This window comes from Nuphar pumila, chromosome 13 (genome assembly GCF_984573655.1).
Source record: "Nuphar pumila chromosome 13, dmNupPumi1.hap1.1, whole genome shotgun sequence".
In the NCBI taxonomy this organism is placed as follows: domain Eukaryota; kingdom Viridiplantae; phylum Streptophyta; class Magnoliopsida; order Nymphaeales; family Nymphaeaceae; genus Nuphar; species Nuphar pumila.
Window position 1 is genome coordinate 48,863,664 of NC_143261.1, and position 144,179 is coordinate 49,007,842.

At 35.8% G+C, this 144,179-nt stretch overlaps 2 protein-coding genes across 3 annotated transcripts; both read right to left on the minus strand.

Moving 5' to 3' along the window:
• Positions 1-4,733: 4,733 nt before the first annotated feature.
• Positions 4,734-54,441, minus strand: LOC149818304 (translation elongation factor Ts (EF-Ts)). The gene is made up of 9 exons (XM_089984397.1): positions 54,325-54,441; positions 53,483-53,820; positions 52,900-53,072; positions 50,972-51,058; positions 11,580-11,754; positions 8,276-8,460; positions 7,080-7,205; positions 6,367-6,455; positions 4,734-5,205 (listed from the first exon to the last, which is right to left on the minus strand). The coding sequence occupies exons 2-9, from the start codon at positions 53,799-53,801 to the stop codon at positions 5,169-5,171; spliced, it is 1,191 nt and encodes a 396-aa protein (XP_089840523.1). The 5' UTR covers positions 53,802-53,820; positions 54,325-54,441; the 3' UTR covers positions 4,734-5,168.
• Positions 54,442-122,838: 68,397 nt separating this feature from the next.
• LOC149818305 (homeobox prospero protein) lies at positions 122,839-128,298 on the minus strand. 2 transcript variants are annotated; one of them, XM_089984584.1, is made up of 4 exons: positions 128,161-128,298; positions 125,047-125,120; positions 124,121-124,265; positions 122,839-123,413 (listed from the first exon to the last, which is right to left on the minus strand). In XM_089984584.1, exons 2-4 carry the CDS (start codon positions 125,079-125,081, stop codon positions 123,147-123,149), a joined length of 447 nt encoding a protein of 148 aa, XP_089840710.1. In that variant the 5' UTR covers positions 125,082-125,120; positions 128,161-128,298; the 3' UTR covers positions 122,839-123,146. The 2 variants fall into 2 exon arrangements, with proteins under 2 accessions (XP_089840710.1, XP_089840711.1); XM_089984585.1 differs by lacking the exon at positions 128,161-128,298 and adding an exon at positions 127,952-128,116.
• Positions 128,299-144,179: the final 15,881 nt, after the last annotated feature.

Consider the following 144,179-nt stretch of genomic DNA (forward strand, 5'->3'; position numbering starts at 1 on the left):
CCTGTTTTGTTTTCCCCTCTTTTTTTATTAATATTCTCAGCGATGACTCGTTTGAGTGGATGTCACCTGCACGGCTTCAACACTTAACCCAAGGGGTTTGGCGTAAGGGAATGGGGCCTAGATTGTCTAACGAGCGGTCTAGGTCCAAAACCCAGGGTTTCACCCCTGCATAAGTCGAAGCTAACGACTCCCTGTGGTCGAGTGAAGCCCTCGGAGTTCTACGTTGAAATGAACAGAAATCGTCTCTGAGCCTGAAGCGGTTTCTCAGGGTAATTTTTTTCAGACGATGCACGAGATACTCACTGGGGCACACGTTCACAAATAGGGATTTGTCGAACCTACACAACATGTGCTTTGATACTAATGATGGGAAGCGACCTTGCACGGGGCCGAATTCGTAGCGGGATGAAGGCTTCGCAATTACGCTCGAAATGGTCAGGGAGTCCGAACTCTCAACCATTCTTCTTTTCAATGCTTTAGTAAACACTTACTTTTTGTGTATGTATGTTCTTATGTTTTCATACTGCATTTATAGACTTGAAAATGATTCAAGTTTTGGGACACAACCCTGAGAGAAATTCCTTCATCATCCAAGAGACTCACTTATGGCCATAAGACCTTACATATGAAATATGAAGCAAGTGAACACATATGCAAGAGACCTGAAATGTCTATGACACGTTTTTTTTAAGTAAAATATTTTTCTTTGCAGCAACACTTGACAGAAAAAAGTGCTTTATAGTTTATATATAAGATTGGCAAATTCCTGAAGAAAGGAAAAGATGGTTGTGAAAACTGAGGGGGAACAGATGCTTGTGGCATGCACATGAGACCTGAAATTGCTATGATCCAACAACAGGTTTACCTATAATCTTCTTCTTTGCAGAAACAACAACCAGAAAGAATGCCTTCCACAACTCATTAAATATCTATCCACCTAACACTATTCTAGAGTATCCCAGACCAAGCTCTATCAAGTAGCAAATGTATAGTCATGTTGGTTGGTTATTGTCTGAACGGTTGGAGCAAAGGAAACACCAGACTTCCCACCTCTAGCACACATCCCAAAATGGGCAGCCAAGATTAAAGTAAACCTTCTCCATCGTCCATTTGTCAAGCAGACAAGGAGAGATGTGTCAACCAGCTGGGTTGTCTCAGCACAGGACAAGAGGAACCCTTTAACTATAGGACAAAAGTTGAAATAAGCCATCAGCACATGCGAGGCACTATTGAAACAATGACCAGTCTCTTAAGACTTTTTGCAATGGAAAAGTTTAACTGACCCTTCCTCTAACTATAGCTAGGTCTAAAGGTCATCTCAAAAAAGACAGAAACTACCATTTTGATTTTTTCACAGTAAACCTAATGGTCTTTACCATTTGGTCTTTTACTGACCTGACCAAAGCTGGTACTTTGCTTTCTGCTCATACAAAAGCCGAGCATGTTCTTCCCATCTTGGGAACATGTCTCTCGAAAATGTCTCCTGCTCAATTATAATTCTGTGGTTTTTTATTGCAGGTCGGCTATTTGTTGGGCAATTATTATCATGTGATGCTATAATGTGGGCTTGCGATGCATAAGCGTTTGTCCTCGTTCCAAGTCAGACCGAATGGTGCTGACATTGTCCTTGCACCCTAGATTTGGCTGTCAAACAATCCAAAGTGAAGGACGAAATTAGTGAGCCCACCATCAAAGGTACCACGTGATATGATGATACTAGGCACCCTTTGAGCTTAGCAATCAACACCTACCTGCTTTTGGGCACTGAAAGGAGTTGGATGAAATACAATGTTTTTCTCTCCAACCCATCCTAGTGTTTCTATTTTCTCTTGGCAGGTTGAGTACAGCCTATGGTATCATGACCGTACAATTTGACCAAAGGCCTAATTATGATTGATTCCTATGGCTACTACCATTTTTAGTGTTGACCTCAGAGCAATTCACTAGCTAAAAGTCATGGCATGCTATCACCAATCTCGTTCTATGATAAAAGAGGACTGGTTAAAATGGAGGAAGCTTATATATATATATATATATATATATATATATATATATATATATATATATATATATATATATATTTCAAACTATGGGAGGATCTGCAACTGCCTCCTATCCTACTAGATTGTCCATCACTCACGACAAGTCTAAGTCACTGGAATTAATCTCCAACTTACCCTCGTGTCGTGTCCTCTTTTTATCCTTGAGGACAAATAAAGTCTACGATCCTTCTTGCCCCAAAGTTGCCCGTTTCTTCTTCCATCACACATATCCTTCCCACCAAATTGACTACACAAGATATGCATACACGCCTACAGAATCTGATGTTGTGACCAACGGGGGCTCCGGTTGTCTGGTAGGAGCAGCTAGTGTACGTCACCTTGCGTTGGGATGTTGCAGGTTCGAAACCCAATGGTATAGTTGTATAACTGGTAGGGGTCTGCCTAACCCCAACTTGCGTTAAAAAAAAAAATCTAATGTTGGCCGATTCAGAATCGATAGGAATCTGACCATTTTTAACCATCAAATGGCACGTGTTATTAAAAAATAAAAAAAAATATTTAAATTTTATTTAAACTTCCTTTAAAATATTTAAAATGTTAGAAAACATTAGACCGAATCAGCCCTTTCAAAAAACAATTTTGAGCTGATTCGGTAAGAATCGGCGATTCAAACCATTCTTACAACAATGAGTACAGATACAAACACATGAATTTTAGGTATTGCATTTGACTAAGGGCATACAGGGAAATAAATGGGTCGGATCTAGCCATTACCAAGTCCAACTTAATGGGGTTTGGCCTAATCATCGGATTTGGATTCAGATGAAAAAAATAAAACCAAACCTGAATCTAACTAGCTTAAAACCCGGTATTTACACTTGATTGGGTCAGGTTTTTAGTCAGATTCAGGTCCATATTTGAATGCAAAACTTAATACCAAACCCGGATCCGATTATTAATTAGATCCAAATTTGGCTACCAAACCCACTTAACAGACTCAGATTCGGGTCGGGTGTCGGGTTGCACCCAACCTATTGACATCCCTAAGGGCATAGGATCTATCGGTACAAATGCATGACCCTCACTCCTCCCATAAACATGCTTAAACTGCAAGTTTGGCTTGAGTAATGGACCCCTAGAGCAATTTGGCAGGAGTTGAGTAGAAGAATTCACACATTTAGTTCAACTCTTGGTGACTTGACAGAATTTCGTGAACTACTATAGGAACATATGAAACATGTCATAACAACGCAAGTCATCCCAATAGAATTAGCTACATGTTTGCTTAGTTGAAACAGGCGACCCGGCTAGAATCAGGGAACCGGTTCATGAGAACTCCAGATGACTTTATCAGTAAGGGTTGGATGTAGAACATACTTTGCGGGGGTGACACATAAGAGATGTTGGAAACACAAAATATCACAAGCCAGTCAATTTACACCAGAAAAATCAGATCAGTTTGTGCCGGAGACTAAACAGCCCCTTTGCCGCATCGCACTCGCATTGTCAAGTTCAAAGTCGCTCATAAAAGAGGGCTCTTTCCACCTTCCCCTATGCTTTGCTATCAGACTTGGGCAGCGTTTGTTGCATGCCATTAATTCTTTGATTAGGGCTTTAATTTAAGACTTTGATTTTTCTTTGATCTTCTTAAGGTTTTTTATAAATAATTAAGGTTTTTTATTTTCATTTATTAGGGTTTTTTTTATAAATAATTAAGGTTCTTTATTTTCATTTATTGGGGTTTTTTTTCTTTGATTTTTATTGATTAGGGTTTTTTCCTTTGTTTTTTATTGTTTAGGATTTTTCTTTGATTGTCATTGATTAAGATTTTTTTCTTTGTTTTATTTATGATTTATTTTCTTGCATTTTAAGATTTGATGGTTTATTTATGATTTTTGTATTTGTATATAAAAATTATAAATTCTTATTTTTTTCTTAAATTACCCAATATTTAAACCTTTTTTCGTACTTTGATTCAGTTTGAGATCCATATTTGGGACTAAAATCCATAACTTTTGATAAACTTTCATAATTAGATCTAATATGACACTGATTAAAGTATTTATATATTGAAAAAATATTAATTCTTATTTTTCTCAAATTACCCAAATTTTAAATATCTTTTAGTTTTTAGATCCAATCCAAGATCCATATCCAAAGTTAAAATCCATAATAAAACACTCTGTATGGTTGGACGGAGACCTTCTTGTCGAGCTGAAACTAATGTTGGACGTAGAACAGTTGTTACAAAACAGACAGAACATAAGTTGTCTGTTATGTTTGGCTGTTCTGTCCAATCTTGGACGAGCCACCAAACATACCCTTAGTTACAGTTTTTCAATAATTCTCCATTGAAATAAGAAAAATGTGTTTGTACCAAAGCTCTAAGCACAGACAAGGGACACGTGGAGCTTATTGAAAGGACAGATTTAATACCATTTCGAATTTGGCCACCAGCCAAGAAGACAAACCCTGCTAGTTCCATCTAATGATGTTGGTTGCAGCCACCAGAAAGAAGGATATAAATAAATAGAGTCGTGCAACTCAAGTGCAAGAATATATGCACATGCATGCATGTTTTCCAGTTCTTTGAACGTACATAACGATGTCCTCCCATGCGATCAAATGTGTGAGGCATCTAGGAGTCCAATATATGAAAGAATACAAATGCACCCATGCAAATGCTTTATCATAAAGTTAAGAACTTAAGAAAGTGCCTCAGGAAATATAACTCCAGCATATACACCATTATTTCTCTATTGCAGTACAATCCTCGTTCTACAAAATGTTTGAAAAGGAAACCAGTACTTGTCCTCTTTGTTGAGACTTCATATGGCTTATATCAGACAAAATTTTCATTTACTCAGAATCATGGCATGCCCAGAGCATGAGTGCAGGATGGGGTTCCCAGGAAATACCGATCATGGAATTTCTGTTATACTTTAAGTTCCACGAAAATTGTGGACTAGCATAAGCCAGATCTACTTCTCAACCAGCAATCAAAATTGTTTTCTTGAGACCTATGTCGCATGGACATGGAAGAAAGACAAAAAGACAAGCCATTTTTGTTTGATTCATTAAGAATAGGGGCACTACACAGGGTTAAGAGTATTCCTGGGAAATAGCTCGAGCCAAGGAAGGGATATCTCGTTACATTTAAGCTGCTTAAGCATTAACTTCAGCTGCAGCAGATGCTTCGGTCCTGTAAAAGTCAGTGCTAGCTCCTTCAGTTTTACATAACATGCATAGAAGTAACAACGAAAATGTTCAATTAACATTTAAACATGCTATTTTATGCCAATTGAATGAGAAGAAACATCTCATGGAAGTATAACACAGAAGATGCATCTTGATAGTGTTGAAATTAATCAACCTGTTTAATGGCTTAAATGTATAATTCAAGACCACTTATCTTTTCAATCTATCCTCCAAGAAATAAAAAAAGAGCAATTATCTCAAAGACATTTTACCAGTGCCCTAAAACAATTTATGCCTGTGAAAATACAACAATAAGTTGAAGACGCAAATGCTTACCCAGGATAAAACCTAAAACAATGGGCAAAGATAACATTCATATGGAAAAATGCTACCACTTCACAAAGGATCAAGAGCTCTAAGTTATGGGCACTTTGATAACAACCATACCTTGCCCTAGCCAAACAATCCATTTAGTCATAGGCATATGAGAGTTTTATTGATTTCCAGGGGAGTATAAAGAAAAAGAAGGAATAAGAAAGAATTTAATATTTAGCTGTACTGTTTTATGCAGCAATTTGGAAGACGCCTGGAGCATTATGACATGCGTCTATGGATGCAGTATTGAACATATGCAGAAAGTATTGCAGTTCCTAAGATGAATCTCACTAGACTAAAAATCCGACCAGTGTTAAAACAGCGACATCTTAATATCTTAAGCAAGAACAAGTTGAAGAACTGAAGAACCAAACACGTGCAAGTTGATTGAATAAAAAGCCTTAAAGGCACAAAGTAGTTACAAAACTGCAGTAAAGATGATGTTTGAATGAGCATAATTGTTACAGGAAAATCCTTCATATTCTCAAGTGGACCATAGTGAACTAGAAATAACATCATGTTCAACATCTAAAGGATGTTTAAGTTGCTAACATATTCAACATGTAAAAGACGATTAATTCGTGCACAAAATAATGACCAAAACATTTTATGACAATTTCATGATTTAATATATATCTTTCAATGGGAAAATGAAAGTTCACATGGTCATGAATCTATCATGGCGAACACTCAAGTAAAACCCCACAAACAGCTTATGGCAAAGTTATTAACAACAAATATGCTTATTTCTCACAAAGATTAACAGGAGACACAGTGTCAAAGGAATTACCTCTCAATTCCATCTCCAACTTCCATTCTAAAAAATTTACCAATAGTCACACATGTACCCACTTCCTTCGATAGATCATCAAGTAAGGACTGCAGGAATCAAACAGAAAAATTAGAACAAAAGGTGACTTTACTTTTGCACAAGTTGCTATTTTCTTACCTCTTACAATGCAATTTAAGTGGAGATATAGTGAACACATCATCTCAGAGAAATATTAGAAAACAGTATTTTTGGTTGCTCTATCATTACATGAACATAAGCAGTTTTAGAACTTCACTTTATGGAGCTTCAGTCTTTCATTACAATGAGCTATGTCACTATTCACATTAACTGGATTTTACATTTTACAAGGCACTAACACATAAACCAGCCACAAAAGAAACAATATATGCGCACAAGAAGACAAAGTGGAAATGAAGATCAATCCAGAGATTCAGGTTACAGGCATTTCAGGAATGAAGAAAAAAAGTACTTTCATAAATAATAGTAGTTACATGTTGAAAGGAAGGACAAACTGACATCAATTGATCAGCCAAATGAAAAGAAATAATGCACTAGACTTGCAACGCATGTCTAAATAAAAAATTATAATAAGTTCTCCATACCAAAAAGGAAGCACATAATCATACAAAGAATATGATGGAATATTGGAATCATCATCATATGGGAATTCAAAAGAAGTGCTAGGATTCAATAAAAGGAATTATGCATACCTTAACATTGTGATTGTCATCCATTACAAACTTTTGCTCCAATAACACAACTTCCTCCAAGTATTTCTTCAAACGACCTTCCACCATTTTCTCTATGGCAAATTCAGATTTACCAGTACTTTTTGCCTGATAGAAAGAAAAGATTATTTATTGAAAAGCCCCTCTACGGATTTTTTTATATGAAGAATGAACGACATCATTGTATTAGCTGAAAATTTGCACAGAAGTAATTTATGCACACATATTTTATGACAAAATTCATTTGTTAATTTCTACTCATTGGTCATCATAATGACGGTCAACAAGAAAGTTTCATACACCTGTTAAAGGATACAACACCATACTCTTGCTAATAAAATAGCATTGAACCAGCATTTAACCCATAGTCACCTGTATCGTTAAAGGTAATTTCTTGGAGAGATTTTCAAAAGTTGATAAATCTCGGGAATATCTCGGCAATATATAAAAAATTAAATAAAAATTCTAAACAAATAAGTAAAAATACAGAAAATAGAAAAATGAAAGAAACAGTTCCTTTCCTTTCCCTTCCTTTTTTCCTTTCCTTTCTTCTTTTCCTTTCTTTCCTTCCTTTCCTTCTTCTCTTCCTTCTTTTCCTTTAATTCCTTCTTTCCTTTTTCCCTTTTTGTAGCGATATTTATCACGATATTATCGCAAGAAATATAATTTGCCGATATATTGAAAATATCGTGATATATTTCCGATATTATCAGCTATCTTGAAATAACTGCTAATATCGCGATATTTTCAATATATCGGTGACACTGATTTAACCTCTTAAAATATCATATTCTATCAATATAAATACATGAAATATGTGCCATCATCTTGCCAACAAGGACTCCACTCATCTGGTAGGGGCAAGTTGACAGGATGTCACAAGTTTGCTGCAAGGTTGAAACTGGATGTACTGTGCATTGGGCAGGGGGGACCTCAAGGGTTTTATAAACTGGGGCCTGCCAATGTGTGGTCGATGATTAGGGGAAAGAAAGAAGTGCCATCATTTCCAAATATTTTTCAAAAAATAGTAGCATGCAAATACACACAAGGTCATTACATCAAAATCTACTAACCATCATAGCAAGAATAATGGAAGAATCAAATGATTGATATTTAACAGGAATATGCTGACAGAAAACAAATAAATAAATAAAAAGAAAAAAAATGAGAAAACAAACCTGTGACTTGAGGATGTCCTTTTCACTCTCTAGTGCTTCTGAAGACACCAGGTCCTTTGATAAAAACAATGGCTTTGCTGCTACAATGTGCATTGCCAATGTAGAACCAACTCTATCAAGAGCATCCAACTGAACTGCAGCATTTTCTACTTCTAGGGTCAAAATGCCTGCGATACGACCCAAACCTGAACAAGATTGAGCCAGGAAAATGGTGATCATGACATTTGCTTGAGTTTGTAAAAAAAGGCTGCATATAAGTAATATTTTTTGAAGGGAAGAAATATCATTAATGGCTTTGTGAGTGCACAAGAGGAATTTACAATTGTCAGTGAAAAAGGGCATAGTCTTGCCTCTCTTCCTCCAAACACATTTACAAAATAGGAACATCCAGCCTTTTTCAATATCTAACTATGGCCTTTAACAAGGCAAACCATTTTCTTCATTGTAGTTCAATGTTTTACTGAATTCCCTACCTATAATCTTCAACAACGTTGCTGCATGGCAATACATTTCCAAAAAAAATCCACATCATGAATACACAATTCTTTGATATGCAATGCTTTTATCCAATCACACATTAAAAATGCAAAGTATGAAAGCCTTCTCAAGCTGTTCTTCATATTTTTGAAAAAAGGCTTTGAGCCATGCCTTGGTCTCAGCACTGGTATTCCTTGTGTCTCCGCGGCTTGCCTGCCACTTGATAACATCGAATATAGTTGAAAATCTTAGAACCATGATTAGGGCTGGTAAGCGAGCCAAGCTTGGGCTGTTCGAACTCAGCTCGTTAAGGATGCACCCCTGCTCGGGCTTGGCTCATGAGCTCATCATGAGCCAAGCCGAGCTTTGAGAGCCAATCACAAGCTGGCTCGTTTAAAAAAACAAATTGTTTTTTAAGTTTTTTTAAGCTTAATAATGTATAAAATATATATAATATATGTATAAAATATGTAAGATATAAATATATAATAGGCAAAACAAGCCTATATCAGCCGATCTTGTCATGTCCGTGATTGGCTCATTAACCTAAACGAGCTGGCTCGTAGCTCGGCTCTCGGAGCTCAGTTTTTGGAGCCGAGCCAAACAGCAACGAGCTGCTTGTCTCATTTCCCAGACATAACTATGATGCAAGTTTGAAAACTGTGAATTAAATTTTAGGGAAATTTCCAATTAGAGGTCAACCCTTTACCCCTAATTCCAAATATGGGCTGCACTTTTCTGATTTTCCAAATATGGGTCAAAGTTTTCCTGACAATTGTCAAATAAGGGCCTACTTCAACCTACTGTTAACCTCATTTGATTAACCTGCGTAAAATGTTTTAAAATGCCAAAAATACATTGGTACTCCTTTCTTTCCCCAAACTATCCACCTTTATTTTTCCCATGCAGCCCCCTTCCTTCAACCTCCTCTTTCTCATTCTCGATGGTCTCTTTAGTTTGTACTGTCTCCACCATCCCTTTTCTTCTCCCAAGATCCCCATCGTTCCCCCTTTTTCCTACGGTATCCATTATCGCTAAGGTGAAAACCCTTGGGATTTGGGCCCTAGTCCACTCAAAGTACCTGTCAATTGCTTAACATCACCCTGTTCAATGCACTGAAAAGAAATTCCTTCGTTTTGACTGGTTTTAGAATGGAGGAAATAGAGGTTTGTTTCTATAGCATCCTCCATTAAATGCATTGATTATCAACAACCATGGTTAGCATACTATTACACAAAAAAGTACAGAATGATACAAACAACAAAAGACATTCAGACTGTTCATTTCTGTACAAACAACACAAGCCAATGAGAAAGATATCACTGATTTTCATTTTCCCTCAAGAAGGTTTTGAACAGAGTTACCGGAAGCGCCAAAAAAATTGGGAAGCGCACTTCCCCTCCCATTTAGGGGAAGTGTGCTTCCCAATTTAGGGGATTTCGCTTCCCCCCTCACTTTCCAGTTCACTTCCTAGGTTGCTTCCGAGACGATTCTTTGTTCGCTACTAAGTCGTGCCGCACTTCTCGCTTCCTAAAATTTTAAAAGTGCCTCGCTTTTCACTTCCGCTTCCCGAATCGCTTCTCGCTCCCGCTTCCCCGAGTGACAACTCTAGTTTTGAACATAGTCACCTATATCGTTCAAGGTATTATCTCGGCAAGAGTATTTCTCAGGGAGATTTTCAAAAGTTAAAAAAATTTGAGAACACCTTGGGAGTTTAAAAAAATGAAAAAATATAAAATAATAACAAAAGGATATAAGAAAATAATAGGTTTTTCATTATTTTTCTTCCAAAAATATAAAGAAAAAAGTTTTAAAGATTTTAAAAATATAAAGAAACAAAAAAATATAAAAAATAATTTTTTCCCAAAAAATATCATGATAATATCACAATATTTTGTCTTCTGACGATAAGGATCTGATGAACCAGGTTTTATGATACCCCAAAACAGGGAGATCTGAATTGACTTTGTTGCCACCATGTGATACAAGATCATAATCATGAAGTGGAAGACAAAATAAAAAAGAAAGGAGCTAAATAGGCAAATGAGTATTTTCAACTAGAACAGATTAATCAAAATCGGGCAAAAATTTCATCTGCCATTTCAAAATAAGTCTGATTAGACGCTGCAGGATGGAGCGATCTTTCTAGTTTCCCATGAGTTCAATGGTGAGACATCATTGAGGTCTGTCCAAGAGAAATTTGTCCAATCGCATCTCACCAGATTCTGGCATCGCACCGGATGCATTTGTCCAAGGCATTTCACCCAGAAGCTAGTGAGATGAGACTAACTCCGAGGCTGGTGAGGTACTGGAGCTTCCTGATTAGCCTCCTAATCAGCAGGTTTCCGTCTCAGGCAGTTTTGAATCCAGCATGGCATCATCTCATTTTTATGAGGGTAAATATGTACTTTCAAATCCAAAGGGACAAAATGGGAAAGTCAAAAATAAAAATCACTTTTCCATCGGTTTAGAGGACGGATGTTAACTTGAGGTCATGATTGGGGAGTTGTCAGGAAAAGTTTGGCCCATATTTGGAAAATAAAAAAAGTGAGGCCCATATTTGGAATTAGAGGTAAAAGGTTGGCCCTTAAATGGATTTTTTCCTAAAATTTATTATTGCCCAATAACCGTGGCAATCAAGGTTACATCACAACAGACGCTTCAAAGTGTTAAACACTAAAATGGAGAATGTTTCAACCAAATATAAGGAAAACTGTCAAGGAAGCTAGACTAGTGATATCGTGTCAAACATTTCATTACCGTATCAAATCAAACAGGCCAGTTCAGTTTTCATGGTACAGCAGAAGGCAAGACTGATGAATGGTACCTGGTTTAGGACTTGTATGCAGGTATGATGAAACCACACCGTGTGATGACACTGACAAGGAAAACCCTCTTCCAAACTTCACATTTTCACCTACCATAGCAGCCACTTCAGTTATTGCATTTTGTACTGTTGTTTCCCCATTTAGCTTAGGATGATCTAGAATAATATTCATATCCTGCAATCCAAAGTGACAAACATTCAAGAGCACCACAAATCATATAAATCACTATGACGAGGAGAAAATCCCTTATCTTAATAGAGCAACACAGAATGACAACATGACAAATAAGATCCTGTATATAATGTTAAGACGTGATTTGGTTTGGATCCACAATCTGGATCCAGAACTGGGATGTGTTACACTTGGTTCCACCTTCCATGTCGCTGTATTTTATGTTTCTATGTTTACCCTTATCATGTATAGAATGCATTTAAAGTATCGGGTATTATTGTAAATGGTCATGTATTTGGTAATGGTAAGTTGTCAATATAATAGAAAGGAACCCATACGTCTGTACTGTTGACGTTTTTGGGGTTTGGAAGCATCCTCTTCTTCCTCTCATCTTCTTTCTCTCCTCAAGGCGAACCTGGCTTACATGGTATCAGAGCATGTCTTATTTCAAAGTTGATCATCAAGGTAAGATCGAAAACTTACAACAACAACAACTACGCCTTCATCCCAAAACAATTGGGGTCAGCGATATGAACCAAAAAAGAAATTCATTTTGGGTCTTCCACATGAATCATTTTCCTCCAATCATTTCTATCCAACGCCATGTCCTCGGTGAGGTTCAAAGCATTCATATCCTTTCCTATCATCTCCATCCAAGTCTTCCTAGGCCTACCCCGACCTCTTTTAACTAATATATTTTCCCATTTCTCCAACCTTCTAACTGGAGCATCATTAGGCCTTCGCCGAATATGTCCAAACCACCGTAAACGATTCTCTCGCATCTTATTTTCAATGGGTGCAACACCTACCTTCTTACGTATCTCTTCGTTCCGAATCTTATCTTTTATTGTATTTCCACACATCCATCTAAGCATCCGCATCTCAGCTACACTCATTTTTTGAATATGATGTCTCTTGGCAGCCCAACATTCCGTACCATATAGTAAAGCGGGTCTAATAGTCGTCCTATAAAACTTTCCCTTCAACCGCAATGGCATTCTACGATCGCACAGCACTCCAGTAGCACTTTTCCATTTCATCCACCCAACCTTTATCCTATGATTTACATCTCCATCAATTTCTCCATACTTTTGAATGATGGATCCCAAATATTTGAAATAATCATTCACCGGTATATCTTGCTCACCAAGCTTCACTACACTCCCATCCCTACTTCGTTGCTTACTAAACCGACATTCCATATATTCAGTCTTACTCTTACTCAACTTAAAACCTCTAGCTTCCAATGTCTGTCTCCATAATTCTAACTTAGCATTAACCCCAGCTCTAGACTCATCAATCAAAACAATATCATCAGCAAACAACATACACCACGGTACATTTTCTTGAATTGATCTCGTAAGCTCATCCATCACTATCGCAAATAGGAAAGGGCTTAAAGCAGATCCTTGATGTAACCCAACCGTTATCGGAAAATTGGTTGTCACCCCTCCACAAGTGCGGACATTGGTTACTACTCCTTCATACATATCTTTAATTATACTAATGTACTTGAGAGAAACACCTTTCTTCATCATTGTCCACCAGAGAACGTCCCTAGGTACTCTATCGTATGCCTTCTCTAAATCAATAAAAACCATATGCAAATCTTTGTTCCTCTCTCTATATCTTTCAATAAGTTGTCTAAGAAGATATATAGCTTCCATAGTTGATCTTCCAGGCATAAAACCAAATTGATTCTCCGATATCATGACAACCTTCCTCAACCTAGACTCAATCACCCTCTCCCAAAGTTTCATAGTATGACTCATGAGTTTTATACCACGATAGTTTGTGCAATCTTGTATATCACCCTTATTCTTATATAAAGGCACCAAAGTACTCTTCCTCCACTCATTAGGCATCTTATTTGTTCGCCAAATCAAGTTAAAAAGATTTGTCAACCATTCTAAACCTTTCTCTCCCAAGCATTTCCAAGCCTCGATAGGTATACCATCTGGGCCAACTGCCCTTCTTGATTTCATTTTCTTCAAAGCCTCTGCAATTTCTTTCTTTTGAATCTTGCGCATGAAGTCACGATTTATCTCATGAAAAGGAATGGAGAAGTCTCCAAGATCTTGAGCATGACTATCATTAAATAGCTTATCAAAATAATCTTTCCATCTCTCCTTAATCTCCTCATCTTTGACTAAAACCCTTTGCGTTTCATCTTTGATACATCTAACCATACCCAAATCCTTCGATTTCCTATCTCTCATCTTTGCAAGCCTATAAATATCCTTCTCGCCTTCTTTGGTATCCAACTTGTCATAAACCTCCTTATATACCTTAGCCCTCGCGTTTCGAACAACTTTTTTAGCTTCCTTCTTTGCTATCATATACTTCTCCAAATTCTCATTATCACGACTCTTACTTAGATTTCTATAACACTCTCTTTTAACCTTAATAGCTAATTTGACATCCTCGTTCCACCATGATGTATCCTTACCTAGTGGTGCACCGCCTTTAGACTCACCCAATACCTCCTTAGCTACTTTTCTCATACCACCCGCTATCTTATTCCACATTGATTCTGAATCCTCCTCGAGACACCAATCAACTTCCTTAACTACCTGCTCTACAAACATTCCTTGTTTAGCTCCTTTCAGTGCCCACCACTTAATTCTAGGATCTATCCTATGTCTATCCCTTTTGCGGCATTGTCTAATTCTAAGATCTAAAATTAAGACTCTATGTTGTGTAGCTACACTTTCTCCTGGTATAACCTTACAATCGATGCAACAACCCCTATCTCTCTTTCTAAGTAGGAAAAAATCTATCTGACTCGTATTAACCCCACTTTTAAATGTTACTAGGTGAGACTCCCTCTTCCTAAACCAAGTGTTTGCTAAGATCATATCATAGGACAAACAAAAATCTAAAATCCTTTCTCCACTTTCATTTCTTTCTCCTATACCATATCCTCCATGGATATTCTCAAATCCCTCCCTACTAATGCCTACATGTCCATTAAGGTCACCGCCGATGAAAAGCTTTTCTCCATAAGATGTCTCTTGTACTACTCCATCTAAATCTTCCCAAAATTGATGCTTAATGGAATCATCTAAACCTACTTGAGGTGCATAAACACTAATAATATTAATAATATCCGTACCTAATACTAATTTAATAAGTAAAATTCTATCACCCTTCCTACGGACCTCAACTACATTATCTATAAACTGACGACTCATAACAATCCCTACTCCATTCCTATTCCTATTTATTCCTGTATACCAAATCTTATATCCCCAAGGTTCTATCACTTTAGCTTTCTCACCTACCCATTTGGTCTCTTGAAGACATAAAATATCAATCTTTCTCCTACACATAACATCTACTAACTCTACCAACTTACCAGTTAAAGACCCTATGTTCCAAGTGGCTAACCTAATTTTATGGTCTTGGACTAACTTCTTTACCCCCACCCGTCCAACAAAGTGAGGGAACCCTTGCCTATTTGACACCACACCCGGGCGCCGGTGTGACGCGTCGCTTCTGGGCGACGACCTAGCAACCCTTGCACATTTATCACTGCCTCCGGGCCTAGAGAGTACAGCGCGTCGCTCAGTAGGGAACGCCCCAACGAAATTCTCATATTGGTTCATTTTCATAGGATATGACAAAGTTTTTATGCTGGCTGTCACAGGCCTACCGCAACCCTCCTCCTTTATCCGGGCTTGGGACCGGCAGTGTCCCTTTCTTCTTCATTCTTCCCTTGGATTCTGCAATCATTCTCCCTTTCTTCTTCTCTATATCTTTGGCATAGTCGTCTTGTGCATTGCTATGAAGATTTCATGAGAAAGCTCATTTCCAATAAGCTAATTTTTGTTTCTAGAAAGAGTCAAGAATTTGAGTCATATTTGTCATAGTTGTCGAGTGTCCAAGAGTCACATACTTCTGTTTATTTCCAATAAAAGAGCTTCTAAACCATTTGAAATTATTCATTCTGATGTATGGTGGCCGGACCCTAATTCTTCTCGTTTTGAAAGTTGATTCTATGTGATTTTTGTTGACAAATTTTTCCGGTACACTTAGACATACTTTATGAAACATAAGCATGAAGTTTTTAACATATTCAAGAACCTTCATGCTATGATTCAAAATTAATTCTCTATGTCAATAATGAATTTCCAGTGTGACGGTGGGGGAGAATACTCTTCGAATGACTTTAATGAATTTCTTAAAATGAACAGGGTTAATCAAAGAGTGTCATGCACTCGAACACCTCAGCAAAATGGCCTTGCTGAGAGAAAACACATGTACATTGTTGAGAGTGCTTTGGCTATGATGGATGAAGGATGCCTTCCTATTCACTTATGGACAGAGACTTTTCACACTGTTGTCAATGTCATTAATATGTGGTCAATGAAAATAATTCAGGATAAATCTCTTTTCTATGAACTATTTGGTAAACAGCCTGATTATGGACTGTTGAGGGCTTATGGGTGCATTTGCTTTGTGCATATTGATATATCCTTGATAAACAAGTTTGATAAAAAGGCATATATCTGCAAATTTGTTGGTTATGTTGACAAATATAAGAGATATCGATGTTATGACCTTGAAAATAGATGCATCTGCATATCAAGAAATGTGATCTTTGATGAAAAGAGGTTTGATCACAAAAATAGTGCATATGAAAGAGTTCAAACCGCTGATATTTATCAGCCTTGGCTGAATTAAGATCTTTTCCCAGCCGAGAATGATAAATCAGTCCAAGGAGATGATAACAATTCATGTGAAGATGAAATACATGAACAATAGTTTGGGAATGCAGTGTAACGATCAAAATAATCAGCAGTATGATCTTCCACATGAAGATCGTGAGTTACACAATGGCAAATTCAAAGGTAAAATATACTCAGACAAAGATAACTTGGAATTGTTGCAAACAGCGGCTGAAACAAAGACAGATCAGGTACAACATAGTACAGCCAGCATTGAAGATGATCATGTGCAGCCAGATGTGAGAAGATCGACTCGAATTAGACATCCAATGGAGAGATGGGTCAGTTATGAGAAATTTAGTACAGATCATCAATTATTCTTGGTTGTCTCAAAAAATGAAGAGCCCTGGACATATCACCTTGCATCAAAATCAAATAGATGGATTGAAATAAAAGCATTATATGAATGTCAAACATGGGATATTGTCCCAAGACCTGTTGATAAAAATGTTGTTGGATCAAAGTAAGGTGTATAACATTAAATATAAACCCGATGGAAGTACAGAAAGACACAAGGCCAGATTGGTGGCAAAGGGATTTACACAGAAACATGAACTAGACTATGATGAGACTTTTAGCCCAGTGGTAAAATTGGGAACCGTATGTATTATCTTATCTCTTGCAATTGACTATGGTTGGACATTAAACCAACTGGATGTCAAAAAATGCATTTTTGCATGGGGATTTAAGGAGAAAGTTTTTATGGAGCAGCCTCAGGGATATAATGAGAAGGATCCTAATTGGTATGTATACAAATTGAATAGATCTATATATGGACTTAAGCAAGCATTCAGGTCGTGGTTTGAGAGCTTTTCTCTTGAGATTAAAAATATGGATTCATCAGGTCTAAGCTTGATCCTTCTCTCTTCATATATAAAGGTAAAGAATGGCTAACTATTTTGCTCATTTATGTGGATGATATAATAGTTGCAGGAAATTCTGAGAAGCATATTATAAAAATAAAAGAAGTTTTAAGTCGAAGGTTTAAAATGAAAGAACTGGAAAAGCTGAAATATTTCTTGAGAGTCAAAGTTGATAGAGGAAAGGATACATTGATGCTGACACAACACAAGTACACCATTGACCTGTTAAATAAGGCTGGTATGAAAGACTATAGCCTCTTCTAACTCAAGTCCATTGAATCAAAAGCTCAGTTGTGATGAGGGGGATGTGTATGATGATCCAACCAAGTACAGGAGTATTGTAGGTATGCTTCAATATCTTACATTCACTCGGCCTGATGTTGTTTATGTTGTGAATCAAGTCTCACAATACATGCATTCCTCAAGAACTAGTTATGTGGAGGTTGTTAAGAGAATATTTCAATATATTAAAGGTACTCTTGGTGATGGTTTATGCTACAGGAAAAGTGATGAAACAAATAGTGCTATAACAATAATGGCTTATTAAAATGCAGATTGGGCAGGTGATCCAGATGAATGAAGGTCGGTCTCAGGATATAGTATATTTCCTAAAACAAATCTTGTATCATGGAGTAGTAAGAAGCAGAAGGCAGTTTCACGTTCTAGTACAGAGGCCGAGTATAGGGCCTAGTTGCAGCATCGTCAAAAATAACATGGGTTAGATATTTGCTTAGTGAATTAAATCAGAAGATGTTAAGTTTTGTGGTACTTTGTGATAATCAGGGTGCTATTAATGTAACACTTGTGATTTTTTCTTAATATTAAATAAATAAAGAGGCATTTTCATGTTAAATATATGTGTGCACATTTTTAATTAAATTGTATTCAAATCTAGTTTTAGTTTATGGATTTTGAATATGTGTGAACACCCCAATTTTTTCAAAGTTTCCCTTTTTGCCCCTAGGACCCACCTTTTGAGTCAGTCAGAAGAGCGATTGGGTCAATTTCTAATTATTTATCAGATTCACTTTCTGGTTGAAGGTCCGAAGCCCAATCTCATTTTCTATATTTGACCTAATCTCAGAACAAGATCAGATATCCAAATCCAATTCTAAGCCCGATTCTCCTATTTTCAATTCAAAATCTAAAATCCAAAATCAATTCTCTGTATGGCTCAGATATTTCGTCCAGATCCAATCTCCATTTGGATCCACTCTTTTCATTTTTCTTCAGTTCAAGATCCAAACTCGATATTTACTCAAAAATCTTGGATCCAGATCTATTTTGAAAATCCAATTTTTAAAATTAACTCTGTTATTTTAAAAACTCTCCTTTTGTAAGATCCTCAAAATTTTGAATTCAATATTTCCTTAAATTTTGCAAAAAAAAAAACTCATCTGGATCCCATCTCTTAAGTCCCTCGTATTTTCTTTGTATTTTAGGTTTTTCCTTCAAGGATATCATAAAGGGGGCGAAATTTCAAAATAAGTAAAATTTAGGGTTTTTGAGAATCTTTGTAAGTAAAACCCTCTCTTTGAAATTTTTCAAAACCTCGAGGGATTGTTTTTGAAAAATTTGTAACGGCCTCCTCCGTTATAAACCAGCGCAGGGGAAGGCATGGAGGATCGATCGAGCTCTTGAGAGGACCATCTGGAAGGAGGAGGAGAGAACGAGTTTCTCTATCTCCCCTCTTCTGATTCCCCCTTGTCTTCCTCTTTTCCCTCTTTCTTCTTCCCCTTCTTTTTTTTTTCATCCCATCTCTTTCTTTCTTCTTGATCGAAGGCGTCGGATTTGCTCATTAACGGAAGACATTAGGAAACCAGTCTGCGCTCTTCCAATTCATCCCTGCTGATCAGGTAAGATGACGTCCCTCTATCTGATTTGTTCTTTACATTAGAATAGTCGATCTGAATCATCTATTTTCTCTTCTTTCCGATTTAATCATTTGTTAAGATTATGTAGATTTGCTTATTTCATCAATCAATTTCTTCATCGCATTTTCTTGTTCAATTTATGCATCTGTATATTTTGCTTTCGAGTTGATTTTGTCTCCTTTTCATTTGTTTCATCTACACACGCTTGCATCTGTCTCTTTATATTTCCAACGGTATCAATCAATTCTATTTCATCGCTCTATCTGCATTTTGATCATCCGTAGCATCGCTTTACATCACCTTCTCAAATCGTTCGTGTTGTATAATGCATTGGCTGTGATCAGAAATTCCGGCCAGATCAATCGGAATCTTGTATGATCTGCGAACGTTTCATGATCTTAACCGTGAAGTCCTTTGTAGATTGGATTTCACGATAAGATTTGTGAATCGATTCTGGAAGGACGATCTAATTGACCTGTCTGTCGAGACTCATTTGTTTTTTTTATCATTCCAATCGCCGTTTGTTGGCCTCCTGCTTTGTCGGAATCATCCAGCAGTAGAAGCGAATTCACCAACGTTTTCTCATTTGCACAATAAATCAACGCTTGTTCGCTTTTCTCCTACGAGTTGAGTTTACTGCAGGAGTAGATCGATCACTAGACCTCTGTAAGATGAGCGCATTATCAGATTCATTCAATTGAATTCATTGCAAGCCGATTTCATCAATCTGTCACTGTGTATTTCATTGAAATGTTGTTGTGTATTTCATTAATATGTTGTTGCGTATTTCATCAATCTGTCGTTGTGTATTTCATTGATATGTTGTTGTGTATTTCATTAATATGTTGTGTATTTCATCAATCTGTCGTTGTGTATTTCATTGATATGCTGTTGTGTATTTCATTAATATGTTGCTGCGTATTTCAAGATCAGCAAGAAGAAAGTCCAGCACGACAGCGCTTCTGAAGATACAGAATCAGCAGGAGAGGATTCAAAAGAAGAACAGCATGTGTTCATCAAAAACCCTCTGCGACAGTCTAAGAATATGGCAGAAGATCCTGAATCAGTGAACAAACCCAGATACAGGATCCCAGTAGAAGATCCAATCCAAACACAATTGAAGGAAATGACCAGAATGGTCAAAGATTTGCAAGCCCGAGATAAAGGTAAAAAAGTATATACGAGTGAGGACTTCTACATTGGATTTGATGGGGACGACAGCTTGGAGAACCTTCCCAGGAAATTCATTAAATTCGATGGATCTGGCGATCCCAAGGCCCATCTCGCAATGTTTTTCGCAGAGTGTGCCACATTGGATTTGATGGAGACGACAGCTTAGAGAACCTTCCCAGGAAATTCATTAAATTTGATGGATCCGGCGATCCCAAGGCCCATCTCGCAATGTTTTTCGCAGAGTGTGTCAGATTCAAGGACAACGTGCTCTTTTCTTATGCTTTCCTCGCAGTTTGGAGGGCGCAACCGCCAAATGGTATGCAAAGCACATTAATCCAATTGAGTTGCGAGACTTTGATAAAGTTGTTAATTTGTTCATCAAGCGATTCCAATTCAACATGGAAGCCCTACCAACGCTCAATCATTTGTGCAACCTCAAGCAGGAAAACAATGAGAAGGCCAGAGATTTTATTCGCAAATGGAGAAGTACTTGCAACAAAATGAGGACTCCCATTTCTGAGGAGCACGCGCTCCAGATCATCCTCAACAATTTCTCTCAACCATTAAGAAGTCTCATCTCCACCTCTCCATCAAAATCATTCGTTGGGTTGACAGAGCGAACCGAATGGCTCAAATGGGAATAGAAAATGGGGTATGTGAAGGTATTACTCTTATCAAGAATACCCAAGATCAAAAGAAAAAGGCACATTTTACCTACTCAGATGACACTTCAGGAAACAATCATGGTAATAAGAGCAATAAGAATGGTAACAGTAGCAGTGCAAAGTCTGATCAAAACAGAAGCCAGAAAGGAAAGTTCTTCAAAAACAATGATAAACTTCTTCCATCTGGCCCCCAGCAGAAAGGAGATCTTTAGAAAAAACCCAAATACATCAAATGGAATAAGGATCGCGTGTTTACTCCTTTGGATCAACCCTTAGAGAAAGTCCTAGAATATACGTTAGCCCAAGCGATGGTCAAACTCCCTAAAATAGCAGATCCGCCGGTGACCATGGAAAAATTCAAAGAACAATTCTGCAAGTTCCATAGAGCAATAGGGCATGATACATAATATTGCTTTGTACTCAAACATTTGATACAGGACTGCATCGACAAAAATCTCCTTGTGGAGGATGAAGAAGAAAATAAGTTGGAAATATTGTCGACACCATTCCCCGATCACTTAGCAGCAGCCATTACAGAATATCCCTTTTTACCACAAAATCATATATGTCTATGCTCCAATGAGGATATAAGTCTCCAGCATCAGGTTATGATTCTTCACCAAACCCAGCTTGCCTCCAAGAAGATGGATATCATCTTGATCCTGAACAGAATGAATTCATCAGCTAAGACCAAAAAGGTCCCTGCCTTCCCCAAGAAATTTATCAAAAAGCAAATCCCTGCAGAGAAAGCAAAAACTTCTAAGGCAGCGGAAGAACGAGCTAACCTACTCCAGAAGCCAGGTACAGCAATTTCCAATGTTTCGATCTTCGAGTTGACTCATGATTCCCCGAAGCATTAGGAGATGCTAAATGATTTGCTAAAGAAAATTAAAGTAAAGTCAGGCACCACTCCAAAAGATATGGCATAAATTGTGAATCAGACGATGATGACCAATGCGCCTATCATTTTTTCTGACGAAGATTTGCCAAAACCTCATGCTTTTCACAATAATACATTATATATTGTGGTAAGGACCAGGGGCATGACTGTCCCACATGTGCTCGTGGATGAAGGCAACAACCTCAATATTTGCCCAGAGATAACTGCGAAGGCCTTGGGATTGAAAGAAGAGGAATACTCACCAGACCCGATCACGATCTACGGTTTTGATAATCATGGGCAGACGGCAAAAGAGAAGATCTTTCTGGAAATTTTTATCAATTATTCAGTGCATACAGTTTTGTTCCATGTCGTTAATGTGCCGCCAACATACAATCTCTTGCTAGGTCAAACATGGATACACAATGTGAATGTTGTTCCTTCAACACTCCACCAATGCATCAAGTGGTCTAAAGGTTGCATGATCACCACAATTTTGGGTGAAGATCCCGAAGAAAGGTTGTCACAGCCTATGATTCCCCGTCCAACATTTACAGCGGACATTCCCAGCATCAGGGAAAGTGATGAAATTAACCTCAGTGAAAGTCTAGAAATGTTGAAGCTGAAAGAAGTTCAGCCAGCAGAGAACGTCGCAGCAACGGTCCAATGGCAAGGACCTCATTTCTTCAAATTGGGGGGACGTCTTGATTACCACCCTTTCAAAGATCACCCCTTATTCCCTCAGTTTTCCAAAGCCAAAAAGGGATTTGATCTTCTGCTAAAGCATGGTTACCAACCCTTTCGAGGCATGGGTAAAAATGAAGACGGCAAGGTGGAGCCTATCATCCCTGCTCGACATTTCGCTGGTTCAGGATTGGGGTTCACCGGTCAGGCATCCAACAAAAGAACCATATTCGTCAAAGGAACAAAATGAAAAGGATAATGCCATAGTTTTTCTGTTTTATTTCCTTGTTTTCAGTCATCCTGAAGGGATAACACAGTCCCAGTCTTTTTATGTCATTTGTCAATTTCTGTAAATACCCAGTCGTTGTTCTCAGCTTTACTCAATCAATGAAAATTTGATCTTCTCTTCATGTCTTGGTGCCTATCATTCCTGCTTATATTTTGTCTATGCCATTACTCTTTGCTTTCGTAAAAAAAGCTATTTTGGGGTTTACAGCTTTCCTTAAAAACCTTTCTTTGCGTTTTCAGAGTTGTCAAATCATGACTCCTAAATCAATAAAAAAGCTCGTTATCAATCCTAAATTTTCTCAAAATAACTTCAAGCCAGCAAGGATTCATAAGATAAAGGCAAGAGCAGAGGCCAGCAAAGTGACAGAACAGATTGAAGAACCAGCAGAATTTGACTCGACTATTCAAGAGTTGCCAGAATTTGCTCATATTCAGAAACAGGATGAACCATCATCTTTTGTTCAGGATCCAACAGAAGATATCAACATTGGTTCAGAAGATGATCCAAAAATCCTCAAAATTGGCTCAGGTCTAAATTCAGATGAGAAAGGAAGACTCATCAATTTTCTTAAGCAACATCAAGAAGTATTTGCCTGGACTTATGAAGATATGCCAGAATTGGATCCCAAGCTGGTTGAGCATCGCCTAAATTTGAAACTGAATTTCGTCCAATCAAGCAAAAACTAAAGAAATTAGATCCTAGAGTTGAGCAGCAAGTCAAGGAAGGACTTGAAGATTTGTTAAAAGCAGGATTCATCTTAACCATTGATTATCCGGACTGGTTGGCAAACATTGTGCCAGTTCCTAAAAAGAACGGCAAAGTTCGAATCTGCATTGATTTCAGAGATCTCAATAAGACTACGCCAAAAGATGATTATCCACTTCCCAATATTGATCTTCTGATCGATAGCACAGCAGGTCATGCCATGTTTTCCTTTATGAATGGATATTCAGGTTACAATCAAATCAAGTTGGTCGCTCGTGATCAGTCAAAAACTTTCTTCACCACACCGTGGGGAACCTTTTGCTATACAGTCATGCTGTTTGGACTCAAGAATGCTAGGGGGACCTATCAGAGAGCAATAGCCGTTATTTTTTATGATCAAATGCATAAAAACATGGATGCATACATGGATAACATCATGGTCAAATCTAAAGAAGAAGAGGATCATCTCGATGCTCTTGGTCAAGTCTTCGAAAGGTTTATTCTCTACAAATTAAGACTCAACCCTCAGAAATGTGTCTTTGAAGTAGTGTCAGGTAAATTACATGGCTTCATGATCAGTAAGAAAGGAATAGAGGTGGATCCTGTTAAAGCAAAAGCAATTATTGATATGCCGCCTCCAACTAATCTCAAAGAGCTGTGAAGCCTCCAGGGGCGCATTCAGTCTATTCGACGGTCCATCTCCAATTTAGCCATGAGATGCAAACTTTTCAATCATCTGTTAAGAAAAGAAGTAAAGTTCGAATGGAGACCAGAATGTCAACTTTCGTTTGAACGCATCAAGCAGTATCTCTTTAATACACCCGTTCTGAAGCCACCAGAATTGGGAAAGTCGCTCCTGTTGTATATCTCAGTTAATCAAGTTGCTTGTGGTGGGTTTCTTGAGCAGTATGAAGAAGGCAGTCAAATAGAACATGTCATCTATTATGTGAACAAAACTTTCATTGATTATGAAAAGAAATATTCTCAGATGAAAAAGACATGTCTATCTTTAGAACGGATGTGTCAGAAACTGAGGCATTACTTGTTGGCATCAGAAGTCAAAATTTTATCAAAGCTCAATCCTATTAAATACATTCTTGAACAACCATTTCTTACTGGGCGAATTGCTAAATGGAAAGTTCTCTTAATACAGTATGACTTAGAGTATGTGTCTCAAAAGTCAATAAAAGGCCAAGCTATCGCAGATCAGTTGGCAGATTTTCCGACAGAAGAAATTAAAGCAGAGGATGATTTTCCTGATGAACGCATTTACAGTATCCAGCAGTCTCCGATTTGGAATATATTCTTCGATGGATCGAAGAATATGTCTGGCGTAGGGATCAAAATTTTATTGATTTCTCCCGAGAAAGAAATGATCCCTTATTCTCTCAAACTTGGTTTTCAATGTACTCACAACATGGTCGAGTATGAAGCTTTAATACAAGGCCTGAAAATTCTGGAAAACTTCAATGTCAAGAGAGTATATGCCTTTGGTGATTCATTGCTTGTCGTCAGTCAAGTTAACACTGAATGGCAGGTGAAAGATCCAAAATTAATCCCTTATCAAAAGATTGTCCTAGCACTTGTAGACGGCTTCGAAGAATTTCAGCTCAATCACATCAGGAGGGAACACAATCAAATAGTCGACGGCTTGGCCAGTCTGGGCTCCATTTTGTCCTTTAAAGACAGTGAATCATGTCGTTCTTTTGAAGTTGGTAGGCTTGATCAACCTACCTTCATTTCAGTCGAGCAAGTAAACCAGGTCAATCAAAAGGAGAAGCCTTGGTATCAAGACATTAAGAATTTCATTGAAACTGGTGAATTTCTGCCAGAAATGCTAAAAAGGGAAAGACAAGCGATTCAACGTATGTCCGCCCGCTATTTCATCCTTGTCGATGTTCTCTATCGTCGTGGATTCAGTGTTGAGTACGTCAGATGCTTAGACAAAGACGAAGCTATGAAAATTGTCCAAGAGGCACATGAAAGAATTTGTAGTGGCCACGTTGGCTACCAAACTCTCGTCAAGCAGATCATCCGGGCAGGGTATTATTGGAAAATCATGCAACAAGACTATTACCGATTTGTGAAGAAGTGCGTCAAATGCCAAATGCATGCACCTTCCATTCATGCGTCGGCCACATACTTACAATTAGTCGTATCTCCTTGGTCATTTTCTATGTGAACTTTCGATGTCGTAGGCCCAATTACTCCTGCTTCCAATGGTCACAAATATTTTCTTGTCACAACAGAATATTTCACAAAATGGGTTGAAGTTGTTATTCTGTGTACAGTAGAAGGCCTCCATGTGGTTTCTTTCATTCACAAAAACATTCTTTGTCGTTTTGGCATACCACATGACATTGTTTCAGACAATGACAGTCATTTCAAGAATAAGAGGATGAAGACTTGTTCAAAATTCAAAATTTGTCATCATTTCTCCAGCTCCCTACTATCCTCAAGGGAACGGTCAGGCAGAGGCCACCAACAAGATTTTGATTCATATTTTGGAAAGAACTGTGGAAACAGGTCGTGATTGGCATGAGAAAATTCATGATGCACTTTGGGCATACCGAACTACTATTCAGACTCCGACCAATGTCACTCCTTTAGAGCTCGTTTATGAGACTGAGGTGATTTTACCTCTCCACATTCAAAAATCTGCTCTCAAATTTGCTTCACTTATAGAATTGTCACTTGATCAGTATCAACAGCAGAGGTTGGTACAATTTGATCTACTAGACGAAAGAAGATTCAAGGCAGCGGAACATGCTCAAGCTTATCGTCAAAGGATAGCTCGGCATTATGCCAAGTCCGTCATCGAGAGGAGATTTCAAGTTAATGATTTAGTCCTCAGATCAATAGCTCATATCAAGCACAGCCTGTGTGACAAATGGTCACCCAATTGAGAAGGTCCTTATGTGGTCAAAGAAGCATTACCCCGCAATGCATATCGTCTGATCAACGCAGATGGGATGAAATTGTCAGATCCTATCAATGCTCTATATTTGAAGAAACTTTATACTTAAAATGCCCATTCTAGCCTTTGTATTCTTCAAAAAGCCTTTTTCAATAACAATAATCTTCTGTTATCCTAACATTCTTCTCTGTTATACTGGAGCATTTTTATTCTTGTATATATACATTCATCTTACTTCAAAAAAATTCATATACAGGCAAAATCAAATCAATTCTTCTATCATCAATGCTCATCAAGTTTCTTTCATTTACCCATTCAGGATAAGGGATAATCCTGAAAGCAGGCTACATACAGCTAACTATGATGGTCTATTCAAATCATGAATTAAGAATTTTTTTATCAAGAATCTTTATTTTCCAAATCCAACTTGCAAGTTGAAAGTCCTTGCGCTGGTAATTTCTCAAAAAAAATTGATCATAGATCGAGCCCATTTGCAAAACCCAGTCCTCGCGCCGGTTAATTTCTCAAAAAAGATCGATCATAGATCGAGCCCATTTGCAAAATCAAGTCCTCGTACTGATTTCTTTTCTTCAAAATTGCGGTTCTTGGGTTGAATTCCCTTTTGAACCAATTTCTTCCTCAAAAACATGATCTCTAAGTTGAATTTTGTCTGAACCCGGTCTTTCATTAAGATCCTAGTTCAATCGATCATTTTCAGATCTTCAAGTCAAACCAATTTTTGCGATCCAACCTTCGGGTTAAGATCTTGTCAAATATCAGTTCTCTTAAATCCAACTTTTAAATTGGTATGTTTTTCTTGGAAGTTCCTAGTTCTAACTCGGGCTTCCTAAAAGTTTTGAGTTTCGGCTCAGACTTTCTTTCAAAAATTCCAAATGTGACATTCATCAAAGGTTTCAACTTTCGTTGGTCAGTAAATCAAAGGTTTCAGCTTTCGCTGGTTAGTAAATCAAAGGTTCCAGCTTTCGCTGGTCAGTAAATCAAAGGTCCCAGCTCTCGCTGGTCATTCAGTCAAATGTTCTAGCTTTCGTTGGTCATTAAATCAAAGGTTCCAGCTTTCGCTGGTCAGTAAATCAAAGGTTTCAGTTCTCGCTGGTTAGTAAATCAAAGGTTCCAGCTCTCGCTGGTCATTCAATCAAAGGTTTCAGCTTTCGTTGGTCAGTAAATCAAAGATCTCAACTTTCGTTGGTCATTAAATCAAAGGTCCCAGCTTTCACTGGTCAGTAAATCAAAGGTTTTAGCTTTCGCTGGTCAGTAAATCAAAGGTCCCAGCTTTCGCTGGTCAATAAATCAAAGGTTTCATCTTTCGTTGGTCAGCAAATCAAAGGTTCCAGCTTTCGTTGGTCAGTAAATCAAAGGTCCCAGCTTTCGCCGGTCAATAAATCAAAAGTCTCAGCTTTCGCTGGTCAATAAATCAAAGGTCCCAGCTTTTGCTGGTCATTCAATCAAAAGATTTCAGTTTTCGCGCTGGTCAGTAAATCAAAGGTCCCAGCTCTCGCTAGACGTTAAGTCAAAGGTCTCAGCTTTCGTTGGCCAGTAAATCAAAGATCTCATCTCTCGCTGGTCATTCAATCAAAAGGTTCTAGTTTTCGCGCTGGTCAGTAAATCAAATGTCCCAGCTCTCGCTGGTCATTAAGTCAAAGGTTTCAGCTTTCGCTGGTCAGTAAATCAAAGGTCACAGCTCTTGCTGGTCATTCAATCAAAAGTTTTAACTCTCATTGGTCATTAAGTCAAAGGTCCCAGCTTACGCTGGTCAGTAAATCAAAGGTCCCAACTCTCGCTGGTCATTCAATCAAAAGTTTCAGCTCTCATTGGTCAGTAAGTCAAAGTTCTAATTCTCGCTAGTCAGTAAGTCAAAGGTCCTAGCTTTCGCTGGTCAGCAATTCAAAGGTCCCAGCTTGCAATGGTTATTAAATCAAAGGTTCCAGCTATCGCTGGTCAGTAAATCAAAAGTTCCAACTCTCGCTGGTCAGTCTTTCAAAATCCAGTTTTCACTGGTCGGGATTTCTAAAATCTAATTTTCACATTATTCCTTCCAAAATTTCAGCCCAAGGTCCCATCAAAATTGATGTTAAGTAATTGTTTCACAGAGGATTCTCGAACATTTTGCTAATTTGCTAAAAACATTTTGTTGATTCCAATATTTTATTGCACAAAAGGATCACCTCAAAATTATCTCCAGTATTCTTTCCTAAAAGGTGAAGATTACTACGAAAAAGAATAAAATTCAAATCTTTTTTCTGTTGATCAACCAAAAGGATGTAAGAAATATCCTTGGTATGATTAGCAAAGAAATATTTAATGATGTTGAAAAGCCAAGAGCGAAATGATATTGATCATAGCTATGGTGCATTTTAAAAGTCGATTCTTCTGGCAAGAAAGCAGTGAACATATTTTGAGCAATAAAGAATCCACTCAAAGTTCTTAATAAAACAAGTATAATTAATTATCTACAAAAGGGATCTCTCAACTATGGTCAAGTTGAAGACTGATATGTGAGTTAGACCCCCAGGATAAAGAAGATTCGGATCACTTCCGAGTTGAAGGAATGTGTGTCGTATCCTCCTAGGGAAAGTTCAGATCATCGTCAAGTTGAAGGCCGATATGATGAACCTCCCGACCAACCCTAAAAGATATTTGATTCGTACCATCAAAAGATTTCAATCGAGAGAGACACCTTTACCAATTTATGGGGACAAGGAAGACCCTGATCATCTCCAAGTTGGAGTATGAAGTGTTCTTATAGGGAAAATTAGAACATCTCCGAGTTGAAGGTTGATGTGATGAAATTCTCGCCAAACTCCAATGAAAGATTTCAATTTTTATGTCTCAAAAGGTGCAAAGAGTATATTTCAAGTATCAAACTGCCAAAATTGCAAAGAATCATCTTTTCTCATGCAAAATTTTTTTATCAATATCTTTTCACTACTTGCTTTTATGAAATTAAGAATATTTCTTCTCTCTTCAGATCAAGGAAATTGATAGCTCCCTTGAAGAAAAATCAAGGGCATTAAAATTTGAATTTGACTCTTAAATCCATGGAGTTAATCTCGTTGGAGGAAATACTCTAGGTAAAAGAGGGCATATATTTTGCACATACGTGTACGTTTTCAAGCATTTGAATCAACTACAATTTCATCTTATTGGCAAAATTTTCTGGCTATCCAAACATGAAATAAATACTCAATGTTTATTTTGATGCAACCTGCCATTGTTTACCTCTTCAAAAGGAGTTGCCTCATTCATCTTTCAAGTCTGCTCTGGCAACATCATTTCTTTCTTCCCGTTCAGGTAAGGGTTAAAAACCTAAACCTCATTCTGACGAGGTATATTTTTTTCTTCCCCTTCAGGTTAAGGGTTAAACCTGAACCTCATTTTTCGAGGTATTTCTTCCCATTCAGGTAAGGGATAAACCTGAACCTCATTTTTCGAGATATTTCTCATTCAGGTAAGGGTTAAACCTGAGCCTCATTCTGATGAGGTATTTTCATTTTCCATTTTTCATTCAGGTAGGGGTTAAACCTGAACTTCGTGTTGAGATATTTTTGCCCCATCCAGGTCAAGGGCTAAACCTGAATCTTTTCAAGAAGCTTGTTTTGTCTCAGCCATGAGACTTCATCAAAATCTCCCTTTGTCACAATTTTGGGATCTTCATCCAAAAGTCCCATCACAATTTCCTCATTTCCTTTTATCCAATTATTCCATTCTCGAGGATTTCGGCTTTTTCCAAGCCGTTCAGGGTAAGGTGCTAAACCTGAGAATCATTTTCACAATCAATTCTTCCACACTCAGTTCAGATTGTCTAACTGAAGCATTTTTGTTTTAAAATTTGATGTGTTTTCTTTGCTATAAAGCTCAGCTTTCAACCAGCTTAGCAGCAAAGAGGGGCATCTGTGAACACACCAAATTTTTCAAAGTTTCCCTTTTTGCCCCTAGGATCCACCTTCTGAGTCAGTCAAAAGAGTGATTGGGTCAATTTTTAAGCATTTATCGGATTCACTTTCTGGTTGAAGGTCTGAAGCCCAATCTCATTTTCTATATTTGACCTAATCTCAGATCCAGATCAGATATCCAAATCCAATTCTGAGCCCGATTCAACTATTTTCAATTCAAAATCTAAAATCCAAAATCAATTCTCTGTATGGCTCAGATATTTTGTCCAGATCCAATCTCCATTTGGATCCACTCTTTTCATTTTTCTTCAGTTCAAGATCCAAACTCGATATTTACTCAAAAATCTTGGATCCAGATCTATTTTGAAAATCCAATTTTTAAAACTAACTGTTATTTCAAAAACTCTCCTTTTGTAAGATCCTCAAAAATTTGAATTCAATATTTTCTTAAATTTTTCAAAAAAAAAAGCTCATCTAGATCCCATCTCTTAAGTCCCTCGTATTTTCTTTGTATTTTAGGTTTTCCCTTCAAGGATATCATAAAGGGGGCGAAATTTCAAAATAAGTAAAATTTAGGGTTTTTTAGAATCTTTGTAAATAAAACCCTCTCTTTGAAATTTTTCAAAACCTCGAGGGATTGTTTTTGAAAATTTTGTAATGGCCTCCTCCGTTATAAACCAGCGCAGGGGAAGGCATGGAGGATCGATCGAGCTCTTGAGAGGATCATCTGGAAGGAGGAGGAGAGAACGAGTTTCTCTATCTCCCCTCTTCCGATTCCCCCTTGTCTTCCTCTTTTCCCTCTTTCTTCTTCCCCTTCTTTTTTTTTCATCCCATCTCTTTCTTTCTTCTTGATCGAAGGCGTCGGATTTGCTCATTAACGGAAGACATTAGGAAACCAGTCTGCGCTCTTCCAATTCATCCCTGCTGATCAGGTAAGATGACGTCCCTCTATCTGATTTGTTCTTTACATTAGAATAGTCGATCTGAATCATCTATTTTCTCTTCTTTCTGATTTAATCATTTGTTAAGATTATGTAGATTTGCTTATTTCATCAATCAATTTCTTCATCGCATTTTCTTGTTCAATTTATGCATCTGTATATTTTGCTTTCGAGTTGATTTTGTCTCCTTTTCATTTGTTTCATCTACACACGCTTGCATCTGTCTCTTTATATTTTCAACGGTATCGATCAATTCTATTTCATCGCTCCATCTGCATTTTGATCATCTGTAGCATCGCTTTACATCACCTTCTCAAATCGTTCGTGTTGCATAATGCATTGGCTGTGATCAGAAATTCCGGCCAGAACCATCGGAATCCTGTATGATCTGCGAACGCTTCATGATCTTAACCGTGAAGTCCTCTGTAGATTGGATTTCACGATAAGATTTGTGAATCGGTTCTGGAAGGACGATCTGATTGACCTGTCTGTCGAGACTCATTTGTTTTCTGATCATTCCAATCGCCGTTTGTTTGCCTCCTGCTTTGTCGGAATCATCCAGCAGTAGAAGCGAATTCACCAGCGTTTTCTCATTTGCACGATAAATCAACGCTTGTTCGCTTTTCTCCTGCGAGTTGAGTTTACTGCAGGAGGAGATCGATCACTAGACCTCTACAAGCTGAGCGCATTATCAGATTCATTCAATTGAATTCATTGCAAGCCGATTTCATCAATCTGTCACTGTGTATTTCATTGATATGCTGTTGTGTATTTCGTTAATATGTTGCTGCGTATTTCATCAATCTGTCGCTGCGTATTTCATTGATATGCTGCTGTGTATTTCATTAAAATGTTGCTGCGTATTTCATCAATATGTCGCTATGTATTTCATTAATATGTTGTGCATTCCATTAATCTGTTGCGCATCTGAGTAGCAGAGATCATTTGTATATTAAATCTATATTCTGCATCATCGCGTATCATATAACATCCCCTGCATTCACTGCACTTAAGCTTACAGCAGCCTGGCTTGATTCCATCCTTCATCAACATTCCATCGATTCTTCTGCATCTAATCCATTACATCACCTGTATCTCACAGCACCCCACTCTCACAGCATTTCACCTGCTGCACCTACATCAGCATTCCATCGATTCAGCTGCATCTAATTCACTGCACCTCTATGTGCCATTTGCATCTCATCGGTCTAGCATCTGCATTCAATGCATTTCAACATTGCATCAGCACATGGTCAGATCCGATCTAGCATCGGATCTGATCTCTAGTAGCACAGTCACCCTGCTCATACCTGTGGTTGAAGGCGTGAGCATCAGACCTGACCTGCTGAGAAATTATGCAATGAACACATTGCAAACCTGATATCTGGTTTCATTCTGGCATCAGATCGGGTTTGTTGGGAAAAGCCTCGATCGACACCTGTCGGTCATCTACAGTGTATCATCAACTCGGCATACCCTGATCATTGCTTGCGTTTCCTGATTTTCTTTTAAGTCCTCACTTGCACAGTTGCCATCAACTTGTATTTTAAGAGTTGCTATAATGTCAGAGAAATTAGAATCAGTTGTGCGAGCTCGAGCAAGGAGTACTTTTTCAGGTAGGCTATTAAAGAAACAACTTAGCTGCTGTGAAGAAAATGGCGTGAGAGTCTCGGATGAAGCAAGTGTTCCTGAAATTTCCTGTGAGTTGTTCTTCATTAGTCACCTAAATCGAGGAACTTGAGGGTGGTAGCAGTGTGATATCGAGATTGTATCAGGAACTCTTTAATCATTTGGGGTCTGCCTTAAATGATAATGTTGTTAATTACATGAAATCCATGTGTTCTTTGAGGGATGCTTAAAGGATTGCCAAGCTGATACAGAACCAAATCCATTTGAGCAGTGCTCATCAGTTCTCTATTATTATTAGGAGTGTGAATTTGCATATTAATTCCTATATGCTGAGGCTGTTTAATATTGGGAAAACCCATCAGATCGTTTTGGCTTATCAAAGTGCATTGATGATTTTTTTTTATTTAATCAGTCATCCTTGCTACTTTTACCCATGTACTATCTGCATCGTGTTCAGCCTCCATCTTTTGTAGGGCATTGGGTTCAGTTTTTTTTGCAACATGATCTTTTTGTCATTGCCAAAATATAAATGGTTTAGATTTTCATATGGTTGTGCGTGTGTTGTGAAGCCAAGAATACTTGTACACTGCTATTCTCGTGATGATGTCCAACAGGGAGATTGTTGGTCCTCAGACATTGTGGAAGTTGAGATGAACAGGGTTGGGGAACTGAACATAATATCATCATGTTTATCCCCGTAGGCTGTTGGAGATCAACAGGAAAATGTAGATAATCTTTTCATGTGCAACAAGCCATTCTCCTGAACTCCCTGTTTTTCATGTTTCTGTTACAGCATGCATTCACAATATTGAAATAGTTGCATTTCACTGTTACTTGTGCATATATTTTACTGTATTATCTCATATCTGCAGTTCATCAAATAATATTTGTAATAGTTTAGTGCACAACAATTATGTGTGATCAGCTTATGCACAGCACCAAAGTCCAATCTGTAATTTCAATATATTACATTACAGCCACCTATGTTCATATATGTATATCGGTTTGTACTCATGCATTTTAATTTGCATTGTCCAACCAGTCCACTCGTGTATTAGCAATCTCATCCCATATGCATATAACTACTTCATTCATCATCTGTTTTAAGTCAAAATTAACTAGGCATTAGGGCCCATTTCATTACAGTTCCTGTAGCTGATGGCAATATAGACAGTTAGTGTTGTGCAATATATGTATCTCCGTTTTTCATCTTCAGCATATCGCCTAATTTTTTATATAATATACCTGTTTTTTTTTTCTCACAGCATGTCAGCCGATTCTTATAGTATGTCACTGCATTTCATTGCAAGCATATCAGCTGATTACTTACAATATGTTGTCTGGTTTCTTACCAGCATTTCACTTAATTTCTCACAAGCACATCATTGGCATATCATTAGCTATGTTGGTTCGCCTGTTATCAATTAGCATAATATTAGTGTGTCATTAGTTAGTTCACATTAGTTGGTTAATTAACTATGCACACACATTAGTTGAGTTTACAAGCATATTATTCACAGTAAGTACTTCAATTAGCTCTAGTCTGTAAGTCCCTGCATAATATCACCTGATTTTACACTTCATTCATTATCTGATATTTGGTTAGCATTCATATCATTTCATTAAGTCTATTCTACTGCATTTCCCCTGCATGCTAGTCTGCATGTTCGCAGCATATCCGCCACACTGCATCTTCATCCAGCATTTCAGTTTCAGCATAGTGTAAGCATGTCAATTGTAACATGTGCATTTTTCATTGTGCATGCATATAAGCATTTCTGCCTTAGCCTACCATGTGTATATTTACAGTTATACATATCATATGCATTTCTCACTTTAGCAGCATATGCATCTTCACTTTAGTATATGCATTTTTTCATTAGCATAGGCATTACACTTAGGCAAATGCATATGCATTTCTTCATTAGCATAAGCATTGCACTTAGGCAAATACACATGCATTTCTTCATAAGCATAGGCATTGCACTTAGGCAAATGCATATGCATCTCATTCATGCATAGGTATTGCATCTTCACATATGCATATGCATTTTTATAAAAACATAGGCATAATCATATGTGTGTTAGCTTTAACATAGCATTTTCAATTTCTTTCTATATTTTGCATTTTTATTGCCTTGTGCTATCTCATATTTGCAGGGAAGCCTGGAAGACCCTGATTTCTTTTCCTAGATTAGGGAATTTCAATATTTAGTTTCAATTTAAGATTATAATAATTTCATATTAATGAGAAATTCTACTTTTCTGTTTAGATTAGAATGTATGAGCATATAGTTGCACTGTAAATTTTCATAATTTCTTGTGGCATTTCATTTTATTTTATACTTCAAAGAGCACTATGGTATAACACGAATGACACGTGCACTATTCCAATAAGAGGTAAATAACCCTAAATAAATGGTTTGCATTTATGGCTATAGTCAAAATGCGAACAATACTTAGAATTTTTAGCTTTTATAGAATAAAATTTAACCTCCACTTTAGGTCCCTTTTGAAAATCAACAAATTTTTTCTAAAATAAATTTTCTTTTCTTCCTCAATCAGAATTTAAGATACAAATTAATTTGAGATATATTTGTGGCCATATTCATGAATATATTAAAAATTAATTTTGTTTTAAATCCTATAAAGGCACAAAAAATTTATTTTATTCTTTATTAGAATTCAAATAAAGATCATATTAGAATATATTTGTGACCATAGTCATGAATGTATTACAATTTAATCTTATTTTAATTCCATTAAAGAATAAAATTTGCTTTTTAATTCCAAATTCAAATAAAACCTTTCATATAGAATTACATCATTATTTTCCAATCTTTTTCAAGTTATTATTTTCAAAATTCCAAGTGATTTTGAAATAAATTTTCAAAACACAGTTTTCATTTCTAAATTCAAAGTCAGCTTTTTTACAAATTCAGATTTGTCTTTTTATTCTGAATTCCACTTAGTTTTAAATCTATTTTCAAATTCTAATTTTTTTTCTTATTTCTGAACTTCACATTTTTGAATTTCACACTTTAAACTTTGAATTTCACTTCAAATTCAAATGTTAAGTTCAAAATCTTTACTTCTCAAAATTCTAAAATTTCGAATTCTATTTTCATTTTCAAATTCAAACTTAAAATTATGAAGTTTATTTCAATTCTCAATCAAATTTTGGAATTCACTTTGAAATTCAAATTCAATTTTCAAATTCAATTTTAAAATTCAATTCTGATTTCAAATATCAAATCAAATTTCAAAATTATTTCGAAATCTTAATTTCAAAATCCTGAATTTCAATTTCAAATCCCAATTTCAATCCAATTTCAATTTCAAATTCCAAGTCCGATTTCAAATTCTAATTTCAATATCGAAATCCAATTTCAGAGTTTACTTTTAATTTCCAAAATTTCAAATTCTAAATTCATTTTTAAATTCCAATTTTAGTTTCAAATTCTAAATTTCAAATTCTAAATTTCAATTTCCAAATTCACCCAATTTCAAAGTTAAATTTCAATTTCGAAATCTAAACTCAGATTTCAATTTTCAAAACTTCGAATTCAAAGTTCAAATCTCAATTTCAAGATCAATTCTAATTTTTCAAATTCAACTTTTATTTCAATTTCCATTTTCATAGTCAAATTTCATTCTTCATTTCCGAAATAATCTCAATTCAAATAATTTTCTAAGTGATTTCAAAAACATTTTAAGCAGAATTTCAAAGTATATTTTCAATCCAGTTTCGAAATTCACTTGGAATTCTACCTATTTTCTAAATAGTTTCAAAATAAAATTCAAAAGCATGCATCCTATTTCAAACCATCATTTTCAAAATTTCATAACACAAGCATAATTCAATATGCATTTAGGATTCTGAAATGATTTTTTAGTCAAATTTTGGCAAAGCAAAAGGCATTGATTTGATCCTTGGCTTGATTACCCCTGGTAAAGGCGCCAGGAATGGTCGGACCTCGTACCGATGAGCGAGTCACTATTCCCCATCTTTTTCAAAAATGGAGGCGAGTTAATTTTCATTTTCAAAAATAAAGGGAAATGTTTGAAATGCGAAAGGATCCCGCTCAAAGGAAAAATTTTGCATGGATAACAATATGTTAAATACGGATCTAAACCTTAGCATTTGGATCTAATTGGTTTGAATTAATTCATGGATTTAGACTCTTAATTTAAGAGTTTGGGTTGGATTTAATTAATGTTAATTGGATCCAATCCCATTTGGATTGGACCCTAGGTGAAACGCCCCCTAGGTGGGCCCCAATTGGACCCATTTGCCTATATGGCAATATAATTAAGTTAATTAAATAGAACTCTAAGAGGGTGGGATGTCCCCACCTCTCTCATAAATTGATAATAATCAAATCCATATGGACTCCTAACGAGATAGGAGTCCCAATCAATTGAAATTGGGAAAAAACAAAACCGAAGTGGGCTCTCTCCCTCTATCCACACGATTTTGGGGGATAGAGAGAGATCCAACTTAAGTAGGATTAGGGGGAGGAGAGGGCCTATATATAGACCCCTTCACACACCCCTGTCATCTCTCTCTTTATTCTCTCTCCTCTCTCTCAAACCCCTTTTACACTTGTTTTTTTTTAGGTTTTTGTGCCTTTCTTCTCCCTCTTCACTCACACCTCTAGGGAGGACACCAAATTGTGTGAAGGTTGTTGCCATTAGAGCTACAACATGAAGGTGGTGGAGGTGAAGTCATTCTACGCCTATCGATTCGGGTGTTTTTGACGATTTCAGGTTGGATTTCATTAACTTGGGTGTGTGCATAGCACCAAGGGCGCATATGCATGCCGGATTAAATTCCAGATTTGTATTTTTAGATGATGTCAGTTCTAAATATGTGTTTGGGCTGATATTCCATGATTTCGGAGGGCTATGGGTCTCCGAATAGGTTTGTATGCCCCTAAGAAGGACACCAAATCATTTTCTGGGAAAACCCTTAAATCATGTTCGTTCCTCGTAAAAATCATGTTCGATATTTTTAAATCATGATGGATGTGTATTTGAGGTGATCAATATGTGTAAACCCTATTGAAAATTAATATTTGAGTTTAAAATCAAAATAAAATCTGAAAAAGAATGAAAGAATCTGAATAGTGAAAATCGTTTTTGGGGATTCGGGGTTTCTTTTTGGGAAAAACGGGTTTCAAGGATTTATTGATGTTATGTTTCATATTATGATTCATGTACTATATGATCTGAACCATATTCATTGTAGTTGCATGATTTACGTGAGGCTGAAATTAAATATCATAAATAAATTCATGTAGGTCGTACCGATTATGATTTATGGGAGTCTTTTTTTAGAAAAATATAATTTATATGATTTTATTTGTGACTTGTGTTTGATTAATTTATGATGAGCCTATGATTTGTTCATTATGTTAGATTTGATATACATAAACATTATTCGTGTTCAATTCATAATTAAATTCTATTTTTCCAATACATATTTCAGTGTGCGAGGGCTTGTTTTGAATAAAATTGTTTCTTGTGTGTTCTGGATTCGATTTCATGCATTGAATTATTTTATATGCAACATGAAATTATGTTAATGCATGTTTAACTTGATATTGATCGTATTATGATGAATCGAATAATGAAAATCATGTTTATGTAGTTTATTTTGTGAAAAATACAAATTATACATGATTTTCAGCGTAAATAGCATGTTGTCATATTTTCACGGGCATAGATACTTTTCAAGAACTTTATTGTACGCTCAAACAATTTAGCCAAAAATTCTCAAATTTTAGAGGGACGCTCCCGACACATATGAAGGTGTTTCTCTCAAGTACATTAGTATAATTAAAGATATGCATGAAGGAGTAGTAACCAATGTCCGCACTTGTGGAGGGGTGACAACCAGTTTTCCTATAACGGTTGGGTTACATCAAGGATCTGCTTTAAGCCCCTTCCTATTTGCTATAGTGATGGATGAGCTTACGAGATCAATTCAAGAAAATGTGCTGTGGTGTATGTTGTTTGCTGATGATATTGTTTTGATTGATGAGTCTAGAGTCGGGGTTAATGCTAAGTTAGAATTATGAACACAGACATTGAAAGCAAGAGGTTTTAAGTTGAGTAAGAGTAAGACAAAATATATGGAATGTCGGTTTAGTAAGCAACGAAGTAATGACGGGAGTGTAGTGAAGCTTGGTGAGCAAGAAATACCGGTGAATGATTGTTTCAAATATTTGGGATCTATCATTCAAAAGTCTAGAGAAATTGATGGAGATGTAAATCATAGGATAAAGGTTGGGTGGATGAAATGGAAAAGTGCAACTGGAGTGTTGTGCGATCGTAGAATGCCATTGCGGTTGAAGGGAAAGTTTTATAGGATGACTATTAGGACCGCTTTACTATATGGTACGAAATGTTGGGCTGCCAAGAGACATCATATTCAAAAAATGAGTGTAGCTGAGATGCGTATGCTGAGATGGATGTATGGAAATACAATAAAAGATAAGATTCGGAACGAGGAGATACGTAAGAAGGTAGGCGTTGCACCGATTGAAAATAAGATGAGAGAGAATCGTTTACGATGGTTTGGACATATTCGGCGAAGGCCTAATGATGCTCCAGTTAGAAGGATGGAGAAATGGGAAAATATATTAGTTAAAAGAGGTCGGAGTAGGCCTAGGAAGACATGGATGGAGATGATAGGAAAGGATATGAATGCTTTGAACTTCACCGAGGACATGGCATTGGATAGAAATGATTGGAGGAGAAGGATTCATGTGGAAGACCCAGAATGATTTTCTTTTTTGGTTCATATCGTCAAGGTTTTAAAACCCGTGACTTGGAACTCGACTCGTTCTTTATTGACTCGTGACTCGGCGGGTCAACTCGGTGACTTGGACCGGGTTTTGTTAACTTTTGATTTTAAAACAAAGACAATATATAAATTGCCATTTAAACATATAAAGGTTTGTAGAATGACTTAATTACTAGTTTAATTGATTAATAAGTAAAATAACATCAAGTAAAACTGCTCTTAATTCAAATCTCACATTTACTAAAGAAACTACACAAGCAGGAGCAAGTCTTTCAAGACAATATATAAAGAATGACTTAATTACTAGCTTCAAGAACTTTAATAGCCATGGTCGATCATGGTTTACATCCTGAATATATGGACATAGCTGTTGTGTTGCAGGGCCTCAGAAAATCCTTGCAAAATTTTAGGAACATTGAACTTTATCTTGATATTTGTAAGTGTGTTTCTGATGTAGAGTTGATTGGACCATGCCTTATATATCTGCACATAAATGCATATAAGCTTTGGATAATGAGAATGCTGTGATGTATATATATTATAATGATAAATGTGGGCATTTTATGCTGTTGGTTTTGAACAGGTTGGCTGCCAACTATTGTGTAGGTCTCAGAGATGGCTGCATGAGGGATCAGTTATGTTAGCTGGATTAGTGGATTCACTCTATGTTCATTGAGGGGTACTGGGTTTGATACCTTACCTGGAGCTACCAAAAGGAATGAATGATGGACATGTGAAATTTGATTGACTTTTACTAATTTTGTGATTTTATATTAAGTTGGTAAGCCTATTGTTAATATGTTATTTGTTCTTTGAAAAATGAATACTTACATATGAAAAAACTGCCCATAGCCTTTGAAAAATGAAAAAAGAAAAAAGTGCCCAAAACTCGCCCGAGTCAACCCGAGTCAGCCCGAGTCAACCCGAGTCAACCCGAGTCAGACCGAGTCAAGGCCGAGTCAGCCCGAGACAGGCCGAGTCAAGGCCGAGTTTTCGCAGAATGAGTTTAGCTTGCCGAGTTGACTCGTTGGAGGGCCGAGCCGAGTCAGCCGAGTCACCGAGTTGACTCGGCGAGTTTTAAAACCATGCATATTGTTGACCCCAATTGTTTTGGGATGAAGGCGTAGTTGTTGTTGTTGTTGCTCCCGACACATAGAGGAAGTTCTAAAAAAAATTTGACACCGTTCGAGTTCGGATAAGGAAATATGGCCTCTGGAAGTCGAGACATAATTTTTATCCTAACAAAAAAATTGTAGACGTCGGTCTTTTGGATTTTATTTCTTTTAATCTGTTTCATGGCTATGACTGAAAATTTTATGTGTTAGATTACATATTGAAGAACCTCTAATAAAAATTTGCTACACAGATTCATTACGGTCTGTGAATTAAAAATCATGAAATATGGTTCCAAAACCTGAAAATTTCTGCAGGACAACCTGTCCAAGAAACTAAACAGGCTGCGGTCTGTGAATTTTAATTCACAGTTGGTATGGAGTTTGGACCTGATCTTTGTGGGAGATTGTTTCAAACATATCCATCTAGCTACAATAATCTTTACAGATATTTTTTCCTTCTATAAAGTTGTTGGATTGATGTTTTTTGGAGGAACTGAGCCGAACAAGTCTGTTTGACAAACAGAAAACCAGTTTCGATAAATTATTTATTTCTCCCATATCCGGACTCCAATTGAGGCAAGGTTTTGTTAAATTATATACCTAATCATTCAATGTAATATATATATTTTATATATATAAGGTAATACATATACATATATTAATATATATGTATATGTATCTACTTATTATATATATAAAATATATATTTCTGTTTTGTTTAGCCGTAGGGGTAGTTTAGTCTTTTCCTCCATTTTACGCACATTCAATTTATGAATGTGATTGTAATTTATTTTCATTTTCTTTTTCTTTTATTTTTTATTTTCTTTTATGTAAAGTACCAAAAGGTACCTTGGGGGGGCCACTAACATAACCCTCTCCAACGGTCACATTTGTGACCGTTGGAGGGGCTCCAACGTCTATGAGTGGAGCCCCTCCAAGGCCCCTCTTGTGTTGTTATAAATAGGGGTTTCACCCCTTTGTATTTTTCATGGCTTTGAGTCAAAGCCCAAGTTCTCAATAAATCGATTCCATTGTTTTTATGCCTTTGTGCATTTGTGAGTTATTTGTGGGTTGTGCTTTTTGTGCACAAGTGTTCTAAAAGTGTTCTTATTGTGCTTTCGTGGTGGGTTTAATATCAAGAATATTAAGGTCTTGATATTAGTATCTTATTGGAGATACTTTCACATGGTATCAGAGCCTCGTTCGAAGAAAGAGGATCGTGCATCTCGTCTCTTGTGAAGCACCTCGAAAAACGTGCCCTCAAGCTAGTGAAGTTTTTGAGTGAAGCATTTACTTCGGGCAATATTTTAGAAGCAACTTTTGTCAAGAAAAGGTTGAAAATAAGGTACGCATTATTTTTCATCTTCTCTTCTCTCTAATGGGTGAAAAAGACTCCCATTTCTCCCTTGGGTTTAAACTTAGTGGTTCGAACTACCATGTTTGGACCGGCAATATGAAAGCCCATATCAAAGGGAAAGGCCTTTGGGGTTACGTTCAAAGCTCCATATTGGAACCCGAACCCAAGCTTTCTATTATAGAGAAAGGGGAAATTAAGATTCTTGAAGGAGAAGATAGACAAAAGGCCTTAGAAGAATATTCCAAAAGGCATGATGAGTGGGAAATGAAGAACTTCAAAATATTGTCTTGGATTTTTTCATCCGTAGAAACCAAGATCAATGCCAACATCATTAAGTTTAAAAGGGCCTCCGAAGCTTGGTTGTACCTTGAAAAAATGTATACTTCAAGGGACTTGTCTCACAAATACTATCTTCAAAAGAAAGCCTTGACTCTTCAACAAAATGATTTATCTATTCGGGAATATTTTGCCGAATTGTCATCTATTTGGGACGAGCTTGCCATGATCGAACCAAAATGGAGCGGAGAAGCTATTGAATTAAGGCACAAACAACTAGAGGAAGATCGATTTTTCAACTTCCTAAATGGTCTTAGACCCGAATTTGAGCAAATTCGGTCCTCTCTTCTATCGGCTTTCACCTCCCCATCTATTGAAGATGTCATCACCAAGCTAAGTGGTGAGGAAACACGTATGGGGATTAGTAAAAATAACCCAAGCATCCTTGCTACACCTTCTCAAAGTGACTATAAAGTGGTTAATGCCGTGTCAAGACCCGGAAATAATTTGAAGACCTACAAACCGCCCCATTTCAAAAATCAAGGGCAAAATGGTCGATATGGCAAGAGAGATTATAGCAAATTAACTTGCCATTTTTGTAAAGAACTGGGACATATCAAACCCAATTGTCCCAAATGGAAGAAATTTCTTATCCCAATCGGAGGAACGGCCTTCAACTTCAAATGAACCTCTTTCGCTTCATCAAATTATGGATGCTCTTCAACCTCTTCTCAAAGGAGGCATTTCTGGAGTCGCTATGTCATCATCTTCCTCTCTTGGTAAGACATCTTGGTTACTTGATTCCGGTGCTTCATTTCATATGACTCCAAGCCATTGTTTTCTTTCTGATTATTCTAAAAATTGTCTTCCATCTTTTGTCTCAACGACGGATGGAACCCCTCTTGAAATTAAAGGAATGGGCAATTTTGAAAAACAAGACTTCTTTATCCCAAAAATTTGTCTTATACCAAAACTAAACTTAAATTTACTTTCCGTTTCTCAACTCTCGGACTGTGGTTGTGATATAAAATTCTCTTCTAATAAATGTTGGATACAGGATCGCCAGTCCGGGAAATTGATTGGGGAAGGCTCTAGGAGAGGAGACCTATGTTGATTTTCTTAAAATTCCCAAGAATCAATTTTGTAATGTTGCTCAAAACAAAGATATTCATGTATGGCATAAGAGATTGGGTCATCCCAACATTGTTAAAATCTCTTATTTGCCTTTTATTAAGCATCTTTGTAATGAAAATTTTGTTTGTAATGAATGTATTCTTGGAAAAATGAGAAGTCTTCCTTTTCCTCAAAGATCCATGTTTACAACAAAACCTTTTGAAATTGTTCACTCCGATGTATGGGGTCCGGCTCCGGTGATATCCAAGGGAGGTTTCTCTTACTATGTTATCTTTGTGGACGATTTCACTAGGTTTAGTTGGATATATTTTCTTAAACATAAACATGAAGTTTTTTCAACATTTAAAACATTTCATATGATGGTTTTAAATCAATTCAATGGAAATTTAAAAATTTTTAGAACCGATTCGGGTGGTGAATACCTTTCCAATGAATTCAAAAGCTATCTTGAAAACTATGGAATTCTTCATCAAAAGTCTTGTCCCAAAACCCCCCAACAAAATGGGTTGGCTGAACGAAAACATAGGCATATTATTGAAACCACACGAACTTTGCTCATTTCCCAAAATATTCCGAAAAAACTTTGGGCGGAGGCCGCTCTTACTTCTGTCTATCTCATAAATAGACTTCCATCTAAAATCTTGAACAAGGTTTCCCCATTTGAAAAATTATATGAAAAAGAACCTGATTATAGCAGGTTAAGGGTTTTTGGATGTAAATGTTTTGTTCTTACTGATAAAAATGACAAACTCTCTCATAAGGCCATTCCTTGTGCCTTTCTTGGTTATTCTGAAACTCATAAAGGTTTTCGCTGTTATGATGTTAAGAGTGATAAACTATATGTTTCCAGAAATGTAAGCTTCTTGGAAAATGTTAGTGGTTTCAAAAAACTTGAAACCAATGACGAGAATATTGACTATTCTTTTCTGTTTGATTTATTAACTGAAGATGATGATACTAGTGATGATGAAACTAATCAAAATGATGAAACTCATTCTGATCAACACATCAATGAAGAACCACATAGAGATCCTATAACTTACTCTCATAGAGATAGGAGTACTTTTAGAAGTGCCCTCGAAAGATATGATAGTGAGTCTACCCCTCCAAATGAAGGAAATCTTCGTAGGACCGAAAGATCAAGAAGACCTCCTTCTAGGTTCATCTCATATGAGTCTTTTTCACCAAAATATAGAGTCTGTCTAAGCGCCATTCACTCATACATGGAACCTAGGGATTTTGAGGAAGCACGAAAATGCCCAGAATGGATAGTTGCTATGAATAATGAACTTGAAGCCCTAAAGAAAGCAAAGACCTGGGAGTTTCAAGACCTTCCTAAAGACAAGAAAGCAATAGGGTGTAGATGGGTATTTAAAGTCAAAACTAAGAGTGATGGGTCTCTTGAGAGATATAAAGCCCGCTTAGTTGCAAAAGGATATGGTCAAAAATATGGGATTGATTATGAGGAGACTTTTGCCCCCGTTGCGCGAATGGTCATCGTCCGATGTCTTATAACTGTTGCTTGAATCAATAAATGGAACATCTATCAGATGGATGTTAAGAATGCATTTTTAAACAGAGATTTAAACGAAGAAGTATATATGGATGCTCCTCCTGGAATGGAATATCCTAAAGGAAAAGTGTTTCGTCTTTGGAAAGCACTTTATGGTTTAAAACAAGCTCCCAAGGCTTGGTATGATAGGTTTAACTCCATAATGTTAGAAAATGATTTCTCATCCTGCTTTACTGATACTGCTTTGTTTGTTAGAAAATCTAATGCAGGGATTGTCATTCTACTACTTTATGTGGATGACATGCTTATAACTGGGAGCGACTCTAAAGGGATTAAAAGCATAAAATTCATTTTAAAGGATAAGTTTGAAATGTCTGACTTAGGCTTCTTAACTTATTTTTTGGGTATTGAGGTAGCTTACTCTCATAGAGGATATTTTCTATCTCAAACTAAGCTTGCATCTGAGATTATTGACAGGTCAGGTATTACAGATGATAAAGTTTGTGAAACTCCGGCTATAGTAGGAGCTAAAATGAAGATTGATGATGGTGTTCTCCTCTCCGATCCTACTCCCTACAGGCAACTAGTAGGATCGTTGATGTACCTAAGCATCACCAGACCAGATATCTCACATGCGGTGCATACGGCAAGTCAATTTCAGCATGCACCAACTTCTGTTCACATGGGTGCTATCTTACGTGTCGTAAGATATCTAAAGCACACTATTAATAAGGGAGTTTTTCTGTCTTCTTCTTCTGAGTTAAGATTAATTGCTTATACTGACTCTGATTGGGGAGGTGACCCAAATAACCGTCACTCCACCACTGGTTTTTGTGTATTCTTAGGTGACTCATTAATCTCATGGAGATGTAAGAAGCAGCAAAAGGTTTCTCTATCATCAACTGAAGCAGAATATCGTGTCATGGCAACTACTACCATGAAAATTGTTTGGATTCATCAGTTGTTGGAAGACATGGGGATCACTATTGAAGGGCCTACTAAGCTTTGCTGTGACAACAAAAGTGCGATTTATATTGCTAAGAATCACACTTTTCATGAGCGGACCAAACACATAGAGATGGATTGTCACTACGTTCGGGAAGCGTACCTCAAAGGAATCATTGACCTTCCATATGTCACGTCTGAATATCAATTGGCGGACTTCTTCACTAAAGCCTTGTGTGCTCTGCGTTTCAACTTTCTTCTTAGCAAACTCTCGGTCATCCTGCCCTAGGTTTGAGGGGGGTGTTAAATTATATACCTAATCATTCAATGTAATATATATATTTTATATATATAAGGTAATACATATACATATATTAATATATATGTATATGTATCTACTTATTATATATATAAAATATATATTTCTGTTTTGTTTAGCCGTAGGGGTAGTTTAGTCTTTTCCTCCATTTTACGCACATTCAATTTATGAATGTGATTGTAATTTATTTTCATTTTCTTTTTCTTTTATTTTTTATTTTCTTTTATGTAAAGTACCAAAAGGTACCTTGGGGGGGCCACTAACATAGACGTTGGGCCCTCTCCAACGGTCACATTTGTGACCGTTGGAGGGGCTCCAACGTCTATGAGTGGAGCCCCTCCAAGGCCCCTCTTGTGTTATTATAAATAGGGGTTTCACCCCTTTGTATTTTTCATGGCTTTGAGTCAAAGCCCAAGTTCTCAATAAATCGATTCCATTGTTTTTATGCCTTTGTGCATTTGTGAGTTATTTGTGGGTTATGCTTTTTGTGCACAAGTGTTCTAAAGTGTTCTTATTGTGCTTTCGTGGTGGGTTTAATATCAAGAATATTAAGGTCTTGATATTAGTATCTTATTGGAGATACTTTCACAGGTTTGTGGCTATGTTTAGCTACCAGAACCATGCATCTACTGTAAAATTTTCAAATTTTTACTCATTGTAATCTGACCGTGACAGAATTTGTACTGACTGACAAAATTCAGTTCCTACAATTTCGAGTTAGAACTCTTGTGATAAATGTGTCCTGGTTCCGAAAGAGGACCAGTTGGACATGTTCAGGTTCCAGAACTGAACCAGATGAACACACTAATGGTTAGAGACCAGTGTGTACTTCCAATGTTGTTTATGATATGCAATGTGATGATTATGCCTATGTTGAATGATAATTGTATAATTAAATGAATGCATGATATGATTACATGTTTAAATGAGTATGATATGCAATGTATGTTATGACATGATTTATGAGCATGCATCATGATGATTAATTTATTGTTACATGATATGATACATGAATTGCATTATGCATGATTGAATGCTCACGAGTGAGCTTACGATTCAAGGAACTGATCGGTGCTTGAAAGCACGAATTGATGTGTTGCATATGCTCATATGGATGTGTTGTAAGGCATGTAATTATGATATATGGTGACTTGTGTACACGACTGTAGGGATGGGGTTAAATGATATTCTTGTGTTGTAAGGCGTGTGTGTGACATGCAAGCACATTGCACTGCTCAGTTGTGAGCAAGGGGTTGTGAGAATCCATGGGGTTTGATTATGCACCAATTTGTGAAAATATCGTTGACCTATGGCCTTAATAAAAATAACTCTACACTTGACGATTTCTGGTGCCTTGAAAGGGTACTGGAATTCGCGGGATCCAGCATCCAAGTCTACCTTGAAGAGGGTAGAAGATCCTGGGACATTGTTGTTGTTTTGTGGGCGAAAGGTTTCACTTGGTCCCCAGTCACAGGAGTTAGAGGGGCGGACTACCAATTTGTCCTATGTCTTTGTCTCTACAGAGTTATAGGATCGATCCTGTTTGTGTTGAGCCTCTGGAGATTTTCTCTCGGCAGTTGATCATTCCCCTTTGGATTGCCAATTTCAGTTAGTCATTCGGGTTATTAAAATACAGAGCATAATAAACATCTGAATGGTCTCAGATAAAGTGATAACGTGATCCTACAAGTACCCGCAGGGGTGTAAGCAAAAAAATAATTAATTAGCTTATTAGGATCACTTTACATTTATGTAGTTATGTTTATTTTATTGTTTGTGTTGAAAGCATGTTTGCGATGACATGATATTTAATGGTGACATGTTATGAATAATGTGTTTCTTGAAATTAACTGTTGTTGAGATTCAGTTGAATGCCTGCTATTATGTGTTGTGTGTTGTTATTGATACATGTTTATGTATGCTTAGTGTTGTGTATGCATGCAATGTTAATGTGTGTCTCACTAAGACTTGGTTGGGAGTCTGACACCTTATTTTTATAATGTACAGATAATGAATAAGCTGATAAGCAGGTGCGAGATGCTGCAGGGGCGCCATGTGAACGATTTGTTTATTTTATTTAGATCCTGTGGATTATATTTACTCTGATAATTGTTTATTTAAATTAGAAAATTGATATGAACCATTTGATTTTGGAAGATATGGATTAGTTTAGTTCATGGTTTGCTAAAATTGTTTTAAATACTTGTAACTTCCCAGAATGTTTAACCGTTTTCAAAATAATGTTTTCATTGTGAATTTTAAAATATGAGATTTCGAAAAAAAAGGTTTTAGCAGTTGGATGACTTTTCTCGGATTCTGTTCTAGGGAGCTAGTAAATGCCAATGCTTGCACACGCTGACTCCTTAGAGCCCAATTTGGTGAAGTCAATGTCATAGATGAGACCTCGTATTTAAAAAAAACCTACATATTTTTTTGTTAAAATTATGGAGCATTACAATTAAGATTTCACTTAATCCCATTCAACATGGTAGAACAAAGCATATCAAAATATATAAGCATTTTATTTAAAGCAAGATAGAGAATAGAGAGATTGAAGCTAAGTTTATTGGGACAGAAGAGCATGTGGCTAATCTATTTACGAAAGGTTTGGGTAAACAAAGGTTTTGGTTTTCAAAGAGCAAGTTATCCATGGTTTTGACCATGTAAAACTCGAGGGAGGTTGTTAAGACGTGATTTGGTTTGGATCCACGATCTGAATCCAGATCTGATCTAGATCCATATTTGGATCCCGAACTGGGGTGCATTACACTTGGTCCCACCTTCCATGTTGTTGTATTTTATGTTTCTAAGTTTACCCCTTATCATGTATAGAATGTATTTAAAGTATGGGGTATTATTGTAAATGGTCATGTATTTATTAATAGTAAGTTGTCAATATAATAGAAAGGAACCCATACGTCTGTGTTGTTGAAGTTTTTGGGGTTTTGCAGCATCCTCTTCTTCCTCTCATTTTCTTTCTCTCCTCAAGGTAAACCCGGCTTGCATATAACTGTTTGAAACTTTCAAGGGAGTGGTACCTCATAATGATAGGTAAATAGGGACATATATTATAAATTCAGGTCAACCCAATGTTGTCATGGTAAGGCTTGATGATGATGACGAAACGCGTTTGATAAAATAATTAGAACTGTGCAGGACATCCAAAATATTGTGTTCTATAAAGAGCTTGTATCCATATATGTGAGTCCATTCAATTATGGCCCTAACTCCATGAGGTAACACTTGATACAACTTATTTGTGGAGGAAATAAGCTTGTCTTTTGATTGTCTCAAAAGGTTACTTAGTGTGGGATCTTCCAGTTTGCCAAGTTATCAAATTATAGCCTATGGTCTAGACTCAGTGCTACTCAAGTGATAATTAGCTGGCTGTCAATGGTAACCCACTGCCAGAGGGTATTCCAGCAACCAGCAATCATCCCCGCCTCTTCTTCTTCTTGCCCCTCATTCTCTTCTTCTTGCAATTTTGACAGTTTGTCAGTGTGTGTGTGTGCATGTGTGTACCACTGAGCAACTGAAGAACAACAGGAGAGCAGTGTGGTACAATGATGAGCCAGAGAGGGATTGGGCAGTCCAAGTTGGGTGCACATGGATGTACACTCATGCAGGCATGTGTCTGTGTGTGTGTACTGTATATATATATAGCACTGTCACTGATATCAGTGATATTTTGAAAATATCGCGAGAAATACTGATATTAAAGGGAATATCTCACAATATTTTCAAAATATCGCCAGGAGACAAAATATTGTGGTATTATTGTGATAATATCACGATATTTTCGGGAAAAGCTCTTTTATAAATTATAAGTTTGCATTTCCTATTTTTTTGTTTCTTTTATATTTTTAAAACCTTTAAAACTTGTTTCTTTATATTTTTTGAAGAAAAATAATGCAAAACATATTTTCTTATCTATTTTGTTATTATTTATGATTTTTTAAATTTTTTTAACTCCCGAGATTTGTCTGAGTTTTTTCAGCTTCTGAAAATATCTCTGAGAAATAACCTCGCCAAGATAATGCCTTGAAAGATATAGGTGATTATGATATATAGGAGGTGATGACTTCATGCCCCATATTCTCTTCCTACCAGCAGCAAAAAACATTTTAAAAAAAAAGAGAGTGAACTGATCTAGGCTGAGGGCACCCCAAGCTTGATGCCATATTCAAGCTCGGCCAAGCTCAAGCCTGGCACAACTTCTACCGTGCCAAGTGGTAAGAGACTAGGCTTAGCTTTGGATCATCTTGTGTATAGCCCTAGCTCGCTTATTGGTTATGCTCGATTCAAATATATGAATCCAATGAATGAGAAGATGGAAGGAACATAAAGTGTAATGCCATACACAAATTTCGTATTTCTGAAGATATAGTTGCAATTGTTTGACCTAATTAATCTATCTAGTTAATTATAATCTTCAAATAAAAGAAAATATCAGGTAATAGATCTTCACAATCTTCAAAAGTAAAATTACCTGAAAGTGGTCTAGACTAACAGGAAGAGAAGAGGGATGCAGAGAAGAACCTTCAACTGATAAAGCTTTCTTTGCCAGAGCTAGGGCCTGCAAGCACGACCATTAACAAGAAATATGAACTGAAAAGATGCATGCATGAAAAAGAAAAAGATGAGCAGCATATCAAATTTCAGATATTACGAATGAAGAGATTGGCACCATGGAGAAGCAAGACTCACAAATGTGGCATCTCTTTAAACACATAATATACTTTACACAATGTCCAAATTTATGTCACATGGGTGCAGGTGCAGGTGCGGGTGAGGGTGCAGGAGCGGGGGTGCGGCACTTTCAAAAAATTTGGGTGCAGGAGTGCAGGGTATATATATATATATATATATAAAGTCCAAAAGTTGGACATAAATGACCCTGGGTGCGGTCAATGCACCCAGGGTGAGGTTGACCACACAGGGTGCCGCACCCGCATCGCGTCAACGCGGATGCAGCACCCAGTTGGCCGAGTCCCTGTGACATAGGTCCAAATAGTACACAGATGGATGAGAGAATATGAAATGCGGTTAATTAAGTACTTCCTTAGTGCCAGCACCCCCCATTTTCCTTCCCAAATCACAGCCGCCTCATCGACATACTGCCACAGAGGCCTCATAGTGCTCAGGGACACCCAAGGGCCGCTAGTTTAAGCATCCATGCTATCGCTCAGCTCAAGGAATGACATATGTTGTTTCTGCAATAAAACTACGATAAAACAATTGGTTGAATTGATTGAACAACTCCTCGTGACTATGGTTGTTGAACAACTAACTAATTAAGGTTTCAATTATCGTATCTCCATATCGTACCTGACCATATATTAAAATCATCTTGCTCAATGAAACTGAAAATATATTATCTCTGATGATCGTCATAAATATTTGCAGCTACAAACAATGTTTTAATATCTGCCTGTGATTGTCATAACATTATACATTTGAAGCTCTAGTAAATTTGCCAGACTACATTGAAATTAGACATTTCGGGCATGTATGCAATGCCCTGTGATTTTGAAATTTCACAGATTCTTGTGATTCCAAATCGCAACTACAGAATAATCACAGGCCATTACAAACATGAGAAAGTCTGCCTGTGATTGTGGCTGCCCTTGTGAGAGTTTTAAGCCTTGTAGCTTGTGAAAGTTGGTCACATGTATGATGTTACCAACTTTCACAAGCTATAGATTCTCAACTAGGAATCTGAAAAAGCAATGATTTGACATCTTTTTAGCCTTCAAAAAAGCAATGATTTGACAATTTCTTTTTCTTTTCAGGGAAGGGGTTGTGCTTCCTCCAACAAAAGCAAACATATTGAGAATGTGCATCACATTCTCAGGCACATTCCCAGGAACAAATTTTCACAGCTTGTGAAGCCTGTGGTCAAAGCAAACATGTCCTTCATCTTCTATGGCTCATTATCTATGCATTCAATTAGAGTCGATCATTCATGTTCTAATAATTCAGCATCATCACCAACCCTTGACCTCATAAGTATGAAATATTACAGTGTCTAAGACTGGAAAAAAGCTATTGAGACCCCAACCTTTTAGGTTTTTCAAGAAGAATTAAATTGAAATATGACTAAGCACTTGAAACACTCACCCATGATCTGTATGATAGACAAGCAAAGAGCATTGGCATATCCAAATAAAAATTCACATACTTATGCATGTAAACGGTCTGCAAATATAATGTTCATGTCATAGTAACTGTAATTCAAACAACATGTACAAGACTGAGTGCATACATTGCACATCCAATTCCATGCACATGCAGTCAAGACCATGCCTATGACAGTCCAAATGAGTGTAACAATATAGTATTCCCAAGAATGCAAAACAAATGGAAGATGACATGCAATTCCAAAAATTTCAACTCTCAATGAGGATTTATACTGACCAAGTACTGAAATATCTCATTCCTTGCAACAAAGTCTGTCTCACAGTTAAGTTCAATTACAGCAGCCTTTTTCTTGTCTTGTGCTAATGCAATCAAACCCTCTGCTGCAGTGCGCATGGATTTCTTTGAAGCCAGATACACTCCCCTCTTTCTTAGGTCTTTCTGTGCAGCATCTGCAGTAATTAACATTTCCAATACAATGATAAAGGGAGGGGGGTTACAAGAAGTTGGGTGCTTAGATACCCAAGGTGAGAATTTTCACCAGGACCACATTTCTTGTGTTTGCACTATGCATGGCATGGGACAAGCATTAATTTCATGTGTTTGCACCACTCCTGGCATTAAATGACTTTCCTTTACATTCCCAAAATGTGGACAGTTATATAGCCTTTTCAATGGGAATCCCTGTTACCATCTCCATAAGTGGTATCAGAGATTCATAGAAAGGCGAGGAAATGTAGGATCCTCGAAATCCATGAAAGTCTCATTCTTCTGATTCTCAAGGACAGTGGTTAATGAGGATTCTCTTTGCCATCTACCAAATGCACCCTAAAAGTAATGTTGCCACTGAATAAGAGCTCACCAATATCCCAATTGCAATCAACAAGAGCTGCTTTAACATCCTTTATAGGAGCACTTGTCCTATCCCTCAACTGCTTTATAAGATTCATCTGTTCTGAAGCAGGGACTTCGACGGAGAACATTCTCACTAGCATGAGACGGCCAGCAGCACACCGAACATGGCCATGTATTAAAGGAAGATGGTTACTTCTCTCCGTAGCTCTAGTCATTCGTTGATAAGTACATGCCCACGAAGAGTAACTGTTCCCACTCTGCTTTAGAACGCTGAATGTATTGGAAAAATGATTGACAGAATGCTTCATATTTCTTAAACAAGCCATCTAAAAGATAACTGAGAATCTGGAAAAAAACAAATTCAAAAGATAAATAAAAATAATAAACAAAAGATGTTATTTTCTACACCAATTGTTCTTTATTTTATCTTTTCTGTTAAGAATGAAAGAGGTAAAAATGGAAAACAAAAATGCAGATAATATCATACAGTAGTAAATGAAACTTATAATTTTCCACCATGATGCTGATTGTTGTCGGGAGGGAAAAAAAGAAGTCTTTAGGCCTCATTTGGATGACAAGCTAAGAAAACTTGGTTTTCTAGATACCTGGTTTTTGTTAAAATATATTGTATAGATCAAATATACATATATATACACAATCAACATCACAATTCACCATATACCCGGCGTTTCTAATCACCATATCTTTCTCACCACTTCCATCAAATACTTGACGTGCAGCCCAAACGTAGCCCCACTTAGAGACGGTACATGAATCAAACCACATTACACACGAAGGGGCAGCCGGCCGGCCCCTTTTCGGCCAGAGAGAGAGAGAGAGAGATGTTACCGGAGATGGCCACGCTTCGGAGAAGTGGAAGAGGGGCGGATGCAGCAGTGGTGGAGGAGAGGGATAGAGTTTCGGTGCGACCGTGTGAGGGTGTCCGACTGTCGAGAGAGGGGTGTGTGGTGTGCCCGATAAATCCATGAGGAACAACATTTGCTTGTAGGGTTGGGTAAAGGGCCAACCAAGCCCAAGCCCACGCCTGGTCAAACCCAGCCCGTCAAGCAATGTCACAAAGACACGTCAGCACGAGGACGCGTGCCGAGGGTTCGACTCGCAACTTCGAATATTTTTTGAAAAATAGGACACGAGGACACAGAATCTTTTACTTTTTTAATCAATAAAAAATAATTTTTTGATATCTTAATATTAAAAATTATACTTTTATTGAAATAAATTAAAATCATTAAAAAAATAAAATACAATCATTGTGTGTCGTACTTGTATCCACTCATGTCACCATATACACACCACCAAAATAACGTGTCCCTGTGACAGCCATCAAGTATCGATGGCTATGACCCGGCCAAGGCTGTGCGAGACACCTGTGAGCACACCCAAATTTTAAAAGAAATGCATGTCCAGGCCATGTTTATTTTTCACCTGGCTTGTAGATCAATCATTGAGTCAGGTCTATGCTTGCTTTGGGCCTGTCTAGGTCTAAGAAATAAGGCCCGGACCTAGCCCATTTGGGCCGGGACACCTCGCATGATGCCAGGTCATTAAAGGCATGAGGCGTTTTTCAAAATATAAGTGAAGTGTAAGCCTTGAAGCGCAATGAGGCATAAGCCTCAATGAGTTTCAAGACATAAAGTTTAAAAAATCAAATATGATCCATAGTTTAAAAACTAGTCATGTTGACCTGGTGACTCGGCCAAGATCGCCCTGCCACCGGGTCAAAAAATAGGTATAACTAAGCTTTTATAAAACTTGGCCGGTCATGGGAGAGTCATGCACACACACACACACATATATATATATATATATATATATATATTGATAAAATACTATAAAATATAGATAATATATACATATATTTATATATTTTATATAAAATATAAAGTTAACATGACCCGTCTAAGTCATGAGTCACTCAAGGACGAGGCTAGTAACGAGTCACTGGAACAACCTTGATTTGATCCATTTGCACTCGTATAAAGGTAAGATGTAAACAAGTGCATAGTTCAATTGTAAACATCACTGAATTCAATCTAAACATATTTAAGTTCATATGAAAAAGGTCATATTGGATCTGAATCCCGTTAAGTGATGGCTATTTAAGCTGACCGAACCAGATTGGAAACAGCTAACAGGACCCAGATTCATCTCAGATGCAGGCATTATCAAACATGACTGAATGAGATGCAGATAAATCATCAGTTTAGATTCTGATTTGGATCCAATTTGCGATATAGACGCAAAAGCTCTAAACTGAATAAAAAACCTATTAGCAATCAGATTACTCTACCTGATTACCAAATACTGGTGGGATCTGCCTAACCCCAGCTTGCCTACCCAAAAAAAAAGATAACTCAAACTGTTTGAAAGTCATGAAAAAGAGGAAAAGTGAAAACTGGCATGACCTTTGCCAGTTCCAATTCTTCATTTGTGGTAATTACCAGTGACACTTTTGATGGTCACACTGGTTACCTTCTGCTGCAACAATAACAACAACAACTACGCATTCATCCCAAAACAATTGGGGTCGGCGATATGAACCAAAAAAGAAAATCATTCTGGGTCTTCTACATGAATCCTTCTCCTTCAATCATTTCTATCCAATGCCATGTCCTCGGTGAGGTTTAAAGCATTCATATCCTTTCCTATCATCTTCATCCATGTCTTCCTAGGCCTACCCCGACCTCTTTTAACTAATATATTTTTCCATTTCTCCATCCTTCTAACTGAAGCATCATTAGGCCTTCGCCGAATATGTCCAAACCACCACAAACGATTCTCTCTCATCTTATTTTCAATGGGTGCAATGTCTACCTTCTTACATATCTCCTCGTTCTGAATCTTATCTTTTATTGTATTTCCATACATCCATCTAAGCATATGCATCTTAGCTAGAATCATTTTTTGAATATGATGTCTCTTGGCAGCCCAACATTCCGTACCATATAGTAAAGCGGGCCTAATAGTCATCCTATAAAACTTTCCCTTCAACCGCAATGGCATTCTACGATCGCACAACACTCCAGTTGCACTTTTCCATTTCATTCACCCAACCTTTATCATATTATTTACATCTCCATCAATTTTTTCATACATTTGAATGATAGATCCCAAATATTTGAAATAATCATCCACCGGTATTTCTTGCTCACCAAGCTTCACTACACTCCCATCACTACTTTGTTGCTTACTAAACCGACATTCCATATATTTTGTCTTACTCTTACTCAACTTAAAACCTCTTGCTTCCAATGTCTGTCTCCATAATTCTAACTTAGCATTAACCCCAGTTCTAGACTCATTAATCAAAACAATATCATCAGCAAACAACATACACCACGACATATTTTCTTGAATTGATCTCGTAAGCTCATCTATCACTATAGCAAATAGGAAAGGGCTTAAAGCAGATCCTTGATGTAACCCAACCGTTATAGGAAAATTGGTTGTCACCCCTCCACAAGTGCGGACATTGGTTACTACTCCTTCATACATATCTTTAATTATACTAATGTACTTTAGAGAAACACCTTTCTTCATCATTGTCCACCAGAGAACGTCCCTAGGTACTCTATCGTTTGCCTTCTCCAAATCAATAAAACCATATGCAAATCTTTGGTCCTCTCTCTATTTCTTTCAATAAGTTGTCTAAGAAGATGTATAGCTTCCATAGTTGATCTTTCAAGCATAAAATCAAATTGATTCTTCAATATCATGACAACCTTCCTCAACCTAGATTCAATCACCCTCTCCCAAAGTTTCATAGTATGACTCATGAGTTTTATACCACGATAGTTTGTGCAATCTTGTATATTACCCTTATTCTTATATAGAGGCACCAAAGTACTCTTCCTCTACTCATTAGTCATCTTATTTGTCCGTCAAATCTTGTTAAAAAGATTTGTCAACCATTTTAAACCTTTCTCTCCCAAGCATTTCTAAGCCTTGATAGGTATACCATCTGGGCCAACTGCCCTTCTTGATTTCGTTTTCTTCAAAGCCTCTGCAATTTCTTTCTTTTGAATCTTGCGCATGAAGTCACGATTCATCTCATGAAAAGGAATGGAGAAGTCTCCAAAATCCTGAGCATGACTTCCATTAAATAGCTTATCAAAATAATATTTTCATCTCTCCTTAATCTCCTCATCTTTGACTAAAACCCTTTGTGTTTCATCTTTGATACATCTAACCATACCCAGATCTCTCGATTTCCTATCTCTCATCTTTGTAAGCCTATAAATATCCTTCCCGCCCTCTTTAATATCCAATTTGTCATAAACCTCCTTATATACCTTATCCCTTGTGTTTTGAACTACTTTTTTAGCTTCCTTCTTTGTTGTCATATACTTCTCTAAATTCTCACTATCACGACTCTTACTTAGATTTCTATAACACTCACTTTTAACCTTGATAGCTAATTTGACATCCTTGTTCCACCATGATGTATCCTTACCTAGCGGTGCACCGCCTTTAGACTCACCCAATACCTCCTTAGCCACCTTTCTCATGCCACCAGCTATCTTATTCCACATTGATTTTGAATCCTCCTCGAGACACCAATCAACTTCCTTAACTACCTGCTCTACAAACATTCCTTGTTTAGCTCTTTTCAGTGCCCACCACTTAATTCTAGGATCTATCCTATGTATGTCCCTTTTGCGACATTGTCTAATTCTAAGATCTAAAATTAAGACTCTATGTTGTGTAGCTACACTTTCTCCCGGTATAACCTTACAATCAATGCAACAACCCCTATCTCTCTTTTTAAGTAAGAAAAAATCTATCTGACTCGTATTAACCCCATTTTTAAATGTTACTAGGTGAGACTCTCTCTTCCTAAACCAAGTGTTTGCTAAGATCATATCATAGGACAAACCAAAATCTAAAATCCTTTCTCCACTTTTGTTTATTTCTCCTATACCATAGCCTCCATGGATACTCTCAAATCCATTCCTACTAATGCCTATATGTCCATTAAGGTCACCGCCGATGAAAAACTTTTCTTCATAAGATATTTTTTGTACTACTCCATCTAAATCTTCCCAAAATTGATGCTTAATGGAATCATCTAAACCTACTTGAGGTGCATAAACACTAATAATATTAATAATATATGTACCTAATACTAATTTAATAAATAAAATCCTATCACCCTTCCTACGGACCTCAACTACATTATCTATAAACTCACGACTCATAACAATCCCTACTCCATTCCTATTCCTATTTATTCATGTATACCAAATCTTATATCCCCAAGGTTTTATCACTTTTGCTTTCTCACCTACCCATTTGGTCTCTTGTAGACATAAAATATCAATCTTTCTCCTACACATAACATCTACTAACTCTACCAACTTACCAGTTAAAGACTCTATGTTCCAAGTGGCTAACCTAATTTTATGGTCTTGGACTAACTTCTTTACCCCTATCTGTCCAACAAAGTGAGGGAACCCTTGCCTATTTGACACCACACCCGGGCGCCGGTGTGACGCATCGCTTTCGGGCGACGACCTAGCAACCCTTGCCCATTTATCACTGCCTCTAGACCTATAGAGTACAACGCGTCGCTCAGTAGGGAACGCCCCAACAAAATTCTCATATTGGTTCATATTCATAGGGTATGACTAAGTTTTTATGTTGGCTGTCACTGGGCTACTGCAACCCTCCTCCTTTATCCGGGCTTAGGACCGACAGTGTATAACTAAACAGTTATACACAGGAGTTATTGGTTACCTTCTGCTGACTTTCTTAATTCATTTATGAGGGCAGAAACTGCATCCCAAACATCATGACCATGGAAATGGGGAATCCTTAAGGAATCGGGCCTAAAATGGGCGTTTATGCATTTGGTGGTCCCAAGATAAAATCTTGGTCAAACTACCTTGGTGGTTCTGTTCGGAATCTCGGTGCTGGGATTGGTGTTTATGCATTTGGGATGGGAAGTGAGGCCCTTCCTCCTTTGTATTTACACTAAAATCATGGATTTGGTAGCTACCACTTCAACTCCATAAACACTCATCTCAGCTACAGATTCCAAACAGGCCCAAATGGATTTTAAAGAGTAGAGTGCTCCCAAAAGACTCAAAGGATTTGCTAAATCTATGATAGTTATGGAAACTACTTTTACATCCGTGTTTGCCTGAGTAGTTTAATACCCTAGTGTACTATCTGGATCATATTCTAAAATAAGTGGTATAATGATCGAGGGATAACTCTAAAGGCCAAGATAACAGGATGCATCTGACCTATGCAAAAGTTTTTGGACCTACCCACTTAGGATTTAATTTTGTTAGTCAAGGTCTCCTAACTCTGTGGGCGAAAGGCCATCGAGTCATTGCCACTCATAGCATGATAAAGAACGTTGTATGTTTCAACAACCTACAAATTTGTATCATTTATCCTCTCCAAGGTAGTGATGATGCATGAAATGCATATCATATTAATACAATATTCATGCATTTTCATGTGTTTTTAAGGTTTATAACTCATGTATTGATGTAATTAGGTATAAAGAGGTCTCGATTCAAATTTTACTCGAATCAGAGTTAAAACGAGTAAAATATTACATTTTTAGGGTTTTGAATTGGATTTCGAGGTAGACTGGGTCCAGTTTCGACCCAAGAGCTTTAATTTGGATCTTGAACTTGACCCAAATCCTAAATATCCATAAACCCTTGTACCCAAAGTATTTTTTATAAATATTTTCTGAAAACCCCCTCTTTCTAATTCAATTAGGTAGTTAGTTGCAAATAATAATTAGTTGTGCATTTAGATAGAACTAACTTTAGAATTAGGTGGTTTTTAGAATTAGGCTTAACTTAGGGAGTATAAATAGTATAAAAAAATCTAGAGTCAACGTTTTTAGAGCTGAAAAAATAGCCCTGTACTCCCTTCTCTCTCCCCCTTCCATTTTTCATCTCTTCGTCCTTCTCTTTTTCTTTTCATCTTATTTCCCTTCCCCCTCTTCCTTTTCTTTCCTCCATTTTGTATTGTGTTTTTTCTTGTATGATGTGTTTTATTTTGCAGATGTTGCAGATCTGTTTGGAGGGCTTCATATTCATATTTGACTCGTCGTCTACCATCACCGAAGCCTGACCGTGAACCCTCTTCAACTATGCCTCATTCTATGCTTCCAACATCAATCTCTCCTTCCGTAACTCAACTCTAAGAAAGTTGCAGTTGCTGGAAATAAAGTACAAACCATCAAAGACGTGTTGGACATGTTCTCCACTCTATTAACTATTCTTTCTTCCCCCTCCCTCGTCGGACAACCCTAGAGGTTAGTCTCCCTCTCCTCCTTCTAGAGTAGATCGAGTCATGTGTGTCAGGTCATATTATTTGTTCAACTGTGAGTCAGCCATTGAATGTGTGTCAGCCCAAATTTTATTCTTGTTAATGTTTAAAACCCCGATCTGATCAAACTCTTGGCTAGGTGAGATCCGATCTTGCAACCCTTAACCAACTGATTGAATCAGTCCAACCAATTTCATATCTTTGAATCAATCGACTGGCTATTATGCATATTGTAAACTAGATTTTGTCTCATTTTCTATTTGTTGTGTGCTTTAGATTAATTAAGGTTCGAATTGTAGGTATTGTGTTATAGTGGCATCGTTATCTAGCTGCAGCTAGATCCGATATATATTTGTGAATTAGCTTAGTCGGTTAGAATTGATGCTAGATGAATAGGAATAATGTTAGCCGACTAGATTAGATTATGTTAGCATTGTTTGCATCTGTAGCATTAATATTAGTTTTAAATTTTAGTCTGATCAGTAACAGTGTGTTACAGTAAGTTAAACATATCTAGTAGTTCATTTACATGTTGCATAAGTAAAATTAACATAGTGAAATGTTAGACATAATAGTTATTTTTTTTGGTACATTGAGTAGACTAATTTTTCTTAATCTTAATCTTTAGTGTAGTCTTTAATGTTATTAGATTAGATTACATCAGGTCAGACTTACGTCCATATATTTTTTAGTAAGTAGCAGATTAGGTGTCTTTGATATTCATTGATAGTGTGTTGACTTTTGTTTAGGGTTGTAATTCAAAAACCTACATGGAGTCTTAATTATTAGGTAATTATTTTATGTCATTAATTTTTTTTATGATATGATTAGGTTAGGTTAGTTTAATTTAGACTTAGGTCAAAATATGTTAGGGTAATCAGCATATTAAGTTAGCATTTCAAGTTGCCTCTTTACATTTCAAATTTTTTAGCAAGTCTTGACATTACATAGGGTTTTCAAATTCGTAACATGTATTTTAATTAAGTCTTTTGCTTACTTTGCCTAGCTTTAGGTAGATTCCAGATTTAAATTGCTATGTAATTACTAGATGTTGACTTTTAGGGTTGGTTTTGGTAAATGTTAGTTTTTAATAGGATAGCTTAGGAGATTCTTTTATGTCATCTTTAGCAATAATTGACTTTTAATGAGTATTTTGAGAAATCATGTAATGTATGTTAGGAAAGGTCTTGAATGTCTTAGGTGAATGGTATAGGTTGAATTGGGGTTAGTTAATCTAGACTTAGGTCAATGTGGGTTAGTGATGATAGTATAATTTGTAAGTTAGCATTTCCATTTTTTGTTGTATTACATTTTCTTTAGTAAGAATTGACCTCTTGACTAAAATTTCAAAATCGTGTAGAGTGTCATTTTAGGTAAGTTAGGTAAGTTGTTGCTTGTATTCTTTAGCCTTAGGTAGATTTTCTTAGTTAGATTAATTACTTTCCTTGATTCCCCTTTTTTATTTATTTTGGTAAGTATTCAATGTGGTAAGTTAGATTTTTAATTTGAATTGATTATAGATGTTTCCAGATTTTATTTGATTGGGTCTAATTAAGGTTAGTTATTAGGTTTTCAAAAATCGTGTAGAGTGTCAATTTAGGTAAGTTAATTTATTTCCTTAAGTTACAATTGTTTTCTTAATTATTAGTTTGAAATAGTGTTTATTTTTTTTAAAGTGTAATTAGTCATAGTAGGGTCCACCTAGGGGGGCGTGAGCCTCTAAGTCAAAGTCAACCCTAAAACCTCCCCCTTAGTGCCCTAATTAACTAATTAACCTTGATTAGGTTTAGGTTAGTTTTTAACCTTAAGTTAAAGTTAGTTTTAAATTCAAATTTTCTTTTTTTTAGTTAAGTAGTTAGTTATGTTATATTAAGTACATTAGGTTAAATGGTTTCCTTCTTTTAGATACTTTAACTAATGTTTATGCTTTAGTGTAAATTAGCTTAGTTCACAGTATGTAGTTAAGTCGTGCTTTAGAACTAGCTTGTCATTTCTTAAAGTAATTTAGGTTATTTTAGACTTAATAATTGTTTTAGTGTAATTGAATTTTGCTAGTGTCTTTTAGTAGCAGTTAGGTATGATAATGTTTGTTTTTGCATAAGTTTAATTTCATTAGTGCATGAATTGAATTCTTTATATGAATACTGAATTGAAAGTTTGAACCAAAATTTACAGTAACTTGCACTCGTTATTTTATGTATATTTTTTTCAAGTTTTTCTAAAATTTTTATTCTATTCTCTTCATTGATGTGTCAACTATCAGTAGACAAAAAATAGGCTCAATGGGAGTTGATTTGGTATGATTTTTAAGCATTTTTCAAAAACAGGTTTTTAGAATTTTTAAATTTTGGGACAGGCAATTTCCAAGATTTTATCAGATTTGAAACGCTTATATCCGAAGCTACCAGATGAATTTTTCAACTCTGTAAAATTTGACAGATTTTTTAATCTGACAGAAATAGAACAGAAGAAATTTCATCAAATTTAGACTTCGTTTTCCCCTCCAAACAGTCTGTTTTCAAAAACCTATCAAAATTCAATTTTGCATTACATTGAGGGCAAAACCATCATTTTGCTAATTAGTTAGTTTTTATTAGTTTTTCTTATTTTTCTGCATATTAGTTGGTGTATTTATAGTAGTTAACTTACTTATATTTAATATAATTAGATAGTTTTATTAGATATTGAATTTTAGTTAATTTTTATTTTAATTATAATTTAGTTTTAGTAATTAATTTTAGAATAAGTGTTAGTGTAATTTTTAGAATTAATTATCATATATATTTACTAACTTTTTATTTTTTGTTTGTTTAGGTTGATAAGTTTATTATAGGTCAAAAGGTGGATTCATATTGAGAGTGTGAATGCAGCTGTGGTAGAAAGATAAAAATGCGCCTGGCGATCTAGAGAAGACTTTAGCAACCTGCTTACGAGTTAATTTTTATTTTTAGTTTGTAACTTAATTAGAGTTGTAGTGTTTGACTTAGTTCTAAATATTTATGATATTAATAAATTGAAATTTTTAGATTTAATTTGAATATTCTTCCGCTCCGTGAGGATTCGACCCGTACTCGCCACATTCATGGAAAGTCGATTTTTATACTTTTGGTTGATGATTTTCCAAAGCTTTTTATTGAAAATTATGTTTTAAAAAAATACCACTGCAAAAAGTTAAACCAAATTTTGGTGCCGTTGCCGGGGAACGATGAATATATTCTGTTATTTCTAATATTTCAATTTATTAATATTTGTTTAGTTAGTTTTTTTATTTATTCTAGTTAATAGGATTAGTTAGTAAATATAGGTTAACATAGTCAGTAAATATAGGATTCACATGATGTTGTCTTAAGATTCACTGAATCACATGCCTCAAGGAGCGAATAGACATGTGAGTTTTAGAGAACATAGTTTGTGATTTTCTATATCTGCTAAATTTGCTAATTTAGATTTAAATTTATTCTTTTTATTTTAATTTCAAAGAATTATTCTGACATGGTTTAGATCAGTTTTACTGTTTCTACTTTTGTTTTTGTGATTTCATTTTGTATTTAGTTTAGTTTAGATGGTTTAGGTTTGTTTCCGTATATCTGGTCTTAGCACCAGTGTATGCAGGGGCGAAGAGCTTTAGGTACTCTGTTGCATCCTTTTGTCGATGACCCAGAGAGAACTTTATATTCTCCTCGAAGTCCGAGAGAAATAGGTGACATGGATCCTCCAGCTCCAGCTCCTACCCGTCCCTTGATGGAGTACTTTGTTCCTACGGAGTACATCCAGGCATCCTGCATTCGGAGACCTGATGTAGGAGCACCCCATTTCGAGATTAAAGCCACTATCATTCAAATGCTTCCATCTTTTTATGGCCTTAATCACGAGGATCCCTATAGGCACCTTGACGAGTTCCTCGAAATCTGTTATATAGTGAAGATACAAAATTTTGGGGCTTTGAGATTGACCCTTTTTCTATTCTCATTGAAAAACAAGGCCAAGTATTGGTTGAAGTTCTTAGATAGTATAAAAATTAGGATCCTAGTATCGGATGCAGCAGGAGTTTCTGAAGAAATACTTTCACATCGGTAGGACAAACCAGTTTAGGCAAGCCATTACTAGTTTCTTAGAACTAGATGGTGAGCAATTTCATGAGACCTGAGAGATAATGAAGGATCTCCTTAAGAAATGTCCCCACCATCAGGTGCCGAGATGGCAGTTGGTGCAGAGTTTTTATGATGGATTGTTTGATAGAAATCATCAGATGACCGATTCTTCATGTGAGGGGACATTCATGTTGAAGAGTGAAGGTGAGGCATGAAGATTGTTTGACACGTTAGCAGAAAATTTCTTACATCATGCTCTTGTATCGAGAGACCCACACCCAACATTCCCAAGAAAGGTGGCGTTCTCGAGATTGGTCTGACTGTTGCGTTGCAAAGTGAATATGCTTTCGCAGAAGCTGGATCAACTTCTCATGGGCCCATCTCTCATTCATCAAGTGTGTGCTCTCTGTGCCAGTTCAGCACATTCTGTCATTGAGTGCCTTTTGGCATCTCAGTACCCTGAATTTGTTCGTGAACAAGTTCAGGCTGCTTAGGGTTTTGCCAATCTTCGCAATGATCCATTTTCTTCTACATACAATCCGAGTTGGCGAAACTACCCTAATTTTTCATGGAAAAACCACCAAGCCTCAGTCCCTACCCCTCCATCTCACCAAGTTAGGCCTAGCACTTTCACTCAGTCATTTTAGAGGCCAAATTACCCTCAGCCCTCTCCTACCTTTCCTATGGTTACCCCTCAGAAGACAGCTTCATAGTTGTCTTTTGAGGAGAAGATTCTTTAAGCACCGCAGGAGGTGAAAACCTCCAGTTACATTGCTGTGGATAAGTGTAACTAAATGCTAAACTCCCATACCCAGTCTATAGCCAAGCTTGAAGCGCAGATGGGTCAGTTAGCATATGCTTTGACGAGGAGAACTGAGGGTAGTCGTTCGAGCTAACCTGTGATGAATCCAAAGGGCAAAGAACTTTAGGCTTCCAAGATATGAGCAGAGACAATGTACCATATGTACATAGTAGGAATAGGATTTTATTTATTTTGACTTGGATTTTATTTTTGTCATGAAGGTATGCTTTATCATTTGATGCTTCAATGTATGAGTTGCAGTTTACCGGAAACAAGACACAGCTTCAAGAGCATATCATTGGCCAAATTAGCAGAAAACTATGCATTCGTATATGCATAGTGGTGGTGCGAAGTCAAGTCAATCATCAGCTCAAGAGGCCCTACATATATCAGGTCGTATCTATCTTGTCTCTCGTATTTATTTTATTGTTCTTTAGTGTGCATCTGCATTGCATGTTTACATTTTTTGTATGCCACTAGGGACCGTGCCATTCAAGCATGGGGGGATCCGGCTTAGATGTATACTAAAAAAAAAAATTTATTCAGGTAGCTAAAACTCATAAAATTAGGTCTTTAAGAAACAAGTTGTAAGCATATATAAATGTTTTTGACATAATCTGACAATTTAGAAATATTTTTAAGCCCCATGTGAATTTTTTTTCTAAACCAATCTAAAAAGAGTAGTTATTTATGTAGAATTCAAAGAAAAGATAGTATTTGAATGTTAGAATTGTTTTGAATCACTAAAGTATAAGTATGCACAATATGTTTTTAAAAACTAAGTGAATGAAAAAATTAAAAATATACGAGCCTAAAAGAAAAAAAGAACTTACATTTAGTTGTTGATGTCTTCGTGATCCCCAGTAGTTGAACTTAAACACAAGTTGAAGTGTTTGAGCCTCATGATGAAAAGGATAATGAAGGAAATCACTTCTTGTCTAGTCAGTATCTGTGGCCTATTTGGTTCAAGCAAGTAGAGCTTGAAGGGTGTTTTACACCTGGTGCCCTAAAGCCACCTGGTTTGGGATGCACTGGCTCAAACACTACAAGAAATCTGCAGATTAGCGATGGACGCTATCTGACGATAATTCATCAAAAATATGTTGCTAATCTGTTTAGTGACGGCTTAGCGATGGATAGCGTTCGTCGTAATTTCTTGGTCGCTAATTAGCGATAGATCTGATTCGTCACTACTTTCATCGCTAATTCATGATGGATTAGCGAACGTCATGATCCATCACTAAATAAGGACTGATTTGATTTTGCGATAGATACATATCCGTTGATAATCTGTTGCTAAAATTTTATGATGGATACGTTTCCATTGCTAAATTTTGTCGCCAATTTATCGATGGATTACATTCCGTCGTAAAACATCGACTGATTCAGTTTTTGAGACAGATTAATATCCATCCCTAATCCATCACTACATTTGTGATGGATATTAGTGACGGATAATATCCGTCGCTAATCTGTCACAAATTTTTTAAAAAAAGTAAAAAAAAATTGAAATATAAATATCGAGAAAATTTTTCTCGTTATACAATTTATATAACCTGTGTATAAAAAACAAAGTACACATAAAAAAATATACAAAGCAGGTGAAACAAATTTAACAACCCACTATAATCCTCGCCAAGTTCTAATTAGTTACAAGTGAATAAATACGATGAGTTTTATTTGAAACAAGTACATGAAACAAATTCAACACATGAATCTAATCATCGCCAAGATTTGGAGCATCATCCTCTTCATTGTCTTGATCTGCCCCTTCATCCATGCCTCCATCAACCTCTCTACGCTAATCATCTTCAACATCCTACAAGAAAACCGAAATGTTAGTATTGATAAATAAAATATAATGAAATAAATTATATGCAATGCACCTAATCTAAGGCAATCAAAGTAACATGGCTGAATAACACATAGACTAGCAATAAAGTGAAGGACATTAACAAAATTCATATATGTGTTCTAAGGCTGACAAAAAAAATCCATAGTGATTCAATCATGCAAATATGTGTTCCAAGGTCGTCAAAAAAATGTCATAGTGATTCAAGCATGTATAAATGGTTTATAAGGCTGTCAAATACATGTGTTATTTATCACAATCATGCATATATGTGTTATAAGGCAGTCAAAAAACTTTTATAGTGATTCAATCATGCATATATGTGTTATAAGGAAGTCAAAAAACTTTCATAGTAATGAAATCATGCTTATATGCATTCTAAGGTTGTCAAAAAACTTTCATAGAAATTCAATCATGAATATATGTGTTATAAGGGAGTCAAAAAACTTTCATAGTGATGAAATCATGCTTATATGTGTTCTAAGGTTGTCAAAAAACTTTTATAGTAATTCAAGCATGCATATATGTGTTATAAGGCAGTCAAAAAACTTTTATAGTGATGAAATCATGTTTATATGTGTTCTAAGGTTGTAAAAAAACTTTCATAGTAATTCAATCATGCATATATGTGTTATAAGACAGTCAAAAAACTTTCATAGTGATAAAATCATGCATATATGTGTTATAAGGCAGTAAAAAAAATCACAGTGATGAAATCATATTTATATGTGTTCTAAGGTTGTCAAAAAACTTTTATAGTGATTCAATCATGCATATATGTGTTATAATGCAGTCAAAAAACTTTCATAGTGATGAAATCATTCTTATATGTGTTCTAAGGTTGTCAAAAAACTTTTATAGTGATTCAATCATGCATATATGTGTTATAATGCAGTAAAAAGACTTTCATAATGATGAAATCATGCTTATATGTGTTCTAAGGTTGTCAAAAAACTTTCATAGTGATCCAATCATGCATATATGTGTTATAAGGTAGTAAAAAAACTTTCATATTAATGAAATCATGCTTATATGTATTCTAAGGCAGTAAAAAAACTTTCATAGTAATTCAATCATGCATATATGTGTTATAAGGCAGTCAAAAAACTTTCATAGTGATAAAATCATGCTTATATGTGTTATAAAATTGTCAAAAAACTTTTATAGTAATTCAATCATGCATATATGTGTTATAAGGCAGTAAAAAAACTTTCATAGTGATGAAATCATGCTTATATGTGTTCTAAGGTTGTCAAAAAACTTTCATAGTAATTTAATCAAGCATATATGTGTGATAAGACAGTCAAAGAACTTTCATAGTGATGAAATCATGTTTATATGTGTTCTAAGGTTGTCAAAAAACTTTCATAGTAATTCAATCATATATATATGTGTTATAAGGCAGTAAAAAAACTTTTATAGTGATGAAATCATGCTTATATGTGTTCTAAGGTTGTCAAAAAACTTTCATAGTAATTCAATCATGCATATATGTGTTATAAGGCAGTCAAAAAACTTTCATAGTGATGAAATCATGCCTATATGTGTTCTAAAGCAGTAAAAAAACTTTCATAGTGATGAAATCATGTTTATATGTGTTCTAAGATTGTCAAAAAACTTTCATAGTAATTCAATCATGCATATATGTGTTATAAGGCAGTCAAAAAACTTTCATAGTGATTAAATCATGCATATATATGTTATAAGGCAGTCAAAAAACTTTCATAGTGATAAAATCATGCATATATGTGTTATAAGGCAGTAAAAAAACTTTCATAGTGATGAAATCATGCTTATATGTGTTCTAAGGTTGTCAAAAAACTTTCATAGTAATTCAATCATGCATATATGTGTTCTAAGGTTGTCAAAAAACTTTCAGAGTAATTCAATCATACATATATGTGTTATAAGGTTGTCAAAAATTTTATAGTGATTCAATCATGCATACATGCGTTCTAATGCTAGCAATAAAAATTCATAGTGATTCAATCATTCATACTTGACGGGCACCAGAGCTCATGTTGAATGCAGACGAAGTTTCCCTATCCCCAAAAAAGTTGCACAACTCATTATGGACAAGGTTGGGAATGACTTCATGTAAAAAGTCACACATTGTGTCCTGAAGAAGCTGGCAGACACATCCCAAGAAACAACAGGGTTAATCGGACGGTGGGAGTTGATGCTTGCAGGAGAACTCTGAGAGCCCTGACTGCAGGAGGCAATGAATGGTGTGGTGTTCATGTTACTCCCAAACTCGAACACAGGACCCTTTTTGGGTTCACTGGTTGCAGTCATCCATGCTGCAGGATCAAGAGGCGGATGCTGGGTGGAGTCATCGTCATATCGCTCTACCATCTGCTGCTCGTATCACTCCTACAAAGTAATGATTGCAATATGAATTAATATTTAAGAATTACAATGTTTATGATAATATAATTCATGGTAACTTGTATATTATAATATTTATTAATACAATACATACATATTATTGTCGTTCTCACCTTCTCTAATACAAACTCTCCCGTGCTCTTACATTTATGTGTTTCAATAAACACATCCTTGTAAGGCACAATGCCTCCTTTTTTGGCTTTCTATAATGTGAAATGATAAAAAAATCAATTAGAAAATATGCAGAAATACTTATAAATTTGACAATATATATATATATATATATATATATATATATATATATATATATATATATTGATGAGTTACCATTTTCTTCTGGTAGCTCCCAAAAGTCTTAGAACCACCTGTGTGTAGATGGGCATCGGACATCTTCGCTCAGTTTTGTACAACCTTTGCTGAGCGGTTTTGAAATTCATGGCTCACACACTTGTCGCGCATTGCATCCTAATAATTTGTCCTGATAGTAGAAGGGTCATGGTCATTCCACTGCAATAGATCATCTATCCCACCAACTGCTTTTATTGTTGCAGTCTTCATATTTTGCAGCATGTAGGCAAATCGATTGACTGCAACCTTCTGCCAAACTATCCTCGCGTCCTGCTCCTCCTTCGCAGTCGCAAAGCGATTTGAAGCCTACAAATAATTTCAGAAAGTTAGTGCACATGACTATAACAAAAAATTAAATGTGAAACATATTAGCTATGATAAACGATTGTATACCATGAATGATGACCATAATCTTTCCAACACCTCCTTCAGATACTCTTTCTATTAAGCGACCGGTCCTTGTAGATGCTGAAGTAGTGACTTTCTAATTTCTTGTATTACTTCTTGTGGCTTTAACCTCGCGTTGCACATGAATTGATACACATTAACAATCGACTATCGATATACACTATTTATAAGATAAGTATTGGATACGTGACAATATAATACTTACAGTCGATTATCAATATACACTATTTGAATGAGTCACCATGTGCCAGACTGAGAAGACTATATATTCGGCGTTGTCTCGTGATATGTATGAGTAGTTGGTGTAAGTGGGTCATGTGCAGGCAAAACATCCTATATAGAACAATGAGTTATAAATTCACACAATGCACATATAAACTAATCAACTGTATATTTATTTAAATGCTATACCTATTAAAGCATTACGTGAAGATAAAGTCTGAGACTGGCTATCACTGAGCTGGAATCCTATAAAGATGATTAACAAGTAATAATTTTTATATCAACACATAAGCAAAAACATAATGAATTCCTATACTTAAATATAACACAAAGACATCTACCTAATGATGTCCCATGACCTTCACTTGATCCTTGACCACTGGGTGCTAAACCACTGTGACCTCCACGAACCATATTCTAACAAATAAAAATATTATTTGGATCAGTTACAATAGTTGAAGAATTGCAGACATTGATATTGTGACTCTCGCAACCATTCCACAATGGCTCATCAACATCTCTAAGTAAGTCATAAAATCTACTAGTTTTGTTTGTTGCTTCTTCCTTTACCCCGATTAGTACATTACTAGAACCCATAGCAGAACCCAGTTTTGGTTCTGTGGCATCAAATATCAAATCCACATATAGATTATCGTGCACCACATCCACCCATATGTCAAAATTGTTTTAAAATTCTTTACCATAAAGCATTCAATTCTGATAACCACTCACAAAACCCTTCATGTATAGGTGATGCCTAACGCCATGAGGTTCTATAAATCGATTGTTCTTATACATCGTGCAGGGGCACCTGATCCGATCGATAGGATCCACTGTACTGACACTTGCCGTTGCAAATTCAATAAAACTGTCAACACCATCCATATATTCAAGCGGCACCTCATTATCAACTATCCTACGATACATCCATTCATGGTTTGCCGCTATTTTATCCTATAATGTTATGGATATTATCTTCACCAGTTAAAAGAGAATCATAATAATGTGTCGATGAAAAATATCAAATTTATTATTGTTATCATCGTAAAATTTTTACTTTTGCGAGTCAAACTGACCTTTGAAAAAGATTTTGAAAATAACTCGCCTCCGTTTTAAAATGCGGGATAATTCCGAAGAATGGGACTTGCCTGTCGGTACGAGGTTCGACCGTTCCTGCCACCTTTAACAGGGGTAATCGAACCAAGGATCAATCTACTGCTCTGCTCTATTCAACTTATCTAAATCATATTTTAATTTCTAAATGCACATAGAATCAGGCATGTGCTATGGATTTTCTGAAAATGCACCTTTGAAAACATGATGTTTGCTTTGAATATTTGAAATATTTAGAAATGGTATCACCTGAAAAATTGTGAATCATGGTTGAGATGTTGTATTTGAGAAAGTGAAAGTCGATTTCTGAAGTATTCAAGAGGTTTTGTGAAAATCGATTTTGAGAAATGTGAAATAACTTTGAAAAACTTGATTTCTTTGAATTCAAACTTTGAAATTGAAAATATAACTTAGAAAAATCGATTTTGGAACTTGGGAAATACTTGAAATATCATTGGCAAACTTAGAGTTTTGAGAAAATTGATTTTAGAATAAGACTAAGAAATTTTTTGAGAAAACTGATTTCTCTGAATTGAAATTGAAATTTGTAAATGCATGAATTGAATGAATATGGATTTGAAATATTTGATTTTGAGAAATTGAGAAAATCCTTTTTGTATTTTTGAGAAATGCAGTGCATTTTGAAGTTAGCCTAAGAGTGTAGGCTGAATGTGGCTAATACGAAGATTACAAATCTGGGTATCATTCGTATTCTGACTATGGCCATAAATACAAATTCCACCAAGTTTGTCAACTCCATAAGAGCTAGTGCACGTGCCATTCGTGTAGACCATAGTGAATTTGAAATATGTGCATGAATGACAAACATAGCAGTTATATATCAAAGCTTAAAACTATATGCAATACATCCTATTCTAAGCAGGAAATGTAAATTCTTATTCCAAAGTTAATTACAATTTACATCACTAATCAAATTTAAATACATGAATTTAAAATAAAAATAAAGTCTTCAATGTTCATTCAAAACTAGAAAGCTTGGTTAGTGAATATATGTTGGCTTTTCTAGATTTATCTAGTAATATCTAGATATTACTGGATTTTATTAGATATAAGCCTTTTTGCCATGATTCCCTTAAATCAAAATGATGAAATATGAAATAAAATTGAATAAATAAGGAATATAAGATATGAAATTTCGAAATCGGGGTCAAAATGACCAAAATACCCCTAATAACAAGACTATGGCCTTGAAATTAGGGTTTTCAGAAAGATATTTTGTAAAATACAATTTTTTGAAATACAAATAAGGATAAATTAACCCAAATATGATATGACATGATCAAAAATGAGAAAATTAGGGTTTTGTAATTTCGAAATTTAGGTCAAATGACCAAATTGCCCCTGATAGCAAGACTATGGCCTTGAAATCAGGGTTTTCTGAAATAGATTTTGGTAAAACTTAGGTTTTAGGCACTAAATGAAGTCAAATAAGCATCAAATTAAACCTAAATCATCCTAATATGATTATGAATATGATTAAACCCTAAAAATACATGCTTATACAAGAAAATCCAAGAATATCACAAAAACTGTGATTTTGACAATATTTCAGGATTCTTCGGGTACCCTGTTTTGCAACTTGTTTAATTCAGCCATCAATCGGATTCTAAAAATCCTTAAAATTGGTACGTGAACTTTTTATAACTCTAATATCAAATTAGAATTATAAAAATATTTTTTTTGCATTAAATTAATCCGAAAATAGCATCAAACCCTAAAAATATGTTATTTTTGACCTAGTTCACCAACTAGTTTCAGAGTTAGACCCGAATCAGGGATCAGTTCTCCATGAAAATTTCTGATTTTTTACAAAGACCAAATAGACAAGAAAACAGAACTTTTCTTTTTTACAGATATGAAAAAGCCTTTAAAACCAGGGAGATCCCCATCCGGCAATCCGGCCTTGAATACATTGACTTTAACTTTGGTCCTAACTGATACTTTCAATTGAAAATTCCAAGATAAATAGTAGAACTCATTCAAAATATCTGAGATTTTAACAGTGAACAGTGATTAAAAAAATAACAGCACTCACCTTTTACAGATCATGAATAGGATCTGTATTTTGGGATTTATGAATAACACAAGTTTGATTAGGGTTTTGGTAAACCCTAACGAGTTTTAAATTGAAAATCAGAGTCTCTGACAGAGTAAAAATACTAAACAGTAGTAAAAAATTCCCAAAATTTCACAGTAGATAGATCTAATCAATGTGAATCCATGGAACTTTACAGATCTAAAATCGGATATAAGATGAGAAAAATATCATCACAGCAAGTTACCTTCTTGATTTTAACAACGATTTTAAAGCTTTAAAAACCCGATTTGATGTCTGATTTTTCTGACAGGGTTCCCGAAGTCCAAAATCTCTGATTTTTTTACAGTAACTCCTTTATACATACATGTATTGCATATAAAAAAATCAGAACTAAACAGCAAGTATTTCAATCCGAAATAACACTATCTTTACTGTTCTAAACCTAAAACACACAGAAATCTAAGGAATTTAAGAAACTATGCATTAACTAATGAAAATCAATAAAATAAACCATAAAAAAGCAAATAGAAATTATTTCTATAGTGTAAAACGTATAATAAGCATGAATAAACTATTAAATAAATAAAAAATCAGGGAATCAATGGCTGGAATTTGAGTTTACCTTTAAAGACATGGATTTAACCCATTAAAAGGGTAAATCACATGTTTTATTGGTTAATAATGCAAAAAATAATGCTAAAATCGATTCTAATGGATTAGAATCCCTGAAAACACACAAAAACAGAGTTAGATCATCTTCTTGGACCGTTCTTGATGGTTCTTGAGGTTGAATCTTGATTGAATCCACATAAGGAGGGGTGTCCAAGGCTAAATCTAGGTTTAAATCATTAAAAACACTAAATAAAATATTAAAAATTGAAAAAATTATTTACCTTGGAGTTGCAGCAATGGAGGAAGGCTAGAGAGGAGAGAGAAGCTCCAAGATTTGCTCAAGAGGTGGCTGGAAAAATCGTCCCCCCTATAGCCCCTTTTTATAGAAAATTTTTAGGTTTAAAAAAAATGGAAATTTTGGACTCTAAAGGGGGGGGGGGGATTTTGGGGTGTAGTTACTATCCTACCCCTAGCCTAAATTATCCTAACTAATACCTAATTAACCCCTAGACTATCCTAGAAAATCCCCAAATGTAATGCCACTTGGCATTCTCTACATTTGGTTTTTTAAAACACCTTTAAAAACACTAGTTTCAAAAACTAACTTTCAAAATGAGTTTTTAAAATAAATTTTAACTCTTCTAAACCTCTAACACTAACCAAGACACTGACTAACCTTAGTCTAGCCCTGACTTACTCGAATATGGCGCCATCCCGAGTGGGCCCTACTTGAGTTTTTCAAAAAGCGATTTTAAAACTTGAAATAAGGAGTTTTCAAAAGGATTTTCAAAAGCAATCTTAAAATTAGAATTTTTGAAATGGCATAGGGTTCTAACCGAGTCAGAACTCCTCTGGATATGGTGCCAACTGAGTGGGCCCACATCGAGTTTTGAAGAATTTTGAAATAAACACTGAAAATGGCTTTGAAAAGGGGTTAAAATCAGTATTTTAAATTCAAGATCTTTGAAAATAGGGTCTCAAGCGAACTGGAACTCCGAGTTAGAGTCCTGAACTCTTAGGATTCTGAGATTTTAGATTTTAGAATTCAAATGAAAGAATTTTCGAAAGATTTTATCAAAAAATGATGAAATAAGTAAAAAAAACATAGTCAGGGTCAGACTCCTAACTCGACCGACCTCTAAAATAGAGTCCTGAATTAACTGGACTCTGTAAAATGACCTAAATTTTGAAAACAATGGAAAAAACTGACAATGGGAGTAAAACAGACCCCCAAACAAACTCCTGACTGGATTAGGACTCTGGGACAGAGTCCTGATTTGACTGAAACTTTCAAAAATTTGAGAAATTTGATGAATAAGAGAATTGAGAAGCGACACCACCTCAATAGGCCTCATCTGTGAATTGAAATCGATTGAAATTTGAAGTTAAAATGAATCCAGATTGTTTTCTGAGAAAATATTTCGAAATATGAGGTCCTTGGATTGGAAAATGATAGAATGTTGACTAAAAACCCAGGTTTTGAAATTGATTTTGAAAACAAGCTTTTAAAACTCAAATCTGGATTGAATGTTTTGAAAACAGGAGTGCTGGATCTCGAAAATGAGATGGGATGACATGTAGTGCTATGCAATGCGATGAAATGATACAAAATGTATGCAGTGATATGCAATTACATATGAAATGGACAAACATTGGATGAGGGTGAAAATTTGGGGTGTTTACAATTATGCATTGTTGGTGGATATAATGATTTGATATATTTATATATATCACAAAGATATTTAGAAAGATGAAATCACATTCAAAAACACGATACATTCAATTTAAGCATATTTTTATAATATAATTTACATGGAGGGCATAATTAATTCGAAAATAACTTCATGCAAGCATAGATACAGTCATGTCAAACATTGTAATACATTCAATCATTCATATCACAATAATGTCAAATATGTACCTGCAGTAAACATACTCCAATATTCTGCTAACTACTACCATGACTAGCATGAACTTCGAACTACAAAAATAAGAGCACTTCTATTTCCACACATTTAAATCATGCTCGGCATGATCTTCGAACTCCAGCAAAGCAGTCCTAGATATCCACAACTAAGTGAGTGTGTGAACAGGAAAGTGTTGCATCCAAGAAAGTAAATAACATGTGATGCGCTTGCATCACTTACTCACCATATATATTTACCCGATTTGCATGCTTTTGCCTTTACATTTTTTTCTTATTTTTTTTGCATTGCATTTTTAGCCGTATGCGATGCTTAACACTAAGCATCACACAATTAACTCAGCTACGTACCTGCAAAGCACAAATATACAAAACAATATAATACAAATGATCTACTCATCCCTCTCACAAGGAGAGAACGCTACAGCTGCACACACACACAACGACCAACGTATCGTCACCCGAACAGACCTTCATGATTGGCGGATACAGGTCAGAGGCCCGATGAGATTGATGGAGCTCGACTGGTACACAATCACTCGTTGTTATTTCAACACGAACAAGGGTAGAAAAGAAAAAGAAGAAGAAAAAAAACACAAAGAAGGGCCAATGGGGAATCCGGTACCGGTCGATGAGAACTGCGACAGTGGAGGGCCTCCGGGTCGGCACTCGTCAGGGAGATGAAGTGAGTCCCGACGACAATTGTGGTGCAGGGTGGAGAAAAGAAAAGAGAGGATGGGAAGTCGGCAATGGTGCCGCTCCGACGACCTGTAAATGGGGGAAGGAAGGAGGTGAGGAGAGAACTCAGAGAGGGGGAGGAAGAAGATAAGGTTGGCGATGGCGCCACTCTGATGACTTGCAGATGGGGAAGGAAGGATGTGAGGAGAGTACTCAGGGAGGGGGAGGAAGAAGAGGAGGTCGACACATGGCGGTGGTCGACGGTGGCACACGGAGGTGGTCGGCGATGGCACACGGCAGCAAGAAAGATGGAGTGAGGGAAGAAGGAGGAGGTGAAGGAGAGAACTCGGGCGGCGGGCAGCTGGCGGCGACTGCGTACGAGGAATAAAATAAAAAGAGAAATAAAGGGGCTCACATTAGGGTTTTAGGGGAGAAATTAGCGACGGATTAGCGATGGATTAGTGGTGTGAGTTTTGGAAAACGGTTTTCAAAACAATATTTTTATGTAAAAACAATGTGAAAGCCAGACACCAAAAATATAAAAACCGACTCACACGAGTGGTGGAGTCCGGGTTGAACTCATGGAACGGGAGATACTTGTATTCAAACACACAAGATAAACTACTCTTTATTGCCAAAATAAAAAGAATTAATTAAATAATTAACTAACTAAGGGAGTGCTTCCCTACGCAGAGGGCTTAAACAAAAGAATAATAAATGATTTTATTACAGACCCAATTAATAAAATAAAATAAAACCCTAATCTAAAAATAAAAGAAAAGACTTCAGTGCTTCGAGTCTTCTTGTCCCTTCTTGAGGTAATACATGTTTTCTTGAACTTTTGTTTCTCTGAGGGTTCCCTGAGGGCACTTCTAAGAGTCCGAGGGGACCTCAGAGGGCACTTCGGGGGCACGAAAAGAGCTCTACTGCACGTTCCAACGCTTACCTGCGAAAAAAAAAATGCAAAACAAACAAGAACGAACAAATCTACACAGAAACTATAGGTTAGTTCATTAAACAAAATTCAGCAAAGATTGAAATAAGAAGTAATAGACTAACCCTACAGGACGAAATAGCAAAACTAACTTCTAACAAACTATATGTAAACAAGAAACCAACTAATGTAACAACTTATGAATACTAAACTAAATTCAAAGAAGGATGAGCTAACTAACAAAAATCATCTGATGTACATTATTTCAAACTAAGTTAATCTACCAAACACCATGTAATAATGCTAAACTAACTTACGAATAAAGACAATGCCTACATGATTTTCAAGAATTCCAGATATTGAACTAACAACTATTCTAATGGCTAACACATGACAACGTATTGTATGTAATCCTAATAATTTCACTAATGGTAAACTGAAAATAACAATGCAGCCTAACTACAACTAATAGATCTAGTTAATAACAATGAATAAACGTCTAATAAGTTGAACACTTAATAAAATAAATCACTAATAAAGTGCAACAAGGTATGTTATCAAAATTAAAAATGTTAGTACAGAAATAATGCATGGACTAAACGATTATGACACACATGTGAGCTAATCAGCTAATGCAATATGCTATCACCTAATGAAATACGTAAAGGAAGATGAAATAAAATAACTATTAATGTAATGCAATATGTCAAATATACCTTATCCTAACCAAAATAAATCAGCATCAAAACCTAACTTATAACATCAATTAAAGTCAATGGCTAAGAATCCTAACCAAACTAACGTCAATTGCTTGATGCCTATATTAACTAATCAAACAAAATTGCAGGACCTATGTTAGCTTAATTATAGGCTGAACCTAATAGAAATTAACACTTGCTGAATACCAAAAAGAAATCAAAACATGTAATCTATTTAAGCTAATGCATGCATAAAAAAAATGAATTTTGTACCTAACCTATATGAAATAACTTAACTACCTTTATCAAAACATTGACTAAAACCTCTTCATGCTGGTTCTTTGACAGCGTCACACAGAATGTGAAAAAGAAAACGCTGAAACTAAATAACACAAGAAGACACTGAACCTAAATAAAATAAAACGTTGACTGAATAAAATAATAACACGCTAAAGCTATAAAAGAAATAGTATATGTTTTTTTTTTCTTTTTTTCTGATTTTTTTTTTCCAGATGATGATAGATCTATATGCACGATGCAAAGATGTACAAAATGAAATAAAATTATGTAATGCAATGCAATAAACTACGTTAAGCTAAATGAGACAAGAAGAGAAGCAAATCGATATTTGTTTTCCAAGAAGGGATTGAGAAGAGGAAGATGAAGATTCCAGCTATATGCATGCGATCCTAACGACGATGAAGAGGTTGCCGATGAAGAAGAGGTTTGAGGCTTGATGAAACAGAGGAGGAAAAAGAAGAAGGGGAGAAGAAGAGAGGAGGAGAAATCAGCAATAGAGGGAGAGAGAGTAAGGGAGAGAGAGAAGAGAGAGGCAAGATGGAGGGTGTGTGAAGGCGCTGGAAAAACATCCTCCATGGCTGAAAAAGATGAGTTTATAATGATCTAATTAGGTTAAAATAGGTTTTTCAAAAAGAGTCTGAAGATTTTTGCTAATTTTCAAAACAAGGTCTCTTATGAAAAACATGTTTTTCTAAAAATCAAAACTTATTAAACTAATTAAAATTTAGCTAATACAAGCCTAAACTAATTGAACTACAATTAAAAAAATCTAAATCTAATAAAAGCACTAAAACTGCAGGGAAAGCTTTGAAAAACTTGATTTTTTGATAAAATTCAATTCAATGCGGTTTCACAAAACTAACGATAAAATTGGGTTTTTATAGTAATTTTAACATGGATCATGCATAAATAATGATTATTAAAATGCAAATATTATGCATGATCAAATACCCCCATGCTTATCGTTTGCTAGTCCTCGAGCAAACTGAAGCAAAAACAAAAATGATAAACTAATCAAAATAAAAACCTAACTCACTTCCGTAGGAATCACGGTTGCATTTAGCATATGCAACAAGACCTTTCAACCCCTGGGTTACCCCAGTGGATGAGTAAGATCTCGTGAGGGTTTGCAGTGATGCTACCCATAAACATCTCTGTCATGTATGCATAATATTACACATCCTTATAAGTAGTAGGTAATTAACGACTTTGTTTTCACAAATATTTCCTGTTACAAAAAAAATCAAAAGATAATTAGAGTCTTTTATATACCACCACAGAAAAAGAATTTCTTTCACTTTTCTAAATATCATAATTATTTATGTTTTATTCTTAGAAAATCCAATAAAAACAAGTTATTATTTATTCTCACTCATATGTTTTCTGCACAGGTTTTCTCATTCACACTTCTAAGCACTGAACTTTTTCTTTTTAAGCTCTTTTCTTTTTCTTTTTCTTTTTTTCTCTCTTTTTTTTCACACTTTTTCTTTTTGCGCATTCATTCTTCTCTTATAGCTTGCGTGTGGTCTGCTTTTATGCCCTGTGCAATGTCAATATCTTCTATACTTTTTCAATGCATACCCAAAGATATCAACTAAGACATAAAAGTGACTTCCTTCATTCACCTTTGCAACGTGAGAGTCAAACACTTCAACTTGGGTCTGTTCTCAGCTACTTAGGATCACAAAGTTTTCCACTCTCCTTTTCGAAATGGAATCCAAAAGTTTCAACTTACATCTAAGTCCCATCTACTAAGGATTGTGAAATTATCCAAACAACTTAACGCATGCTCTTTTTTTTTTTCACTTTTGAGCTCATTTTTTGCGCTTTTGTTTATTTGCTTAGTTTTTCAAAAATAAAACTGTGCATATTCATATTTGTGATTCAAAATAAACTCTAACATGTATCTATCATCATTTCTTTGAAATCCGCATAAACAACCATAATTTTTAGATCTATGTCAGAAAAAAATTTCGTGGGGCTTAAAAATCCTCTAAAAACCTTAGATTTGAAATAACATTCATATAAGTTCAAACTCTTTCTTTAAAAACCTACTTTTTATGAAAGATGTGTAAACATGTGCAAGAATGTAGACAAAAATATTCAGGTGAGCAAACTACACCCTCCCCTATGCTTGAATGACACTGTCCCAGTGGCACTCCCCCATGCTTATATGAAACTAAGTGAATGCACATGAGATGAAATAAATGAGGGAAAAGAGTAGAAACAACCTAACATGAATTATAAATGCACGTTTTATGAATGCAATGTATACATGACATGACATGAAAAACTCATGAATAAAAGGAAAAATAAAATCTACAAATTCTAAGGCAAATCTAATAATATACAAGATATGGGTTGCCTCCCATAAAGCGCTAAGTTTCACATCCCCAACCAGACGGATCCCTGAAAAAATCCTTCATCGTCCATGAGATCAATGGACATGAAGTCAGGCTCAATCGGGTTCTATATGAAAAAGAGTGTCATCTGTGATACTGCGCACTGTGTTTCCATCCCTTCTACCTCTAAATGTAATATCATGACTCTGTAGACAAGAATGATGAAGACTAGTCTCATCTGAGACACTAGTTAGAAAATGAGAGTCGAGGACCGACTGACTATCACTGAATGTAGCATCAAACAAGGGGTAGTTATGCTCCTGCTTGACCAGGTCAAGCATCTTTTGCATTTGCACCTCTTGCTTGCTAAAAGCAATCGATGATCCTAAAGGCTGAGAAAACGAGGCTTTATGAATATGTGAAGACTGTAATAACTGAGGGCCTTGTCCCTTTTGCTGAGGTATAATGGAGATCGACTCGTCAGTGGAAATGATATGGGGCTCATTAGTCGATTCTCGAGTGGGGTAACACGCCTTCCCATGCTGAAGGAATGTAACAGATTTGACCTACTTATGATGTGAAGCAGTGGATTGCAAGTCAAATGACATGGGATTCTCTCCCTTTGGAATGACAACAGACTGACTATGAAGGTTCCCTTGGCATTGTCTACTCAATGTCTGAGCTAACTGTCTTATTTGAGTCTCTAGCTTGGCTATTGACTGCGTATGGGAGCAAAGAGTGGCCTTGATATCAGAAAAGACCTCTAATATCTTCTCCTGAAAGGATGAACTCGGAATGGGCTCCTGATGAGAAGGTAGACTAGACTGGGGATAAACCTGTAGAAAAATGGAAAGTGAGTAACCTTGTGAAGGGTTACTCTGTTTATACTGTGTCTGGGAGGGCTGATGGGATGGGGAAATGGACTGGTTTTGCCAACATGGGTTATGTGATGGTATAAATGAATCAGGCATGGATCTAGCGAAACCTTGGGCAACATTCACCTGTTCCTGAACAAATTTAGGATATAACGGCGCTGCCGAACAATCAAAAACACAATGTGCAGGGCTAGAACATAGCTCGCACACTCTTCCTACTGGACTTCTCGAAGAATTGGCTAGGAATTGATCTAACTTCCTAGTCAACTGGTCAACCTTGGTATGCAAATCTAACTCGGACCCAACTTCAGAAATCCCAACTTTCCTAGGACCACTAGACAAAGATGTAGTCCTATCGAGCCGTGAAGACAAGGTATGATGCATCAAGTTTTCACTCAAGGTCTCAAATAGAGACCACGTCTCATCCTCACTCTTGAGCATAAAAGTGCCCCCACACAACGAATCAACCATTTGATGGTGCTTCTCGGTAAGCCCGTCATAGAAATACTGCATCAACTGCCAACGAAGCACCTGGTGATGGAGACACTTGCGGAGAAGATATTTCAATCTCTCACAAGACTCGTGAAACTGTTCTCCCTCAATTTAAGAAAAACTGGTTATAGCTTTACGAAATTGATTCATTTTACCAATTGGGAAATACTTTTTGAGGAATTCGCGCTGCATTCCTTCCCAAGTAGTAATACGAACCGTCTCAAGAGCTTTTAGCCAGTGCTTGGCTTTATCTTTGAGAGAAAACGGAAACAAAGTCAACCTCATAACGTTGTCTCCAAAGTTGCTAATTCGCACAGTCGAGCAAATCTCTAAGAATTCATCGAGATGACGATATGGGTCCTCATTGCTAAGGCCATAAAACAAAGGTAGCATCTGGATCACACTAGCCTTAATCTCAAAATGGCTCGCTCCTACATCAGGTCTCGTGATGCAGAAGGCAAAAGTATAGGCGTTGGGCATGAAGTACTCCCTAAGAGGACGAGTAATCTGCTGATTCTCAGCCATGGTTGCAGCTCTATGGGCTCTCCTAATGATGGACTCGGGGTCCTCAACTGGTTCTGCAAGATCAGGGTCAAGTGAGCGCCACCCTTGCATACACCTCGAAGTAGACCGGTGTAGCACATGTCCTAATTTTTGGGTTTTCTACTTAACTAACGCGCTAGCGGCCAAACCACGCAAACCACAAAGCGAGTAAACTAAAACAACAAAAACTAAACAAACACCACGCAGTTGCACATAACAGAGATTATGCAAAGAAAGTATGAAATCTATGTGTACGGTACCAATCATACAGAGTCACCTCTAAGGGGATCCTAGTGGGTGGGCTGTGCAGAAAAGTAAGCTTGTCTCTACGATATGCACATACGTGATTCTACTCCTAAATGCAAACAAACACTAGGCAATAAAGTGAATACTCGTATTTCGCCGTTCCCCGGCAACGGCGCCAAAAATTTTGTGTGAGTTTTGGAAAACGGTTTTAAAAACAATATTTTTATGTAAAAACAATGTGAAAGCCAGACACAAAAAATATAAAAACTGGCTCACACGAGTGGTAGAGTCCAGGTCGAACTCAGGGAACAGGAGATACTTGTATTCAAACACACAAGATAAACTACTTTTTATTGCCAAAATAAAAAGAATTAATTAAATAATTAACTAACTAAGAGAGTGCTATCCTACGCAGAGGGCTTAAACAAAAGAATAATAAATGATTTTATTACAAACTCAATTAATAAAATAAAATAAAACCCTAATCTAAAAATAAAAGAAAAGGCTTCAGTGCTTCGAGTCTTCTTGTCCCTTCTTGAGGTAATACATGTTTTTTTGAACTTTTGTTTTTCTGAGGGTTCCCTGAGGGCACTTCTAAGAGTCCGAGGGGACCTCAGAGAGCACTTCAGTGGCACGAAAAGAGCTCTACCGCACGTTCCAACGCTTACCTGCGAAAAAAAATGCAAAACAAACAAGAACGAACAAATCTACACAAAAACTATAGGTTAGTTCATTAAACAAAATTCAGCAAAACAAAGATTGAAATAAGAAGTAATAGACTAACCCTACAGGACGAAATAGCAAAACTAACTTCTAACAAACTATATGTAAACAAGAAACCAACTAATGTAACAACTTATGAATACTAAACTAAATTCAAAGAAGGATGAGCTAACTAACAAAAACCATCTAATGTACATTATTTCAAACTAAGTTAATCTACCAAACACCATGTAATAATGATAAACTAACTTACGAATAAAGACAATGCCTACATGATTTTCAAGAATTCCAGATATTGAACTAACAACTATTCTAATGGCTAACACATGACAACGTATTGTATGTAATCCTAATAATTTCACTAATGGTAAACTGAAAATAACAATGCAGCCTAACTACAACTAATGGATCTAGTTAATAACAATGAATAAACGTCTAATAAGTTGAACACTTAATAAAATAAATCACTAATAAAGTGCAACAAGGTATGTTATCAAAATTAAAAACGTTAGTACATAAATAATACATGGACTAAACGATTATGACACACATGTGAGCTAATCAGCTAATGCAATATGCTATCAACTAATGAAATACGTAAAGGAAGATGAAATAAAATAACTATTAATGCAATGAAATATGTCAAATATACCTTATCCTAACCAAAATAAATCAGCATCAAAACCTAACTTATAACATCAATTAAAGTCAATGGCTAAGAATCCTAACTAAACTAACATCAATTGCTTGATGCCTATATTAACTAATCAAACAAAATTGCAGGACCTATGTTAACTTAACTATAGGCTGAACCTAATGGAAATTAACACTTGCTGAATACCAAAAAGAAATCAAAACATGTAATCTATTTAAGCTAATGCATGCATAAAAAAAATGAATTTTGTACCTAACCTATATGAAATAACTTAACTACCTTTATCAAAACATTGACTAAAACCTCTTCACGCTGGTTCTTTGACAGCGTCACACAGAATGTGAAAAAAAAAACGCTGAAACTAAATAACACAAGAAGACGCTGAACCTAAATAAAATAAAATGTTGACTGAATAAAATAATAACATGCTAAAGCTATAAAAGAAATAGTATATGTTTTTTTTTTCTTTTCTTTTTTTTTTCTGATTTTTGTTTTTTTTTTCAGATGATGATAGATCTATATGCATGATGCAGAGATGTACAAAATGAAATAAAATTATGTAATGTAATGCAATAAACTACGTGAAGCTAAATGAGACAAGAAGAGAAGCAAACCGATATTTGTTTTACAAGAATGAATTGAGAAGAGGAAGATGAAGATGAAGATTCCAGCTGCATGCACGCGATCCCAACGACAATGAAGAGGCTGCCGATGAAGAAGGGGTTTGAGGCTTGATGAAACGAAGGAGAAAAAAGAAGGGGAGAAAAAGAGAGGAGGAGAAATCGGCAATAGAGGGAGAGAGAGTAAGGGAGAGAGAGAAGAGAGATGCAAGATGGAGGGGGTGTGAAGGCTGTTGGAAAAACAGCCTCCATGGCTGGAAAAGATGAGTTTATAATGGTCTAATTAGGTTAAAACAAGTTTTTCAAAAAGAGTCCGAAGATTTTTGCTAATTTCCAAAACAAGGTCTCTTATGAAAAATATGTTTTTCTAAAAATCAAAACTTATTAAACTAATTAAAATTTAGCTAATACAAGCCTAAACTAATTGAACTACAATTAAGAAAATCTAAATCTAATAAAAACACTAAAACTGCAGGGAAAGCTTTGAAAACTTGATTTTCTGATAAAATTCAATTCAATGCGGTTTCACAAAACTAACGATAAAAATGGGTTTTTATAGTAATTTTAACATGGATCATGCATAAATAATGATTATTAAAATACAAATATTATGCATGATCAATTAGCAACAAAAAAATTCTGTCTCAAAATCCATCGCCAATTAGTGATAAAGTAGCGACAAAAATTTTTTGTTTCTCATCCTTCATGAAGTTGTGATGGAGTTTGAGATAGATTTTTTCCGTCGTAAATCCATCAACAGAAATTTTCCATCACTAATTCTGTAACTAATTCTAATTTTAGGGATGGCTAGTTTTCTCTAGCTAATCTATCATAAATTTATGATGAATTATTTCTGTTGCAAACTTTCGTCGCTAATTAACGTTTTTCTTATAGTGGAAGGCTCGTTACATGGACTTCATAGAAAGCTTAATAGATATAGACTTTGCACACGACAAAGAAGAAGAATATATGTAAACTATTAAAATAGAAGGTCTAGTGACTCGAGCAATTAAGTCTGAGGGATACTCTGTATCTGGTACCCTAAGGTCATCTGGCCTGGGAGTCACTGACCCAAAGCTCGCTACACGGGTCACGAAACTAGATATTTAAAATAGTGCTCAAGTAAAAAATAAAAAAATAGAAAAATGTGAAAATTGAAAATCTGAAGAAAAATAATGAGCTTAATGAAAAGAAAAAAAAATTATTGCTTAGGAATAATTGTAAATTACTATGCAGAAAACATACAAGCGATGATAAATGAGAAATAACATGATAATACTAGACTTTTTGAGAAAAAAATCATAAATAATTACAATTTTTAGAAAAGTGAAAGGAAAAAGTTTTTACTGTGGAGGCATAAAAATTCTAAATATGTTTTGAGTGTGTAAATTACATAAAATATTTGCTTAAACTCATTTCTTAATTGCCTAATATTTTTAAAAAAGAATTTTTATTTTCTGCATGACATTGATGTTTGTGGGTAGCATCTCTGCAAACCCTCACGAGACCTTACTCGTCCACTGGGGTAACCCAGGGGTTTAAAGAGCTTGTTACAAGAGCTGAATGCAACCGTGAATCCTATGAAAGTGAGTTAGGCCATTTAGGATTTGCATTTTATTTTTATTTGCATATTTGTTTATTTTCTAGTTTCATAACTTAGGTAGTTTAGTTTAGTTTGTTAAGGGACTAACAAACATTCAAGCATAGGCGTATTTGATGATGCATAAAATACATATCATATTAATATATTTTTCATGCATTTTCATGCGTTTTTAATGTTTAGAACCCATGTATTGATGTAAATAGGTACAAAGAGGTCTCAGTTCGAATTTCACTCGAATCAGAGTTAAAACGAGGAAAATATTGCATTTTTAGGATTTTGAACCAGATTTCGAGGTAGACTGGGTACAGTTCTGACCCAAGAACTTTAATTTGGATCTTGGACTGAACCCAAACCCTAAATATCTGTAAACCCACGAACTCAAAGTGTTTTCTATAATTATTTTCTGAAAACCCCCTCTTTTTAATTCAATTAGGTAGTTAGTTTCAAATAATAATTAGTTGTGCATTTAGTTAGAACTAACTTTAGAATTAGGGGGTTTTTAGAATTAGGCTTAACTTAGGGAATATAAATAGTGTAAAAAATTCTATGGTCAACGTTTTTGGACCTAGAAAAATAGCCCCCTACTCCCTTCTCTCTCCCCCTTCCATTCTCTCACCTCTTCACCCTTTTCTTTTTCTTTTCATCTTATTTCCCTTCTCCCTCTTCCTTTTCTTTCTTCCATTTTGTATTGTGTTTTTTCTTGTATGATATTGTATTTTATTTTGCAGGTGTTGCAGATCTGTTCAAAGAGCTTCATATTCGGATTTGGCTCGCCCTCTACCATCATCGAGGCCTGGCCGCGAACCCTCTTCAACCGCAAACCCTCTTCACCATGCCTTATTCTATGCTTCCAACATCAATCTCCCCTTTCGTAGCTCGGCTTCCGAAAAGTTTCAGTGGCTGGAAATAAAATACAGACCATCCAAGATGTGCTGGGCATGTTCTCCACTCCATTAACCATTCTTTCTTCCCCCTCCCTCGTCGAACAACCCTAGAGGTTAATCTTCCTCTCATCCTTTTTCTAGAGTAGATCGAGTCATGTGTGTCAGTTTGTATTATTTGTTCAGCCGTGAGTCAGACATTGAATGTGTGTCAGCCCAAATTTTATTCTTGTTAATGTCTAAAACCCTGATCTGATCGAACTCTTGGCTGGGTGAGATCCGATCTTGCAACCCTTAACCAACTGATTGAATCGGTCCAACCGATTTCATATCTTTGAATCAATCAGCTGGCTATTGTGCATATTGTAAACTAGATTTTGTCTCATTTTCTATTTGCTGTGTGATTTAGATTAATTAAGGTTTGAATTGTAGGTTCTGTGTTATAGTGGTGCCGTTATCTAGTTGCAGCTAGATCCGACACATATTTGTGAATTAGCTTAGTTGGTTAGAATTGATGCCAGATGAGTAGGAGTAATGTTAGTCGACTAGATTAGGTTATGTTAGCATTGTTTGCATTTGCAACGTTAATATTAGTTTTAAATTTTAGTTTGATCAGTAGCAGTGTGTTAGATTAAGTTAAACATATCTAGTAGTTCATTTACATGTTGCACAAGTAGAATTAACATAGTGAAATGTTAGACATAATAGTTAATTTTTTTGGTACATCGAGTAGACTAAATTTTCTTAATCTTAATCTTTAGTGTAGTCTTTAATGTTATTAGATTAGATTACATCAGGTCAGACTTACGTCCATATATTTTTTAGTAAGTAGCAGATTAGGTGTCTTTGATATTCGTTGATAACGTGTTGACTTTTGTTTAGGGTTGTAATTCAAAATCGTGCATGGAGTCCTATTAGGTAATTATTTTATGTCATTATTTTTTTTATGATATGATTAGGTTAGGTTAGTTTAATTTAGACTTAGGTCAAAATATGTTAGAGTAATCAGCATATTAAGTTAGCATTTCAAGTTGCCTCTTTACATTTCAATTTTTTTAGCAAGTCTTGACGTTACATAGGGTTTTCAAATTCGTAACAAGTACTTTAGTTAAGTCTTTTGCTAACTTTGCCTAGCTTTAGGTAGATTCCATATTTAAATTGTTGTGTAATTACTAGACGTTGACTTTTAGGGTTGGTTTTGGTAAATGTTAGTTTTTGATAGGGTAGCTTAGGAGATTCTTTTATGTCATCTTTAGCAATAAATGACTTTTAATGAGTATTTTGAGAAATCATGTAATGTATGTTAGGAAAGTACTTGAGTGTCTTAGGTGAATGGTGTAGGTTGAATTGGGGTTAGTTAATCTAGACTTAGGTTAATGTGGGTTAGTGATGATAGTATAATTCGTAAGTTATCATTTCCATTTTTTGTTGTATTATATTTTTTTAGTAAGAATTGACCTCTTGACTTAAATTTCAAAATCGTGTAGAGTGTCAATTTAGGTAAGTAGCTGCTTGTATTCTTTAGCCTTAGGTAGATTTTCTTAGGTAGATTAATTACTTTCCTTGATTCCCCATTTTTTTATTTATTTTGGTAAGTACTCAATGTGGTAGGTTACATTTTTAATTTGAATTGATTATGGATGTTTCCGGATTTTATTTGATTGGGTCTAATTAAGGTTAGTTATTAGGTTTAAAAAAATTGTGTAGAGTGTCGATTTAGGTAAGTTAATTTATTTCCTTAAGTTACAATTATTTTCTTAATTATTAGTTTGAATTAGTGTTTATTTTTGTAAAGTGTAATTAGTCATAGTAGGGTCCACCTAGGGAGGCATGAGCCTCTAAGTCAAAGTCAACCCTAAAACTGCCCCCTTAGTGCCTTAATTAAGTAATTAACATTAATTAGGTTTAGGTTAGTTTTTAACCTTAAGTTAAAGTTAGTTTTAAATTCAATTTTTATTTTTTTTCGAGTTAAGTAGTCAGTTATGTTATGTTAAGTACATTAGGTTAATTGGTTTCCTTCTTTTAGGTACTTTAACTAATGTTTATGCTTTAGTCTAAATTAGCTTAGTTCATAGTATGTAGTTAAGATGTGCTTTAGAACTAGCTTGTCATTTCTTAAAGTAATTTAGGTTATTTTAGATTTAATAATTGTTTTAGTGTAATTGAATTTTGTTAGTGCCTTTTAGCAGAAGTTAGGTTTGATAATGTCTGTTTTTGCATAAGTTTAATTTCATTAGTGCATGAATTGAATTCTTTATATGAATAGTGAATTGAAAGTTTGAACCAGAATTTGCAGTAACTTGCACTCGTCATTTTATTTGCATTTTTTTGAGTTTTTCTGAAAATTTTATTTTGTTCTCTTCATTGGTGTGTCAACTGTCAGTAGACCAAAAATTAGCTCAATTGGAGTTGATTTGACTGATTTTTAAGCATTTTTCAAAAACAGGTTTTTTGGGGTTTTTAAATTTTGGGACAGACGATTTCCAAGATTTTATCGGATTTGAAACGCTTATATCTAGAGCTACCAGATGATTTTTTCAACTCTATAAAATATGACAGATTCTTGAATCTGTTAAATAGAACAGAAGAAATTTCATCAAATTTGGACATCGTTTGTCCCTCCAAACAGTCTATTTTCAAAAACCTGTCAGAATTCAGTTTTGCATTATATTGAGGGCAAAACAATCATTTTGCTAATTAGGTAGTTTTGGTTAGTTTTTCTTATTTTTCTGCATATTAGTTGATGTATTTACAATAGTTAACTTAGTTAGATTTAATATAATTAGTTAGTTTCATTAGATATTGAATTTTAGTTAATTTTTATTTTAATTATAATTTAGTTTTTGCAATTAATTTTAGAATTAGTGTTAGTGTAATTTTTAGAATTAATTATCGTAATTGTTTACTAACTTTTTATTTTTTGTTTGTTTAGGTTGATATGTTCATTACAGGTCAAAAGATGGATTCATATTGAGACCGCGAATGCAACTGTGGTGAAAAGACAAAAATGCCCCTGGCGATCTTGAAAATACTTTAGCAACCTGCTTAGGAGTTAATTTTTATTTTTAGTTTGTAACTTAATTAGTGTTGTAGTGTTTGACTTAGTTGTAAACAATTATGATATTAATAAATTATTTTTTTTAGATTTAATTTGAATATTCTTCCGTTCCCTGAGGATTCAACCTGTACTCGCCACATTCATGGAAAGTTAGTTTTTATACTTTTGGTTGACGATTTTCCAAAGTTTTTTATTGAAAATTGTGTTTTAAAAAAATACCACTGCAAAAGTTTAACCTGGTAGTCTGACACTGGCTGGGTATCCAAAACTTATTAATTCGATTAATTCAAAACTACTTTACCAGCCTCTATTGGGCAACCCAGGGTTTTGAGAACCCAACTACCATGACGGTTACGTAGGAAACATGCATGTAAGATAGTAGAGTTGACTACTCGAAAGAGATAAACAGACAACTAGAATTTTATTTGGTATGTTAACAACACCCATCCAGTAAGCTCATGGTGCATACAAACCAACGAGTGTAAAAAATAATGCCCCAGTACATTTAAACCAGCAAAACATTATTAAATTATGTTATGTACATGCAGCTTTATTATATTTTATGTCTTGGGTGTACCCATGGTTCCCCACCAATCAATATCGACCACAAGCCAGATTTGGGCCAATCACCCAGGTGTGCTCAAATACACCACTGATCAATGTTATAGAGATCACATGTCACACATAACAAAATATCACAAGTGCTCGTGTGGCAGTGTGACAACCTTGCAGTTGTGTCTACGATGACACCACCAAGTCACGACAGGGGTCAATGTGACCCCAGTCAACTGTGCCTAGCAGGAAGCGAAATGCCCTAATGTGCACAGCGACTATCAGCCACCGTAGTGCATGGTCAGTAAGCTGGGAACTTTGCAGTTCCCAGTCTATTGCACCTGCGTTGGGTCCAGGCCAACTGACTCGTGTCACTTGGTTCATCAAGCCATGCTTGAGTCGCATGAGTCAAGCCTGATTGGGTTGAGTTAGATCAGATTAAACCGATTAAGACCCAGCCAGATCGGCCACGCTAATCCGACCTGTCCTACAGTACATAAGTACCAAGGAGCATGGGTTGGGGTCAAACTGAGTCTGCTCATTCCCGGTTACACCCCGTAGTTAATCTATACATACAAATATTTTTTTTCAACCATGAAGACACAAATTTAAGTGAAGTGTGTGTGTACACAATGAAGTATAAGTACTACAAATCAAACGTGAATGCATCACATTTGCATAAAGAGAAGAATGAAAATATTTTTACGATGCATTCCTAATATCATGCACCTAAAGGATCAACCATGTAACTCAATGATATTTCTTCAAAAGAAAAATGTTCATGGATTAAACACATGATAATGCATAAATAAATGCTCTCTTTTTTAAAATAATGATTAGAAACAAAAACCTTATGTGTTGAATGCATATATTCTAATAAGGTGCTTCGCAACATATATATAATCTGAATATTTGAATCCCATACACATGCCATGGGATTCGAGTGCCTTTAATACGTTGTTGTTTCCACCACGAAAACAAATCAACAATATATCAGAGTGCGGTTCAGCATGTTAGAAAATTGTGTGAGCCTACATATGTTGAACCACACATTGTAAGACTGTCCTAGGTCCAGGCTCGGTTCGTGTGATCTAATCCAAATGGGCCATGTGGTATCACATATGGTATGGTACACTATATGGAGAGACCTACCTTGTCTACAATTCTATAATGGGCTGAATTTGAGACAGACTCCTAAATACATTAGGTTATGGTCTCCAAACCTTATATAATGGCCCTCTTTAGGCTCCCCATAAGTCAGATAGAGAATTCAATCCCTCTCTCATTAGGTCTAGAGAAAGGGAAATGGTCATATATACAGGTTCGAGAAGATCATACCGTCAATGATCTACCGGAGTGCCAATGGATTTAGGTACACTTCCACTTTAAGTTTGGTTTCAGTTCTGATTTCAATGGTTTAGTGAGAACATGTATTCGATCCTACTTTCATTTTGGTGAATTTCTAAATTCCAATAATTGGCATCAAAGATCATGTTCCCGATAAATTGTTGAAAATATGATTTTATTGTTTTTTTATTAGCGGTGCTGATCTGACAAGATTGGTGGCTGGTCATTTATGTTGCAACCAGTTGAGTAGGAAGGGTAGTTTAGCCCTTTTTTTTGGAATACCGAACTGCACAATCAGGAGGAACGTTCGGCTCTCCCCTTTAGTTTTCAAACGATAGCCAAATGAGAGGGGTTGTCGGGCCCTTCTCTTTCCAGATGATAGCTAAACGGGAAAGGGCTATCAGGCCCTTCTCCGATTTTGTTTTGGCGTGGTAGGATAAAAAGGGGACCTCCATATCTCGCTCAGATCTTGATGTCGGCGGGGTAGTCTGCCATTGAGTTGCCGGCTGACTGGGCAGGTCACCATTTTGAATGTCAGTCAGACGACCTGCAATTGAGACCGTCGGATGTCATGGCTCACAACATGCTTAAGGGATTTAGGCGGTGTTCTGGGCATATGGCTCACCCCAGCCACCGCCGATGATCGTACTGAATTGGTTGTGACTGGCAACAATACGTGGGGCATTTGGCTTGCTTCAGTTACCATCACCAGATTTTCCAGAACCGACGACAACCAAGATGTTGTTCAGTTTTCATCTGTAGCCAAATTCAGCCATTGTCGGACTCATTGGAGTCGATGGCACCTAGGCTGAATTCAGCCATTGCCAGACTCATTAGAGTCGATGGCACCTGGGTCAGATTCGACCATAGCTGAGCACCTCTAGGGTCAACATTGATGCCAGGTTCGCCATTGGTCGGACATTCAAAGGCGGTGGAAGTCGGCACCCTGTTCAGGCTCTGCCTATTTCAGTTGGGGGCCAGTTTAAACTTCTACCGTTCTGGGGACCCGGGATAATTTGGCCCCCCCTTGTTGTTGCACTGAACCAGGTCGGTTCAATCTTTAGTAGACCGGATCAGACTGGTTCAACCTTCAGTGTGCCAGACCAAGGTGGTTCAGCCATATGCCAAACCAAATCGGCTGTTTAGTATAAGTCAATTCAACTTTTGGTTTTGGTCAGTTTGACCACCTCTTGACCTTACACTAAACCGATTTGGTCCAGTATATACTGAGCGTTGTGCCTTCACTAGCAACGAGAGCGGGTTCGGTGCCCAGTCATAGACCGAACCGACCATGGCTGCATTTGGGGTGAAGGGGCTTGCTGACCCGGTTCAACCCCATCAACTTGAGGGTCTGAACTGAGTCAGGTCAGAGCCTGGTTTGGGTCAGGCCTAGTTAGATTCGACCCAACAACACAAGCCCATACCCGATTGCATGGTCATTAGGTCTGACCCGATCTGGGTCAGACCAACTTTGGGACCGTTGGTGGGTCCGGCCAGGCCCGATTGGCCGGACCCATGCACCATGTCTTATTAAAAAAATATTAAAATTAAGATTTTATAGGACAGTTTGGCGTGCATCACGGGTCACTTTGGCGGACCCATTTTTGGTTACCCTACTACCCATGCTTGTTATGATTATACTTAATTATATTCATATGCATGTGTAGACATATTTGAATATTTGTATTATTTATGATTCTGGGTTGAATATTTTAAATTGAATTAATTGAATCAACATGTTGCCAAAGTAACCTCTATTGTGTAGGTTAGTTCATTTTTAGAATATTGTGATGTTTATATGCTTGTAGTTCATACAAATAGTGATCGACCCAAAAGAAGATTACTATTTGGCTGGACCCAAATGTATACTTTCAGTAATAAATATAGGACAATCATTCGGTTTTCCATGGGAATGATGAGTCGGTCCAAAGAAAGGCTCATTGTTTAATAGGATTGACTCTCCATATTTTGATTACTGTATTGAGAGTACCACTTACAAGTTGACACTTCTGTTCAAAGACTAAGTGTCAATCTTGTGCTGGGTATCTTGTAATAGGGTTCACCATCGTTTAAATATATTATTTTATTTTATTGTATGTGAATATGTATGTTAATCATGAGTTTGTTTGTTCTTTATTCAGTTAATACCTCTGCTTCTTTGATATCTGCAAACATTAATTCCATCTTTGTTTTGAGCGGTTCCAATTTCAAAAACAGAAAAGAAAATATTATGATTGTGCTTGGTTGTATGGATCTGGATCTTGCACTACGAGAAGATCAACCATTTGCTCTTATGGATAAGAGTTCTACTGAGAATAAAAAAAACTTTAAGCATTAGGATCAATCTAATCGCATGAGTCTCATGATCATGAAACATGCAATTCCAGAATCCTTCAGAGACATCATGTTTAAAAAGGTCAATGCCAAACATTTTCTTAAAGAAATTGAAAAATATTTTGTGAAAAATGAAAAGGCTGAGACAAGTTCCCTTCTTTTGAATCTTGTCTCAATGAGGTATAAGAGCAAAGGAAACATTCGGGAGTACATCATGGAGATGTCTCATCTTGCTTCGAAACTCAAGGCACTAAGGTTAGAGTTGTCTAAGGACTTACTCGTGCACTTGGTTTTGATATCCCTTCCTGCATAGTACAGAAAGTCAGTTATAACTGTCAGAAGAAAAAATAGACTCTTAATGAGCTCATTTCACACTGTGTGCAAGAAAATGATAAGACAAAGCAAGAAAAGACTGAGAGTACTCATTTGGCAATAACCTCTAAGGACAAGTTTAAGAAAAAAAAAGGAATAAGGAAGCTGCAGTTGACCCCCAATCACAGAAGAAACAGAAAAGACATCATGATCCAAAGTCTAGTTGTTTCTTTTGCAAAGAGGAGGGTCACATGAAGAAGGATTGTACCAAGTATCATGCCTAGCGCGAGAAGAAAGGTACACACCTTACTTAAGTTAACTTGACTTTTGTGCTTGAATACACTTGGTGGATGGATTCTGGTGCTACCACTCACATAAGTATGTCTATGCAGGGTTGCCTAAGTTGTTGGCCGCCAATTGATGCTGAAAGATTCATCTATGTGGGCGATTGCAAAATAGTTGAAGTTGAGGCAATAAAAACTTTTAGGTTACTTTTAAAGACTCAAAATTATTTCGATTTGAAAGAAACATTTATTGTGTCATTTTTTAGGCAGAATTTGGTTTCTATTTTTATTTTGGATAAATATGGTTATTTTTATTTATTTAAAAATAATGAATTTAAATTATTTCTTGATTCAAATCTTATTGGGACCGGTTCTTTATCTATAGTTGATAACCTTTATTTGCTTGATACTATTGCCTCATTTAATGAAACCTTGCAATTAAGTTCTCGTGGTACAAAACAAAAATTGACAAATGAGAATTCTGCTTTATTATGACATAAGCGCTTATGTCATATTTTTGAATAAAGAATTGAAAGGCTTGTGTCAAATGAGATTCTTGATTTCCTTGATTTAACTAATTTATACGGATATTTGTGGACCCTTCCTTACGACTTCTTGGAATGGTCAATAATATTTTATTATGTTTATAGATGACTATTCTCATTATGGGTATCTATATTTAATTCATGAAAAGTCTCAGTCTCTTGATGTATTCAAATCATTTAAGACCAAAGTTGAAAACCAACTTGGCAAAAGAATTAAGGTCATCAGATCTGACCGTGGTGGTGAGTACTATGGCAAATATTATTGATCAGGTGAACAACGTTCAAGGCCTTTTGCTAAATTTCTATAAGAATGTGGGATCACCCATCAGTATACCATGTCAGGCACTCCTAACATGAATGGTGTTGTTGAAAGATGAAACAAGACTCTTAAGTATATGGTAAGGAGTATGATTTCTCATTCTATCTTACAAGAGTCTCTCTGGAGAGAAGCATTAAAGACTGCATCTTATGTTTTGAATAAGGTACCCTCTAAAACAGTAACCGAGACCCCATATGAATAGTGGATAGACCGAAAGCCTAGTATGAAACATTTTCATATTTGGGGATATCCAACTGAGGCTAGGCCCTATAGGCCATATGAAAAGAAATTGGATTCCAGAATGGTTAGATGCTATTTTGTTGGGTATTTTAAAAGATCCAGGGGCTATAAGTTTTAAGACTCTGTGAATAAGTCTTTTTTCGAAATGAAAAATGCTTGTTTCTTTGAGGGTGCTAAGTTTGGGGGGAGTGATAAAGTAAAAGACATTGCTTTTGAAGAAAAGTCTATTTCTCTTCCTACAATTGTGGATGACAATGATCAGATTTTTATTTCTGACATTGTTCCCATAAATATGGATCAAGGTAATGTTTTAGATCTCTCTATCCAAAATCAATCTTTTACTCTTGGGGTTCAAACTCAACAACCTCAAGAACCAGTACCATTAAGAAAATCCACTGGAGAGAGAAGAAGGGTAATTTCAGATGATTATATTATCTTTCTACAAGAACATGAGGGTGATACTGACCTAATGGAAGATGATCCTATCAACCACCATCAAGCAACACAAAGTTTTAACTCTCAAAAGTGGATTGAAACAATATATAAGGAGATTAAATCCATGATTGACAATAATGTGTGAGATCTTATCCCATTACCTGAAGGAGGGAAACCCATTGGTTGTAAATGAATATTTAAAACAAAAAAGGATTTAAAGGGTAATGTGAAAAGATTTAAGACCCGTCTTGTTGCAAAAGAGTTTACTCAAAAGGAAGGCATTGACTACACAAATACTTTCTCTCCAGTTTCTATGAAAGACTCTTTTCGGATTATGATGACACTTGTGTTTCATTATGACTTAGAGATGCATCAGATGGATGTTAAGACTGAATTCCTTAATAGGGACATTGATGAAACAATATATAGTCTAATCAGAATATTTTGTCTCAGGCGATGCTAAGAAGATGGCTTGTAAACTAAAGAAATCCATCTATGGACTTAAGCAAGCTTCCTGTCAATGGTATCATAAATTTCATCATGCAGATATGTGTTCTAAGGTTGTCAAAAAAAATTTATAGTGATTCAATCATGCATATATGTGTTATAAGGTTGTCAAAAAAATTTCAATGTGATTCAATCATGCATATATATGACCTAATGTTGTCAAAAAAGTTTCATAGTGATTCATTCATGCAAATATGTGTTCTAAGGTTGTCAAAAAGGTTTCATAGTGATTAAATCATGCATATCTGTGTTCAAAAGCTGTAAAAAAAAATTCATAGTGATTCAATCATGCATATATGTGTTCTAAGGCTATAAGGAAAATTCCATAGTGATTCAATCATTCAAATACGTGTTCTAATGCTGCCAAAAAAAATTGTAGTGATTCAATCATGCATATATGTGTTCTAAGGCTGTCAAAAAAAATTCATAGTGATTCAATCATGCGTATACGTGTTCTAAGGCTCTCAAAAAAATTTCATAGTTATTCAATAATGCAGATATGTGTTCAAAGGTTTAAAAAAAAAATCACAGTGATTCAATCATGCATATATTGTTCTAAGGCTATCAAAATTTTTTTATAGTGAGTCAATCATGCATATACGCGTTCTATGGTTGTCAAAAAAATTTGTAGTGACTTAATCATGTATATTTGTGTTCTAAGGCAAACAAATAAATTTCATAGTGATTCAATCTTGTATATATGTGTTCTAAGGCTGACAAAAAAATTTCATAGTGATTCAATCATGCGTATATGTGTTCTAAGGCTGTAAAAAAAAATTTATAGTGATTCAATCATGCATATATGTGTTCTAAGGGTGTCAAATAAATTTCAGAGTAATTCAATCTTGCCTATATGTGTTCTAAGTCTGTCAAAAAAATTTATTGTGATTAAATCATGCATTTATGTGTTCTAAAGCTATCATTTTTTTTATAGTGATTCAATCATGCATGTATGTGTTCTAAGGCTGTCAAAAAAAAATCATAGTGATTAAATCATGCATATATGTGTTCTAAGGCTCTCAAAAAAATTTCATAGTGATTCAATCATGCATATATGTGTTCTAAGGCTCTCAAAAAAATTTCATAGTGATTCAATCATGCATATATGTATTCTAAGGTTGTCAAGAAAATTTTATAGTGATTCAATCATGCATATATGCGTTCTATGGTTGTCAAAAAAATTTCATAGTGATTCAATCATGCATATTTGTGTTTTAGCGTTGTCAATAAAATTTCATAGAGATTCAATCATGCATATATGTGTTCTAGGGTGTCAAATAAATTTTATAGTAATTCAATCTTGCATATATGTGTTCTAAGTCTATCAAAAAAATTTATAGTGAGTAAATCATGCATATATGTGTTCTAAAGCTGTCAAAAATAATTTATAGTGATTCAATCATGCATGTATGTGTTCTAATGCAACCAAATTTTTTTTGTTGTGATTCAATCATGCATATATGTATTCTAAGGCTGTAAAAAAAATTTCATAGAGATTCAATCATGCATATATGTGTTCTAAGGCTCTCAAAAAAATTTCATAGTGATTCAATCATGCATATATGTGTTCTAAGGTTGTCAAGAAAATTTTATAGTGATTCAATCATGCATATACGTGTTTTATGGTTGTCAAAAAAAAATCATAGTGATTCAATCATGCATATTTGTGTTTTAACGCAATCAAAAAAATTTCATAGTGATTCAATCATGCATATATGTGTTCTAAGGTTGTCAAAAAAAAATCATAGTGACTCAATCATGCATATATATGTTTTAAGGCTGTCAAAACAATTCATAGTGATTCAATCATGTATATTTGTGTTCGAAGGCTATCAAAAAAATTTCATAGTGATTCAAACTTGTATATATGTGTTCTAAGCCTGTCAAAAAAAAAATCATAGTGATTCATTCATGCATATATGTGTTCTAAGGCTGTCTAAAATTTTTTATAGTGATTCAATCATGCATATATGTGTTCTAATGCCATTAAACAAATTTTATAGTGATTCAATCAGACATATATGTGTTCTAGTGCCGTTAAACAAATTTTATAGTGATTCAATCATGCATATATGTGTTTTAAGGCTACAAAAAAAATTTCATGGTGATTCAATCATGCACATATGTGTTCTAAGGCCGTGAAATTTTTTTATAGTGATTCAATCATGCATATATGTATTCTAGCGTTGTCAAATAAATTTCATAGTGATTCAATCATGCATATATGTGTTCTAAGGGTGTCAAATAAATTTCAGAGTAATTCAATCTTGCATATATGTGTTCTAAGTCTGTCAAAATTTTTTATAGTGATTAAATCATGCATATATGTGTTCTAAAGCTATCAATTTTTTTTTATAGTGATTCAATCATGCATGTATGTGTTCTAAGGCTGTCAAAAAAATTTCATAGTGATTCAATCATGCATATATGTGTTCTAAGGCTCTCAAAAAAAATTCATAGTGATTCAATCATGCATATATGTGTTCTAAGGCTCTAAAAAAAAATCATAGTGATTCAATCATGCATATATATGTTCTAAGGCTGTAAAAAAAAATTCATAGTGATTCAATCATGCATATACGCGTTCTATGGTTGTAAAAAAAAAATCATAGTGATTTAATCATACATATTTGTGTTTTAAAGCTATAAAAAAAATTCATAGTGATTCAATCTTGTATATATGTGTTCGAAGGCTGTCAAAAAAAATTTATAGTGATTCAATCACGCATATATGTGTTCTAAAGCTGTCAAAATTTTGTTATAGTCATTCAATCATGTAGATATGTGTTCTTAGACTGTAGAAATTTTTTTATAGTGATTCAATCATGCATATATGTGTTCTAATGTCATTAGACAAATTTTATAGTGATTCAATCATGCATATATGTGTTCTAAGGCTCTAAAAAAAAATCATAGTGATTTAATCATGCATATATATGTTCTAAGGCTGTAAAAAAAATTCATAGTGATTCAATCATGCATATATGTGTTCTAGGGCTATCAAAAAAATTTCATAGTGATTCAATCATGCATATATGTGTTCTAAGAGTGTCAAATAAATTTCAGAGTAATTCAATCTTGCCTATATGTGTTCTAAGTCTGTAAAAAAAATTTATTGTGATTAAATCATGCATTTATGTGTTCTAAAGCTATCAAATTTTTTTTATAGTGATTTAATCATGCATGTATGTGTTCTAAGGCTGTCAAAAAAAATTCATAGTGATTCAATCATGGATATATGTGTCCTCTCATTTGGTTTTGAGATGAATATGGATGATGAATGCATATACCATAAGTTCAGTGTGAGTAAACTCATTTTCTTGGTTTTGTATGTGGATGACATATTGCTTGTCAGTAATGATATAGGCATACTGCACAAAACTAAGAGATTTCTGACAAAGAAAGTTGAAATAAAAGATCTTGGGGAATGCCTCTTTGTATTTGAGATCCAAATACATTGAGACCGTTCACAGAGTATTCTTGGATTATCATAAAAGAGCTATATCGAAAGGATTCTGGAAAGATATGGCATGAAGGATTGTAAATCGGGGATACTCATGTTGCTAAAGGAGACAAGTTTAGTCTCGCTCAGTGCCCCAAACATCAGTCTAAAATTAAGGCTATGAAACAAATTTCTTATGTGTCTATTGTGGGGAGTTTAATGTATGCTTAAGTATGTACGCATACAGATTTAGCGTACATTGTTTAGATGTTAAGCAGATATCTTAGTAACCCATGTATGGATCATTGGAAAGCAACCAAATGGGTTATGCGGTATTTGCAAAGAACAAAATGTTATATGCTCACATACAAGAAGTTAGATCAGTTGGAGATCAATAGATATTCTAATTCTGACTTTGCGAGATGCCAAAACAGTCGCAGATCCACGTCGTGCTATGTTTTTCTGTTGGCCGGAGGAGCTATTTTCTAGAGGAGTGCCAAGCAGACACTCATTACTTCTTCCACCATGGCAGTATAATTTGTAGCTTGTTATGAGGCATCCAACCATGGGATATGACTACGTAATTTTGTCACAGGGCTATGGATTTTGGATAATGTTGAAAGACCACTAAAGTTATTTTGTGACAATAATTCAGTAGTGTTGTATTCCAATAACAATAGGAGCTCATCAAAGTCAAATCATATTGACATTAAGTTCCTTGTTGTTAAAGAAAGAGTGTAGAATGGTCAGATATCGATAGAACATATTGGCACAAACTCCATGATTGTAGATCCACTTACCAAAGGTTTGCCACCCAAGGTCTTTCATGAGCATCCTACTTGCATGGGTGTTTTATCATTTTATGATATACTGGTTTAGTGAGAATTTGTACTTGGACGTTCTATGATATAATAAAGTACTCTTTTGGCACTTTGGTATAAAGTTAAAGTTTCAGTTTTAGTTTCTACTCATTATGTTGTGATCTCACTAAAGTTTTCAGTAGGACCATTTAAAAATAGACATGTTTGATAACATTGCATGTAATTTTCATGCTTCATATCCATACTTGATCCATGTCATTTGGTTATGTCAATATACGTGATTATTCATGGGTCCAATTACGTTGTTTGTAATGAAGATTGCTTTGGTTCTATGTTGACATGATCAATGAACCGGATTGGTAGATATATCAATTGATAAGATAATATTTTTGAGCTCATAAGGTTACAACGTGTGATTATAAGGTTACACATATGGTCCAAGTGCGAGATTGTTAGAAAATTGTGTGGGCCTACATACATTGAACCACATATTTTAAGACTATCCTAGGTTCAGGCCCGGTTCGTGTGATCTAATCCAGATGGGCTTTGTGGTATCTCATATGGTATAGTACACTATGTGGAGAGACTTGCCTTGTCTATAATTCTGTAATGGGCTGAATTGAAGACAGACTCCTAAATACATTAGGTTATGGTCTCCAAACCTTATATAATGACCCACTCTCTAGGCTCCCCATAAGTCAGGCAGAGAATTCAGTCCCTCTCTCATTAGGTCTAGAGAAAGGAAAATAGTCATATATACAGGTTCAAGAAGATCATACTGTCAATGATCTACCGAAGCACCAATGGATTCAGGTATGCTTCCGCTTTAAGTTTGGTTTCAGTTTTGATTTCAACGATTTAGCGAGAACATGCATTCGATCCTGCTTTCATTTTGGGGGATTTCTAAATTCCAACACAGCATGGTCTCACATGCGGGCACGATACTTGCACACACTTGAAAAGAGTTCCTACCCTGATTTACGAAGGTAAAATGAATATGGTTCTAGTCACATGCACGAATTTAAACAACCCACCAAGCTTTCCATATTGGAGTCCTTTCTCTTAGCCACCCAGTCTAGGAGAGAGAGAGAGAGAGAGAGTTATAAAAAGATAGGAAGGAGATGAGGGAAAGATTTGGGAGGAAGGGGCACCACCTGCTTTCTCTTTTAGTCTCTCACTCACACAAGATAAGTCTCTTATTTGGGTTTCTTTCTATTTTTGCTAACTTTATTTTTTATACTTATTTTTATGGTATATATATTTTATTATTATCTTTCTATATTTATTTCTTTTATATATTTTTTGAATTCTCAATATAGATAGATAGAGAGAGAAGTGGTCGGTCCTCTCTTTGAAGGCAAGTGGGTCACACAAGGGGGTGGCCAAGACTTGCTTAAGTTATCATAGTTCATTCTCTTTTTGTTTTGGGGAAAATAGATTAGGTGAGTAATTACCCTAATCTAGAATTTTAGGAAATTGTGATCCTATCATATATATATATATATATATATATATATATATATATATATATATATATATAATGCATAATATTTGTATTTATTCATATTTATTTATGCATGATCTATATAAAATTTGCATTAAAAAACTATTTTTATCGTTAGTTTTGAGAAACCGCATTTAAATAGAAATTATCAGAAAATCACCAATTTCAAAGCTTGCTCTGTATTTTTCAGTGTTTTAAATAATTTAGAAGTTTTAAATTTGTAGTTTAATTAGATCATGAGAGTAGTTACTAATTTTAATTAGTTTAAGAAAAACCTCTTTTGAAAAATAAGTTTTTTTTGGAAGACCTCTTTTAGAAATTTTGAAAATTATCTAGACTTCCATAGAATTCGTGTAAACCTAATATTTGTATTATAAATAGTCTTTTTCCAGCATGAACCCATGTTTTTTCCTTTTGAGAAAACACAAGCCTCTTCTCTCTCTTCTCTTCTCTTCCTCCTCCTCTCTGTTCCCAACCGGTTCTCCCCCGATCTCTTCCTTTCTCCTTTTGATTCATCTTGCTTATAGCGTTTTTCTATCGCCGGTTCTTCTTGCCTTGGTCGACGAAGGTACATGCAGCTCAGAGAGAAAAGTCACTTCTTCTTCTCAACCCTACCATCGAAGGTAAATCACACAATTTGTTTTTTCTCACATGTTTCATCGTAGTTTTAGTTTCTGCATATGATGAATCATAGCATTGCATGTAGTTTCATTTGATCATTGCATATTCATCATATTTAGATTAGATTAGTTTAGATTCAACATCTGAAAATATATAAATATATATATAGCTTAATCTAGTTTAGCCATTTTTCTTGGTTTACGTGTAGAATAAGATTATTTTATTCAAATCGGTAGATCTAACATAAAGTAGTTTTATATTTTTCGTGAGTTTTACTTCAGTTTAGGTTCAGATTTAGCGCACATTTAATTTAGATCATGTTCTTTATTTTTGTGTTTATTAGATTAAAATATTTCAAATTTCTAAATTAATCGATTTAAGGTTTTTGTAGTTTCTTTTATTTCTTTTATATTTTTGTCAATTAGATCTGAATAATTTTTGTCTATTTTTAGTATTAGATTATTTTAGTTAGTGTTTGATTCATGTTATTGCTTTGTATTAATTTTTTAAATTAGTTTTTGTTTAATCATTAGTTTAAATTAGATAAATTGATAGATAAATAAATTAGTTATTTTAATTTTTATTATTCCAGTTGAATAGATAGTTTATTTACTATTTTTATTGGTTAGTTAAATAATTATTTACTTCCATAAATTAATATGTAATAGGTTAAATTAGGAAATCGTGTTTGCGTTCAAATAGCATTTTTCGTTAAATAGATTAAGTAGCCGATTTAGGTAGATTTAAATTCCAGCAAGTAGTTAGTTTCACTTTCATGTTAAATCTAGTTTTTTACATCAATTAAATTTAATTAAGTTCAGTTTATGTCAGTAGATTAATTAAATATTAATTAGTTAATTTAAATTATTTGAATTACATTAGTTGATTTTTATTATTGAATTAATTTATCAATTTTGGTTAATTAGTTAATTTGTTGATTGCTTGCTTAATTAGTTGATTAAATTTCTTTTTAAAATTCGGTTAGTATAGCATGTAAGTTAAATTAATTCAGTGTATTTTATAGTTCACGTTTCCTTTTAGTAGTTAATTAGTTTAGTTTATTTCTTGTTATTTGCATTAGTTAATTCCATAAATTGTTTCTTGTTTCTTGTTAGTTAGTTAATTAGTTATGCTAATTTGTCTTTTAGTTAGTTGATTCATGTTCATTCTTAGTTAGCTATAGAATTAATTATGTTATTTTGTCTTTTAGTGTAATGTTATTTAGTAGTTTTTTTAGTATTTTTGTGATTTTTCATAAAACTATCCCTTAATGTTTTTATAGTTTTTTGTAGTATCTTTGTGTTTTGTTTGTTTATTTTTACAGGAAAGCATTTAGATGTGCGGTGAGCCCTTGAAACTACCCCTGAAGAGCCCTCTAAGGTTCCTAAAAGGTCCCTTCAAAAGGCTCATAAGAGCCCTTCAAAGAGCATAAACAAGTAAAGAAATAAGAAAACGAAAGCTCAAGGAAGGAACAAGAAGCTCAAAGCACTCAAGACTTTTCCTTATTTTTTTAGATTAATTTTTTATTTTATTTAATTCAATTCAATTTAGGTTTGTAATAAGGCCGTTATATTATTGTTTAAAGTCCTCCGCAGAGAGCCACACTCTATCCTTATTTACTCAATTAATTGATTTTTCCTTTTATCAATAAAGAGTAGTTTAATTGCGTACTTGAATACAAAGTATTTTCCCATTTCATGAGTTTGACTTGGACTTCACCGCTAGTGTAAACTGGTTTTTATTATTTGATGCACGGTTTGCACAAACATTTTTATTGAAAATATGTTTTTAAAATACTTTATTGAAAAAGTTGCATCAATTTTTTGTGCCATTACCAGGGATCAAGGATTAATACGAGTATTCACTTTATTTCCATTGAGTGTTCACGTTTGTTTAGGTTGTTAGTTTCTCTCCTATTACTATTTATGACTGTTTAGTTTAATTTCTTATTGACAATTTATGATTGTTTAGTTTTTTTCAGCATTTAGGTTTAGAACCATGTATTTGCACACCCTAGATACAAGCTTATCTTTCTTGTATGACCCACCTACTAGGCTACCCTTAGGAGGTGACTGTGCACGATTGGTATCGTGCTCATAGCTTACTTTTCATAAAATATCTGTGGGTGCAAGTGTGTGGTGCTTGTTTATTTTCTACTTTCTAGTTATTTTTTTGCATGCTTTGTGGTTTGCTGTGGTTTAGCCGCACTACACGTTAGGTAGGTAGAAAATTAGTGTCTTAGGATGGTTGCTGCACCGGTCTACCCTCAGGTGCAATAAAGGGCGACACTCGCTTGACCCTGAGCTTGCAGAGATATTCGAGGACCCAGAGTCCCTTATTAGGAGAGCCCATAGACTCGATCACATGGCTCGGGATTAACAGTTGACCCATGCCCTGAGAGAGTATTTCATTCCCAATGAATATACTCCCACCTCTTGTATCTCGAGACCCGCTATAGAAGCACCTCAGTTTGAGATTAAGGCCAGCATAATCCAGATGCCTCCATCTTTTTATGGCCTGAGCAACGAAGACCCCTACCGTCATCTTGATGAGTTCCTCAAGATTTATGCCACTGTGCAGATTAACAATTTTGGGGATGACGCATTGAGGTTAACGTTATTCATGTTCTCCCTCAAGGACAAAGCTAAGCACTGGCTGAAGGCCTTAGATACAGTTCAAATTACCACTTGGGAACACATGCAAAGAGAGTTCCTCAAGAAATACTTCTCGATTGGTAAAACGAATCAATATTGGAAAGTCATCACCAATTTTTTTCAAATTGAGGGGGAACAATTCTACGAGACTTGTGAGATGATGCAAGATCCTCTCTGCAAGTGCCCCCACCACCAAGTGCATCGTTGGCAACTGGTGCAGTACTTTTACGATGACCTGACCGAGAAGGATAGGTAAATGATTGATTCTTCATGTGGGGGTACATTCATGCACAAGAGCGAGGATGAGGCATGGGCCCTATTCGATATATTGAGCAAAAATGCCATGCATCATGCCTTGTCCTCGCGACTTGATAGGACCACACCTGTTCCTAGTGGTCATAAAAATGAAGAGATTTTCGAAGTTGGGTCTGGACATGAATTGCAAATGAAAATAGATCAGTTGACCAGAAAAGTTAAACAATTATTGGTCAACCCAGCTTCGCTAAATCCAGTAGAAAAAGTGTGCAAGCTATGTGCTAGCTCTGCATACTTGATTTTTGAGTGTCCGGTAGCACCACTCTATCCTGAATTCGTTCAGAAGCGAATGAATGTTGCCCAAGGTTTTGCCAGATCAATGCACGATCCTTATGCATCCACCCATAATCTGGGATAGTGAAATCATCCCAACTTTGCATGAAGAAATCCACAAGAGACACTTTATCTGCCTCTCCAGACACATCACAGACAGATTAACCTCCTACAAGGTTACCCACAACCCATATTCTCATAAGCCTCTCCCTAGCTTAGTTTGTCTTCTCCTCAGAAGCCCATATCAAACTTATCTTTTCAGGAAAAGTTGCTTGAGGCCTTTTCTGACATTAAGGCAAACCTTAGTTACCACACACAGTCGATAGTGAAGCTAGAGACCTAGATGAGATAGTTGGTTGAGGCCTTCAGCAAGCGAAGTGAGGGAAGTCTCCCTAGTCAGTCTGTTGTCAACCCGAGGGGTAAAGAACCCATACACCACGGCCTCCACCTCACAGAGTCTCACCAAGAGCATGCCAATTTTGTTATGACCCTTCAGAGTGGGAAGACATTTCACTCTACTCAGGAGATGACTGGCGAGCGCACTGCCACACCTATTGATCAGTCAATCTCCTCCACCAGGCCCAAGGAGAACAAGCAGAGCCCACGGCCTATGCCTTCTCCGTATATCCCTCAAGCTACTTTTCCTTAGGGCTTAGAAAAAATGACCAACTTTTGTAAGAAGGGGGCGTGCATGCACGAGATGCTTGACATGTTTAATCAAGTTTACATAAACATCTCCCTGCCTGACGTCATCCAGTAAGTGCCTACGTATGCAAAGTTCCTCAAAGAACTTTGCACACAGAAGAGAAAATCGAGGTCGTTGCTCAAGATGATCTTCTTGACTGAGTAGGTAAGCTTCGTGTTTCGGCACCAAGCCCCACCCAAGCTCAAGGATCATGGGGCACCGATCATCTCATGTGTTATAAGGAACATGACTATCGAGCGTGCATTGCTCGATCTTGGGGCAAGCGTGAACATATTGTTAGGTTCCCTTTATGACACCTTTGAGATTGGAGATTTAAAGCCCACAACTACTATCTTACAGTTGGCTGACAGGTCTACCAAGCATCCATGAGGAATCTTGGAAGACGTGTTAGTCAAGCTTGAGGACTTCTATTTCCCTGTTGATTTTCTTGTTTTGGACATGGAGGGCATTGACGTCACTCACCAGATCCCCATCATTTTGGGCAAACCATTCTTGGCCACTGCTCATGCTCGTATTGATTGTCATACTGGGAAGATGGATGTTTCTTTTAGCAAGAAGCGTTTGCGCTTACATATCTTTGATCCTGCCAAAAGAGTGACAAGACATGATGACTGCTTCCAGGTGACAGACGTCACAGAGAAGCATTCCAATCCACAGTTGGATCCATATAAATGCTTAGTTTATGGCTCTCCATCCTTTGAGAATAGCCTCTACGTGGAGACTAATCTCGTTCTTCCTGCTAATCTAGAGAGTCATCTTAGGGTACATAGGGGTAGAGTGAAGAAAACATAGTGGGCAGGGTCATAGATGAAACCATTTTCTTCAGACCTCCCGATTGAGCATGACCTCACGTCCATTGATCTCATGGACGATGAAGGGAAACCAGAGATCCGTCTGGCTGAGGACGTAAAACTTAGCATTTTATGAGAGACAACCTATATTTGTGATGTACTATTAGTAGTCTTAGTAGTTTGTTTGTTTTTAGGTAGTTCTCTTCTTTCATGAGTTAGATGTCAGATTATGTATGCATTGCATTTTTTGTATATTTTTATGAGTTGTATAACAGATAGACAGGTGGAACCTATGTAGAGCCATTCATATGTCGTATCAGGTAAGGTTCCACAACGTGGATCAGGTGACTTATACTACTTCTCTGCCATTTATTTCTGTTTTCATATGCATTCACTCAGTTTCATGCAAGCGTGGGGGAGTACCACTGAGAACAGTGTCATTCAAGCATGGGGAGGGTGTAGTTTACACACGTAAATTTTCCCTGTCTTTGTACTTATACTTTTGATAACAACTCATAAAAATTGGGCTTTTAAGGAATGAGTTTGACCTTATATGAATACTTTACATAATCTAATATTTTTAGAGAATTTTTAAGCCCCACGAAAAATTTTTCTGACACTGATCTAGAAAACATGGTTATTTATGTGGATTTCAAAGAAATGGTGATAGATGCATGCTAGAGTTTATTTTGAATCATAAGTATAAATATGCCAGTTTTACTTTTGAAAAACTAAGCAAATGAACAACATTGAAATAAGAGCTCAAAAAGTGAAAAGCGCATACATTTAGTTGTTTGGTATCTTCGTATTCTCTAGTAGCTAGGCTCAGACACAAGTTGAAGTGTTTGATTCTCATGTCGAAAAGGATAACAAAGAAAATCATTTCTGTATCTAAGTCAATATCTATGGCCTATTTTGTTCATGCAAGTAGAGCTTGAAGGGTTTTTACACCTGGTGCCCTAAAGCCATCTGGTTTGGGAGCCACTGACCCAAAAGCCTGTTAAATGGACTTTATAGAGAGCCTATAAGATGTGACATTGCACATGACATAGAAACAGACTATACAGAAAACTATAAAAATTGAAGGTCTAGTGACTTGAGCGATTAAGTCTGAGGGGTACTTAGTATCTGGTGCCCAAAGGTCGTTTGTCCTGTGAGTCACTGACCGAAAGCTCGTTACATGAGTCACAAAAACTAAAAATTTGATATAGTGCTCAACAAAAAAAAAGTGTATAATTTTTTAAAATCGAGAAAAAGAAAAAGAAAAGAGTGTAAAATAAAAAGTTCGTTGCTTAAAAACAAATATTGAGAAAACCTGTGCAGAAAATATATGAGTGAGGATTAGTAAATAATAACATATACATATTTGATTTTCTGAGAATAAATCATAAATAATTATGTTATTTAGAAAAGTGAAAGAAAATATTTTATTCAGTGGTGGCCTATAAAAGACTTTAATTATGTTTTGATAATGTAATGACATGAAATATTTGCGAAAACAAAATCCTTAGTTGCCTAATATTTTTGAAGTTAAAATTTTTATGCATACATGATAGAAATATTTGTGAGTAGCATCATTGCAAACCCTCACGAGACCTTACTCATCTACTGGGGTAACCTAGGAGTTTAAATGGCTTGTTGCATAAGCTAAATGCAATTGTGATTCCTACGAAAGTGAGTTAGGTTTTTGTTTTGATCAGTTTAGTATTTTTGCTTCAGTTTGCTCGAGGACTAGCAAATGATAAGCATGAAAGAATTTGATCATGCATAATATTTGCATTTTATTCATATCTATTTATGCATGATCCATAGAAAAATCACATTTAAAACCCATTTTTATCATTATTTTCGAGAAATCGCATTGAAAAGGAAATTATCAGGAAATCGCCAATTTCAAAGCTTGCCCTACGTTTTTCAGTGTTTTACTTAATTTAAGAGTTTTTAATTTATAGTTTAATAAGATCATGAGAGTAGTTGCTAATTTTAATTAGTTTAAGAAAAATTGCTTTTGAAAAACACATTTTTGAGGAAGACCTCTTTTGGAATTTCTGAAAATTATTTGGACTTTCATAAAAACTGTGTAAACCTAATATTTGTATTATAAATAGTCTTTTTCCAGCATGAACCCACATTTTTCCCTTCTGAGAAAACGCATGCCTCTTCTCCCTCTTCTCTTCTCTTCTCTTCCTCCTCCTCTTCGTTCCCAACTGGTTATCCCCGATCTTTTCCTTTCTCCCTTTGATTCATTTTGCTTCTAATATTTTTTTATCGCGAATTCTTCTTGCCTTGATCGATGAAGGTACATGCAGCTTGGACAAAAAAATCACTTCTTCTCAACCCTTCCATCAGAGGTAAATCACACGGTTTGCTTCTTCTCTCCCGTTTCACCGCAGTTTTAGTTTCTGCGTATCATGAATCATAGCATTGCATGTAGTTTCATTTGATCATTGCATATTCATCACATTTAGATTAGATTAGTTTAAATTCAGTATCTGAATATATATATATATATATATATATATATACAGCTTAATCTAGTTTAACCATTTTCTTGGTTTGTGCATAGAATAAGATTATTTTATTCAAATCAGTAGATCTAACATAGAGTAATTTTATGTTTTTCGTGAGTTTTACTTCAGTTTAGGTCCAGATTTAGGGTAGATTTAATTTAGATCATGTTCTTTATTTTTGGTGTTTATTAGATTAAGTTTTTTTGAATTTCTTAATTAATCGATTTAGGGTTTTGTAGTTTTTTTATTTCTTTTTTATTTTTGTAAATTAGATCTGAATAATATTTGTTTATTTTTAGTATTAAATTATTTTAGTTAGTGTTTAGTTTATGTACTTGCTTTCTATTAATTTCTTAAATTAGTTTTTATTTAATCCTTAGTTAAAAATAGATAAATTGGTTTAGTTATTTTAATTTTTATTATTCTAGTTGAATAGATAGTTTATTTACTGTTTTTATTGGTTAGTTAAATAATTATTTACTTCTAGAAATTAATGTATAATAGGTTAAATTAGGAAATCATGTTTGCATTCAAATAGCATTTTTTGTTAAATAGATTAAGTAGCTGATTTAGGTAGATTTAAATTCCAGCAAGTAGTTAGTTTTACTTTCATGTTAAATTTGATTTTTTATATCAATTAAATTTAATTAAGTTCAGTTTATGTCAGTAAATTAATTAGTCAATTTAAATTATTTGAATTATATTAGCTGATTTTTATTATTGAATTAAATTATCGTTTTTGGTTGATTAGTTAATTTGTTGATTGATTGCTTAAGTAGTTGATTAAATTCTTTTTTAGAATTCGGTTAGTATAGCATGTAAGTTAAATTAATTCAGTTTATTTTATAGTTCACGTTTTTTTTAAGTAGTTAATTAGTTTAGTTTATTTCTTGTTATTTACATTAGTTAATTCCATAAATTATTTCTTATTTCTTGTTTCTTGTTAGTTCTTAGTTAGTTATAGAATTAGTTATGTTATTTTGTCTTTTAGTGTAGTGTTATTTCATAGTTTATTTAGTGTTTTTGTAATTTTTTGTAAAATTAACCCTTAATGTTTTTGTAGTTTTTTGTAGTATCTTTGTGTTTTGTTTGTTTATTTTTACAGGAAAGCATTTAGACGTGCGGTGAGCCCTCGAAACTACCCCTGAAGTGTAACGCCCCAAAGCCCCAACTTGGAAAATCCTTAGATTTTTAGAGTAGATTTTTTTTGAAGTATTGCGTAAATGAAAAACCATAAGGGAAATCAGTTGAAAATTATGAGCGTGTTACATGATGAACAACAAGTAGAAACATTCCTTTGCTATTGGTTTACAAAATGAGACTGAAGAAATTATACATCATTCTCCTTTTCAAAAACTCTCCCAAACAAGGGATTTCTCAAAACCAGCTGCCAAGATCGCAAAGATCTGAAGTGTGGGTTCAATTCTCCACCACACATCGATTGCCATCACACCACTAGCATTCATCACCTGCATCCCCATAAAATGAGGCCAGTACTCGTGCGAGTTGGTGAGATAATATCCACAACTATCCATTTTATAAAAAACATAAATAGTAATAGCATGTTACACGACTATCAACATTGGCTAATCATAAGTAAATCTAACATGATGGAACAATTATAATCATTTGCAATAATCAACAAGTGCAACTATAAGCAAGAAACAGTAAGCAGAAAAATACAACTTTAGCAACATGATCAAAGGTAAGCAGTAAGAACATTATCAAGCGACTAGCATGCTTACGTGTTTGATAATTAACATTCCATTGCAATAGTGGACATTTCAGCAATTATAACTTTGAGTAGGAAAATACAACTTTAATCATAGAGTTAATACTAAGCAGTGAACAATCTCATCGTGTAACAAACATGCATCTAGATTCATTATTGAGTATAATTAAGCAATTAAGCAATTCAACAATTCAGTAATTTAAGCAATTAACTATGACAGAAATCATCAAACTCATAAGTCAACGGTTAATGCGTTAGTTTAACTGCTCTGTCTTGATTACCGCTTCGGGCATGCGAAGGAATCTTGCATAAGTAACAGAGTTCGAACCACACTCTCCAAGGCAAACCGTTTTATGAATGAGCAACTGGGCGGTTATCTTAATTAGGCTTATCTAGCAATATTCCCTCCTTCCGAGATACTTAGACCCATCTGGCCTTGTGTTCCCCACAGGGCAACACGAACGCCATAACAAGGTCTAGCCCACCCATTCACGTGCTCTAGCACAATAAAGCTAAGTGGAGCACTTCGCCGATGAAGGTGACATCATCTTTCATTATTTTAGGGGTGTAAGATACTATGCATAAGTGAGTTCAACTCACGAAGTGGGTCCATTGCCCACACATAACTCGCCATGGAGTTTCGACATTCACTAAGTCTTAAAAGACATTTATACCCCTACAATGTGCCTCACGTCCCCTTTATATTTTCAGAATGAATAAAGTGTCAAGTGTGCATCATGTGTCAAGTGTAAACGCACACAGATTCATTTAAGCATTCATCGCATGCTAAGAAACATCATTAAATATAAAACACTTGATTTATAAACATGCTTAATTTAACACATTTTAGTCTAGTGACATGATGTGCAAGTGGCAAGTTTTCATTTATGCTATAGCGTTGATGTTTATGTCGTAGTTTATTTCTTAGTTGTTTAATTGCTTACTTGATTGAATGCTTAATTTCACTGTCTCAGCATGCATACATTTGTGGCAGCACCTCGGGTGCTCCCACTCTGTCGCAAAAATACACTTGCATGGCAGCAAATAGTTCGCTAAAATTTTGTATGGTTGTGTTTTCCCTGCACACTTTGAGTGCATGGAAGCAAATGGTTTGCTGGATTTTCTCTATGTTATTTTATCTTTTAGTGTAGTGTTATTTCATAGTTTATTTAGTGTTTTTGTAATTTTTTGTAAAATTAACCCTTAATGTTTTTATAGTTTTTTGTAGTAACTTTGTGTTTCGTTTATTTATTTTTACAGTATAGCATTTAGACGTGTGGTGAGCCCTCAAAACTACCCCTGAAGAGCCCTCTAAGATCCCCCTCAAAAGGCTCTTCAGAGCCCCTCAAAGAGCATAAACAAGTAAAGAAATAAGAAAACCAAAGCTCAAGGAAGGAACAAGAAGCTCAAAGCACTGAAGACTTTTTCTTATTTTTTTAGATTAGGTTTTTATTTTATTTAATTCAATTCAATTTGGGTTTGTAATAAGGCCATTATATTATTGTTTAAAGTCCTTCGCAGAGGGCCACATTCTATCCTTATTTACTCAATTAATTGATTTTCCTTTTTGGCAATAAAGAGTAGTTTAATTGTGTACTTGAATACAAATTATTTTTCTGCTCCCTGAGTTCGACCCAGACTTCACCAATAGTGTGAACCAGTTTTTATTATTTGATGCACGGTTTGCACAAAAGTTTTTATTTGAAATATATTTTTAAAATACTTTATTGAAAAAGTTGCATCAATATATATAAATCATTCCCAGACATCATGACACTTATACGAATTGATCTGCGCAAAATATTCTGCTAGCATGTGTGCCGAATGGATCAGAGCTTATTTTATGGCATTAGAGCACCACATGCACATGATCACACTATGGATTAAAGAAACATGCTCGTCCTCAAGTGTATAAATAAATGATAGTTACTAAATTATTCTTATTATTCTCATGATTTTGAATCCTTGTCTTTCATATTTGGATCAAGATCCAAATTTGATCCTTTCTATTAGAATTAGGATCGCTTCATATCCAGTCTTGGGTAGGATTTTAGATCCTCCTAAGATCCAAACCCAGGTAATAGATTCGATTACTATCGGTACGGGATCCTAAACCTACCCAAGGTCCATATCCAATCTTCAACCCAAACACCAATCTAAATGTGGGGGATTCAAATTTTCAGTTTTCAATTTCTTAAACCATCAATTTCACTAGATCTCATGACTTAAATAATAACAATATTATTTCAAAATTTGGCCCAACCTCATAATAAAATTTTACAACATCCACAGGTCTTACATAAGTACTTATCAGTTTTCAAGGGACAATACAAGAAACCAAAAAGGACTCACATTTTCTAATATAATGGGTGTTGACCTGAGGTTAGGGCCGGTAAATGAATGAAACAGTTCGTGACTAGGCTTGGTTCAGCTTGTCCCAAACTCATTGATGATTGGTTTATATAGTTGGCGATTGGAGCCACGAGCAGCTCGTTTAGCTGAAACAAGTTGAAACCAAACATGGGGTGTTCGGCTTGACTCGGCTTAGGAGTGCTCGTGTGTGTGTGTGTATAACTAGAATATGTAAACCAATGAAATGTAGATATTGGTTGAACCAATAGAAACTGTCTGACGGTTCTTGTGTAACCTTAATTCACCCATCTTTTTCCTTCTTTCTCCTTCCCTTCTTTTTCCTTTCCTCTCCGACCACCTCTACTACCCTCCCACCACCTCCACCACCTGCCCATCTCTGGCCACCAACCGCCGCCTTATTGGATGGCCTCTTGCCGCCGAATGGCCTCCCATCGCCCTACCATTCATATATTAACCCATATAAAAAGATTATTTATTTATTTATTTAGTTATATATTTTAAAAGTAAGTTATAATGTCTTTTAAAAATATACATATTTTTATGTCTTTATTTATTTATTTATCATAAAAAGATTGATATAAACATGACTTAGCACCACCAACTTGACCCAACTCTGTGTGCAACTTTGACAAAGATGAATCCACTCAGCCACTTAGACAGGCTAAATTAAATCTATGATCGGAGAAGAAAATTATTACTTTTGGAAACAAGTGCATAATACTTTAATTATGCACTTAGACAGTCTTCGGTGTCGCGTGGTCGTGGAATGAAACTTCACCACTAGGCTGGTGAATATCCAAACCACGCCCCAACACAAGCTCAAGCACCACTCCTTTTGGCTGGAACATTGAACTGCAAGTTGATGAACCACAGCGAAGTCTGTCTCCTTGATCTATGATATTTCCAGGATCGTGATTTTCTTTTTGAAAGGCAAGCTGGTGTCGACCCCCCAGAGTCGTACTTGTGTTTTATGGGGCCTGAGGCGGAGGGAAAAAATGGGCCCTCTATTAATAGTAGGAGTTTGAGGGCAGCGCCTCTGACTTTTTTTTAAAGAATCAAAATAACAATAAAATTTGCATTCACATTAAACAAATATAATATTCCAAATATTTATATTATATTAAATAAATGGAAAGCTCAGGCCTTAAAAATGGGCCCTTAAATTTTTTTGGGGCCCAGGGGCCCAACCCTCATTGGCCTCTTTACAGGTCCAGCTCTGAGACCCCCACCAGTTATTATTCAAAGTACCACTGCGTTTTGAACCTGCAACGTCCCACCACAAGAAGACGTGCACTGACATCTCCTACCAACCAGCCGGAGCCTCCGTTGGTACAGGATATCATGATTTTATTGAAATACTTTTCAGATTTTTCATATCCACTATAGCTTTTTTTTTTGTTCTTTTAAACCTTGCATTTGCCTATAGTTTACCAAGGTTTTCCCGAAAAGAAAGTTAATTCATTTTTAGCTTTTCCCTTCATGAAAAAATTCTAGATGCTATATGATTGGTTCAGCCAAACTAGAACCGCTCTCTCATTTGTATGAGAGTGATTCTCATATTGCCCCATTTTCTCATGGCTAACCAAACATAAGAAAATGGGGTGTGATTTTGAATCAAATGTGATTCCAAATCACTCTAGCCTTGTGTTTTGACAGATGCCATAAGTTTGGTTCTCCCTAAGATTAAACGAGAACATATATGGAGCATCATCGAGGGCCAATCCACTTTCCCAGAATTTACCGCTATAAGAGGGAAAAAAATAAAAATAAAAAATTAGGCCTGGCTTCTTAGAAGATTCTCATCATAAAAATAAATAAATAAATAAAAAATTTAGTACCCCTCTTCTTTACCTGTTTAACGTGTACAAGTAGGGGAGGTTATTGGGCCCACCAGGCACGACTCAATTAAGTCCTGATAAGGGTCTAACAGGCGGAGGCCCAACCCACATTCTGATCCGAGCCCAGCCCAAGTCATCTATAATCTGCCTTGAGTCGGGCTCGGGCTAGGACTGTCCCCATGTATAACCCATCTGAGTACATTTGGGCCTTGGCTGGATTTTGCAGCCCAAGCCCGACTCGATATGAGTCAGGTATGTTAGAGATCAACTAGAGATCACGATAGTCCTTGTGATCTCGCTGATTTGTTACAACCGAATAAAACTGTCAAGCCAAATGCGATATCACGATAGTCCTTATCGTGATCAAACCAACCTTGATATAATTTTTGTTATAACCAACCGATTGATAAGATATATCCAAAACGATTGTGTAAATTATTTATTCTTCTCTTCATTGTATAAATATACTTGTAATGCTTGAGATGCAACAATGATCAATCAAAATCGCTATTCTCATCAAGCTGTTTTTGCGTCTTTATAGCCATATGTGGTTATAATATGGTATCAGAGCTTCCGGTATTCTGAGTTCATATTCTCTCGGGTATTCTGAGTTCATATTCTGATCTTATTTGTGTTGCAGAATTTATCAACGTCTGTCGCATCTAACCGATCTATTGCTTCAATCCAGATCGGCTTTCCTTCTACAATTTGTGCATCCGTTGTCCAGATCATTTTTTTACAGTTTATGCATCCACAGTCTGTGCATCTTCATATTTGCATCATCATCGTTGCTGCAATCTTCATCCACTGTCCAGATCATTTTTTTTACAATCTTCATATTTGCAGCATATTCATTGTTTCTGTATGAATCTATGGCTATAGAAACTGTGAAATCCACTAACACTGAAGGGGTTGTTATACCTCATATCACACCCAAACAATATAAACATCTCATAACTCTTATGTCACAAGGTAAACCAGAATCACAAGTTAATCTAGCAGGTAAAACTTTAGCTTTTCTTTCTTACTCTTCTTGTTGGATAATAGACACTGGGGCTACCGATCACATAGTTTCTAATTTAGATCTGTTACATTCTCCACGATCCATCATTTGCCAACCAATAGGATTACCCATCAGACTATTTGCTCCAGTTACCCACATTGGCAGTGCAAGCATAAATTCACAAATATGTCTCATTGATATCTTATGTGTCCCTAGCTTTAAATACAATTTGATATCTGTTAGCAAATTGACCAAAGATTTACAATGTGATATTATTTTCATCAATAGATCTTGTATTTTTCAGGACCGTTGCTCAAAGTAGACGATTGGAGTGGGTAAAATGCAAAATGAACTTTATATGATTGAAATCGAGAGTGGAGTCACTCTTTCTAATTTCAACCTTGCCCATCTTTGGCATTATTGTCTTGGGCATATTTCACATTCCTATTTTCAGTATCTCGTTAATTCTAATAAATTGAATTCTTGCAAGTTTGATGGAATATGCTCAATTTGTCCTTTGGCTAAACCATCATGTCTTCCTTTTCCAAATAGAGCTATCAACTCCACATCGGTTTTTGAACTCATTCACATTGATTTATGAGAATGATATCAAACTTCATCATTATCTAACACACATTACTTTCTAACCATTGTAGATGATTATTCTAACTCAACTTGGGTTTACCTAATGCGTTATAAATCCGAAACCTTTTTCCTTATCCAAGATTTTTTTGCCATAATCAAAATCCAATTTAAAAATCAAATCCAAAAGGTTAGGAGTGATAATGGGAGTGAATTTTTTTCCAATGATATGCAGACATTTTTTTGCAATCAGGGTATTTTTCATCAACGTAGTTGTATATATATCTCTCAACAAAATGGAGTGGTGGAATGCAAACACTGAGATCTTCTCAATATGGCTCGGGCCTTGCATTTTCAAGCTAACATTCTTATTAAATTCTGAGGAGAATATATCATGACTGCCGCATATCTCATAAATCGTGTCCCTAGCACAACCCTTAATGAACAAACACCCCATAATATTCTATTCCATAAAAGTCCTAATTATCAACACCTCAAAGTTTTTGGGTGTTTATGCTATGCTTAGAATATTCATCACTCCCACAAATATGATAGTAGAGTGAGAAAATGCATTTTGATTGGATATCTATATGGCCAAGCTACATACGATTGAGTCACATGTTACTTTCACCAGCAGAGACATGATTTTTTACGAACACATTTTTCCATTCCAATCGGATACATGTGTGCCATCTAATGATGGAGATGTTGTCTTACCCATTCCTTTTTCTGATTCCCGATCAAATGGTTTTTATTCGATCCAAGCAACTAATACTCAGGCCAGCATCCCAAGTCTACATGATTGTCCAAATTCATCAACAGCTATCCCTACTTCTCCATCCAATACAAATCCTTATTTGACACAACCCGAACCTCCTGTCTCTGTTTCCATCCAGTGTTCTTCTAGGGCGAGAGCTCCACCTACTCATCTTTAGAACTATAAATTCTATGTTGCATTTTGCTTGCCTTCATCGGACGCTCTGAATGTCCACCAGAAATGTACAAGGTATTCTCTTTCTCATTACTTCACCTATGAAAATTTATCTCCATCTCACCGTGCTTTTCTTGTAGCCATTACCAAAAACTCTGAGCCCCAAACCTTTGTCAAAGCCATAGGGTGCACTTCTTGGAGGAAAGCAATGGCGGTCAAAATCCGTGCCCTCAAATACATGGATGGTTACACATCTTCTACCAGGTAAACGTCCCATCGATTGCAAATGGGTTTACAAGGTGAAGTACAAATTAGACAGAACCATTGAGTGTTATAAAGCATGCCTTATTGCAAAAGGTTATACACAGATCGAATGCCAACATTTGCTCTCGTGGCTAAGCTCGTCATTGTTCGATGCCTCTTGGCCGTAGCCACCGTAAAAAATTGGGTTCTTCATCAATTTAACGCCAACAATGCATTTTTACACGATGATCTTGATGAAAAAAATTATATGACATTGCCTCCTGGTTTTCGCCGATAGAGGGAGCAACGAGTTTGTCGGCTCAACAAATCTCTCTATGGCCTCAAACAGTCATCTCAAAATTGGTTTATAAAATTTTTCAGTTTTCTTAAAGGGATTGGCTTTACCCAATCTAAGGTGGATTATTCATTATTTTCCTACTTTACAAAGCATGGATGTATATTTGTTCTCATATATGTTGACGATATCATCATTGCTGGAGATGACATTCCAGCAATCGGTCAAGTAAAGGTACTTCTAAATAATGTATTTCACATCAAGGACCTAGGAGTACTCAAATATTTCTTGGGAATCGATGTGAAAAGATCTAGTAAGGGCATATCAACATAAATATATATTGGACATCATTGGAGATCATGGGTACTTGGGGACCAAGCTGTCAGATTTTTCCATGAAACAACATATAAAACTTAATTCAGAGAAAGGAGAGCCATTGAATGACCCGAGTCATTATTGTAGACTAGTGGGTCGGCTAATATATCTTACTATTACAAGGCCTGACATAGTCTATTGTGTCAATATTTTAAGTCAGTTTATGCATACACCAAGGAGGTCACATCTTGATGCCGTACATAGGCTCTTATGATATCTCAAGTCCATGCCAGGCCAAGGCATATTGTTGTCATCTGATAGCGAACTTCAATTGTTCATTTATTGTGATTCAGATTGGGCAGCATGCTCATAAACTCGAAGGTCTACCTTGAGTTATTGCACTATGTTAAGAAAGAGTCCATTATCTTGGAAAACAAAGAAGCAGACAACCGTATAAGATCGTCAGCTAAAGCAGAGTACAGATCGATAGCCCTTGCTAGTTGTGAGTTAATATGGTTGAAATATTTATTGACTGACTTAGGAATCAAGCACTCCCAACCTATGTTGATATTCTGTGACAATCAGGCGACATTGCATATTGCGGCAAATCCGGTGTTCTACGAGCGTACTAAACACATAGAGATTGATTGTCATGTCATAAGAAAAAAAAATTAGAACGGCTCAATCAAAACTCCGTTTGTTCACATGAATTTACAGTGTGCAGACATGTTTACCAAGCTTTTGGGACGAGATTAGTTTTTCCAACTCAGGTGCAAGTTGGGCGTCATTAATCTCCACACTCCAACTTGAGGAAGAGTATGTTAGAGATCAACCAGAGATCATGATAGTCCTTATCGTGATCTCGCTGATTTGTTACAGCTGGATAAAACTGTCAAGCCAAATGCGATATCACGATAGTCCTTATCGTGATCAAACCAACCTTGATATAATTTTTGTTATAACCAAAACGGTTGTGTAAATTATTTGTTCTTCTCTTCATTGTATGAATATACTTGTAATACTTGAGCCGTAGTAGTGATTCGCTATTCTCAGCAAGCTTTTATTGCGTCTTTATAGCCATACGTGGGTTTAATAGGGTACCCAACAGCCCCGATGGCCACCCTTATGCACAAGAGACATCTCCTGCTTCCTCCAACATTATTCTTTATTTTCTTTTCTTTCATCATTTCCTTTTTGCAGCTAAGATTATAAACACCATGTGTTCGGTCTTGATAGATGAAACTCATGTTTCTTCTATTTAAAATTAGTTATGACATGTTTTTAATTCTAACAAATTGCTTAGGAGATAAAATCAATTTATTACTATTTGAATCATAAATGTGTACACAGGCTCCTATGTTACAGGGATACACTATTGAGTGTGTGTGTCCATGGTGACATGAGCGGACACGCTCAGACACAATGACACGAACACTGGCATGCATGGACATTATCTTATTGTTTTAATAATATTTTAATAAAATGTATCAAAGACTAGTTTTTATTGATTAAAAATTTTCATGTCCTCATTTCATATTTTTTGAAATATTCTTCAATCTTGTGAGTCGAACCCACACCATGTGTCCTCATATTTTTGTGACAGATAGGCGCCTGACATCCTTATGACAGCATAAAAATACATCAAGCCCACAAACAATTTTGTTTGTGACCATGAACATACTTGGTTAAAGCACAGTTACCATACCCACTGAATTTTTTTCCCAACAAGATGACGTCAAATGATAAATAAGAAAATTTCGAAATTAAGCCCAAACTTGATATAGAGCTCATGAACAAAACAAAACCAACTTTAAACTAAGCAGGCTATGATCAAGGCAAGCTCAAGCTCAAGCTAGGAATCAATATTTCTTACCTAACCAAGAACCAAGTCCGAACAAGCTAAAATTTGATTCAACTCGGCTCATTTACACCCCTACAAACAAGTCCTATTATTCCATTGTCTTTTCAGTTTTGGTGTCATTAGGAGGTGCAGAAGGGTAGCATAGGTTATATAGAGAATAGCCTAGCTCCAAGACCATCCAATTTACAGCATCACAGATATCTCACTCAACATCGAAACCCTTTTCTTGGAGCTCAGCAATGACTTCATTTCTCATCCGGAGCCAGAGTTTCTGAGCTTCTTGTTCAAACTTTTTTGACTGCATCTTCTTTTGAAAATTGTCGGTGTCCTTTTCGGTGTCAATGGTCCCTTTTGGTCCTATGGCTGTGCCGATTCCACCGCCACTGGCTATGAATTCTTTAACTGCTTCCTCATCACCAGGATAAGGAAATCTCCGGCGCTCATAGAGGTGAGCAAGTTCTTTCTCTTCCTACACATTGGAAAAGAAGAAGAGAAAAACTTCAAATGAGAAACATACATAACTTGATTTTAGTGGAAAAGTTGCTATATCGAGGTCTCTCGTATTCTCATGAGTCAATGATATACACAAACAAAAACTGAGCAGTTATCTTTCAAACAAAAAGAAAACCATATTTCAATTTGTTGGGGAAAAATGACAAAAATCAATAATTAAACAGTCACTGATTCAACTCTTAGATGTTTTGAAACAATGGAGACTATCATAAACCAGAAGCAAAACTTAGATTAACTAGAGTGTCTTAGGCAGATTCCAGAGGCTTTTTATCTTTTGGCACTTTGAAGTCGTTGTGTAGATGCAAAACAGACAAAATTAGTGTTAAAACCTAAAGATCCAGCACCAAAACTTGACCCAATCCAACGTGCAAAGCAGGTTTGACAATGATGGATACACTCAGCCACTCAGATAAGCTCAACTTTGGTTTTGAACTTATTATGTTATGGAGGGCTAAGTAGATCTTGCGATTGCAATTGCAATTGCAATTGCCTATTAGATTAAAACCAAGGTTGCTTTGAGAATTTGAAGCCAAACTACTCTGAAGCAACTTTCATGTAGAGACACATGATAGGTTTGGTGAAAGACTTGGCAGTGGTTTATCCACAAGGTTAGAAAACTTACAGTGCAATGTTCAAGCCAAAAAGAGTGTTACTTGAGCTCACCTTGGGACGTGGTTTCAATGTCCACCATCCTAGTGGTGAAGTTTCATTCCACAGCCATGCGACGCCAAAGACTGTGTAAGTGCATAATAAAGCCTTGCCCACTTGTTTCCAAAAGTAATAATTTTCTTCTCCAAACCCTATTTTCCTGCCACCAGTGGAGGATCAAGTCAATAGCATCAAAATTTTACATCAGCAAAGAGCTCTACAGCAATGGTATTATCAGATTACTGCCAAAAACATGATGTTGCATATGCTTTAATTGGAGACAGAATCACAGTTCACATCCAGGTCCAACACTATTTCATTGGATAGAAGGCACAGACTCATGACTGAAAGAAACTGAATCAGATCCATGTAGTTATATCTATTAGCAACTGGATAATCTAAAACCAACAAAGTTATCTGAGTTTCTAGAGACCAGACAATGCTTCATTTAAACTAAACCTCTTGGGTCCAGTTTCCAGTGTTTGAGTTGATCAAATATATGATGTACTATCTCGAGAAATCATTTAAATTCATCTTTATGTAAATGATCAAGTTGACTATTTAATTTTTACAAATTAACTCAGATTTTTCCTTGTCGCTAAAGCAAACATGATTTAGCAATCATAATTTACACTCTTGTTATTGACTTATGAGATGTCTGGATATGAAGTCTTACAATGTCTTAGCATCTCTTCAATTCTGTCTGAAAATCCACAAAATGAGACATGTCAACCTACAGTTCACAAGTACTCTCATTGCTCCCACAGCCCCTACCAACAAAGTCTGGAGTTTCTACCTAAGTTCATTTGCTTTTACATGCATGTTTAATTCTACAATTGTGCATGTTTTAAAGAAAGGTAAATTTTACAGACGATGGTTCAGTCCTTTTTCCAGAAAAAGAAAAGAACAAAAGGGAGAAAGAAGGCAACAAAAGCACTTACCTCAACACCCTACGAGCAGTGGGAAACTTGTCCATCTGTTCCCCCTCCTCCCTCTCTTAGAAAAACCTCAACAACTGCCCACATGGTCATTTTACCAAACAGTTCAACGATACAATGTAACATCTTCAACAAAAATAAGATACATGGTAGCTTTCCCCAACACAACCAAATAAAACAGATAAATAAATGGGATCTATCTCTCTCTCCCTCTCATGTAAAGGCTACCCAGTAATGAATATCAACAGAACGTATATGGTCACCTTCAAGTGCTCCAACGTGAGGCAAAGAAGCATAACCAACAAATCTAATTGCGGGCAGAGGCGTGAAGTTTGGGGTTGTTTGGATCAGTGTTTTAAAACTCGCCGAGTCAACTCGTTGACTCGGCTGACTCGGCTCGGCCCTCCAGCGAGTCAACCCGGCAAGGCAAACTCGGTTTGCCAAAACTCGGGCTTGACTCGGCCTGACTCGGCTTGACTCGGTTTGACTCGGCCTGACTCGGCTTGACTCGGCCTGACTCGGGCGAGTTCTGGGATGTTTGAAATTTGTTTTTTGAGTTTCAAATGGTAATGATATATATACATATATGCAGTCTACTGTTTACTGTCTGTACAATCTAGTTCAAAAATCATAGGTGCAAGTTGTATCTAAGCAATCTGACCTCATATATGTGTTCAACATGGTTTATTTGCTAGGAATCACACCTTTATCATATTTTTTTATGTAAAAATATGTTTTTTTGAGTCATGAAATTTTGGCATATTGTAGGCCATTGATTTGTGAAGCCCTTGAGAAACTTGCTTACATGTTGACAAACTATTTGAAAAAAAAAAATTGTGTTCTAATAGATTGTATGTACAATTGACTGTGTAAAAACATACATTGAAAAACTTACTCTATTGGCAAAACCAGGAGATTTTTGTATGCATTTGCTTTTGTCAAATAAAAAATGGTCTATTTTGCAGTTTCAAACCTTGTTTACCTCAAAATTGGGATTGATATGAAAAATCAGATAAACTGTTGAAATGGAGAACCAGGTCTTGAGTAAGGCTAAAAGAGTCTAGTACTTTCTGCAAGCTGATGAAATGGTTTGGGAGTCGGGACTTAAACTAGCAAAATTAATGAATTTTTGCTTGTCGTGACCAACTGTTCTACATCTAATAAACTTTTAATCTTTAAACTCCCAGATTTCTGTGGCACATGACAAATTGACTGTCAAAGTGCTTGTATAGATATCAAATTCAATTATTCAAGCAAACCTCTATAGCTCTTTGCAGTTGTTTTTATATTCTTACATACATTTGGAGACTATGTTTACTCAAAAACATGGTTTCAGACAAATTATATATTGTTTTTCTTTTAAAATCAAAAGTTAACAAAACCCGGTACGAGTCACCGAGTTGACCCGCCGAGTCACGAGTCAATAAAGAACGAGTCGAGTTCCGAGTCACGGGTTTTAAAACCTTGGTTTGGATGACAGACTGAAAATGATCGTTTCCCAAAAACCTAAAACAAAACCTGGCTTCTGGAAAATCCTAAGGCCTCGTTTGGATGACATGCTAAGAACACTTGTTTTTTTGGAAACCTGGATCAAAACCTGATTTCTAAAAAACTTTGAAAACCTTGTTTTGCTGTTTGGATGACAGCAGCTAACCTGCATGTAACCTAGTTGTCTGAATATTGCTGTTTGGATGACAGTAAATCAGAGTTTGCAAAATTTTCACCAAAAAAATATAACATTTAGTTTTTAAGTAAAAATTAATGTTTTTATAAGTAAAAAAAATGGTCCTTCCCAAAAAACCTCAATTTATCATGTGATTGACATAAGTAATCAATTTTTTTCGGAAGCATTAACTCAAAAGAATTTAAAACGTCCAACACTATCATAATATCCAATTATGTCATATATTCACAAAAAAATCAGCAAGCTAAGCAAAGGGACTACTATACTATGTGTTGTGGCTACTCCTTTGTGTGCATCCCAATATCAATGGAAAAAACCCCACTGCAAAGGATCCTACACAATTACCTTGGAACTTGTAGCATTCAATAAACCATACTGGTATATGCTGCTATCTTTGTTAGCTTAATGAAGGATATGGCCCTAATTAAAAAACAATATCATTCATAGTTTCTCACAGTTGTGTGGCATTTCATGAGTAATACTAATGTTAATAAAAACTCAACCACTTCAAAAATAAAGAACTGACAAGATCCTACCACTATGCCATAACATCAACAGGCACATAGAAAATTCACCTTAAAAAGGCTGAGACTAACTTAAAAGTTGGAACATTCAAAGTGAGCAAGCAAATACTTCAAGTTCAAAACATTGACCCATAACTGGGGAGGCCTTAACTAATTATTCTGTGCAGCACTCTGTAACAGTCCACATAGAAAATCAAACCATTTTCTGTCCTTTATCTCCACTAGTGCTGCAAATTCCAGTCACTCAAAGTGAAATCGAACTTTAACATGAAAATATTGGATTGAGAGATTATTTGGTATCCATATTGCATAGCCATAAAAACAAGGATTGATAGACAATGTGGTTTTCTACATTGCACAACTTCAAGTTTCATAACTTCATACAAAAAATAATGCAAGAACTGTGGAGATCAGATTACTGCATCAAAAAATCTTATCACATCCCTTATTACTGTTGCACAAGAAAACAACTTGGTGTTGTAGAGAAATCATGTTAGACCCAGTAAGCTGAAAGACTGACCATAGCATCAACAAACATGACATAGGGCCTCACTTGCATCCTACCAAAGAGCCCAAGAGCATCTGAATATGGTTCATATTGGATGTACCCTGATATGTAGCATTCCAAGCTACCACATCCCTGTGAGGCATTTTATCAAACACTTCTTATGCACTATCAACATGATAATTCACCACACACCGACGTTTCTAATCTTCACATCTTTCTCAGCGATTCCATCAAATACTTGGCGTGCAGCCCCACTTACAGTATACGTAAACCAAACCACATTACACGCAAAGGGGTGGCCAGCCGGCCCCTTTTTGTACAGAGAGAGAGAGAGAGAGAGAGAGAGAGAGAGAGAGAGAGAGAGAGAGAGAGAGAGAGAGAGAGAGAGAGAGAGAGAGAACCTGATGAGTCGCCGGAATGTCTCCGGCGTCGATGGGTGCCAGAGTTTTCCAGAAAAAATGCGGGGTAGGGCTGGGAGAGTGTAGGAAGAAAGGGAAGGGGGTAGGGAGGGTTATCGCTTGCCACCCAAATCGTACATCAGCTATACGTGAAAAGATCAGCTATGCATTCTTATGTATCGATAACTTATCAGCAATTTAATTATTATTAAAATATACTATAAAAAGAACAAAAGGAAAATATCGTGGTTTTTATTCAAAACTTATCGTAATATATCGCAATTCCTATATTTTTTGAGAAATTTATAGGTTCTGAAGCAAATGTCGATATATCGTTATATATGCCCTATGGTGCAAACGCGAGGATTTTCTGACTCGGGTCCGAACCTGATCTGTTTGCATTTGGGTCGGATGCGACCACTACCAGGTCCAGATGCAACTAATCGAATATTGGCTAATTGGAGTCGGATTCTGTTTCAGACAGCGAAAAGGTAATACCAAATCCGATGAAATAAGCATAATTAAATTTGGATATCTGTGCATTCGATTAAGACATCCTAACCCGAATCTGAATCTCACTATTAACCCGATTTGGTTTCTTTTACCAAATCCAACTAATTGGCATTGAATTTGTATTGTGGCTAGGATATCATTCGACCCGTTAATTTCGTTAGATACATATGACAGAATCCAGACTCAAAAGTCAAATGGTCCAAGTCCCCGGGCCTCATGGGCAGGGGTGGACTTCAGGCCGACCCGATGTAGGACCCGTTGAAAGCTCGATCCAACTCTTGTTAGGTTTGGACTCGGTCCCTGACTCATTGGCTGGGTGTACCTCAGATCAGGTCGGACTTTTTAAGCCTGATCAGTAAACAGGCTCGAGGCTGCATCGAGCACCATTAAAATGGTGTATCAACTTACCCAGGATCCAACCCATTTAACAACCGGGTCCAAGTTAACTAGACATGTGACCAGGTCAATTCTTATTATACCTGTTATTTGAATCCGACTATAAAAGTTAGGCCCAACCCCGATAAGTACGAGTCCATAAAAATGAATTATAGCCTTTACAATCCTATGTATTGGTCTCTTATTTTTGTTGGGACGTATATGAACTGAGGTGTGATTCAATTTTTTTTTATGCTATAATAAGTTGGATATTTCACCAATCTTTTAAATTGGATTTGGTTTTATATGGAACTAGTTTGGATCCAAATGCATAAGTTAAGGAAATCACTGTTGTTAGTTATTCTAAGCAATACTTTGAAGACATCTCTAACCATTAATGAGATGAAATTTACTCAAAACCTTTCAAAAAACCCAAGGGCTAAAAATATTTTGATCTAAGATCATGATCAATCTAGGGTGCGTTGACAAGCTACCCAAGTTCTAATTAAACTTTTGCTACCATGCATAAACATGCGAAGAGATTGCTTGAGAATCATATATGGAGAATCGAAGGAGCATACACATTGTGTAACACATATATAAAGGGATAGGGTCACATACCTGTCCTTGCCATTGCGCTGATGTGAGAGACGAACGATCTCCTCAGTCGAACTGCTCATGTTGATGAGTACAAGCCTTTAAGCAGTGGATGACTAGAGACTGATCTCTATAAGCCTTCAAATTCCTCTCTTACACCACTGCTCATCATGTGGTATATATAGGTATCCAAGGGATACCTCCGAAAGGTTACCATACATCATACCAAAAGGTATGATGCATGTGAAGAGACACAAACGAAGGGACACTTTATTTTTCAACATTCTTTCACTTGACCTGAGTATGTGAAAGTTCATGTGGATACGTCTTAAGTTTACTTTATTAATCCAAATTTGTTGTTATGCTTAACTCTTAAACTTTATGACCAAACTTGATGCATAACCAACAAAAGAAAGAGAATCATATCTTTATTACCAAAATGTGATCACATAAAAGTCACTATACATGATTACATGGTTTCAAATAAGTCCATCCTCTTAACATGTTCAGCATATAATTTCGGGGTCAAACTCTTAGTAAGAAGATCAGGTACCATTTTCTTAGTCCCTATGTTATCAATATACACCAAAATATTCTTTGTCATCTCCTTTACAACAAAATACTTCAACTCTATATGCTTACAAGATGTAGTACTTTTTGTTGTTATTGGAGAAGGATACATCGACTTCATTATCACAGAATACTTTCAAAGATCTCACAATGGATTCAACCACCTGAAGTCCTAAGATAAAGTTTCGCAACCAAATAGCCTGTGAAGTTGTCTCAAATAGAGCTATGAACTCAACCTCTATGGTGTGGGCAGCAGTAGTGGACTGCTTCCCACTCCTCCAAGAAATCACACCACCGGCTAGCAGAAATATGTATCATGTGGTAGACTTTCTACTGTCAGGACAACCTCCCAGATCTGCATCTGAATAACCAATAACATCAAGGTGGTCCGTCTTTCTATAGGTTAACATATAGTCCTTTGTCTCTTGCAGATAGCGTGTGACTTTCTTAGCAACCTTCTAGTGAGCTGAACCTGGTTTCGACTAAAATCTGTCAAGAACCCCGACTGCAAATGATATGTCAGAGCGAGTGCATGTCTGAGCGTACTGCAAGCTGCCGACCACTGATGCATATGGTATTAGGGTCATCTGTCATTTTTCTTCTTCAGTCTGTGGGCAGTCCTTAAGGCTCAATTTATCTCCTTTTAATATGGGTGCCGTAGTAGGAGCACAATGCTCTATCCCATATCTTTTGAGAACTTTATTAATATAAGCTTTCTAAGAGATACCTAGTACACCTTTAGACCTGTCTCAATGGATCTCAATGCCGAGAACATAGACAGTCTCTCCCAGATCTTTCATTTCAAAATAGAATGATAGAAATTGTTTGGTTTCTGTCAACATATCCTTATCATTGGTTGCAAGTAAGATGTCATCCACATAAAGCACCAAAATTATGAACTTACTCCCACTTGTTTTGAGGTATACACATCGATCAACGATATTTTATGTGAATCCAAAGGTCAAAATGACTTTGGTGAACTTCATATACCATTGACAAGAGGCCTGTTAAAGTCCATATATTGACCTTTTCAACTTGAAAACCAAACGGTTTGACTTACCTTTATAGAAACCTAGAGGTTATTCCACGTATACCTCTTCACTTAATTAACCATTTAGGAAAGTTGTTTTTACATCCATTTGGTGTAGCACTAAATCAAAATGAGCTACTAGGGCAAAAATAATTCTCATTGACTCCTTAGTCGAGACGTGAGAAAATGTCTCGTTGTAGTCAATTCCTTTTATTTAAGTGAAACCTTTAGCAATCGGCCTTGCCTTATACTTTTTAATATTGCCTTTAGAGTCTCTTTTGGTCTTAAAGACCCACTTGCATCCTACGGGCTTGACTCCTCTAGGCAATTCGACAAGATCCCATACTTGGTTTTTTGCCATAGAGTCTAGCTCTTTTTTCATGGCCTCTATCCAAGATGAAGATTGCTTACACTCAACAATTTCCTTAAAAGAATATGGATCCTCAATATCTATGAAATCATTTGGCTCTTGTAGATACACCACATAATCTGGATGGATAGCTGATCTTTTAATTCTTGTGGATCTCCTGACAAGTGAACTAACTTGATTAACCTGTGGATGCTCTTCAGCATGATCCATAATTGGTTCTTCTTGAGTTGGTGTATCACTAACTGGATCAACTTTTATTTCATCATTCGAATGAATAATGAAAGAAAGTTTTAAATTTTCAGGTGGAGTAACTTTATCCTAAATTTCCTCAAAAGAGATATTTTGCAATGCATTTATACCAACTGAACCATCATCTAAAAATCTAACTTTATCTGTTTCTACTATTTGTGGTGTATGAGATTGACAATAAAACCTGAAACCTTTTGACCTTTTCAGATAGCCAATGAAGAAACCACTTATTGTTCTAGGGTCAAAAGCCTTAATGTGGGGATTATATAATTTTGCTTCTGCAGGGTAGCCCCATATGTGCATGTAACTTAGACATGGTTTCCTACCTGTCCACAACTCATAAGGTGTTGTTGAGACAGCCTTAGCAGAAACCTTGTTTAAGACATGTACGGTTGTTCGCAGAGCTTCACCACACAGGGTAATATGAATGGTTGAGTAGTTCAACATTGCACGTACCATTTTTTTAAGCGTACGATTTCTTCTTTTAGTTACACCATTCTGGTATGCACTTCCTGACATGGTGTACTGAGGGGCTATTCTTTCTTCCCTAAGAAATCACGCTAATGGTCCTTCCTGTTGTCTCAAATCAGTAAAATGCCCATAGTACTCGCCACCTCGATCTGATCTTACTATTTTTATTACATCCCCTGTTTGTTTCTCTACTTCTTTCTTGAAGTCTTTGAAAATATTATAGACTTCAGATTTTTCAAATAACAAGTAGAGATACATGTACCTGAAGTAATCATCAATGAAGGTGATGAAGTACCTTTCTCCTGTATAGCAAGAAGAGAAGGATCCACATACATCCATATGAACAATTTTCAACTTGTGGTTGCTTCTTTTGGCACCTTTCATGTATGTATTGGTTTGCTTGGCCTTTATGCAATCCAAACATGGTTCCTTAACTGTGAAATTAATGGATTTAAGAATCCCTTCTTTCACAAGTCGTTGGATCCTATCTTTAGAGATATGACCCAGACGATGATGCCAGAGCATATATGATTGTTTATCTAATAAGCCATGTTTATTGTCAATTAACACATTTTTTGAGAAAAGGATTTCATAAATTTGGACATTAGATTCTAGACGATACAATCCATCACATACATTCACGAAACCAATAAGAACTGAGTTCTTATAGATAGTCATTTTTTAATTTTCAAATTTAAAACAATATCCAATGAAATCTAGTTTTGATATAGAAATGAGGTTTATTTTGTATGTCGGTACATAAAATGTATCAAATAAGTCCAAAATAAAACCATTTCCCAAAATTACTCTGCAGGTTTCAACAGACTTAACATGTGAGCGCATCTTGTTTCCTGAGAAGATGCTTCTTTCATGATCTGTTGGATCCCTTTTGTTCAGGAAGACCTGCAAGGTGTTGGCATGATGGACAGTGACACCCGAATCAATCCACTAGCTATTAGTTGGAATGTTGATTAAATTGTATTCATGCTAAACAAATGAAAAATTTGTTACGACAATGAAGCCATACATGATACTTCAAGTACAAGGTTTTGATGATGAGCAAGTGGAATCAACTGCATTTCAGCTAAGGCTATGAAGAAATTGAAGAATTCAGTGAAGAATCTTTGAAGACTAGTGTGCAAATGTTTATTTCATTAAAAGTCTTAGATTCTTGTAAGAGCCTTAGTTAGAGTGCATATTTAGGTTGCATTTCACCTTAAAAGTCTTTAGAAAAACTTTTCTAAAAAGAACCCTCATGAAAATCTTTTTAGAAAACTCTTTTCTTAAATTTTCATGTTTATTAGTCGACCAATAGACTTACCAGTCGACTAATCCTTTCGCGCCATATTTTCTAAAAAGTCATTTTTGTCAAATTAGTCGACCGAAGGTTTTATCAGTCGACTGGACAGAATGTCTGTTTTCTCAAAAATTAGCAGCAGTCAACTAATGGTTTTATCAGTCGACTGAACAGAACATGTGTTTTCTGAAAAAAATTTAGCAACAGTCGACTAATGCTTTTTATCAGTCGACCGAACAGAATGTTTGTTTTTTAGAAGATTTTAGCAGCAGTCGACTAAAAGATTTTTCAGTCTACTGATGATATTATCAGTCGACTAACTTTTCTCAAGTCGACTAAGTTTCAAAAGTTCAGTTTTTCAAACGGCTCGATTAACAGATCAGTCGACCGACAATAATGGTCAGTCTACTAATAACTAACTATTAGTCGACTAACTGATGTTTCAGTCGACTAATTTTGCCGTTTTCCTGAAACTTCAAAAAGGCGTGTCTTTTCATTTTTCAAACGTTTTGATCGTTCGAAATGGACAGTTTTGATACCCTTTCATACCCTCAACGTATGGAAAACTTTAACTATAAATATGAGTGCATTGTACACTCAAAATAATAAGAATTCAATCGATTTGAATCATTTACTTCTTGCTTTTCACTCCTATTCATTCAAGTATTTGTTTTCTCACTCACGTGATATTTTCACTTCAGTTTTTCACTCAAATCACTTTGAGAGATAGTGAATTCGTGAGTAAGAGTATTTCAACAACCTCAAAAGCCAATTGCATCTCATTTGCATTCAAAAGGAAGGCTCATAGGTTGTTTTGTAAGTTGTTACTTATTTTTTGTAAAAAGGACTCCTTGGTGTAAAGGAGTTGTTTGCTTTCAGTAGGGTTGTTACTGAAAGTGGGACCAGTTATGGTCTGTGTGATCTTGTAGTTTATAAGGTTGATAGTGGATAATCTCAAGCGGGTTTTGCTTGGGGATTGGATGTAGGTCGGGTTAGACCGAACCAGGATAAAATCTTGTGTTCTTTATGTGTTTGCTTTGAGATTTGCAAAATCATTCTATATTCCGCAGAAAATTTTAAAAGCACTATTCACCCCCCCTCTAGTGCTCGTTGCCTCGATCCTAGTGCACTTTCATTTGGTATCAGAGCACAGGTTTGCTATTACTTTGATTTGACCATCATCTAGCATGGCAACTACAACATCTCAGCACAAAGAAGGAAGCTCCTCTGTTCGTCCTCCTCTTTTCGACGGAACAAACTATGAATTCTGGAAAGTAAGAATGACAATATTCTTGCAATCCATGGATCTCGATATCTGGAGAGTTGTTTAAGAAAAGTACCAAACTCCATCAACTGATTTCAGCCGATGGACCGATGATGAAAAGAAGACTGCTTCATTGAATGCCAAAGCCATGAATGCATTATATTGTGGCGTTGACAAGGTAGAATTCAATCGCATCTCTCAATGCTCTACAGCAAATGAAATTTGGCATACTCTTCTCGTGACACACGAAGGTACGTCAAAGGTAGAAGAATCTAATGAAGAAGTCGCCAACATGTGTTTTGTAGCACAAGAGAATTCGGTAAGTCAATTTGACTATGATGAGTTATTTGAAGCATTTAATGATTTATATGCTAAATTTAAGAGTCTTAGTTCTAAAAATAAAGAGTTAAAAACTGAAAATTTAACTCTTGACTCTCAAAATAAAGTGTTACTTCAAGAAATAGAAGATCTCAAGAAGGAAAATTCTTGCCAAGCACTTGAGATAAAAGAAATTGGAGTTAGAACCAATCTCTTACAAAAAAAAATATCTAGTCTTAAAGAAAAGTCAAATGATCTTCTTTCTATAGTGACCAAATTCACAAATGGTCAAAAGAATCTAGAAAAACTTCTTGGTTCTCAAAGATGCTCGGTTAATAAAACCGGATTGGGATGTAGCTTCTTTGATACTCAAAATAGACCAAACTATGTGGTAAAAAATCAAAGACATTATTCTCAACCTTTTGTTCATAGAACTAAACTTTCTAGTTCTAATAGAAATGCATCTAGATATGATTATTATAGACATGTTTATTCTAAATCCTTTTATAGAAAGAATATTTATTATCAAAGGAAACCAAAATCCAAATGGATATGGGTTCCTAAGACTAACTCTCATGGACCCGAAAATAGAAAGGGGTCAAATGCTCTGTTTTATGATTTTGTTGTAGGTACATAACATAAGGAACAAATAGATATTGGACAGCGGCTGTTCCAAACATATGACTGGAAGGCCGGAGTTATTTTTCACCCTCCAAAATAAGGATGGAGGAACCGTCACCTTTGGTGACAATAACAAGGGAAAAGTGATAGGTATTGGTAATATTGGTAATCCAAAATTTTCCTTGATAGAAAATGTTCTTTTAGTAGATGGTTTAATGCATAATTTAATATCTATTAGTCAATTATGTGATAAAGGTTTTCATGTTTCTTTTGAAAATGATTTATGCTTAATTCCTGATTTTCAATCTAAAAAGATCATTTTTAAAGGTAAAAGAAGAAACAATGTGTATGAACTATATCTAGATGAATTACCCTTTTTTAATGAAAAATGTCTTATTGTTTCAAATGAAATTCAATTGTTATGGCACAAGAGACTTGGACATGTTAACTTTAAAATTATTTCAAAGTTATCCAAGAATGATCTTGTAAGAGGCCTACCTAGAATACCATATAAAAAGGATCACTTATGTGATGCTTGTCAAAGGGGTAAACAAATCAAGAGTTCTTTTAAAGCAAAAGATATAGTTTCAACAAAACGTCCTCTTGAACTTTTACATTTAGATCTATTTGGACCATCTAGAATTCAAAGTTTGAATGGTAGCAAGTATGCTTTTGTTATAGTAGATGATTATTCTCGGTTTACATGGGTGATTTTTCTAAAAAGCAAAAATGATGCTTTTTCAGAATTTTCTAAACTTTGTAGAAGAATTACAATTGAAAAATCTACATCTATTATTAAAATTCGTAGTGATCATGGTGGTGAATTTGAAAATGAATCTTTTCTAAAGTTTTGTGATTTACATGGTATATCTCATAACTTTGCTTTTCCTAGAGCGGCTCCACAAAATGGAGTTGTTGAAAGAAAGATTAGAACTTTGCAAGAATGTGCTAGAACCATGCTTCAAGATAAAAATTTACCAAAATACTTTTGGGCTGAAGCAATTAATACAACATGTTATGTCTTAAATCGTGTTCTTATTCGACCAATTTTACATAAAACATGTTTTGAATTGTATTATGATCGTATACCAAAGATCTCATATTTCAAAAATTTTGGTAGTAAATGTTTCTTGTTAAATACCGAAGATAATCTTGATAAGTTTGATTCAAAATCAGATGAATCAATATTTCTTGGATATTCTTTTAGAAGTAAAGCATATCGTATTTTCAATAAAAGAACATCTTGTATTGAAGAATCTTTACATGTTGCATTTGATGAGAATTGTGAGCAGGTTATACCTCTAAGCGAAGGAGAAGAAGTAATACTTCAAGAAGAACCCTTGATAGAGAGTACTTCTCAAGAAAATATTCCTCTTTAACCGGTTTGGAAAGAAGTTCCTAATCATCCACATGAACAAGTTATTGGTGAAATAAAGAGTGGTGTCCAAACTAGAAGGCAATTAGAAAAATATATTGCAAATGTTGCTTTCATATCTAAATTAGAACCAAAGAATATCAATGAGGCTTGTGTTGATGAATTTTGGCTTTTGGCCATGTCTGAAGAACTTAACCAATTTACTAGGAATGATGTTTGGGATCTAGTTGATAGACCAAAGGATCATTCGGTAATTGAAACAAGATGGGTCTTACGAAATAAGCTGGATGAAAATGGTGAAGTCATTCGTAACAAAGCAAGGCTAGTAGCACAAGGCTATAATCAAGAAGAAAGCATAGATTTTGATGAAACCTATGCACCAGTGGCTCGATTAGAGTCAATTCGAATGATGCTTGCATTTGCTAGTTACATGAACTTCAAGTTATATCAAATTGATGTTAAGAGTGCATTCTTAAATGGACACATCAATGAAGAAATTTATGTAGAGCAACCTCCAGGCTTTGAAAATGAGAAATATTCAGAAAAAGTCTACAAATTGAAAAGAGCTTTGTATGGACTCAAACAAGCACCAAGAGCGTGGTATGAAAGACTACGAAATTTTTTAGAACAATCTGGTTTTTCCATTGGTCGGGTAGACTCCACTTTATTTATTAAAAATCTTAATTCAGATATTCTTATTGTATAAATTTATGTTGATGACATAATATTTGGTTCTACTAATGATTCTCTCTGTAAAGAATTTGCTAAAGCTATGCAGGAAGAGTTTGAAATGAGCTTGATGGGCGAATTAAACTACTTCCTTGGACTTCAAATAAAGCAAACTGAAGAAGGAATCTTCATCAATCACGCTAAGTATACAAAAGAACTTCTCAAGAGATTTGGGATGGACTCATCGAAATCAAGAAGGAATCCTATGAGTACAACTACTTCTCTTAATAAAGATGAAAATGGTAAAAGTGTAGATACTAAGCTCTACAGAGGTATGATCGGATCTCTATTATACTTAACTGCTAGTCGACCTGATATTATGTTTAGTGTTTGTATGTGTGCAAGATTTCAAGCTAATCCAAAGGAATCTCATTTAACTGCAGTAAAACAAATTCTTCGTTATTTGAAAGATACTTCAGATTTCGGTTTGAATTACTCCACAACAACTATTTATTGTGATAACACTAGTGCTATAAATCTTTCAAAAAATCCTATTCAGCACTCAAGAACTAAGCATATTGAAGTTAGACATCATTTTTTAAGAGATCATGTGTTAAAAGGAGATATTTCATTAAATTTTATTTCCACTAAAGAACAACATGCCGATATCTTCACTAAACCTCTTAAAAATGAAGATTTTATGAGAATTAGGAGAGAACTAGGTATTTACTCATTTTTGGATTTATAAAAAATGTTAATTTTTGAACAAAATCTCAAAATCGCACTATATTAGTCGACCGATAAAATTCTAGTCGACTGATGTTTTAAAATGTATCGCACCATATTAGTCGACTGATATATTTCTAGTCGACTGATGATATTTTTAGAATAAGTCACACTTTTTAGTCGACCGATAAAGTTTTAGTCAACTAAATTTAAAAAAAAAAAAAACTTAAATGAAGGGACCCGACACCCCTTGGATTTGTTTTAAAAACCATTTTTTTTAGGCATCGTTTCACTTCGTACCTTTTCGTTTAAAAAAAAAAAAAAAAAACGAAACCCTTAAACCGAAAACCCTCTTTCTCTTTTGCCTCTCTCTCTTCCGAAAAACGCTCGGAGTGTCGTTCGATTCCATCTTCACCGGGATTTTCTTGCCGTGACAAGGAGACGCCAGAATCTTCTGGCCGTGATCTTGAAACGCCGGAATCCTCCTGCAGTAACTGGCGCATCCTCAAAACACGCCGGAACCCTCTTGTGTGACAGTGCATTGCCAGAATCCCCTTGTGGCCGACTTCTCACTCGCCGTCAGCCATTATATCCTCCTCTGGTTCTGTTTCACATCGCTGGACAACGTTCTACTTCTGCCGGAAATCATTTGGAAGTCGTCATTGTTTTTGGTAACTCTATTTTTTTTTAACCATGCCTCGTACGAAGTCTGCATCTGCAAAAGGTTTAGGTTCTTCTCCTCCTACACCTTCTTCAAGACATGGTTTTTCACTAAGATTACTTCAATCAAGGATTTGCTCAACTCACTTTTCTAATCTTTGTTGTCTGAACTTTCATACTTTATGGGTTATAATATTTTAAACTTGTATCTCTATTTTGCTTATGCTATTTTTGCCCTTACTCTTTTTTATTCTGACAAAGGGGGAGAAAAAGATGATAGCAATTACATTACAGGAGATCTTGCATGAGAAATGCAAAATTAAGAGAAAAAGAAAGGTTTGAATGAATGTATTTCTAAATGCATGAAGAAATGATGAATGAAAATGCAAACCAATCAATATGTGATATATGTGCTTTAAATGTGCTAACTTTTAATGTTTTGCAACATATTGATAGGGGGAGTAAAATAAAATCTCCATCTATGCATCTAAATGCTTCATCTTTGATTAAGTTTGTCATCATAAAAAAGGGGGAGATTGTTACGACAATGAAGCCATACATGATACTTCAAGTACAAGGTTTTGATGATGAGCAAGTGAAATCAACTGCATTTCAGCTAAGACTATGAAGAAATTGAAGAATTCAGTGAAGAATCTTTGAAGACTAGTGTGCAAATGTTTATTTCATTAAAAGTCTTAGATTCTTGTAAGAGCCTTACTTAGAGTGCATATTTAGGTTGCATTTCACCTTAAAAGTCTTTAGAAAAACTTTTCCAAAAAGAACCCTCATGAAAATCTTTTTAGAAAACTCTTTTCTTAAATTTTCATGTTTATTAGTCGACCAATAGACTTACCAGTCGACTAATCCTTTCGCGCCATATTTTCTAAAAAGTCATTTTTGTCAAATTAGTCGACCGATGGTTTTATCAGTCGACTAGACAGAATGTCTGTTTTCTCGAAAATTAGCAGCAGTCGACTAATGGTTTTATCAGTCGACTGAACAGAACATGTGTTTTCTGAAAAAAATTTAGCAGCAGTCGACTAATGCTTTTTATCAGTCGACCGAACAGAATGTTTGTTTTTCAGAAGATTTTAGCAGCAGTCGACTAAACGATTTTTCAGTCTACTGATGATATTATCAGTCGACTAACTTTTCTCAAGTCGACTAAGTTTCAAAAGTTCAGTTTTTCAAACGGCTCGATTAACAGATCAGTCGACCGACGATAACGGTCAGTCTACTAATAACTAACTATTAGTCGACTAACTGATGTTTCAGTCGACTAATTTTGTCGTTTTCCTGAAACTTCAAAAAGGCGTGTCTTTTCATTTTTCAAACGTTTTGATCATTCGAAATGGACAGTTTTGATACCCTTTCATACCCTCAACGTATGGAAAACTTTAACTATAAATATGAGTGCATTATACACTCAAAATAACATGAATTCAATCGATTTGAATCATTTACTTCTTGCTTTTCACTCCTATTCATTCAAGTATTTGTTTTCTCACTCACGTGATATTTTCACTTCAGTTTTTCACTCAAATCACTTTGAGAGATAGTGAATTCGTGAGTAAGAGTATTTCAACAACCTCAAAAGCCAATTTCATCTCATTTGCATTCAAAAGGAAGGCTCATAGGTTGTTTTGTAAGTTGTTACTTATTTTCTGTAAAAAGGACTCCTTGGTGTAAAGGAGTTGTTTGCTTTCAGTAGGGTTGTTACTGAAACTGGGACCAGTTATGTTCTGTGTGATCTTGTAGTTTACAAGGTTGATAGTGGATAATCTCAAGCGGGTTTTGCTTGGGGACTGGATGTAGGTCGGGTTAGACCGAACCAGGATAAAATCTTGTATTCTTTGTGTGTTTGCTTTGAGATTTGCAAAATCATTCTATATTCTGCAGAAAATTTTAAAAGCACTATTCACCTCCCCTCTAGTGCTCGTTGCCTCGATCCTAGTGCACTTTCAAAATTATCTTTCTTTGCCAGCCAGTTCTTGTGCCTCAAGCAGTCTGCCTTTAAATGTCCCTTCTTCTTGCAAAAGAAGCACTTGATAGAAGATTCTTCATGGGACTTGGCGCCTGACCCGTTGGACACAGATGCATCTGAGTTCCTCTTTGCTTTTTTCTTAATGACATTCTTCTTTGGTCCATGCCTTTTGTGACCTTTATGAGAAGATACGTGAGCCCTATGTATATTCTCTCCTTTCAGTCTCTCTTCTTCCTCAACACACTTGGACATCAGGTCATTGAATATTCATTCATCATTATGTGTGTTGTAAGAGATCTTGAAGGGTCCATATTCACTAGGCAGAGAAGTCATTATTAAGTGGACCAGGAAGTAATCAGATATGCTGACCTTTATGTCATTCAATTGACTTGCTATATTTCTCATTTCTAGAATGTGTTGTCGGATGTTTCCCCCACCGGTATATTTCATAGATATTAACCATGTCATCAAGGTGCTAGCCCTTGCTTTAGGTGAACTGGCAAATTGCGCCTTTATAGCTTCCAGAAATTCTTTTACTGTTCTACATGTGGGTATGGTGCTCCTAATATTCTTAGCCACACAAGACTGCAGAAGCAGTAGGCTAAGTCTATTTGAGTGCTCCCACTTATCAAAATCAATTTTCTATTCAGCTGTGCTATTGTCAGTTAACAATGCAGGCTCAGGCTTGCGCAAGGCTAAATCTAGATTCATATAACCTAATGTGAATTATAGAGTTTCCTTCCAATCACTAAAATTTGATCCATCTAGAAAAAGAATATGACTTGGACCATCAGGAACCACAGAATTAGACATTGTAATGACAAAAAGAAATTCATAAATATTCATGCACATTCGAGATTTGAAAAAGAAAATACAATAATAGACCTCTTTATCATTTACACTTTTCTAGGCAAGTGCTAGGGGTCATTATGATCCCACTTTGGTGAGTACCTATAACACTCAAATGCACTTCACCTCCCACTATTTGATAAAACTGAAAAGACATGTAGCTAGAGACAAATCGACATGGCACCTTTGGGTGCTACATGTTTCATGTGCTGGGATACACTCTTTTCATTTCATCCTGCTAGACTTTGAACATGACATCACTGTCTTTGGGTAGTCCATCATTTCATTAAGTCTGGCATAATTCCAATATTAACTCATTCCATTATTGGTACAGAATAACTTAATTAAGCATACACTTGGCCACTTTGGTGATTACAAATGCATCTTAATCAAAATTCAAATGCCATGCCTTATATCAATATTGTCCATACGACGTACAAAAATAGGTATTTCTAAAACATAAATAAAACATCATGCATCATAATATAATGTGTGTGAAATAAACTAAGTGTTATACATGAATTGTGCTTAAAACTCTTTAATTCATTCTAAAACTGAATGAATCAATCATAATAATACTCTAAAATGGTCTAAAAAAGCCCCCAAAACATTGAACCGACATCAAAACCATTCAAACCGGTCATTTTATTCATAAAAGGTATTAAAAAACATAATAAACTGGTGAAAAAGGGCCTCTGAACCGGTCAGAAAAAGCAGTGAACCGGTTCAGAAAACCCCTAAATCGGTTTGAAAAGGCTTTGAATCGGTCTAAAAAATATTGAATCAGACTGAAACAGATAGAACCGGTCCCAGAAAATACTGAACCAGCCCTCAAACGCCTCAAACCGATTATGTACTATCATAAACTGGTCTCAGAACGCAAAGAACTGATCTGAAACAGATAAAACCAGTCCCAAAACTGGTAAGAACCTGATGAACTGGTTATGGAACCAATTTGTCCAGTTTCAGACAACAAAACATCTTGTTTCAGACAGTAGGGAACACACTGTTATGGAATGAGAACTGGATCAAGTCGAGTTCAATGAGAAACAATACTTGGGATCCGAAAGCCAAATGGATCTGAGTCTTGAATTATGGATCTCAGAGTGGTCCGTCGACCTGGGATCCACAAACTTAATGGATTAGGGTCGTTATGCCAGGTCGGTCACAGTAGCAGACCCGGATCCAAAAAACTTAATGGATCCAGGTTGCGGATCCGATTCTTGGAACCTAAAGTAGACCCGGATCCAAAAATAGAAATGGTTCCAGGATACAATTCCAAGGCCCGGACCCCACCATGGGTCGGGTCAGGATCCTAGGATCGGGTCTGCAAACTTCAGACCCGATCTAGAGCTTTAAATAAAAACTCATTAGGGTTTTCTCCTTCTCGAAACTTCTGAGAGAGAGAGAGAGAGAGAACGGGAACCCGACTGATCGGAAAGAGCGGCGGGCAACGGGTGAAGGGCAGACCTCCAGCGATCGGTGTCTCCAGCAGAGGGGTGCAGAAACAACGCCCAGAAAAAGTTTTCCCCGGCGTCGCTCCTCAACCCTAACCTGCTGGTGTCTCTTGCGGGTTTGATCGACCCACAGAGGATAGACGACTCTCGACCGAAAAAAGGTGCCTTCCAGTGGCTGATGGACCCGACGGACACAACAGAGGCGATGGACCCAACGATCCGCTAACAAAGCTTCCTGCAGTTTGACGTTCACAGGGGCAGAGAAAGGGGGGTTTGAAAAACCCTTGAATGTCGCATGTTGTCAAACCACGATAGCACTCCCCCCCCCCCCCCCCGCGGTGACCCCGGATCTGGCGTTCCCGGTGGTAAAGCCCTTCCCCTCTCTATTTTTTTTATAAATGCAGTATACCAGCGACGACCGACAATAGATGCCGTAGACTGGGACAAGGGAAGGAGAAAAGATCTGAGCCGAGTCGCTGACTCGAGTCTCAAACCAAAATAGTTTGATTCTCAAGATGAGCGATCCGACCTGGTTCATTAGAACCGGGTCTCTGTTTGGGTTGAGTCCAACTAGATTCGACTCAGATCCAAAAGGTTTCGAGTCGGAATCGGTTCCAGAAATGGACC

Excerpts from the sequence above, each read along its gene's own strand:
- LOC149818304 (XM_089984397.1), bottom strand. The coding sequence starts at position 53,801 with ATGGCTTGTTTAAGAAATATGAAGCATTCTGTCAATCATTTTTCCAAT. Across the intron at positions 7,206-8,275 it reads AGGACATCCTCAAGTCACAG|GCAAAAAGTACTGGTAAATC; the intron begins GTTTGTTTTCTC and ends TCTTTCTATCAG. Across the intron at positions 6,456-7,079 it reads ATGACAATCACAATGTTAAG|TCCTTACTTGATGATCTATC; the intron begins GTATGCATAATT and ends TGATTCCTGCAG.
- LOC149818305 (XM_089984584.1), bottom strand. The coding sequence starts at position 125,081 with ATGGACAAGTTTCCCACTGCTCGTAGGGTGTTGAG. Across the intron at positions 124,266-125,046 it reads ACTGCTCGTAGGGTGTTGAG|GAAAATAGGGTTTGGAGAAG; the intron begins GTAAGTGCTTTT and ends CACTGGTGGCAG. Across the intron at positions 123,414-124,120 it reads CATTGAAACCACGTCCCAAG|GAAGAGAAAGAACTTGCTCA; the intron begins GTGAGCTCAAGT and ends TCCAATGTGTAG.